The sequence below is a fragment of the Mercurialis annua genome, linkage group LG2, assembly GCF_937616625.2.
Source record: "Mercurialis annua linkage group LG2, ddMerAnnu1.2, whole genome shotgun sequence".
NCBI classification, from domain to species: domain Eukaryota; kingdom Viridiplantae; phylum Streptophyta; class Magnoliopsida; order Malpighiales; family Euphorbiaceae; genus Mercurialis; species Mercurialis annua.
Window position 1 is genome coordinate 53,025,247 of NC_065571.1, and position 111,907 is coordinate 53,137,153.

The 111,907-nt window shown below is 31.9% G+C and overlaps 9 protein-coding genes and 1 long non-coding RNA gene across 11 annotated transcripts; 5 read left to right on the forward strand and 5 right to left on the reverse strand.

Annotated features, from left to right (window-relative positions):
* The first annotated feature begins 3,104 nt into the window (after positions 1-3,104).
* On the forward strand, positions 3,105-4,984 carry LOC126669882 (20 kDa chaperonin, chloroplastic). Of its 2 annotated transcripts, none has more exons than XM_050363517.2 (6): positions 3,105-3,242; positions 3,333-3,511; positions 3,663-3,842; positions 3,944-4,099; positions 4,264-4,341; positions 4,599-4,984. In XM_050363517.2, the coding sequence occupies exons 2-6, from the start codon at positions 3,335-3,337 to the stop codon at positions 4,770-4,772; spliced, it is 765 nt and encodes a 254-aa protein (XP_050219474.1). In that variant the 5' UTR covers positions 3,105-3,242; positions 3,333-3,334; the 3' UTR covers positions 4,773-4,984. The 2 variants fall into 2 exon arrangements, with proteins under 2 accessions (XP_050219474.1, XP_050219475.1); XM_050363518.2 differs by having other exon boundaries at positions 3,151-3,242; positions 3,330-3,511.
* Positions 4,985-5,499: 515 nt separating this feature from the next.
* LOC126667175 (auxin response factor 19-like) lies at positions 5,500-12,442 on the reverse strand. The gene is made up of 13 exons (XM_050360135.2): positions 11,821-12,442; positions 11,090-11,202; positions 10,907-11,002; positions 10,473-10,529; positions 10,236-10,391; positions 10,058-10,142; positions 9,626-9,716; positions 9,379-9,543; positions 9,087-9,282; positions 8,633-8,771; positions 6,576-8,485; positions 6,241-6,431; positions 5,500-6,150 (listed from the first exon to the last, which is right to left on the reverse strand). The coding sequence occupies exons 1-13, from the start codon at positions 11,861-11,863 to the stop codon at positions 5,970-5,972; spliced, it is 3,423 nt and encodes a 1,140-aa protein (XP_050216092.1). The 5' UTR covers positions 11,864-12,442; the 3' UTR covers positions 5,500-5,969.
* An 18,385-nt stretch (positions 12,443-30,827) lies between these two features.
* Positions 30,828-32,016, forward strand: LOC126668723 (uncharacterized). The gene is made up of 3 exons (XM_050361905.1): positions 30,828-31,296; positions 31,661-31,735; positions 31,826-32,016. The coding sequence occupies exons 1-3, from the start codon at positions 30,828-30,830 to the stop codon at positions 32,014-32,016; spliced, it is 735 nt and encodes a 244-aa protein (XP_050217862.1).
* Positions 32,017-38,234: 6,218 nt separating this feature from the next.
* Positions 38,235-40,623, forward strand: LOC126668724 (uncharacterized). Its single transcript, XM_050361906.1, has 2 exons — positions 38,235-40,019; positions 40,198-40,623. The coding sequence occupies exons 1-2, from the start codon at positions 38,235-38,237 to the stop codon at positions 40,621-40,623; spliced, it is 2,211 nt and encodes a 736-aa protein (XP_050217863.1).
* An 813-nt stretch (positions 40,624-41,436) lies between these two features.
* LOC126668725 (uncharacterized) lies at positions 41,437-45,360 on the reverse strand. Its single transcript, XM_050361907.1, has 9 exons — positions 45,133-45,360; positions 44,073-44,930; positions 43,600-43,869; positions 43,102-43,326; positions 42,887-43,003; positions 42,641-42,795; positions 42,341-42,464; positions 41,730-42,250; positions 41,437-41,662 (listed from the first exon to the last, which is right to left on the reverse strand). The coding sequence occupies exons 1-9, from the start codon at positions 45,358-45,360 to the stop codon at positions 41,437-41,439; spliced, it is 2,724 nt and encodes a 907-aa protein (XP_050217864.1).
* A 15,197-nt stretch (positions 45,361-60,557) lies between these two features.
* LOC126667842 (3-oxoacyl-[acyl-carrier-protein] synthase II, chloroplastic) lies at positions 60,558-67,255 on the forward strand. Its single transcript, XM_050360937.2, has 14 exons — positions 60,558-61,310; positions 61,906-62,111; positions 62,200-62,403; positions 62,496-62,606; positions 62,688-62,783; positions 62,889-62,934; positions 63,019-63,098; positions 63,526-63,594; positions 63,882-63,966; positions 65,251-65,405; positions 65,507-65,587; positions 65,852-65,911; positions 65,998-66,157; positions 66,895-67,255. The coding sequence occupies exons 1-13, from the start codon at positions 60,875-60,877 to the stop codon at positions 66,112-66,114; spliced, it is 1,746 nt and encodes a 581-aa protein (XP_050216894.1). The 5' UTR covers positions 60,558-60,874; the 3' UTR covers positions 66,115-66,157; positions 66,895-67,255.
* LOC130015051 (uncharacterized) lies at positions 65,793-66,895 on the reverse strand. The gene is made up of 2 exons (XR_008790065.1): positions 66,779-66,895; positions 65,793-66,283 (listed from the first exon to the last, which is right to left on the reverse strand). It is a non-coding gene; the product is annotated as an uncharacterized LOC130015051 (long non-coding RNA).
* Positions 67,256-68,506: 1,251 nt separating the features above from the next.
* Positions 68,507-77,884, reverse strand: LOC126667567 (uncharacterized). The gene is made up of 19 exons (XM_050360558.2): positions 77,244-77,884; positions 76,638-77,172; positions 76,280-76,540; positions 75,960-76,051; positions 75,459-75,668; positions 74,958-75,368; positions 74,837-74,875; positions 73,691-73,869; positions 73,467-73,560; positions 73,309-73,365; positions 73,067-73,204; positions 72,861-72,932; positions 71,929-72,042; positions 71,528-71,692; positions 71,287-71,415; positions 70,536-70,637; positions 70,374-70,453; positions 69,609-69,755; positions 68,507-69,350 (listed from the first exon to the last, which is right to left on the reverse strand). The coding sequence occupies exons 1-19, from the start codon at positions 77,745-77,747 to the stop codon at positions 68,771-68,773; spliced, it is 3,909 nt and encodes a 1,302-aa protein (XP_050216515.1). The 5' UTR covers positions 77,748-77,884; the 3' UTR covers positions 68,507-68,770.
* Positions 77,885-85,161: 7,277 nt separating this feature from the next.
* Positions 85,162-85,918, reverse strand: LOC126666692 (pectinesterase inhibitor 3). Its single transcript, XM_050359538.2, has one exon. It carries the CDS (start codon positions 85,867-85,869, stop codon positions 85,303-85,305), a length of 567 nt encoding a protein of 188 aa, XP_050215495.1. The 5' UTR covers positions 85,870-85,918; the 3' UTR covers positions 85,162-85,302.
* A 23,519-nt stretch (positions 85,919-109,437) lies between these two features.
* Positions 109,438-110,448, forward strand: LOC126669535 (uncharacterized). Its single transcript, XM_050363024.2, has one exon. The coding sequence runs from the start codon at positions 109,754-109,756 to the stop codon at positions 110,144-110,146; it is 393 nt and encodes a 130-aa protein (XP_050218981.1). The 5' UTR covers positions 109,438-109,753; the 3' UTR covers positions 110,147-110,448.
* Positions 110,449-111,907: the final 1,459 nt, after the last annotated feature.

Below are 111,907 nucleotides of genomic sequence, written 5' to 3' on the forward strand. Positions count from 1 at the left end.
ATATATATCATATTATCATACTATTATCATTTTATTATCAATAAGAATCTTATCATACTATAATCATAAAATTATCTATCTATTATAATAACATTATAATACTGTTATCATTATCATATCATTCTATTATCACATCTTTATCATAATCGTATAATATTATGATACCGATATGATAATATAGTGATACTCGTATGATAACCAAACACTAATTTTTATATAAAAAAAATTCCCTACGGTGTTATGATAATGCAGTGATACTCTTATGTTAATCATATGCTGTTTTTTTTTAAAAAAATTTATCATAAAATCGTTTTTATGCATATTTTTATATATAAAATAGAAAAAAAATAAAGAGTAATTTATTTAGATCTGAATTAAAAAAATCGCAATAATCACCACGAATTAAGGAAAAGGTCGCTAAAATAAAATATGAAAGAACGGTGGAGCGATAGCAAAGCGATGAAAGAACAGTGGCAGAGCGATGAAAGAATGACGAAGAAAAAAATGGAGAAAGAAAAGGGAAAAAAATAACGAGAAAAAAAAACAAAGAAGGAAAGAGAAGAGAGAGAAATAAAAAAAAGACAGTAATCACATGATAAGAGTAAAAAAAACATATTTAGAGTAAAATAATAATAAAATATAGGTATAATTATAGTAGTAATTTCATGAAATACATGTTTTGATAACTTATTTACACCTTTACCTGCCAAGTTTTGATTTTTTGTTATCTTTTTTTATTTACGAAAAACACCTATCTTTTTTTGGTTTCCAATTTCGGTTTTCGGTTTTTTCGGTTCGGTCGATCGAACCGAACCAACCGACAATTTTTTTATATAGTGTAAGATTAGTATATATATAGTGTTAAATTTTATTTTTTATAGATTTTTTTCTGGAATTTTTTTTATATAATGTAACAATAGTGTTTTTATGGTATTTATATAGTGTAAGATTAGTGTATAAGTAGTATATATATAGTGTTTTACTAGTGTATATATAGTGTATAAGTAGTGTATTTATGACATTTTGTAGTATTTTTTGTGGTTGACACCATAAAACACTGCAAATACACCATAAACACTGTAAATGCACCATAAATATACTAAAAACGGCAGAAATATACTATAAATACACCAAAAATACTCTAAAACGTAAACATATTATGAAATTACTAAAAATGAACCATAAATCAATTTTTTCTTTATAAAATCAGTAGCAATAAACAAATCTATGAATAAGAGAAGACAAAATAAATAATTATATGAATAATAGAATAATTTTATAAACAAAAAATTATAGTTAAATATTTTGTAAACAAAAAATTATAGATCTACAATAATTTATTTACAAAATATTTAAATTATTGCAAAAAACGTAAAAAATTACACAAATCTAAAAACGAGTCAATAAATCCATAACACGAACGGAAGAGACGAACGGACTAGCGCGAACGGAAAAGACGAACGGAAAAACGACCGAAAACGACGAGAAATTCATCGAAAGTAGACGAACGGAAGCGCGACCGGAAAAGACGAACGGAAAAGTAATTGGAGGAGATAAACTGAAAATCAAATGAAAAAGAAAAAGGAAAGAAGAAGAAAAGAAGAAGAAAAGAAGAGAAAATAAGAGAACGAAGAGAGAATAAGAGAAAGAAGAGAGAAAAAAATGGCTATATAAAAATTTAACATAAAATGAGATAAAACTTCTTTATATAGTGGATATTTTTGTTAAATAAGTTAGCTTATTAGGTAATGTAGGACAAAAGGAAAAGATGGATCAAAATGGTATAAATACTTTACCCAAAACAGATATTTAGAAAATAATTCTATAATTATAATATAAATATAATTTAGAGTAAAAAATAAAAATATTATAATATATTGTTTTATTTTTTTTATTGTGATAGAAATTAAATTATTTTTAAAAATGGAGTAGTTATCTAATTTTCTCACAAGATATGGACTTGAAAGGCTCACAATTAGGAGACCAAACGAGGTTCATTTCTTCTCAAAATAAAGCCATGGGCTTATCAGAATGGCCCATGTTTAATTTTGTTGACGTTTTGATGGTTCTTCATGTTTCGAAGCATCTAAAAGTAGAAACAGGGTGCTCAATCTCAACTTCCAAACTTGATCAACACCAATTATTACTCTCTCATGTCGTAAAATGATAATACAATTTTAATTAATGTATAAATTAAAAAAATTTAATTAAACACTGATGACTAATCTTTATGTTGGTATATTTTTATACTGAAATACGGAGCAATTGAGTAATTTTGAAATAACTATACAATTTATTAAAAGTAAATAATTTTTTTAATCTTTAAAGTTTAAACTATTTGTCAAAACCAGAATTCAGCTTACAATTTAACACATCAAAAATAATAAGATGATCTATCCCTTTAGGACAAAACGAGTATTTATTTTCTCGTGGTTATATGAATATTTTGATTAAAAATCCTCACTTCTTTCTTTCATTTATTAGGTCTAGATGTTTATTGAACAATAAATTGGAATAAATTCTAATTCTCTTCTCTCATTTATAATATCAACTCGATTATTCTAATATTTAATTTATTGATTGTCTTAACATTAAAAATATTAATTTAATTTTCACCGGTAAATATATATATTTTAGAGAAATTCTAAATATGTTTCAATCCTTGATAATATTTAATTAATATTATGATATAGATTAAAGTTATATAAAATACAGTCAACACTCTAATAATTAATATACATGGTGGATTAAAAATTTATTAATTATTAAAATTATTAATTTATTGAATATTCTATAAAATGTAATATTAAAAAAGGTTCTTTGAAATTTGATTAATTATTAATTTATTGAATATTCATTATTAGAGTGTCGACTGTAAAATGCTTTTAGATGCTTTTAGATTAATAAAAATCTTAAATATTAGTACTACTAAAGTACTAATGCGAATCATAATCAAGCGGGTCAATCCGGCTACCCGCGGATCATCGGACTTACTCTATACTGAAGCTTTGCAGTACATAAACAAAGTTATCGGATACACCCATTAACCCACCCGTTTCAAGTTGAGCAGCGCGTGAAACTCTGCAACTCACTCACTAAAAGAAATTGAAAAAGATTCTAGAAGTCTCCCTTATCATCTCATAAAACCCTATTCTTCACTACAACAAACTAAGCAACAACTGAATTCTTTCTAGGGTTTTATCATCCATCTCCTTCAGTTCTTCAGCTCCATTTTCCGACAGGTAATTTCACAATTCTCGAACATCCACCACCACTGCTTCCCACCTTTTAATTACTGTTCGTTTATTATGTCTGAATTTGTTTTGCAGCAGAAATGGCAACTTCTCAGTTAACAGCCTCATCAGTTTCAGTTTCCGCAAGAAACTTGTCGTCCTTCGAAGGGCTAAGACCTTCGAGTGTTAAGCTTGCTTCGTTGAGGTCCGGGGTTAGTCTGTCTCACCGGTCCTTTCGGAGCTTGGTCGTTAAAGCTGCCACTGTTGTTGCTCCAAAGGTAACTTACTGATTATATTTTGGTCTGTGTGATTACAATTGGGGAAAACTAGTGGTCTTGTTAATTTCTGAGGTATTAAGTAATTGTGCTTTGAATTTTAAGGAGGTTCTTTATGTTTATTAAGTTGTAAATTGTGTTGAATTGGATGTAGTACACTTCAATTAAGCCTTTGGGCGATAGAGTATTGGTGAAGATTAAGGTTGCGGAGGAGAAATCTGGCGGTGGGATCTTACTTCCAACTTCAGCTCAATCAAAACCTCAGGGAGGTGAGGTGGTGGTTGTTGGAGAGGGGAAGACTATTGGAAACAACAAACTGGAAATTTCCGTCATGGTCTGTTTCTCTATGCAATTTTACAGTTTTGTAGATTTTTTGCATTTGTTGGACCCGTCTTACTAACTGGATAAATGTTGATTTATGTGGGTGTCGTATAGCCTGGTAGTCAGGTCATCTATTCAAAGTATGCCGGAACTGAGGTGGAATTCAATGGTACAAATCATCTTATATTGAAGGAGGATGATATTGTCGGTATCCTTGAGACAGATGACATCAAAGATCTCAAGCCTTTGAATGATAGAGTATTGATTAAGGTTTGTACTCTTTTTAACATTTGTTAGCTCATTATTAACTCGATTCTCATTAGTTGGGCGGTTTCTGTTAATTTCATAGAAAGTAGTTTCGCAGTCATGAACGAATAAGACCTGCCTCGTTTTTAATTCGGTAACTAATCATTTGACTGTTTGGTCAATTGTAGGTTGCTGAGGCTGAGGAAAAAACAGCTGGAGGCTTGTTGCTGACAGAGGCAACCAAAGAGAAACCTTCCGTTGGCACGGTAATTTAATGGCGTTTCTCTTCTTCGTTAAATACTAAGACTGTGTTTGGTTAATGAAATATGCAAAGAATAGAATAGGTATTCTGTTTGGATTAATTATTCTTCGTTTTGGTACATATAGTAGTAATTCTATCGAATTGCTATTCTATAATTATTTTAAGTTGTATTCCATGTGTATTTTATTGCACAAACCAAACATGGCCTAAGTTTTGAGATTGATTGGAGTTTCTTATGGTATCCCATTTTGCATTAAACAGGTGATAGCAGTTGGGCCAGGAGCTCCCGATGAGGAAGGTAACAAGAAACCCCTATCTGTTTCCCCAGGGAGCACAGTGTTGTACTCAAAATACGCAGGAAATGACTTCAAGGGGAGCGATGGCGTCAACTACATTGTACTTCGGGCTTCGGATTTGATGGCAGTGCTGTCTTAGTATTGTTGTTGTGGTTTATATGTATCACTGAATTTTGTGGTTGAGTTGCCTCACAAGGCATGTGGGTTAGAAGTGTAGCATTAGAATGTAAACGAAATGCTGCTATTTTTATTCTGGGTAGTATTATAGTCTCTGGGAGAATGTCTATTTTTGGATATACGAGCAGGTGCCTAATCATACCCGATAAGGGTAATCCAGCCCCAGCTTGACTATTTCTGCCCCTTTATTACTTTCACAGTGCCTTTATTAACCTTGTTGTCTATTTAGAATAAATCCATCTTTGGTGTTGCTATCTATTAATTTGTTCAAGTATTAACTCAATCATATAAATATATTCATATAACATTATATATTGTTAAGATGAACCTATCTATTTAACTTTAAATACATATATAAAATTTAAACTAAACTAAGTTGGTCAATAAATTACACTAATTAATATCTACAAAAGCAGACCTACCTCATGGTTGAAACAATTTAATAAAAAAGTTGATTTGAAGAGATTAAAATATTAATTTTAAGAAAAAAATAAATCAAACCAATCAGTATTTAAAAATTCAATTTCAGAACGGAACCAAAGGCCAAAAACTTTTGCACGCCCTATAACTATTCAAGCTTCTTGATCATTACTAAGTTATCTTTGCTGAATGAACCGAGTCATCTAGTACGGACATACATAAACAGAAGAGTGGTCAAAATTTATCATAATTGGCAATTGTGTTATAACTTATAAGCAACTGTTTTGCCTGATACATACCATTGATTACACAAAGGTGTACTAAAAACTATCAACATAATGCACAGAATCCGAAATTGAGAAACTGTTCGTCGACTCAGCATTTTTACAAGCGACTGTTAGATTAAGCTTCAAAATAGGTGAGAACACATTGAACATTTACTGTTTCCTCCCCTTGCAATTTTTTCTAGCATCTTAGCAAATTGTCGCCTTCCGCCCGTTCGAAAGCCAAAAGTATAGAAATAGCACCTGGAAGGAGCTCAATCTCCAGAAGCGCGGTTGATATCTCTGATGGGATCCGTGTTATAAATGTGTTTCATTTCCTCTACTAATGTGTGCCTTGAGAAAGCTCAACCGGTCTCATCGGAAAGTTGATAGGCGCCAAGGCGGTCAAAACTGCCGCTATTAAAAAGGTTAATGAACAGAGGTGGAGTCTGTAAAATAGCTCGATCCCGATCTGCTTATCTATTAAATGAGGCAGCTGAGTTGTCGTCGTACTGCCCTCTCCATGCATTTCCACTGTCAGTACCGCTGCAGGCCTGATTGGGAATTGGGACACTACCAAGATCACCTTCTAAACTCATTTGTTGCACTTCACCAGATGACAGTATCTTTATGCTCTGAACACAGCTTACAAACTCCCTGTAATCATTCATGAATCAGATATTTCAATGAGCTCAATTCGTTTGGGAACACATATGAACTATATATAGATTTAGGTTGTTGACTTACTCCCATGGGTCATCACCAACGAGTAGTATGTCATTTTCGTGATCCACGTAGACCAATTTCCAATCAGAACTTTGCGGATCTTCTAGTTGCCCTTCAATGCCAAACATGCGGGCCAGATCATGCCTAAGCTCATCGTAACCTTTGTAACGGGTTACATCGATAGATCTTCCTACAGAACCACGCTTTTGAACCTTCATAAATATGAACCAACATCAGAAACTTTGCAGAGAAAAAAATTAAGACAGTTCAACAAGAAGAAAACCGAACTGTTGAACAAGCTATGACAAAATATGATGTTTTTACATATGAAGAAAAAAACAGATGGTGTTACAAACCTTTGTATATGTCCGCATCCGTTGTGCCTGATTGGCCCAAAGACCACCATTCAAAACCCCAGAATCATTGATCGCAACATCGTTGGAACATCCAGGTTTGAAGGGCATGTTTGGCACCCCAAATGACTGAGAGCTTATTGCAGCAGTGGACAGTTCAGTCTCAATATCCCTTGGAGTTCCACCATAATTGGATAACAAGTTTTGAAGATCTTTCTGAGAGTCGTATCCTCTCGACAACAAAGTGTCGGGTGCCAAGCTATCAATAGTAGTTGAGAAAGGCAAACTGTTCCTAGGATGTGATTGGACATCACCATCTAAACCAAAGGTGGGGATCTGGAAATTTTGCTGGATGTTATTAGCATCTAAGCAATACGAAGTTCCAGAAGAGGAAGCTTCTAATTGATCAGTCACTGTACTCTTGTATTTTAGTAGGTCTGTGCTTTTTGAACTGGGAAACTCATGTTTAATCCGAGTATCAGACTTCCCACTGAACTCCTGAACCAGATTTACTGTAGGCTCAACCACTGAATCACTCATCAATAACGCTGGAGCTTGGTGGTTTCTGTTCAGGAAATTTGATGGAGAAATCTGGCAGTTATTGGTAGAGGGGGATGTTGAACAAGATGGAGCATCTCCATCTGTCTGAGTCGAATGGGGTCTAATTGTTGTAGGCGACTTCTGTAGGCCATGCTGGCTCGCAGGAAAGGACTGTGAATTCATCATTGCTGTTGTTGTGAAGCCATTACTGCTGAATGGTTGCTGTTGAGATTGTGAAAGTGGTAACTGCTGGAATTGCTGGTTTTGTTGGTGGGTCTGCTGTTGCTGAAGTAAATGAGACTGTAACGGCGAGCTCGTGGGCGATAGCAGCTGCTGCTGCTGTTGCTGCTGCAATTTCTGCAGTAACTGCAAGTGAAGCTGCTGCTCAGAGAGCCCAGACTGTGTTAACTGTTGTACTTGAGACTGAAGTTGTGACTGTGGATGTGCTCTCTGTGACATATTTTGCTGCAATAACTGCAGCGGGGACTGTTGCAACTGAGTCTGCTGCTGGTGTCTCTGCATAAGACTTGCTTGCTGCTCAATTTGTTGCTGGAACTGTGCATCTTGAGGCAAAGATGTGAGCTGATATGAACTCTTAGAAGCAGCAGAAGTATTTTGTGATTGGGTATTGCTTCCTAGGAGCTGCTGCTGTTGCTGAAGCTGACCGTAAACAGGTTGCTGTAAATTTTGATTTGAAACCTGGTTTGAGGCGATTATTCCATTATTAACAGGAGGTGGTTGAAATATCTGCTGCTGCTGGGGAGGTTGCTGTTGTTGCGATTGTTGCGGTTGCTGCTGTGGCTGCTGCAGTTGTGATTGTGGAGTCTGCTGTCGTATTAGCTGTGTCTGCGGTTGCTGTTGTTGTTGGTTCAACTGCTGTTGTTGTTGTTGTTGGCTTAACTGATGTTGTTGTTGTTGGCTCAACTGCTGTTGTTGCGGCGGCTGTGATTGCGTCCTCTGCTGTTGTTGTTGAGGATGATGTGGAGACTGCAGTTGATTCATATTGGTCTGAAATAGTTGCGGCAGCTGCTGCTGTTGAGTCCATGCCATAGATGGCTGTGCTAGCTGGCTCACCTGATTCTGTGCATTTGCTTTGTTGAACTGGAGATTGGGCACAGAGAGGCCAGGAGATTGAAAATTTAGTAACTTCGACGGATCATCAGTACTGAGGTTATTCGGCAAGGTTGTGGACGGAAGCATAGGTGGGAAGTACCCTGCTTGACCAGCTGGATACTGATTATTTTGTTGCATGCTCATCCACTGAACTAAACTCAAACCAGGAAAGATTGAGCTTTGGGTATCTTTCATTCCAAATTCATCTCCAAGCCAGGGCATGGCTCTTTTGAAAGCATTCTCAATGTCAGACTCATCATCTGCAAAACCACCAACATGATTCTTCATTTAACTATCCATTGAACTGTTACATAATACCTAAGTTCTATAGAAATCATATTCAAGATATCTGCTATATTAAACATATATACATTATCTGAATCGGATAATACATATATCGGATATACCTGGCATCCCCGGGTGCTTAGAGAACTTGGGTCTAAAAAATGGAGGTGGACAAATGTAAAAAGGAGTTACAACAGGCTCAACCTCCCATATCGAAACTTTGGTTGGACGCTCACCAGCAGTTGATTCATCCCATCCTACCTATCAAAAGGAGAAGCACCGATTTATCAGTATGTCTTCAAGGAATACAAAGAAATACCTTAAATAGAATACAAAAATATGCTCTAGATCGGATGACATGGAAACTTGAAGAAATTTAAGATCTAGACTTTGAAAAAGAATTTATGTATTTAAGACGATCCATAGAAAGTAAAGTTAATAAATTAATTGGAATGCAGCTTAGGATCTCATCATAATTCATATATGTACATAAATTGATTCATATCTCCATATCAAAGAACAAAAGCAACAACAAAATTGTTTAATCACTCAAGAGTTACAGGCAGATAATGATACCTGAAGATTGCGCCATTGTGAACTTTTCCATCGCACTGAATCTAAATCACTGATGCCGGTGATTGTGCCCATGTATCTACGAACTCCCGACTCTTCAGTCTCAAACATCATTCTGAATCTCATGCCAAGTGAAACTTGTGTATACATAGCTTTGTTATACTTGGAGAAGGGTATGACAAACTCGGACGGGCTTGCCCTATTAATTGCTCAAATTATGTCAGATATTTCTTTATTATTACAGGTTGCTTTTAAAGAGATGAATAATGCAAAAAGTGTGTCAACTGCTCGGTACCTTGGATTGTAAAATACAGTAAAAGGGCTGTTATTTGCAGCAGCATGAGCTGCAGCAGCGAGAATGCCAATATGCATGCTGTCACTGGATATGACAGAGGAAGAGAGAGCTGGTTGCTGCCTATTAGCACGCCTTATTCCCAAGAGAAGCTGTGATTTTTCATCTCTACATCAAATGCGATTTCTTTCAGCTAAATACAAATAACATGCCAGGTGAAAATTGCTTTCATTACATGTTTATCTCTTACCTTATAAATAGAACAGAATCACCAGCAAAAAGTCGTTTTGTACTAACAAAGACGCTCCAACCCGTCGTAAGCAGATGTCTCTTGGGTTGACCTGTGATCAAGGAATCACAGAAGTATTAATATCTCAAAGATGCTGATATTTAGAAGTTTCTAAAAGACGAGAACATATTAAGGAAGGAAATAGAAATTAATTTGAGAATTTAATAGGCGTTTTCAGTTCCAGTTTCCAAGTATTCATGATTCATCTATCAATGATTTTACAAACATGGAATATTTAAATATGAAATGTCCCTCTAGACATAACCTAATCGAAGAGATATTGTAATTCGACCTGAGAGTCCCAGGATCAGTTTCCCCCTCCGCCGTAGTATTAAATAAAAATAAAAATGAACTACCCAAATAAGCAGCCAAAATGTAGAAGGGGATGGATACCGCGATAAATATGTCTAAACGTCCATGCATTATCATGTAGATCTCTAGCTACCAGCTCCTGAGCAGGAGGTTGCATCGAAAAATCCTATCAAACATCATCAATACAAGCATTGCAAAATTAAAACATTGTACAAAACTTCATAGAACTGAATCTACAATTAATAAATATTGTACGCACTAGAGGTGGGAAAATCTTCTCTGCTGCTCGTCGAGGAACAGAAAATCCACCGTGTGTACTCGTGTCACTAGCTGTAAGTGTTTTGCAGAAGAACTCAGTAGGTTGCCTGCTTTGCTTGAGGCCTATATCAGACGCCAATAGCGCTTCTTTATCATACTGCAGAAATAGATATATTAACAATCTCCAGACATGGAAATGCGTCTATCTATTGATTTTAAAATCAAACGGCTGACATACTTTGTTTACAGGTTGAAGGGTCATCTGAGCATAGACCTCATCTGTTTCTGCATCAGCCTGAGTTTAGAACACATAAATCAGTCTATAAACAGCTTCTATAAGTAGTAATTTTATTTTTGTCACTTCGTTCATGCCCAGAACAATGAATGCCAACGAATGTCATAGCACTTAAGCTGTCCCTCATTAGAAATCATATGGCACCATACTAGCCCTCAACAACTCATGTAAGCTGACTCAAATTATAGGTAGATGTGATCAGAAACCATGAACAAGCCGAAGAAAACCATTTTAGCACTCTCTAGTAATAGGACTTGAAGAGTTGCAAAAACAATGACACTCATGCATAATACGTACCAAATTTGTACGAAGGCACCATTTTTTTAAAGAACAATTAGATAATACAAGGCAGCTGGCAAAGCAGTGAAGGCACATACATGTAATGTCACATTATGAAGCATGCAAATCAACTTGGAAGGAAGGTTGGGGTAGCTCGGTATAAAGTCGGCCTCTTTTTGCATTGATGCCGCAACCTGCAACTCAGGATGACATAGAAATTTCTATTAGAAACCCCACAAAAACAGAAAAGTAGCTCTCCTAAATTAATGAAGAATGCATACTTGCTCGCTGTGGCCCTGAGGAAAGTACACCACCAGGCTTCCGACTGGCGGTAGAGAGACCAGTGGTCCAGCACAAGCATGCCATAGCTCAGAATTAATGTTCTTCCTTTCTCCTGTTATCAGACCAAATCAGGATATTATCAATAAAATGCCATCCAGACTTAACAATGACAAAGAACAAAATTTCATTGCTTGGAAGTAAGGTTGATTTCATACTGAACATATTCAAGAAAAGAAAATACAAATTAAAATTCTGAAAGAGGGTGTTAAAGATTAAAAAACAGAAGCCAATACTATGAATTTTTGTGATTTCTTCAGCAAACAATCTAACTCAACACAAACATAGCATCAACGTTTGACTAGCTTAAGCATTCAGTCTCCTGAATAAGATTCATATTGTTTCCAAAAATCTTGAATTGAACTTCTCATGGGTTGGAATTTTCTTTATTTATCAAAGATTTAAGTAAATTAACATATATTTGTATACAAAAATAACATGCATCACAAAACTATGATGTCAAGACTATTAATCAGTAAAAACAAGACAAGATGGGAGCCTAATGAAAAGACAAAACAAAAAAAAATCCATTTATCCAATTTTTCCTGGCATGATTCAGCAACAGAAACTAACCAAAAACAAAGATCACTCCAAATCTTGACAAAATTCAAGAAATATAAGTTCATTTAACAGCCAAAGAAATGGGATTTCAAGAAAGACAAGTGTCATCTACCTTCTGTAGAGTTTGCCATAAAACCATTTGGTGGAACCTTCATTTTTAATCAATAAATAACTTATTTAGCAAATCCAATCACTTTTTTTTTCTTCCTCAAATCACCTTAGAAACTCTACATCAAATTCCCACATTTTTTTCACTAGAAAACCAGTTCAAGCTCCAAAACTATTCCCAGAAATTTGCAGCATCAGTTTACGTCAAGCTAATCAGCTTCAATGCCTCCAATAAACCAAACCCTAACCAACTAACTAACTACCCAACTCAAATTTAATCACCCACTAAACAAAGAGAACAAAAGAACTTCTTTTCTTCAAAAACACAAACTTTCTTCAGCAAGAATCTTCCCCACGAAAAAACAGAACACAAAGAACCCAAAATAAACAAAAAAGAATCGGAATGTTTGGCTAAAGGGTATCAAAGTTCCCACTTTATAATGATTCACCCACAAATTTTAAGTCTCCCATTTGAGTTGGGGATCAAAAAACAGAGAACCCAGAACCAGAAACAGAAGCTAAAGCAAAAACAAAGGTTAAGCAAAGACAGCTTTATTATTTATTATGTGAACAAGCCGACATATAATAGACTCAATATTATCAGACCTCTCTGTCTTTATCTCTCTTCTTTGGTTCAATAATATTTCAACTTTATATCACAAACAAACCTTTGTCAAATGTAAAATGTGTGATAATTATGATTATGTTTGTTGATTAATTATGTAAGTACAATTAAAATGTTGTGTATACTTTAATGAAAAATTATTGCACACAACCGTTGCGTCATGTCATTCGTGCAACAAACCAATTGTGCGTTAGCCATGTGGAAAATTGAATGATAAAAAAAATAAGTATTAATTAAAAGATTCCCTATCGCAAATGCTCATTGGCTTGATGTAAAAATGACGTGGCGCAACGGTTGCATGAGATAAACACTCTACTTTAATTCACCTCTGATTACACCTAAACTTTTACTTGACCTCTATTTTATGGATCACTTTTTACCATTTGATAGTAAAAACGTTGTAAAGTTACTTTTTATAGTAATTTTAAGGGTGTGGTGGGTAATGTGGAAATGTTCTTATGTCCGGTTGCTGACGTGGCCGAACATGTATTTCTTTTAATGTTTGACCCTAGACTTTATTTTATTATTGTTTTTTTAATTATTCTTGCTATAGTAGTCACACTTATATTTATTGTTTGATACGAGTGTTTTTATTTAACCCATTAAAGACTTTATTTTAAAAAAAATTATACAAACATTAAGAGTTCTATCGATCAAGAAAAAAACTAAAAAGATTTGTGTGCTTATTATGAAAAATCCGAAGGATTTTTTTAATATTTCTGCTCTAAATGTTAGTAACAAGTATAAAAAGTAATAATTTGATTTATTTGTTGTTGTTTCTGTTATCACTAATATTAAAAACTTTCTGACAAAAACTAATTAAAAACTCAATGTGCTTGTGGTGTACCGACTTTCCCTTTTTATTGGGCTTATTTCAGGGAATCTGGACCTACTCCATATCATTATAAAATTATTCAATGAAATTTTCTAGTTCTTGTTTTTTATTAAGCAAACAAAATAAAATTACTTTTCTTCATATTATTAACACACACAAAAAAAAGTATCAATGTATTATACTATGAAGACGTGACCGTACTTCATAGGAGCCTTTTTGTGCAATGAACTTCAAAAATAATTAAAGACAAAGTTTAGTTTGCAATGAACTTCTAAAATAATTAAAGATAAACTTTAGTTTGCCAAACCATGAGAAGTAAAATACTTTTTTATTTATATTTAGTTTCCTATACGATCTTATTTGGCTTAATTATTTAAAAATTATGAACTTTAACATCTTTAAAAAATTTATTATGGATTTTGAATTTTTATAATGTCAAACACCAGCTTTTAAATTTTTAGAATTATATTAAAAAATTGTTGAAGTGGACGTCAGAACAACATATATTTCGGTATCCACATCAATTTTTTAATGAAAACTTGTTGTGTGTTTTGAATATAAAATGAAAGATCGACTTTTTAAATTGTCAAAATTAAATATTTTATACACTTAAAGTCTTAATTAACTTATATTTTTGAAACATAATTTATCCGGTTAAACTCTTAATTAAGTTATATTTTTTATTTGAATAAATGTTTTATACACTTAACATATTTATTATTTTTAATCTATTGGAACTGAACTATTAATTAACTCTCTTTTTAAAGCTTTTTTTATTTATCATCATATATATAGCCTTATTTAATCAAACTTTTCTGATAAAGAAACACAATTTTTCTTTATGGACCTTTTCCATACCGATGGAGACATATGTGAATATATTATATAGGATTAATCCTATTATATATGATCTTGAATCTCTTTCAGTGGGAAATTAAATATATATAGATTAACCTTGACTGCATAATGTAAAGAAAGAGGAATTAATTAAATTTGAAATTAAGAATAGCCACTAGCCGCAAAAGAAGGAGATCTTCACATGTCACAGGCTTGGTGGTTCAAGCTTAAGACATCATTATACATCAATTAAAGTTACTAAGCATGGTTAGTTAAATAATTATTTAATTTTATGAATAATTAAAGAGGAGGCCCTTTATTTTACATAATTTTTTATAGCAGCATGAGATGCTTAGAAGATCCTGAATTTGAGTGCCTGTAGGACCTCTGCCAACTTTGCCTTATATTCCCTCAATTTATTCAACCTTTATCAAAAAAGAAAACAAATTAATCCCACACTAAAGACTTTAATTAGAAAGAAAAAATTAAACAAATCCACTCATGTTCTACAATCACAGATTCAAATGAGTGGTATTAACAAAAAAGCCATTAAATAATGCTATGTTAGAAAGAGATCGAAGGACTCGAATTTCATACATTATATACACATATTTAAATATGTTTTTCTTTCATCCTATTTTAAAATTATATTTGTATGTATATACATATATCAAAAAGTTATATATTTATATTAAATATTTTCTTAATTATTCCTATTAATATTTGACTTATAAATTATATTGAAAGTGTTAATAATTTATTTCAAAGTATAATAATATGTAAAAGAATGATTTTAATCTGAAATATAAATTAAACTATTAAAATTAGGGCGGGAAAATATATGCACAACTGAAACTCATACAAAATACATGTGGTACACATATGATACTCATCAAGACACAACCAAGATACAACATGTGATGATGCTAATACAACACGGTCCGAAAATGGTACACCGGACTATCACGGTTACGTCGGAAAACTCATCGGAACAAAACAACAAAACTGTTAAGAAATACTATCAGATCCGAGTTTGATACTCAACTGAAACTCATAAGATACTCCAATACCAAACCTCAAAATACTCCCAAGATATAATTCTATCGCCCAAAATGCAAACTAAATCGGAAACACTACAAAACATGCTGGAAATGTACGAGTTATTACAAGTTAACGCCCTTTTAGTGAATATATCACTTGTGTAAATTAAATTAAAAACAATATACAAAATCCTAATATTTCCAAATAATAGTAAAATATAATATATTATCTTCTATTATTTTTATGATAAACTAATTTATATATAAAGAATTGTTTTATACAAATAAAATAATTTTAATAATAACATATCCATAAATAGTCTCAACATTTATAATTTTTCTTTAATTATAGACTACGTTACGATGAATATAAGTTATGAGGATAAATTATATTTATATTTTATCAATTAAATCATCCATTTTTTTCATTTACTATTTAAATATAATTGTCATGACTCGTAAGATTAACATATCATACCGCTTGAATTGAAAGTTATTAAAATTTATGAATTTATGAATTTACTAGATCTGTATACTTTAAATCTATGAAATATGGAATCTGTAGACTTATAAATTTCAACGTTAGAATTGCATCCAACATCTATGGAATAACGAAATTTTAAAATAGTGATTATTCTTTAAAAATGATGGATTTCATCTTTCCCATTTAGGAAGTGATGGAGTCTGCCTTCTGAACCGGTGAATGAGACTTGCAAAACAGGGTAGAAGCTAACCGGATGGTGGTTGTCCGATTAACTCTCTGATGCTAAAGTCAGTTTAGAGCTTTGAGCAGCGTTTTGAGTATATGAATGTAATTGTGATTCTAGGCATACCTCATGCTCCTTTTATAGTGGCCGAATATACCTTGTAGAGTCATAGTAGGTAAGTGAATCCTACTTTGTAGGGATCAGGCTACTTTGTAGGGGTTCACCTGATTTGTCGTGATCTACCTTATACAGACATGAGTCCTATTTAAGAACATTTTCCTAAATAGTCTCGTCTTCCTAAGATAGAGCTTATCTTTCCATATTTAGAGTTTGTGTCCAAATAGGGAGATACTTCTAGATATGGCGATCTACCCGAATCCCAGATTAACGCGCTTTGGGCGGATCCTATGGGATTCGGTCTTCGTCGGTATATTGCCGAATCTCAAGGGATTCGGCGTCTTCTTCATATATTCAGGTCTTTATGGGGAGTCCAGTATCACCCGAGAATGGATCTCATGTGACTCGGCTCCACTGTATTTATTGTAGGATTTGGTATCCATCATTAGCCCCCCCCCCCCCCCCCCCCCCCCCGCGCAAGTGAGCTGAAGCGATTGGTATTTATGCCTTAGTAGATTTTAGCTCTTTTGGAGCTGAGTCTTTTTATATTCAGGGCGAGTCGAACCATTTCGGATAGGGCTGTTCGTCTGAGGACGAGTAAAGGGTCGGAGGGCGGCCACTGAAATATCAAGATGAATATGACGATTTTTGATTTTTTTAATCTTTTTAATAAAATTTAAAATAAATTATATATCTAATAAATTTTTAAGTTTAATTAAATTAATTAAAATTTTAAATTAGTTTAATCAGTATTAATTAAGATTAATTAGGAAATATTTGGTATTTTTTGGTGATTAGGACAATAATTAAATAGTGCAACAAAAAGTTATTTTAGAATAAAAATATTATTGATAATTAATTTATATAAAATAGAAAATATCGTTATTTATTATTATTATTTGGATTTGTGAAGAAGAAGGTTTTTAGTACGTACCATTTATAATATTAAAGACCTATTTAAAATATAAGCTAGATATGAGGGATTCATTTGAACTTTTTCCGAGTAAAAAAAAATTAATTTAATATTTGAAGTACAATTGAAAGTGAAAGGTGGTAATTTAAGTGAAATTAGCAATTTTATAAGGGGTTGATGTTTTCTAAAAGCATTTTGCCTATGTATCTAAAATTCTTCAATCCAAACAGTGTGTTAACGATATTACATAAAATCATTCTGCATTAATTTAATAATTGTAGAGTCTTAAAGTCTGTATAGAAAATGCCATTGTTACCAGAAATTGCAGATTTAACAACTCTTTGCGTTGGATACGAAAACTCAATGCGTATTTTTATGCATACATAATTACTATAGTATCATCCAAGAGGTGGAGCTTGGAGATGAGTTCATATTTAAGACATGAGCACACAAAATAAAAACCCTAATAAAAAACTACAGTTTCTGTACATTTAGCTTTTGTCTGTGCTTGCTGTCTAACTCAATGACAGAAGAATTGTAAAAGTTATGCAGTTACGTGAGGTTTTAAAATTCTGACCAATAATAATATATATTACGTGTAAGAAGATGAGGTAGCCATGAAAAAGCAATGGCATCGGATATATAGCAAAGGTGATTAAGAAAGAAGGCCAGTGGAAGCCGCAAAGCATGTGCAAGAACACAGCTTTTGTCGGGCCAACAACCTCCAGCTCCGACCAGATTGTGGGGTTTTTGGTTTCTTAAAATTAATATTACTGTATCAAATACTAGCTGTGGGATGGCATTGGATCCAGTGGCTGTGGATTCTCCGGTTGGCCATTGCCCTATAATTGTGTTATGCGTTGTTCTTCTGCCCCATGTACGTACGGATTTCATACTTACGGATCTTGATAGATATAATCGATCCTGCACCTCAAAAAGAACAATTACGATCAAATAAATTTGTTTTTAACAGTTTACCACTTTAATTGAGTCAGCTAATATGATAACTGGTGGTAGGATAAAAAGTTGACTTCTGATTGAGATCTGAAATAATATGTAATTGATCATGATGGTAAAAATTATTGTATTTCTGCAATTTAATAACTAAATTTTATTTTCTTTTCTTTTAATTTTATTTTAACGAATTTTTTTTGATTGAAAATACATATGTAACAACAGGATTTTACTTTTTTTGTTTTATTTGAAAATCTGTCAGGAATGTATAGTTTGATCTAAAAACTCTAATTTCAAATGGAATTATGCATGCACATGCATGTTATAAAATTTCAAAATAAAATTAATAAAATTCGATTATCACGTGTCAAAATCCGGCTTTTATGTATGCATGTTGGCCGGAAAAACACTAGTTTAAATAAAATTAGAGTTTAATAATTAAAATAAAATAATTTAAAATTTAATTACTAATATATATATATATATGTGTATATATATATATATATATATAAAATTGAATATCCTCAAAATCAATTACCCTAGAATAACGTGTTGGCCAATTTTAGAATCCTAGTTTATTGAATTTTGTTTTTCTTCAGATATTTATTCTCATTTTGTGAAGTTACATTTGTTTAAAACTAATATTAATCAATTCTTGTAAATGAAAAAATATTGAAATCTGGCTTGATTGGTAGCCTGAATCAATTAATTGGAATATTGAATCGGATTGAAGACGCATTTTCCATTGAAATAGACATGACTGAATGACTGAGAAGCAATATAGAATTTAAAAGTTATAGAATGAATTCAATAAATAGAATCGCAACATGTTGAAACCAAAGTAAAGCAGACATGACATAACTAAGTATTAGTCAAAGAAATTGGGAAGCATAGGCATGGTTTCATTGGATTTGTTGTAGATTATGAATAATAAAAAGCTTAGATTCTTATCACCAGAAGAGAATGAAAGTTGAAAATGTCTGCCATTATTAGTGACCACATGGTATCACTCATCACAACTACAAAATCCTTGATGATATTCATTTATACATATGCATACATCTTCTAATCGCAACTAATTAAAAGCAAATTCCTTTTTGATCAAAGTGCTTATGTAGCTTTTTCCTTAAAAAAAAAAATAAGGGTCTTTTTATAGTTAAAGTTGTTGGAATAATACATAGAATTCTATTTGTGTTAGAACTCTATTCATAAAAACAAATGAACCATAACTTAAACGGTATAAATGCTGAGCAGCAAACTGTTCGTAGGTTGGATTCCTCCCACTAGCGCTCTCCCTTTTTTAATTACTAGTTTTGCATTACGTGCTATGCACGTGGCTCGTAACGTAGCACGTCAATGAACATATTAATAAATTTATTATAATTATATCAATTTTTTATTTATAATTAATATTAAATTAGTTAAGAATTTTTGAAAAAGTAAATATAATATATTCGGTTATTAAATTTGTTCCATACTGAATTTATTCTTCTTTTGATTTTATAATAACCATAATTAAATAATTAATTTAATTTTATTAATAATATCTTTAAAAATAATAATAAGATAGAAATTTAAATAATAATATATCGACCAAATACAGTATTTTAATTTTGTAGTTCAATCAAATTAAAAGATAGGTATTACTAATTTGTAGACAATTTAGTTATTTTTACATATTAAAACTAAATTGGAGATAAGTTAGCTACCTATTCTAATTAGAACTTTAATTACAATAGTGATTAATTAAATAACTAATTAGGTAATGACTATAAAACCTTTATTTAATACTAAACTGAAAAGGATTATTCGGTAAATTTGCCTGTCCCCCCCCATCCGTGCTTTTATATATAGTATAGATAACTTAAACGGTATAAATGCTGAGCAGCAAACTGTTCGTAGGTTGGATTCCTCCCACTAGCGCTCTCCCTTTTTTAATTATCAAAAAAAATTATAGTGATAAAATATTTAGATAAAGAATAATTTATTGTCATTAAGCAATTAGAAAGAATTATTCTATTAAAATTAGTACTCTTAATACTACAAGAAGAATTTATTTTCTCTATATATCCTACTTTATTATATTTTAGAATTAGAATCAAAAGAACTGAACAAACAATGTAAATCAATTATTGATATAAATAAGGAGAAAAAGAATTGTGTGTGATGTGAAAAATATAAATTAATTTTTATTTTTATTACTTTTTGTTTAAAGTTAAACACTTTGGGAGTTTTTTTTCTAAATGCATTTTTACTAGACATGTTCTATATTTGGTGATTTTCTATTAATTTTGTACTATTATTGATGATTGGTGGGGATGTAAGCGTAATTGTTGAACCATATAAATTTTGTGTTTTTATTTATTTTTCTATATTATTATATGTTGATCGAAACATAAATAAATACCTATTAAATGATTTTGATTCCGTTGCGCATACCAACCTGATCGAATCGGTCATAACAATTGATACCAAAGACTTAAAAAGTGATATCAATATACAACAAAAGTGTGGATGATACTAAAGCTCTTTAAAAAGAAATTTATCATCAAGGCTTAAGGTGTTTTTTAACTTAAGTGAAGTTATAAATCCAAACCGTACTCATATAAAATAAGAAAAAAAAAGGTTGTGTGCGATGTGAGAAATATATATATGTTAAATGTTAATTTTTTAAGATTATTTCTTGTAGAGTGAAATTATTTTGTGAGTTTTTCTTTTAAGGGCATAATTATTAGAATATTTTCTATTTGGTGATTCTCCACTAATTTTATACTCTTTTTGACGATTAGTGGATAACTCGATTCTTCCGCTCGTGGATGTAAGCGTAATTGTTGAACCACATAAATATTTTGTATAATTTATTTATTTTACTATATTATTATTTGTTGAGTAAATACATAATTAAATATTCAACGATTTCGCTGCGAGTACTAATCCAGTCGAATTGGTCATAACAATTAGTACCAAAGCATTGAAAAGTGGTATCAATATTGCAACAAAAGCGTGGATGATATTAAATCTCTTTAAAACAATTTATCATCAAGACGCGTGGGAGTTCTTAAGGCGCATTTTTAATTTAAGTGAAGTTATAGGTTCAATCGTACTCGTATATGCAACCGTTTTAAAATTTAGAGTAAAGTGGTTATGGACCTATCTGGTTCGAGCATAAATTAATCTAACTATTAAAAATTTAAAAGTTATATATCATTGTTAAGATCCGTACAGAACATCTTAGGCTTTTGTTAAATAATAAAACATGGAGCTTTATTATCTTTATATTCCGTTGCCGGTGGCACTAAACATGGCTAATAGGTAGGCTAAAATGATATAAAATCCACGTTAGGTATAAAGATCCACATGGCTTGGCAATATATATAATGGAAAATAGAGATAGAAAATGGAAAGGGATAGACAAATCAAGGAATAAACTGAACTTGAAGGGTTGTCAATTTCAATAATAATTATGCAAGGGCTTAATGTCTTGACCGTGTTTACTAGTACAATTAAGCTAAGCTAATCATAGGATTATTCCTTCTAGTAATTAAACAAACCTCAAAAAGAGTTCACAATTTTGGATGTAATTTTAATGCATGAGATGATAGTATATCTAAAGACAAGGATATGACATGCATATATTTGATTCATCCAACCACCGTTAAAACACAAGTCATTGTCCCTACACTACACACAGCCTTTTTTTATATATAAAAAAATGTTAATTGAATTTTAGATGAACAATGAGAGATCTAGAAAGAGAGAAAATAATATTTAGAAAATGGTGGGGATAGATGGACTTTATGAGTTTTGTATTTCTGCCCACTTAATTAATATGTGATGGTACGTTTCTGCACTAGTGGTGCTGATTTTTATAACTGAGTTTCAGGTTCATTTGTAGGTTTGTTTTTTGATGAACACGCTAGCTTATTCTATCTATGATTAAGGAGAAAGGAGTACATTTTTTTTTGACTTAATCGTGTTTTGTAAAAGTTGGTATATATATCTCAACTATCTCATAACATGTCAAAAGTAGAACAACTGCAAATCACCTAAAGACATCAAAATTCAAAGTTAGACTCATCCGGTACAAACCGAATCCAAAAAATCCAATGCAAGTATGTAAATCGAACAACACAGTATCGGTAATACAATCAAACTAAGACTGAGATACAGGAGAGACGGATAATCAAGTCCAAAACACATAAGCAGCACCATCTGTCGTTAGACACAACTTCCGATTGAGATACTAATTCGGTCTTACAGAATTAGAAAACCGAGGGAGCCACAAAAAATTTATGAGATAATGAAATATTTTCCGCGCTACATACACCTAACACATTTTTCCTAAAAAGAATAACAAAATTATATATAGGTTAACAAATGACATAAAAATCAAAGGGAAAAAGTTTATTCGTCACAAACTCTCTATACATATTTCTTTTGAGGTAAGTTTTTAGCTTTTCTTTTTAATTTCTTTTTTATATTTACAATTTTTTTTTCTCGTTTTGCTCATATTTATATTGACTCTCACGTCATAGAAAAACACCACAATTCTTTTTTGGCATTCTTCTGACCTCTATGTTATTATGTGCAACTCATATCGGTTGTTGGATCGCTACAAGCACTCAGTCATTTATTACTATTGTTTCTTGATAAATTGATAAACTGGTTGTGTGAAAATTAATGATGGGGAAATTAAATTTTTGAAATAATATGTTTTTATATTATTATTTTCACCAAATTTTATATTGACTACAAAATATGAAATTATTGAATTGAATTGTCAAAATATTTTTATCAGAGATAGACCTACTGTAAATTAGTTGTTAGCGGGAATTAGCGGGAGTTAGTATGTATTTTTCAAATTTAACGGCTTAAAGAGAATCGGGGGTTCGAACCCCGACCTCATGCAATGGAAGGACTTATAATTTCATGTTGTGTTGCCTATATTAAAAGGTTAGATTTGAATTTTTCACTTACAATTCTCTAATTTGGTGATAAAACATAAAATAGAACTTATAATTTCATGTTGGATTTGGAATTTATAAATAAGATAAGCTAATAAAAAAATTAAATTGGCTTAATCATGCATGCTAGTCAATAAATTATCATCCTATTCTGTTTAAAAGGGGAAGAAAAGGGGGAGAAAAGTTGATGGCGATAAATGAGGCACTAAGGTCACAATCCAGGTGATTCAACTATATCTCTTTATAACATCAAACTTCTTTGTATTATCCACTTATTCAACAGTGGCCACATTTTCCTTTTATTATTTTATCATATTTTTTATTTCGTGGACCCTGCAATTGGAATGCAATTTTAATGCACTCTATAATAGGTGGGGTTCAATCAATCAACTTGAGTACTTGCTCATAAAACAGGGGGAAATTAGGAAATTTAAAATGGGACGAAAAAAAATTATTGTAGAAAATATAACTAATCATAATATAAAATAAAAATACATAACAAAAGTAACATATACCAAACCATAATGTATACATATATTCAACTAAGTAATTAAAAGGTTGATAAATTTTTTAATAACTATATTTTAAAAAAAATGAGATACTAATTTTAACTTTCTTAAAAGTTTACGGGGTGGTTGCCACTTCACTCTAAAAGGCTGATTCCGCCTCTGCCATTAAAGGTTTGGGTTTGGGTTTAGAGTAATTAGAATTCCTAAAAATAATTTATCCCATGCTTCATGATGCGTTTCGTGGTTAATAATTCTAAAGTTTCTTTTACATAGATCGGTTCATTTTGTTGATCAAATTAAAAGTATTAGATTCATATTAAAAGAAAAGATAATTAATTTAAAATTTAATATTTTTTCAACTTTTTGTAAAACAAATGAATTTTTTCTGTAAATTTATCCGAATTTTAAAAATTGACATGAATTTTATTTTGATTCAAAAAAAATAGTTAATTGACATTTGAAATATGATATGATAAATTGATAAATTAATCTTTTAGAGGTTATACATGTAAGTTGTAAAAATAAGATAAAAATTTAGCATGGATTTTGTTTTGCAAAGGCGGTTTTCCTTTATCTATATAAGGTAAATGTTTCAAGAGATGCAATAGAAAGTAACTCATCATTACGCCTTCCTTACCTGTATCTGTTTACATTGAACTTATTTATGGTGTGCAAATTTGTACTCTTTCTCAAAAAAAAATTAAGTAGACTCGGTCTACCATGTCATCCATAAACTAAACCCATCATATAGTGACATATCATTAAAATGATGGCAATTTTGTAAATTCGTTTATTATTTATTTACACATTTGAATAATAATATTACAAAATTGCCATCATTTTAATGACGTGTCACTATGTGATAGGCTTAGTGCACGGTTAACGTAGTAGACCGAGTCTACCTAAAAATTTATCTTCTCTTTTCTAGTTAGTTTTTCGGTCTCTATAAATATTCATGCTATGCGTTTTTATGATTTTAAAAGTATGAAAGACAATAAGACATAGTATTATACATATTATTATTTACACTATTTTTCTTACTTAGTCGGTGAATTAGAGATTAGGTTTTAAACATTAGAACGCTCTCTAATCAATCTCTTGTAGATTATTCACTCCTTCTAGACGTAGCTAGGCAGTTATCGAACCACATGTATTGTGTTCATTTAATTGTTTGTTTAATTAATTTTTATTCAATTCTTCTGCATCTAATTTCACTCAAGTTGTTAAATATATTGTTAGTTTGTGATTAAAAAATAATGCAACATTAATTCAAATAAAACAAATGGCAAATGAAATCCCCTAATTGGAAACAATGCTAAAAGCTAGCTAGGTAGGTTGCTGTTTGTATACAATTATTCGAACATAATAATCCATATGCATAAAAGAAACTACTACTCTTTAATTAGACTTCAGTACCAATTATTACTCAAATCCTTAAACTACAAGTTTACCTATATTACCAATTATAACATGAAACCCCACCAAATTTATAGCTAGCTATCCAAATTATAATTACGGTTTCATTCATTGACACACAAAAAATGAACAAAAGCATCCAAAAAAAAAAAATACTACAACTATTTGTTCAAGTATATTACTTTTATCCAAATATATTTTAAGGACATATTAAAGGTAATTGATTCATTATATTAAAAACTATAATGAAAATAATAAAAAAATTGGAATTAAAAATGCGCTTTCTAGAAATTGTGCGTCACATCCAAGCAATAAATAAATATCTTAATTAAAAATAAAATATATTTTAATCTCTTAGGTTATTTAAATTTAAACACAACTTGATAAAAATGCATAATACATTTAAGAAATTTTCTATCAAACTTATCATATTAATCTTCAAAAAAATATGAATAATTAAAATATAAAAATTATTGAATTAATATTTTTATAGATGATATTTATTAATTATAGGCTTAATTGCATAAAAAATCACCAACTTTCGCGTGTTTTTGATATTTAACATAATCTTTTTTTCTTGGCATAAAAAACACCAACTTTCATTTTTTGGTATATTAGTCCACGAGTTGTGAAACGGCGCCGTTTTCAATGTAAAATGGCGCCGTTTTGCGCTAAAACAACGTCGTTTTGTGCTTAATTTTTCAAAGAAAACGGTCATGTGGACCAATATGCCAAAAATGAAAGTTGATTTTTTATGCCAAAAAAAAAGATTATGTTAAATACAAAAAAACACGCGAAAGTTGGTGATTTTTGGTGTAATTAAGCCTTAATTATAGGAAAAATATATCAATTTGCCCATAACTATATCTAGTTTGCCAAATGTATAATGATTTTGAAATTTTGTCTGTTTGGTTCATTTATTTTTTTGAGTGTTTGGTTCATTTAGCTACTGACATGACGTGATATTGTATGTGCCGGTGCTAAATAGGATGGATTTTGTACATATGGAAATATAAAGTCGTATCATGTCAGCTCTAAATAAATTGTGGATGATATTTGACATATATCGAAAAAATATTAACCAAAGATGACAAAATTTTAAAATTATGACATATTTGACAACCGAGATGTAATTTATATAATTACATTTTGTCTAAATTATACATAATTTTGGATACTTATAGTACTTGGTGTAATGGCTAAAACATGACAGCAAAATAAAGAAATAAGTGCTAATAACAATAAACAAGATCCTTGACATAATGTGTATAGTGAAGAATTGAGTACAAACTCATTCATGAAACCCTAAAAAGGAAGCAAGAAGCGAGATTCACGGCTATAAATGACTGTGGTATTAGTATGTGCCAAAAAAAAACCCTAATTTTGCAAAATTATTTATATGATTGCTTTTGTCTCCTCCTGTACATCTCCACCACCCCACGCTTCCTTCATTAATTAACACTCTAATTTTATGCAACATTAAAAAAAAAATCAAATACTATAAACTAAAGTCGGCTCTATTTTTATCATTTCACCGACAACCCTTTTTAATTATTTGCCCATTTTTTTTAATTTTCTCTGCCTTTATTTTGCTGCCTCCTTTTGCTATTATTGTTGTTCACGTGCTCTTGAATTATTATTAACATAAACATTACAATTAAATTATTGAAAAATATGCTTTAATGAATTATTCCTGTACCAATAATAACTCGGGTTAAGCCAAATTCGAACTCGAATTCAAATGTATTAAATTGGCTCGAGCGTGAATTCAAGCTCGGATGAATTCAAATTTTCAAACCCGAACTCGCGCTTGAATAATATCTGAGCTATTAGCTAGTCGAGCTCGATTTAAATTTTATAAGAATAGAAATAATTATTAAAAATAGCATATTTGATGCATTTAATATTATTACTATAAAATATACAATTTAAATTAATTATTATTATAATAAGTATCTAAATTAGAGGTATACAAAATAAATTATTATATTATATGTATAAGAGGGATGTTTAAGTTTGTTTAGACTCACGAACCTCGCAAATTTTTATAACTGGTACTCGAGTTCGGTTCGAATTTAAATTTAACTCGAAATTTTCAAATTGGTCTCAATTCTTTCTCAGTCGATCTTGAGTAACATAAGAGTAGTTCAACTCGTTTGCGCCCTTAAATAATTAGGTGAAAATAAATAATATTGTATAGATGAAATATTGATATTTAGTGTAGGTTGAGATTTTTTTATTACATTTCAAATGAAATCTATTATTTGACCTAATCCTCTTAGAATTACAAAACTTTTGATTTTTATGTTGTCAAAACTCTTGTTAGTTATTAAGGCTTCATTTGGTTGGAGATAAGTTCACTAAAGAAGTCTAATTTTTTTGAGAAATAGCATTTTTTTTTATTTTTTTCATTTTTTTCTAATCTACTTTTCGGGAAGTTAAAGGGTTGACTGCCCTTTAGTTAGGGAAATGAATTCCCAAGCAAAATCTAAGTAAATTCTATTTTTCTAATTAAATTAATTAAAATACTATTATATTCTTATATTTAATTAGCTAATTTAGTTATTGAAGATAATATTATCATTAAATTTCAATTAATTAAAAATAAAATACAACTTATCGGGAAAGTATTAAGTGAACCAAGTAATAAAAATATTAATTTCCTCTACACTAATTTTCTCAGTAATTAACTTTCCGGAAAGTATATTTTTCGAAAATTGTATATTTTTGAATCAAGTGAAGTGAGATCTAAAGAGTAGTTAGTTCGATTTTGGATTATTACACTCATTTGCATTTATCATAACTTTCAATAGCAATTTTCTATATGAGTAACTTGATTTATTTCTTGCATTAACGATTTTGGAGTATTACTTCTAAGAAATATTTTTTGATATGGGATCAAGATTTGTTTATCAGATTTCACAAGAATATCAAATGGGGCCGACCCACTAGCTAAAGCAGTAAGATATTGAAAAACCAAGAATGTGGTTTAGAGGTTGAGTTATTTTGTCACATTAAATATTATATGCAACATCACTGTCTCTTTTTTTCGATTGAATTAGGTAATTTCATGTAAAATTAATTATTTACAATGCAAAAAAAAATGTCTTTGTATAAAGACATTATGAGCAACGGATTATCCCGGTCTTTAAATTGGAAGGTCAAAAAATTATTCATTTATATTTAGACATTTTAATCAATTAAAGATATTTTTTATTTTATACTATTTAATTTTTAAAATGTACAAAATGAACGAGTCTCGAAACTGCGATGATCTAATTTGAGAGTTAACTGACTTAAAGTGTTAATTGATTATGATATATAAATTCAAGAACCGCAAAGATCATTTGTTCATTACATAATTACATGCACATAAAACTCAAAAGGGGGAAAAGGAAGGGGCAGCTAAAAACGAGCATAGAATATTTCAATGGCATCTGCCTTGACAGCATCTTTTATTTATTTTATACACAGTGATACTTGGACCATTAAGGCATATTCACTGAACAAATTACAAGAAATGGACATGAAACAACAACATTTAAAGCCAATATATATTTTCTTTTCTATAAAAAATATAGTAGATAATACTATATATCTTCAAATTTTAAAGTCATATAGTAATATATGACAATAGTGAAATGATCTTCACTTTACTTTTTTTTAAGGGAATTTTCACTTTATTTAGAAAAGTGCATTTGATTGAATTGAAACGAATTAAATTTTAATTTAAATCAAACTAAATTTGTAAGAAATTAAAAAGTTTGAAACAAACAAATTGATCAGTTCCGTTATTTTAGTTTAGTTCAATTTTTACACATTTCAACTTTACTAGTAATAATATACTAAAGTAATTTTTTTATATAAATGGGAACTTTTATTAATCAAATATCAAAAGCAGTTATAAATATGTATTTCAATGGCCTGACATATAGTAAGTCATAAGATGTTTGAGTAAGAAAATACGAAACATTTTTCACAGATATATCTTTTAATAAATTATAAAATAAAATTATATTACTGATGATCTAAATGATATAATTAAACTCTTATTAATTCTACGAAGGAATACAAAATAAGCTTTTATAAAAAAGACAAAACAAACTTCTATCAAAAGAAAATATTATACTAATTTCATCATCACTAAAGAACCAAAAATATTATGTGTATATATGTTCCAAAACAAAAAAAGTATTATGAATATAATTATTTCTATCTAAATTACCAGTCAACTACAATTACTGTGGACGACAATTACATTGCTTAATAATCATTATGTAAAAGACTACCTTAATTAAGTTCTATTATAGGTCAACACCTTAATTACTTATAATATCATGCCTAATAATTAGCAAAGGAATGATTCACTCATCTCTATAGCTAAAAGAAGAACGTTCTAATTAATTCTGCCTACAAGTTTTGTTACCATTTTTTTTTTGTTAAGCCCATCCAGTTTTCAAGACTTCGCCCTTATTAATCTGAATCCGACCCACATCGAGCTCCTGGCATTGTGGATGAGTCTACCGGTGAGAATTTTTTGCATTCATAAGACTCAAAACCGAAACCTTACTTAAACGATACCAAACTGCTTACCACTTAAACCAAATTCCATTGGTTGTTACCAAATTTTTTAGCACAAACTTGTTCCTACATAATGCATTTATCTAATTATTTTTCTTTGTTAATTCATCAAATTTTATTAAATATGAAGCAATTATTTTTGTAAGAAATCCAGAAAGATTTTAAAATCAAACTCAATGACGTAATATGAAATAGATCTTTTACAAAATAGCATGTCTCATTCACATATCTATTTGTTACTGGCGTTTTGCGTTCGTAACAACAAGCGTGTGAAATGCGGGCGTGCCAGGAAGCGGATTCCAAAATGTAACTTAACTTCTTAAACGAGCGATTGGGGTTTGGTTAACCTTATAACAAGTACTCCAATCAAGTAATGCTAAAACAAAGAAATTCAACTGTAAATATGTTTACTAATTGAATGAAATGAAAATACAGGTGTTTGAGTAGAAATTGCAGAAGTTCAATCGTAAAGTTCTTTACTGATTGAAGAAAATTGAGAATGCTAAGTGTTGAGTGTTTTTGCCTTTGGGCTGGTTTTTGTTGGATTTGATCGGGGGCTGCAAATTGGCTGCTCTTCTCTTATTTATAGCTTCATCATTTGAAAACTGCTGCTTCATGAACCAACTGCACACGTTCTTCCCCACCTTCAGGAACTGCCAATCGTGTCTTTACTTCTGCTGCACGTGCTTTTTAACTTCTTTTCTTCTGGAATGGACTTTCTTGGGCTTATGGGCCATTTAAATTAATATTTAATGGCCATCTCAAATTTGGGCTTAATCTTCTGCAACTGGGCTTGGATTTTTTGAATTAGCTTCTGGAGTAGTCAACTTCTAGAAATCAACCTTTAGAAACCAACCTCTAGAAATTAACTTCTGTCAACATTAGTCAACCTCTAGAAATCAACCTTTAGGAACCAACCTTTAGAAATCAACCTTTAGGAACCAACCTTTAGAAATCAACCTTTAGGAACCAACCTTTAGAAATCAACCTTTAGGAATCAACTTCTAAAGTCTAGTCAACCTCTAGAAATTAACTTCCTAGTCAAACAGTCAATTTTTAGAAATCACCCTCTGAAGTCAAAATTGGTCAACCTCTAAAAATTAATTTAAGCCAATCATTAATAATACCTCTTTTATCTTTTGAAAAGAATAGGGGCTTTATGGCCTTTAAGACATATTTTTAATTTTGGTGCAAACAATGCCCCCTATATAATTGGCTTTTTAGAAATAAAGCCATTTATATATATTTCTTTTAACCAAAATTTAAAATTTTAGCTTTCATAATGGTTAGGTCTAAGGTTTTATTTTCTGAAATTGATAAAGATTTATGGAAGGGTGAAAAACCTCGAGAAAATATGGTTTCAAATGTTTCAAAAGTATGCAAAAATCCAAAGAGTGAAAAGGTTTTAGAAAATCAAAAAATCTCAAATTCATCTTCTCCAAAAAATTTAAAACAAAACCCTAATTCAAAATTTAAACCCAACTCTTCCCCAAAAATTACCAAGCCTCAAACAATGTCACAAATTGAGGTAGAAGGAGAACAACCGGTCATCCCCACCGCACCTCCGGCGATCAGCTCATTGTCAACGCCCAACAGCTTTGGCGTCACGGCAGCAGCTTCTCTCCCGCCGTCCAGCTTCTCGCCCGCAGCTGCCGTTCTGCCGTCCAGCTCCTCGCTGGCAGCTACTCTCCTGCCGTCCAGCTCCTCGCCAACAGTTATGGAGCCGCAGATCGCCGCACCGTCCAGCTCCCTGCCAGTAGCAGCTGCTCTTTCATCACCGGCAGTTTCTTTTCCGCCAGCGGCAGCGTCCTCCTTGGCAGCAGCGGCGTCTTCTTTCCCTTCACCGGCGACAGCTCCTTCACCGTACGGGTTGACAGCTCCAACGTCCGGTGTTTCTTTTCTAGCAGCTAGCACCGCTTTTTCCCAGCAGCAGCTAGGCGGCGATGGTGGTCCGGTGGCTGATCCTTCCACGGCGGCAGCAGGTATATTCTCCTCGTTCTTTTTTTTTTTAAATTAACTAATTGCCTGTGATTAATTAGTTCCTAGAATTTTGAGAATTGAGGTGATTTTGTGTTCTCACTTATTGAATGAGATTGGAATCTAGGATTTATTTTTCCAAATTCTCTACCAATAAGGTTTTGACGTAATGTCGTCAATTTTATTTTCCATGCCAATTTTAGATGAAAATGAATTTTAACAAGAAAATTAATTTGTTTGAATTTGGTTCAATGTCAACATTTGAACTTTTAAATGCTAATGATTTAATTCAATGTCAACATTTGAACTTTAAATGCTAAGGATTTTAGCATGTTGTAATTTTAACTCTCTTTTTTTTTACTTTTGTAGATGGCGGTTTGCCAACCAATTTGGTGGCGGATCCTGCATCTTTGTCTCGTGTTTCTCCATCATTGGCCGTGTCAGGTAAAATTTCACCTAACATAGAACAAATTCTTGAATTTTAGCATGTTGTTAGCTTTGATTTTATTCATCAATTGAAATCACCCTTTACAGCTAGCGGTTTGCCAACCAATTTGGTGGCGGAAATTGTAGCTACTACGCCTGCTTTTAGCTCTGAGACACCAACTTCTGGCTTGGCAATTTCAAAGGCAACAACTTCTGGTTTTCCGCCAACCAATACCTCAGGTAAATTTCTTTTGACACTCTTCTTGGAGGTTGGCGGTATGGCTGAAACTCGGGCTTAATAGGAAGCCGATGTTCTACCAATGTCCTGCTTAACCCCGGCATATCAGAATATTGCCATGCAAAGCAATCTTTGTATTCCTGCAAGAGTACAGTTAATTTTGTTTTTAAACCAACCTCTAGGTTTTTACTAACAAAAGTTACCTGAGGTTCCTCAGAGGTTCCAAGATTCACTTCTTCTAACTCCTCTCTAACATGGATGGCTTCATCATCTATCCAAGGAGGTGCTTGTTCTAGCTCCTCCAAGCCAATCTCATGATCTTCAGAAACTTCTTCTTCTTCATAAACCACTTCAGCATCTAGAACCTCTGCCAAGTTGTTTTCCTCCATAATTCCTTCCATAATGTACTGCATACGTTCTTTTAAGATAGCAGATGCAGTTGCTGCAAACTCACTAGAGGTGAGCTTAATCATTAATTTCTTCAATGGTGATGGAGGAACACGGCTTGTTGTATGGAATAATAGCCGTTGATCCAAGTATCTCAGTTGCTTTTCTTTTGACCTCTTCATGCACATTCAGAGGTTTGTCGGATTTCTCTTTCTTCTGCCCTTTTTTACTTTTCCCAGTAAATTGGATGGGACCAACACATGAGTCATAATAACGGGCTTCTACCATGTTGGTGGCAGTGGTAAATGGCTTTGTGTCTGCCCATACCACCTCCACCTCATTTCCCTTCCAAAAGAGCAGAAACTGGTGTAAGGATGAAGGAACGCACCAATTGGCATGAATCCAATCTCGTCCCAAAAGAGCTTGGTAGCTGGCTGATGAATTTACAACAAAGAACGCCGATAGGGAAGTTTTGCTCCCTACAGTTACCTCTACTGGGAGAACACCAATAGTTTTTGTGAGCTCTCCAGTAAAGGCAGACACACTAACCTCTGTAGAGATGAGATCTTCTGTAGTTTTTCCTAGAGGTTGTAGCATGTTGAATGGCATAATATTCACGGCAGAACCATTATCAATCAAGACTCTGGAGGTTGGTCTGCCATTGAAGTGAGCCTTTATGTACAAAGGCTTAATATGTTTGGTCATTGCCTCTGCAGGTTTGTCAAAAATCACCCTCTTTGGTCCACCATTTGCAGCTTCTTGTATGGTGACCTGGCTGCGACACTCATCTTTTGGAGGTTTGGATACCTCCTCTCTCTGAATTTCTTCTACTTCCTCAGAGTTGTCAGGACCTTTGAAATCACTTGGAAGAATCAAGGAGAAAGCATTACAAGTGAGGGGAATCTCAATTTCACCCACTCTGATGGATCTCTTCTTATCACCTTCTGTGTCTGATTCTGAGTCGCCATTCTCCAGAGACCTCCTCTGAAATTTGCCGCTTTCCTTAACGGGTGGAGTATCATCAGTATCCTCTTTCAAGAGGTCGTTTAGTCTCATGCCCTCCTTTAGGATTTCCTCATCCACGAGATCATCCAACTCCATGTCGTCTTCTAGGAGATCATCTAAGTTCATGCCATCTCCTGCAAATTCTCCTTCAAGAAAAGCTTCCAACTCCATATCCGAAATTTCCTTCTTCGAAGGCACGTGGGAAGTTTTATTTTTCACTTCCACTGCCTCTGAAGATTTTTGGCTTCCAGATTGCTCTTTCTCAATTAAGATCTTCTTTGACCCCTTTTCCTCAACAACTTTTCTAGGATCTTCCAAGTGCCTGGACTGCCATTCGTTTCTTGCAGCAGCCCTCAACCTCTGGCGCCTCCTCTTCTGAGTTCTTGTTAGTGGAGGCGGAAACTTCTTGTGATAATTGGTATGCCACCTTGGACTAGGTGAGACCAATGGTGGTACCACGAATCTTTGTTCTTTTCTTCGGTTTTCAAAGGTAGAAGGAACCTCTGACTGTTTTTCTTTAAGTGCCAAAGGAGCTTTTGGCTTTTCCTCCCTAGGTGCCAAAGGAGCTTTTGGCTGTTCCTCCCTCTTCCACACGAAGGATCGCCTCTCCGGGAAGACATGCCTTTCTGGCCTCCTTTGATAGTAAGAGGCCCTGTTTTGTTTTTTCAAAAGAGGACGGTTAGTAGAAACAAAATTATTAGAGTTTCTAGATACCTGCCTTCTTTCTCCTCTGTAATCCCGCTTTACCTCTGCTCTCCTTTCCCGTTCGAATTGCTCTCCCCTGACTCTTTGGTCATTTTGCTCCCTGATTCTGAGCTTTCTTTTTATATCTAATAACAACCTCAAGTCAAGTTCCGAGAGATCACTGGCATTCACAGACGCCACAGCCGGAAAAGGATCTTCATCTATTACCAGTGCCTCCTTTTTTTCTGGGAATTTTAAAACTCCCTTGGCAATCCTATCCTGTATAATATTTTTGAACCCCCAACATGAATTGGTTGAGTGGTTCCAGGAGTTGTGGAACTTGCAATACTCTCTGCCTTTCAACTCATCTTTTGAAGGCATTTTATGATCCGGAGGCAAAGTAATGAACTTCTCCTTCAACAGAAAATCAAAAATTTCTTCTGTTTTTGAAACCTCAAAAGTATACAGAGGTTGGGCATTGGAATTCTGTTTCTTCCACCCATCAGGTGCTTTTTTAATTAACATAGGGCAGGTACATGAACCGGTGGCCGTGAGGTCGGCTACCGCGGTTTCATATGCTCCCACCTCCTGATAGTAAGTGCCCATTGCCACCTTCTTCTTGTGGCTTTCTTCTCTCAGGAGTTCTTCATATTCAGAGACTTTAGCAGCTAACTCATAGAAGTCCCTGAATTCCATCCCCTGGAACTTTTTTCGGAGCTCAATGTCCAAGCCCCTCTGAGCCATTTTTACATACTCAGTTTCTGGTAGAACAATTTTACACCTGCTCCTCATTCTTTTGAAGCGGTGTATATACATGTCGGCATCCTCTCCCGACCTTTGAGAAACTCTTGACAATTCCGCTATGCAAACCTCTGGCTCTGCACGGTAAAATTGAGTATGGAAAAGCCTCTCCATCTCCTGCCATGTGAGCACTGAGTTCCTGGGCAAAGTAGCATACCAAGTAAAGGCAGTACCTGTTAAAGAATTTGGAAATAATCTCAGCTTGAAATTTGCAATGTTATCTAGGTTGGCCAAGACCCCACATTGAATTGTGAATTTCGCCACATGCTCAATGGTGGAGTGGCCATCCTCTCCAGAGAATAAAGAGAAGTTAGGAATTTTATAGCCTCTAGGGTAAGGATTCTCCCTGTCAATGACATCTGGATAAGGCTTGTGAAATTGCGGTCGGTCAATCTGCCTTAGACCTGGACCATACAACTCCTGAATTGCTTCTCTTACAGCCTCCATGTCTAGTTGCCTTCCCAAAGGTTGGGGTGGCACGTGAGGCTGATTTCTCTCTTGGGGCATGTAATTGCCCCCCGTGCCCAGAGGTTGAGGAAAATTTTGATTAACCTCTAGGTCGTCCGAAGTCGGACAATTAGCACCTGCATTAAACGGCCTGGAATTCCGGCCAGTTTGATTATTAGTTTTAAAAGAATTAAAATACACAGGTTCATCTCTTTTGTGAGGAGGAACGTACCTTTCTTCAGAGGGCGGGTTTAAGATTGGCACATGACTAGTGCTCCCAATCTCCTGGATTCCTCCAGATGGCTGCCCCCCGTGTCCCTTAGGATCTTGTTTGGCCGTATTAACAGCCTCTGGTACATCACCACCATGAGATGACACTTTGACAGCAACTATCAATTCTGCCAAATAGCGTTCCATTTCGAACTGCTTCTTATCCATCACCTCATGTTTCTTGGTCAACTCGGCTTGTGCTTGGTTAAAGCTAGCCTGAGTCTGTTTCATGTCTAACATGGCTTTTGACAGCATGTCTAAAGCCTCTACCAATCTTGGCTCAGAATTTCGCCGAGTTGGTGTCTGTTGCTCTCCAAAGCCAGGAGGCACATCATCACTCGCCTCTCCCAGAGGCAAATTTTCTTTTTCAATGCTTCTGACCATGTGAGCCACATAGTCTCCATGTCCTACATTTGTAGTAGTAGGATCATCCACTGTATCCTGGGATACAATAACATCTTTTCCTTTTTCACTTCGAGTTTTAGCCATAACTCTTAGTGTCCCACTGGGCGTGCCAAAAATTGTTACTGGCGTTTTGCGTTCGTAACAACAAGCGTGTGAAATGCGGGCGTGCCAGGAAGCGGATTCCAAAATGTAACTTAACTTCTTAAACGAGCGATTGGGGTTTGGTTAACCTTATAACAAGTACTCCAATCAAGTAATGCTAAAACAAAGAAATTCAACTGTAAATATGTTTACTAATTGAATGAAATGAAAATACAGGTGTTTGAGTAGAAATTGCAGAAGTTCAATCGTAAAGTTCTTTACTGATTGAAGAAAATTGAGAATGCTAAGTGTTGAGTGTTTTTGCCTTTGGGCTGGTTTTTGTTGGATTTGATCGGGGGCTGCAAATTGGCTGCTCTTCTCTTATTTATAGCTTCATCATTTGAAAACTGCTGCTTCATGAACCAACTGCACACGTTCTTCCCCACCTTCAGGAACTGCCAATCGTGTCTTTACTTCTGCTGCACGTGCTTTTTAACTTCTTTTCTTCTGGAATGGACTTTCTTGGGCTTATGGGCCATTTAAATTAATATTTAATGGCCATCTCAAATTTGGGCTTAATCTTCTGCAACTGGGCTTGGATTTTTTGAATTAGCTTCTGGAGTAGTCAACTTCTAGAAATCAACCTTTAGAAACCAACCTCTAGAAATTAACTTCTGTCAACATTAGTCAACCTCTAGAAATCAACCTTTAGGAACCAACCTTTAGAAATCAACCTTTAGGAACCAACCTTTAGAAATCAACCTTTAGGAACCAACCTTTAGAAATCAACCTTTAGGAATCAACTTCTAAAGTCTAGTCAACCTCTAGAAATTAACTTCCTAGTCAAACAGTCAATTTTTAGAAATCACCCTCTGAAGTCAAAATTGGTCAACCTCTAAAAATTAATTTAAGCCAATCATTAATAATACCTCTTTTATCTTTTGAAAAGAATAGGGGCTTTATGGCCTTTAAGCCATATTTTTAATTTTGGTGCAAACACTATTTATATAAACAAAAATAAATAATACCAAAGTGTTTGGCTAATAGAATGCAATCTTTTATCAATCCTTTTGACACCGACAAACTGATTTTTGATATCAAACTATAATCATGACATTCGATTCAACTATCACCTGAAACCCTAATCAGTTATGTAATCTAGCTGTTAATTTTACTTTTACTAATTTCATTTTCATATATTTTTTTTGGCTTATCGAATAATTTGATCGACATAAAATATGTCGGTATATATTATACTCTTTGTATTTTTCTAATTCTAGTAATATTTTAATCTATGATAAAGAAGAGTAACTTTATAAAGGATTTTTGTGTATTATAATTTATATCATATTCAAGAAAAATCAAAATAAAAGTCACCATCAAAGAAGGGGGAAATTTAAGAGAAAATGAAAGAAGAGGGTCTACCCGACAATAGAGACGTAAAGTGGGCCCAAATGGAATGGAAAAAAGTTGGGCCAACAGAGATATGATAAAGAGAAAAATTGATAATTACACTACTTAAGACAAAATAATTTTAGAATTACGCCCAACATGTTTCATTTTGATAATTAGAATTTTCATCTTTTTTCTTGCAAAACTAACTTTCAAAAAATAGATAAATACGACGTGAAAGAAGAAAAGGTAACAGTCAGCTCAATCTAAGATTCTCCTAAAATTGCTCCGAAAATTTAAATGCACGAAAATCTTACCTAATATACAAGATCTTTGAATCCATGAAATCAAAGATATCCGGTTTTAAAAAAAAGGGATTACAGAGAACTGAATCAAAAAAGAGAGAGAGCAGATTTGATCAATTATTTCAGCTAGTCGGAGATTCATAATCAGATCATGAAGAAGGAAGCTAATCGGATGTAATAAACCGAAATCAAGTAAGTCTATAATTGATATTGAAATTTATAGTATAACAAAAGTTGTGATCGGCGATGAAAAAGAATTGAAATATGTTTTCAGAATTATAATTTTTTTTATTGATGAACACTATGAAATATTGAGAATATCCAATGGTCTATTGTAGGTACTGATTAGAATTAGTTTAAGATTAATACTAATTTTGCTTATATGGGTTTTTCATTAAAACTGTTTTTATTAAAGAACAATGTCAAATTGTTAGGTTAACCATTGGTTGTAAATATTGAAGTAATGAGGATAATAAACGTTTGCACATGTTTTTATGTAGGAATGACGACATTGAAAATAATTCTTTACTGCAACGGCGTATGGGATGACAGTTTTAACTACTCGAATTACAAAATCAAAGGAGTTTTGCTTAAGGAGGACACGGATTTTGAAATGCTGAAATTGCTGATATGTGGTGTACTGAAAGAGAATAGTTGGCAAACCAATTTAGATATCAAATATCAATTGGAACCTAATCAGCAGCCAGTGGATATCGATGATGATGAAAGTGTGCAGTTCTACATAGAACTGAAAAGAAACGAAGCGAGAATGACTCACTTTCCTTTGTGTGTCACGGCGAACCAAGTTGAAAATCATCAACTTATGATTGATATCAACAATGTACCTTTGAATAATTTTGAAGAAGAGCCAATGGAAGAATCATTCTCAGGTAACACGAGCTTTGATATTGTGAAATATGTTGAATTGATATGCAAAAACTCAGATTGTACAGAAGAGGAGACCTTCAGTATACCAGCTGATTCAGAAATTGTGTCCACCACCAGTGTGAAAGAAGTTTATATTGGACAAGTATTCAAAGACAAAAGGTATCTTCAATCTTGTCTTAGTTTTTATGCAATTGAGAATCATTTTCAATTTAAAGTGAGTAAGTCGTGTACGAAGGAATATTTGGTAAATTGTATAGATGACAGTTGTAATTGGGTTGTGAGGGCTTCTAGCGACGGGAAAACAAAGATGTTTGTTATTAGACGATTAAACAACATCCATACTTGTCCCACTGAAATCAGAATGGAAGAGAAACGGCAAGCAACCGCTGCAATAATTGGTGAAGTTATCAAATCGAGGTTCTTCAATGTCAAAACAGTGTACACGCCGGCAGACATCATAACTGACATGCAAAAAAAATATGGGGTGGTTTTGTCTTACAATAAGGCATGGAGGTCGAGAGGGAAGGCGCTTGATACCGTTCGTGGTATACCGCGGGAATCGTATTCTGTTTTGCCTAGTTTCTTACATATGGTAAGGCAAACGAACCCCGGATCAGTTGTTGATTTGATTAGATCTGAAGGAAACAGATTTAAATATGTTTTCATGGCTCTGGATGCATCTAGAAAAGGTTGGATCTATTGTAGACCGGTTATTGTAGTGGACGGGACGTTTTTAAAATCGAACTACGGCGGAACCCTACTTACTGCATCGACACAAGATGGGAATGGTAAAATTTTTCCACTAGCATTTTGTGTAGTTGATTCCGAAAATAATGAATCCTGGAAATATTTTTTTATAAAACTGAAAGAAACTTTTGAGAAGAAGGACAACTTGTGCATCGTTTCCGATAGGCATGAAAGCATATCTAATGCTGCAGGAACAGTTTTTCCAGAAGCTAGACATGTAATTTGCATGTATCATCTCTTGGGTAACATAAAAAAACACTTTAGAGTAAATGCGAAAAGGTTGAGGGACAATTTTTTTGGGGCTGCGAGAGCATACACATTAACTGGTTTTAACTACTTCATGGAAGAGCTCGATAGCATGAACGCAGGAATACGACCGTACCTTGAAGGAATTGGATTTGATAAATGGGCAAGATCACGTGCAAAGGCTAACAGATACTCTACAATGACATCGAACATTGCTGAGTCGATTAATGCATCGCTAAAGGCAGCCAGGGAATTGCCTATATCAACACTCTTAGAGTATGTGAGGCGTCTAGTCCAAGAATGGACATATAAGAATAGGAATATTGCACTATCAACGGGAACAAAATTGACGAATAGAGCAGAAAATGAACTGAGGGAAAATTATGCGACATCTATGACAATGAAGGTAACAATCTGAGATAATAAGTTTTTTGGTTTAAAATTTATTTTGATACATTACTATTACATTTTAGTATGTGTTCAATTGCGAAAATTGACCAACAGTATACTAACTATTGTCTAACTATGTACTTTTCAAGTTAAACATCACTAAACTAACTATTGTCTAACTATGAACTTGACAGGTTATACCATCAGTAACCTTAATATATAGTGTCGAAGATGGTGGTGGCACTATGACAGTGAAGCTAAAAGAGAAGGAGTGCTCTTGTGGAAGGTTTCAAATCGATGAAATCCCGTGCCCACACGCCATTGCAGTTTTGACCAAGTTTCATTTAGATCCATATCAATATTGTTCTCAATTTTTCACCAAGGAAAATTTTCTGAAAGTTTATGAGGCAGTTGTTTATCCTGTGCCTAGTAAAAGTGAATGGGATGTGCCTTATGAAGTTGAAAGTATTGAAGTTCGACCTCCTATCGTGAAGCTACCAGCGGGGCGACCAAAAAAACAAAGAATAAAGGGATATGCGGAAGGAAGCGGAACAATCAACTGCAGCCGATGTGGAAAAAAGGGACATAATAAGAAGACTTGTCGGGGCATACCAAAGTAGGAATATATATGATAGAAGAAATTACTACAATTGTTTTAGTTTACATCGGATCATTAATTGGTATTTCCTTAGTTGCATTTTTATGATTTTTACAATTGTTCTTATGCTGTTTTGACATTAAAAGATAAATAAGAAGAAAAATTTAGTAATAAATGTATGAAGTGTGTACTGTCTAGATGATAATTAATGTGAGATGCATATTTGACAAGTTTGTTTTAATTAGAACGTATGATTTGTTATCCAAATAGTAACCAAATATGTACCTAATAGCATTACAACATATCTAGAAAATAAAATGATTAAAACACAAATATCCAGACAACAATATAATTTAGTATTCCAAATAGTATCCAACTATAATCCAATTGGCAACTACAAAATGTATTAAGTTTGGTAATAGTCGGCCAACTATTATCCAACTGTAAAATTACTAATGAAGTACTAACAGATAATTCTCGTACAAACAACCACAACAAAAGTGACACTCATCCCAAACCGAATTACAATAGTGATTAAATTCATGCCTGAACCTAAAAGCGGCTGAATATTTTCAAATACAAACAAATATCCAATAAAAAACACAGCAGTGACTCTTCAAGAAAAATAAAGAAAAAACAAGAAAAGCCATAAAAAACCGAGAAGCAATAAAGAAAAATTAGGGAACCAAATTAGTATGCCAAATAGTACCCTGATATAAGCCAATTGGCAAACAAAAATGTATCGATATCGTTAGTCGGCCAACTGTTAGCCAACTGTAACATTAGTAATAACGTACTAACATAACAAAAACTGATAACAACAAAAAAGTACACACTACTCTATGATTTGTTTAGCAATTTTCTTCGGTCTCCCGGACTTCAGTTTAGGTTTCGGTTCAACTTCCTCGTCGCTGACCACGTTATCTTGAAGCTTCATTTGTCCATATCGATACAAAAGCCAACCAAGACGTTCACGATGATTAATGATCTCAAAATCAGGTGGCATAGGTCGGTTCTGTATCAAATGCTCAGCAAAGGCCAAAATAAAGGCACCACAATCACTGTAAGAAAAATAGTAAATCAGATGTTGAATTACTTAAGACAAATTCAGATGGAAAATAAACTAACCTATCGTCCTGGGTTGGCAGACCATCGACATGAACAATAACAAATGGAGCACCAACAGATATATGTCGATAAGCAGTAGATGTCAAATCAATATCCGGCCGAAGATCATAAAAATCCAAAAGAGCCAACATTTTGGGAATCACCATTGAATATTTGACAGCGGCTTCCTGGGCATCAAAACGGGCTGTTGGAGACTTCAAAGAATTGTAGATGTATATACGCCTATCTTTGAACACTAAGCGCCCCAATATCCAATGTTTTTTTTTCCCTAAATGCATTGGGAAGAGGACCTCGTCGACATCCTTCCAATGTGTGTTGCATAGCATACCGTGTCCTTGCACATAATCAGTCACAATGTTAATATCCTGGATTGTTGTTACATCTCCCTTGTTCTTCAAATAGAGTTTAAACAAACCCATCAATCTGTTGTCAAATAAACAGTCTGTTGTCGTTATTCGCATTCCGTTGTGTGGATTGTACTTTGCTTTCTTGCGAATGTAATACATAACGATATCGATATGCTGAAAAATGGCAGACATTAAAAAAGCAATCAGTACTTATATTAAACAATGGCTGATTATACAAAAAAAATATAATTGTCAAATGCTTACAGAATCGTCTAAAAATTTTCCGCCATAAACCAAAGAATAAAACCATTTCTTATCGGAAATGCTTGCAACTTCAAAGTTTAACGCTTGGGGCAAAATATTGTCTTTTGGCGTATATACGTCTCTCCTACAAACATTGACAACAGTAAACGGATAATGTGAAATTAATAAGCATATTATAGTAAATAAACAGTTGGTATACCATTAGTATATATGTAGCAAACCATTGATAGCATAAAAAATATATTACACACCTACTGAAATGTAATTTAATTATATATAAAATGCTGAAATGAAACTCACACTCTATTTTGCCTAATTCCTACTTCAATCCAACAAAGGAAGTCGATTTGATCTGGAAAAGTTGTAGGAATGCCAAGATTATCATCTAGGGGGTGAAATCCTTTACGCTTTGTAAAAGGCATATCCATAACAACATTACAAACTGCAGCTGCCTCCTAAAAAAAATTGAGAAAAAAAATCGTTAAGATGTTATCAAATATATAAACAACTAAATTAGAATGTTTCCGGACGTATATAAATGATTACCTCACCAACACGTGCTTTTTCATACTCTCTTTCAACTTTGTCAACAGCTTTATGTAAAGCACTTGGATCGATATCCTCAAAATAATGAACAGGTGTTTGAACATTCTCGTCAGAGACCTTAAAACATTAAAAAATGTATTATGAAAATGAAAATCATAAAAAAGAAACGTACAAAATATTGCGGAATAATATAACCTCGTAAATGAATAAAACACCTTGTTAATTTCTTCTTCATGACCAACCGTCTCAGTAGCACAATTAAAGTCATCTTCGGGTTCCTTATCAACATCATTCCCATCATTTTGAATCTGATCCAAAATTGGCGGAGCCGATTCATTATCAGCTGTATGTCTTTCCACAGCGTCATCGGCCCCGTCATTAGAGTTCTTGGGCATACTTTGGGTAGCTTTTGCGGCCGAAACATTTTCAGGCATATCCTCCTACACAAACATTGAACATACATTAAAAAAACATTAAACTGTAATGATATTACGTGTGGTTGACCATCTAGTAACCTATCGTTATCGACCAGTTGATAGTATGTGGTTAACCATATAGTAACTAGTGGTTAACCATATAGTACATAATGGTTAACCAAATAGTATCTAATGGTTAACCATACAGTGAGTAAAGGCCTAACATATATTAACTAAAATATGCTTAACACATATAAAAAAGTATAAAAAAAGTTTACTTATGATTGAACCGTTTACCGTCACATGTGCGCGATGATCATTCACACTCAAAACACTCTTCAACTCAGACAAGACACTTAAAACTTCAGCAAATTGAAGCTCAACATAGGACTTGAATAATGAGAACTCGCTATACATCTTTCTAATCTTTCCATTCAACTTGGAATCCCTATGTCCAACATGTGTTGTTTCCTCGAAGACCACTTTACGTTTTCCTTTCAAGAACATAGCATCTAACACAAGAACTGACCTCTCTTCCTCAGTTGGCTTTAGGTTGCACAATTTCAGCTGCATATGCATACAGATAGTGTTTTGTTAGCAGCCAATAAAAAACAGTTAACTAATGGTTAGTCATACAGTATCCAATAGTTAACCAACAATATAAGTGAAGAATTAACCACCTAGTAACTAATATTAACAACTAACAGTTAATAAACTATTTTGAAAAATAACTACACCTATAACTACAATTAATTAAAATATATACGTACATCTTCTGCAGATTGGTTGAAAATATTGCGTGTCAAGTACTCACGATCCCGTGCAAGTGGAACTGTCCACCTCAATATACGAGGGATAGCTTCGCCAGAAGAACTTCCCAAAATTCCATTGGCAGCCGGGCAACACTCCAAGAACCATGTTTGAAATGCCAAAGGAAACCCATCATATCGGACTTGAGTAGGAGGTATACCAATATTAGGAGATTTTTTTAAAAAATCACATCCTTTGACAGAAGCTAATTTGCTTTTCAAAAATTCAATAGTTCTTTGAAACACGTCTTTACCCCACGGAAAATTTTCAAATTCACCATTACCAATCATATTTATATGTTCATCACGAACATAGGAACATGGCTTGTTATTATATAAAAATATCTCAACAAAGTACAAAAGAGCAAGTTTTAAAGCCTCATCTTCGTTTGACCAACGTTTTTGAAGAAAACAGTCCTCCACCCATTTTTTAGTAACTTTTTCAACATTTCCAAAACAATTTGCCTTAAAATCAGAGTCTGTTTTCAGAAAAGGTTTCTTGTCAGCGTTACCACAACACTTAAGACCCGTTATTAATGAAAATTCATCAATTGAAAATTTCAGTAATTTCCCGGAAACCTTTAACCAAAGCTCGTAAAAAACAGGTTGCTTAACCTCTCTCAACAATAAAGCGTGAATCAATTGATATTGAAATTTAACATCCTGCATTTCTATAAATTTTCCAAAACATGTAGATGAAAATTTTGCTAATGTTTCTGGAGTCAAAGTTCTTTTAATGTTTGAAATAACTTTTTCACCGGAATGATGGGTAACCTTAACAGGAAAACGGTCCGAGGGTTGTATGTAATAATCCCAATCCTACATAAAAATCATTCGAATAAACTTAAATAGTAAATTCACACAATCAAAGTAATTGACTAACAGAAACAAAAAAACATTAGCATATGATTCTTTTAAATTTTTACTAAAGAAATCCAAACACTTACTGAAACAAATCAAACACATACAACGAAACACTATTATAAACTATATAACCGAACCTATCAAAAAATTTAAATACCTTTTTAGGAAAACCCGCATATGAAACAGGCCTATCCATCTTCTTCGGAGGGATATCAAAATCCTCGAAGTCACTGTCGTCATCTTCACGCACAGCCTTTCGACGATTCTTCATTGTCGCCGGAATTGCATTAAACTCAATTTTTCTTTTGCTAGAACTCGGACTAGATGTGGATTTCTTCATTTTTTGAGGGGGTGAATTTTTGGAAGCTGACCTAGTTGACACCATTCCGAATTCAAAATATGAAAAACAACTGAATATGGGAAGTTTAAAGAAAATGGAAACGGATGAGTGAATGGAGAAACGGAATGCGCGAATCTCGCAAGAATCTGGACATGCAATATCTCTGATTTCCGAAACCGTATTCTTCAGTTTTTGAAAGTATAAAAATTATAAGGAAAAAGGTTAAAATTCGAATTTAGGGAGATGAAATAACAAATCTCAATTTTGAAACCTAGGGCCGTATATCTCTAATTAGTTTGGGCTAAGCCCGTAATCTGTCTAAAAAAGTCTATGATAAAAGGCCTAATAAGAGTGGGCCCAAAAGGGAACCCAACCAGAGGAATAATCACCTGACGTGGGAACTATATAAGCCTTATGATAACGTTGATGGTAGTCCACATTTCAACGGCTAGTAATCGATAGGATTGAGAAATCAAAGAAAAGGGACCCACCCCATGCACACCATGTGCTTCTGATTTTGACTCTACAGCTAAATATTAGGTTTGACTTAATTCTCAATTCTATAGTTTGTTTCCACGCTATCACTCCCTTCTCCCATCTGTTTTTGTGGGGCTTTTGATGTTTTATCTTAGGTCAATTTAATTGCTACTTTAGTTGATTTAATAGTAGTATAAATTAAAAGAGACTGTTAATTTTGTCAAATGTTTAGTTGATTTATTTGTCCAATTAGATTTATTAGTCAAATGTGAACCATAAAAATTTAAAAAACTTTTAGCTTTTCGTGAAAAGTCATTATAATTTATTAAAAATATCATACACATGTAGAATAAAAAGTAATAGCAGTTGGAGGAGGATTATATTTTTTTTTTAAGTGATAAGGAGTTTGACTTCGGTGAATAATGTTGAATTCTATAGGTAAAAGGAATATTTATTGAGAAAATTATACTTCTTTTTATCATAGATGGAAATTGAATAATAAAATCTCATGTATTAATATGCTTTTAGTAACATAAAAGTCGAACGGGGCTTCAATCGTGTCCTGTAAAAAATAGATTTCTACAAATGTGTATGCAGATGTTTGAATCAGAAATCTCGCCTTATGAGAGAGAACTCCCAACTAAACCATACAATTTAATTTTCTTTTTGTTCATTAATCTGTCAGTCATAATTATTGAAATTCACAAAATTCTTACATAAAAAAAAATAGAAAGACCAAAATGCAACGAATTGCTCACAAAAGATAAAACAATCACTAGATGTATGAGGAATTACGGTTACTAAAATTGTAAGACTTTTTTCAGAAAATTATTGAAATATTATTTGATATATTTTTGGGTACAGGGTACATGAGGTTTCCTGAACGGGTCTCAACTATGAGACGACACCTTTAAACCTTCCACATTCAGACTAATCCCCACTCGAGCCGTGTAGGTCCCTTGCGGGAGGCAAACTTTGGCTCCAAATTTTAAACGGCTGCATACATGAGTACGGTTCGAACCCGCGACCTCACTTAAGCTAGAAGAGCGCCTTACCAACTCATCTACGCCTTGGGGTTTTATTTGATATATTTTAATAGCTGAGTTGTCATTTTTAATTTACAAGAGGTTAATTATAGCGAGTTTGAACAAAAATTGCTCATGTAGCAACAAGCATATCAAGTGATAGGACAAATTTATATTGGCACATATAAGAAATTTTTGACATAAATTACTAGTAATTTACTGTTAATTTTGTATGCAAATTGAAAATAAAATATGAATTATGGAAAAAAGTGTATATATATATTGAAATAAATATTGGGAGGGTGTGAATAAGATGGAATTGATGTAGATAATGCAGAATAAGAAGTCACCTAACCTAACATAAAGGGATGAGCTGCCAAATCTATCAAAAAGACCAAACTTTTTACATTCATATATTTGTATGTATGTGGACATTTCAAAAGCTTTTTCCAACTAATAATGGGGACATTCTTCATTCTATCATACCGCGTTTAATAACTCCATTAACAGAGCCTGTGATGGAAGACTATCAAGCTTATAAATTGAACTTTTGGATAAAATTTTATTTTAATAAAATTAATAATTTGATAAAAAAAATATAAATTAATTTTTCTTAAAATTTTATTTTAACTTTTTAAAAAAATAATAATACATAGTATCATTTGGTGTTTATATTAAAGGGTAATGTCATAAAAATTCACGAACTTTACATGTTTTTTCATTTTAATTATGTACTTTAAATTTTCTCATTTTCATGCACGAACTATCACTTTTTTTCAAATTTATGCACGGTGCTGAGATGTCACGGCTCCATTGGTGTAATTCGCTGAGGTGGAGGTCATTTTACACCAATAAATGAGTGCCACCTCAACACCGTGTATGAATTTAGAAAAAAGTGGTACTTCGTGTATAAAAATGAGAAAATTTAAACTTCATGATTAAAATGAGAAAACGTGTAAAGTTCAAGAGTTTTTTTGACATTAACCTTTATATTAAAGTCCAATAGTGTCAAAAAAATGACTTTTTAAAAATTTATCTAAATCTTGTAAAAGTTGTAAATTTTATCACAATTTAACCAATCTGCTGGAAATTTATCTAATTTTTCGAAATTAAATTAATTATACACATATGATAATTGAATGCACGTTTTTTTTTAAATAAAATAATTATCAATTAAAATATCTCGTGATTCTAAAAAATATTGAATCAATTTTGGATAATCGAATAAATTTTCAGCGAGTTAGCAAATTTGGGATAAATTTATAATTTTTTTAAACTTTATAGATTTTTAAAAGTTAAAAGTATATGTCTCTTTAACTCCATTAGAACTTATTATATTAACCTCATAAAAAAATTATAAATCTCGACTTCTTCTTCCAACGTCAAACCCAACTCCTCCTCTCCTCTATTCCCATCTGAACCTTATAAAATACCACATTTACCTATTTACATACTCTTTATTAGGGGAGAATAAATTGTTCATTGCCATTTAAAATGGACTGATTTAATTAAAATCAAATTATTTCATCTCTTTGATCAAGTCTATAGAATTGTTAACTTTTAACAAAAAAATAAATTAAATCTAAACTAAAAACAAAATTAACATGTTGAATTAGTCGATTAATTTGATTAAACCAATAAATTTATAAAAAAGTATTTATAAAATAAAAAAACTATATTTTTTTTTTTAAAATTAACCGTTAGAGAATCAAAATAATAATATGGATCAAACCTAATTAACCATACTAATTGAATTAATTTAAACCTTTAATAGGACTTATCCGAAATAGATGATATAATTTAGATGTACAAGTTTTAAGATATTGCTGTCCGCTCCTCAGATTATTAGTTTTTTACATTTTGATCCTTGCACTTTTCTTCCAAAATAGACCATCATCTTGTAGTGTTTAGGGTGGATGGCGTGACTAGCTGCAAGCTCCAATGGAGCTCAGAAGCCTCCACTTATAGGAGCAGTTATATGAAATAAGTGAGGTGTAGGCCAGAAATAAAGGCCCAGATAAAATCTATTGGGTTATGGCCCATCTACTTTCTATCCTTCAATACATAGTACAGGACATGGTCCTAACTCCTAACTACCATCCAGAATTTGGCCTGGGCCAGACCTATCTTTAGGACCTCTACTTTTAGATATTTATTTATCTGATCTTGTTTCTAAATTTTGGTATGTATCTAGTTTTTTACTTAATCTATTCTGGATCTGTAGGTTCTTTATTAGACGGAAAGGGACCGTGAAAGATGCGTGATATCTGATTCGATAAATTGGTAAAATAAACTACATCATCAAATTTGAAAAGAGATCAAATATATAAAAAATTATAAATAAAAAGCTTATTGAATAAAAAAACTTAAATAAAGGATTGGATAGACAAAAATTTAGAAATATAAAAGCTTTTTATTAGTTTGATATAAAAAAAAATATTAACTATTTAACAGTGACTAAGTTACACCATCACAATTTTCATATATAAAAAAACCTATTAAATAAAAAAATAATAGTATAAGAATCTAATAAATAATAAATTTTAAAAAATATTATATAAACAAAAAATTGAAATACAGAAGGCTTTTGATGCATTAAGCTTTTGGTTTTTTGGTAAGGGTAATTGCGTAACTAAACATGTACATCATACTCAATTAATTAATATTTATTATTTTTATCAATTTAAAATCACGTTTTATACTTATTGTATTAATTATTTCTGAAAGAGTACAAAATATGAATAAATTTAGATTAATTATTACTACAGTACCTTCTTGGAGTTCAGGTCGTATTCTATTTTAACTTGGGCCTGGCCCATTCATCAAATGAACATCCTTCATTATAAATAGGCTATTAATGTAGGCCTAACACTATGACCAGTAAAAAAAATAGAAATGAAATTTATCTATCCGTTATAGATTTTTTTTGTTTAATAAACTTTTTATGGTTGTATGTTTATTTTATAGCTTGTTTTTTTAAGTTATTAAAAAATTTCTAGTATTTGTCGGAGTTTAGAGTCAATTTTTTATAAATTTAAGATTTGCATGGTTATCGATCTAACTTTTAAAAATTTCATTGACAATAATGATCCGAAATACTAAATTTCGGTGAATCAAACGGGTCATGTGTGTGGTTGGTCTATCAGAAAAAAAGGATAAATTCAATTATCCGCTCTAACGGAACTCTTGCTTCTCGTTCGGTCAAAATATGCGGTATCTATATCTACATTTGCCGTTTCGTCAATTTACTTATTACTTGTATTTTATATTGTTTGTTAATATTATTTTAGATTAAAAATTAAAAATTTGTTTTCAGTATATGATTTTTTTATATAATTTTGATCTTCATCAATGAATAAGACTATAGCGCTGCATAAGAGTATAAAACAAACAATTCGATCAGAAAACTTTAAATTGTTGATGGGTTATGTGATTAAAACATTACTATTAATCTATTATATATACATATCTATCAAAGTATATGTTTTTTCCTTAAAATGATGTTGACATGATTAAAATATTATTTGCTAAGATGGATGTTCTTCAAAATACTTGTATTGTTCTTTCATTCATTATCATATTTTGTATCTAATGTTTGATTTTTTTCCTTCACAATTGTTACCCCTATTTTGTTTTTAATAATGATAATTATTACATAGCAACTAATCTTTCTATTTAAAAATGAATTTAACAGAACTCAAAAATGCCATATGCCCTTATGCAAAACATATATAATAAATAAATAACCAATGAGTTATAGTTCAAATGGTATAAACGCTAGATAGCAAATTGTTAGGTCGTGGGTTCGATTTCTTCCACAAGCGCTCCTCCTCCCAAATTATCAAAAACAATATAATATATAAATAGATCATAGACATATATATAAAAAATAGTAGAGTTATAAATTTCTTTCCGCTACGAGCGCTTCATCCATAATTTTTGCTTATTTCTTTTATTCTTCTGTGACTGGCTACTAAAAGCACATTGTTTTTGTTCATGAGGATAAAATTTTAAATTGTAGCTCAAACAACATATTGTTTACCCCAATTAAAACAATATCATTCTGCTTTTTCGAAATTTAAGAAGCAATTATGAATTATATTAAATATAGTTATATAATTCACCAACCCATCAAATATTTATTCATCAAGTATTAATCCTCTCATTTCATCAAATATTAACTAATCAATTCACTTATATAAAATACACACAGAAATTCATGGATTCTTACTTCAAAACTACCCAAATAATAAGAGATTAAATTATCAGTCATAAATAAATAAATCACAATTGCTAATTAAATCAAAAAAAATACCAATACAAATAAGGCTTAATAGTTCAAAAGGTCCAAACCTTTTTAATTATTTAATTTAAATTTTCACAACATTTTTCACAACCAATTAAATATTACTAATCTTTTAGCTCTTACACTCTAATGTTTGGTTGAATTCCTATACTAACTCTTAAGCTAGCAAAATTATTTTTTCATAATTGCCAAATCTAACTTATAATGAAAAAATAAGAATTTTAAAGCTCACAATAAATAGAAAAGGCAATTGTACTGAGGTGATTAATTAGAACAATTAAATTAATAAAATTAAATTAAATTAATTTCCAGCGAATTTATCATATTGGAATGAATGAGGGTTTTGAATAAATTTATAAAATGTCGAAACAATTTGGCTTTTTTGAACCGATATAAATAATGCAACACGTATAATTAAATATAATTATTTTATAATTTTAGTTAAATTAATTTATATAAAAGTACAAAGAAAATAAAGAAAATTTACTCAAGAATAATGAAAAAAACTATTTTTCAAACTATTAGAGAATAAAATATAATGAATTTTAAGGTTTTAGTGAAACAAATATATAATAATAATAATAATTATTATTATTATTATTATTCTTATTATTATTATTATTATATACACGAGTTTTGAGAGATGGAAATTGAGACCGTGGGGGTGCGAGCATTGGATGTTTAGCTAGAAGCGATCCAACCACCAGGCTACTCCTTAGTGTACTCTGGTCGGCAAAAGCAATTTAAATAATTTAAAAGACTAACTAATTAAATACTCTCTCATTATATTTTAAAAGTCTCAGTTTATTTTATAAAAATCAATAAAATTCTTATCAAAATATATTTTTCTAATTTCTTTTATTAACTGTAGTGAAGCTTTTCATAAAAGTTAATTCAATATGACTAGAAAAGAAAGGTAAAAATGAATATAATGTAAAATTATTTGAAAATAAAAATAAAATATCTAAATTAAGACACTTCAAAATGAGATGCATATAGGTGTTATAATTAACACTTATAAAGCTGGCCAGCGCCCCTCCCCCATCTCTGGCTCCGCCACTCTATATGAAAGATATTGAACCTTATTTATATTGTGAGATTTTATGCGAATCTGTTTGTATATATACCTTAATGTTCATCGGTAATATCACATTTTTCACTAATGTTGAAATTAAATAAAGTCTTAAAAGTTAAAAGTAGTTGTTTATTCAGTAATCTACTCTCAAGAATTAATATTGTAAAATATTTCTTTACCCCTCATATATTCTCTTGGTGTTCATGACCGACCCTCCTAAACCTGCAAAAACAAAAACAAAAACCAAATAAAAAGTAAAATAATCATACATTTTATTTTTATCATAGAATCTTCAAATTCATAGTGATGTTTCACTTTATTAGTTGATTTAATAAATATAAAAACCTAAATATTTCAACCTTGTTAAAAATCTAAATAAATTTTAAAATTTTGGTAATTTTAGCGAAATTTTAAAAGTTGAGATAATTATAGTTCAATTTTAAAAATTGTTTAATTATCATGCAACATGATGGATTAAAATTGATTTTAGAAGTCATGTATAAAACTACAAAAATAAAATGAAACTAATAAATGCATTTATATTTTTTCTTAATAGATGATGCTAAGAGTTTATCCAATACAAATCATGCTTATGCTTTATAATTAACAGTGTTTATTTATCTTATAAAATATTAGTGTATGACAATTTATTTCACACATAAGAAATTAGAAGCTTAGGGTGAAGGTTGTAGTGAGGTTGTTTGATGAAGGTTAGATTAAATGGATGCAATGGTTAGTGTTTTGGCAATGGAGGTTGTACCTTACAAATAAGCTAATAGTTAGTTTTGTAATTAATTTGAGTTTGGCTATCTAGTTTTTGACTTCTTCATGTTGCATGATTACACTATAACTCATTAGTTATAGTAGCTCAGTTTCTATTTTTTGCTACTTGATTGCTCAAATAACCTTAATGTCCAATCAGCCTTATGGATGCAAAAAAATCTAAAAAATCAATGCTTTTTGTAAACTAATTTTAAACTTAAATTTTTGTAATGTTTTGTTTTATGATTTGGATAGATAATTTAGAGAGAAATGGGCGTTTGTGGGAGAATTTTATGCCACAATCTTAGTAGATATTGTTACAAAATGCACATACCACTAGAGATATAGTTCATTGGTTATATAAACTCAATTTGAAAGTTATATGCAATTCTAATTTAATTACAAACAGTGGTAGAGGCATTCATATGCAGATCCGTGCGCCGGCCCTAATCATAGTTGATCGAAAATATAATTTGTTTTTATAAATTGATTATAAGTTTCGTCCATATTCATATGTAAAAACTGTCCATTAAAATTTCATTTTTCATGATTCGTCTTTTCTGACATTATTTTCTAAATATGTCACTGATTATAATAACTATTTAGTTGACCTGTAATATAATACGTTTAAAATTTGATTAAATCTCTTTGGATAAGTAGACTCTAGAAAAATATGAACAAGCACCTTCAGATTTAAAGGTAGCTTCTGATGAGACAAGCGAAGAGTGGTTCGAGAAAGCTTTTTTGAGATATGGCCTTATTTAGACAACGACATTATCGGGGAGTCAATGTATTCAAATTATAGCATTGCACCATCCATCAAATGGTCGATCAACAGAAGCGGAATCTGAGTGCCTCACCATAGAGCCTCCTCAGATAAAGATGTTAAGATCTGCAGTCTCATTCTCAAAATCTAAAAAGTATGATGTGAATTTTTTAAGACTCACACCGTTAATTTTATAAATTCTCAATTTCAAAGCTTTTCTTCATTGATAACATATTTAAATTTATTGAATATCTGGATAAAACTGATCAATGCTAAAGTATATTATTTTACAAGCATATTTAAATAATTTAATTATACAAATAAATTTATTTGCATGGAATCAAATAAATGAGCACTAAGACAAAACAATTAGAAGAAAACCTTAATTACAAGACTCTCTCTCTCCAGTGGCGGATTCAGAAAATTCGTATGGTGGGGTCCATATGCATATTAAAAATTTAAAATTAAAATAATAATAAATAAAAGTTATAATCATTAACAATAAAATTTTATATCGTAAAAATATTATATAACTATATCGTCACTTACACTATTAAATTTATTATTTAAATATATGTTTCTATGTATTATTAAATACGTATTTTAATATTGATAACTCATTATAATTTATAATTCATTCGTTAATTTGATTGTAGAAAAGCTCTATTTATTATTACTATAGCTATATGTACAATCAATGCAAATATTAATAATAATATGAGATTAAATTGCATGCATAAATAAGTAATTAAATAAATATGTATGTTATTATTTTTTAGTTGCTAATAATTTAATTTATATTAAATAATTTTTAGATTTTATGTTTGCTCTATACTACGAAATAATTTTTTTAATGTGAAAATTGTAATTTTAATTAGCATGAACCAAATTAGAGTTTCAAAAGATGGCTTCATTAGGTGATTAAAACATAACCATTTACTATTTATTTATTTATTACATATAAGTAAAAATTCTTTTCTCCAAAAAAGGTGGGGTCCAATGACCCCACCCTTATAGAGGTGGATCCGCCTCTGTCTCTCTCTCCCTCCTTTTCTTTTAATATCAAAATCTTTTTTGTCGATGAAATAGTCTTATCGTTGACGGTGGTCATCTCTTTACATCGCTTTATTTTTATTAAATATAATAAACAGTAAAAAAATATTTTTTTATTTGATTAATTAGAATTTATCGATGTTGCATAATGTTAAATCTAATTTATTGTAAATCAAGAACGAAAAAATATCAAAATATTTCAGCAATAAAAAGATGAATTCTTTTATTGGCTATACTAATTTTTTTGAATATTTTATTTTATAATTTATCTTTATTTATGGCAGTCTTTTTTGTCATTTTTTGGTAAAATATTTGTTTGTATTTTCTCTGTAAAAGATTTGTTTGTCTCTTTTTTTATAAAGGTTATTTTATGAAAGGATTTCAGGTGATAGTTGTATCAGATGTCATAGCTGACTGATATCAAAAATTGATTTATGGATGATGAAGAGGTTTTTGATTGAAAACAACACTTATTTAGCGAATCAATTTAATAATTTTTTTTATTTCCGTAAGTAAATCTATGAATCAGACATAACACATATTAATGTAAAATGTTTATTTCATGCTAGAGCATCAGATTTGATTCTTGATTTTTTTACAAATGTAACAGTTTCATATTCGATTTAATGAATTTTGATGCATTCAAAAACAACAAAACAATTAAAACAGATATGATATTGCACTGTGGTTATTATTTTTTGTCACATAAATGATGTTATTTCGAGAGAATAACCTTTAAATTAGGATGATGTTATTTCAAGAGAATAAAATGATAAATGATAACTTTCAAAATGGACATATCTTCAGTCGAGCACCACTGTAGGGGGAAGCAACCTCCAAAAATATGAATATGACCAATTCTAGCAATATGGTAGTAATAGGCTCATCGCCCCACGAGAATGTCAATCTCAGCTAATGCTTCCAGTCCGAAATTGCCTTAAGTTTTATCTCGGATAAGAGTCATTGCACTGCGAAGATTGAGGTATAAATCACATTACTTGCAAAGAAAGTTATAAAGATCACGTTAATCAAGGAGATCATAGAAGATACACATCTCTTCTACCCAAATAACAAAAAGACCACCTCAACAAACAATCTATAGAGACACCTCACCATGCAACTGCGAGTGAAGAAGAAGAATAAAAACGCTATATAAATCACTTTAATTATCCTAAAACTCTAAGGGATTTTTTTGTCGCTATTGTTTTTCTTCTTATTTTGTTCTTCTTCTTCTTCACATCATATTTATTTGAGCGTCATAATGAATACACAAAATTCTCTTTTGGCATTGTTTTAATTTCTATATTCTCCGATCCTGGAGTTTGGTTAGATCATCTCTTGTTTTCAGCGATTTATCATTTAGGGCCGTATGTGAAAAATTGTACTTGTTCCTTTATTAAACTTTTTTCTCTATTGACAAGAGGAAAAGCTTTTAGATATTGCAAGAATAGATAATTATGAGAGATGGAACAGATTTATTAATCAGTTATGCGAAAATAATTTTCAATTAATGACAAGGAAAAAAAGGTTAAAAACTTATAGTCATAAAATGTATGGAGCAAATTAATCCTTTTTGCAGACTTTTCACGACACATCTGAGCGAGTGTTACTTTTGAAACATTTTAAAATATTAGGATTTATCTTCTTACCAAAAATCAATGGGTGCAATTCGTTATAATTCTTGTAGTTGGAGTCATTTTTATATTTTTCTCTGTTTGTTTACAGGGAAATTCTTACGTAAACCTAATACATGAATTTTCCATGCACCTATTCCATGAAGTATTAGATTATTTAATAAAATTTTCTCTCTCTTTTCATTATTTTCTCTTTCTTCTCATTTTTCTAATATTTTATTGAAAATTTTCATGTACCGGATTTAGATAATAACTTCTCTTGTTTACATATATCAATGTGTGTGAGTTCATGTCGCCATTTGTATCAGTAAAGTATCTTATTAAAATTAAAATCAATGATAAATTTTTGAAATGCACTGTTATTAATATTTTATTTTATAACTAACCATATATTGAATGTGGTATGTTAGAGTTAAAGAGTTCCATTTAATTCCTTCCTTGCAAAATAAATAAAGTCAAAAATGATGGTGGGAGGATATATGTAATTGTCCACCAAGAGTTTCTTAATAGGTTCATCAAAGTTTGATATGTACTTTAAGTAATAAATTTTTATTCAATGTTAATGATGTATGATATTTTTGTTGAGCATCAATATTTATTATTTCAAAAAAAAAATTGTCATTATCAACCAACTTAAACTTGGGCTACCTATAATTTTGCAAAATGGTAGTACATCTTTTTTTTGGCCTATATATAATCTATAATTGTCGTTGTTTCCTTTTATATATAGAAAATGTATTCGGAAAATGCATTCAATGATAGTGCTCAAAATACATAAACAATTTCGTTTTGTTCACACATATTTTTCTTTACGTTGATTTCACTGATGAAAATAGGATTATAAAAATTTCAAATCTAGCCATAGTAATCAAATTAGATATACAATAAATAAAGACTTTTCAACGACATAAAACCATTCGCTTCGCAAACTTAGTTCTTAAAAAAAAAACCAGATGAATAATTTTTACAATTATAAATAATTATAAAAACAGATTTTAAATTTATAACAAGTTTAAAAAATTTGATCCAAGTTATAAAAATTAAATTTATAAACAAACCAAACGCTAACATATTTTTTTTTTGACGATACTTCTGTTTTGATCGATTTCTAGAGAAAGAATCATTAAGTATCAAGTGATATCTATTGTAACACATACCAACCGTTAAAGTTATGACATCAATTATTGTGACTGGTTGTAATTAGATTGGTATGCGTAATTGAATCGAAACCATTCGGTAGGTATTTAATTATGAATTTTATCAATAAATAAAAATATAGAAAAATTAACATAACACGAGAGATTTACGTGATTCAACGTTAAATCGTACATCCACAAACAAATGAATCGAACCATCCACTAATCATCAAAATTATTACAAGTGAAAAATCACCAAATAGAGAATATTTCTGGTAAATATATCCTTAAAAGAAAATATCACATAGTGTTTAATTCTCTATAAAAAGTAACCCAAAAAGATTATGAATAACTTATATTCCTAACATTACACACACATTCTCATCAATATTTGATCTACTTGTGTGTCTGGTTTTCTTAGTATTATTTTAAAAAATGAATAAGGTAGGATATTTACACTGAATAAACAATCCATACGACATTAAGAGTATTAATCCTAATTAACTAATAAAAGTAAAGTTATCATTCATCCAAAAATTTCATAAATAGAATCCTAATACAAACAATATTCTAGATATTATTCCAACAATATCACAAAAACGTGAAATAATATATTTTAAAGTTTAAAATTTTATGTAGAAATTTAGAAGAAATATCTTACAAAACTCCTTATTTGCAAAAGATATAAATTCGTATAGGGTAGATAATATACAAGGGTAGATGAAATAAAAGAAGAAGAAAAAAACAACAATAAAGTCTATTTATTTTAGATGTTGCATGTAGTTGACAACTGTTAGTTGTTACTGATAGCTGCTACTAGTAGCTGATAGGTGTTAGCTGATAAACAATACTTATTTGGTGAAATTTTATTAGATGTTGTTGTTGGTATGTTAAATGGTTTTAAAACATATTTCGTTTAATTTTGATATCATAAATAAATTTAATTTAATAAAAAAAATTAAAAAAAATATGTGAATTTATTTTTATTTTTAAATTATGTCATATAATTTTTTTGAATAATTGATTTTAAAAATTATTTGATTACAACTATTTTAGTATAAATAAGATAATTTATACAATTTATAAGTAATTGAAACATTTAAAAATAATATAAGTGATTTTATATATATAAAAATTATAATATTTTAGTAAGGATAATTTTATTTTAATAGTTAATAATATTAAAACAGCTAAACTTATAAAATACATCTAATAATTGATGTTGGAGGTTCGAAAAACTACCAATAACTTTTAAAAAAGTTCACCAAACATTTAGATGAAAAATTTTGAAAAATAAATTTAAAAATTTCACCAAATAATTGAACCAAATGCCACATCAGTGTAAGATAAGAAAATTTAGAGTTAGAGGCAAGAAAAAAAATTAATATAATTTTATACTATGTTTGAAGTAATACTTTTTGAAATATAAAGGAAATGCAAAAGAAAAAAATTGAATTTGAAAGTTTAAAAAGTATTTGTATCCACAAATGTACCTATACAAATATCTTTAAAATAAATCTTATGATCTGCAAAATGATAAACAAACTTATATGTTCCAAGCACGTGACTCGTGACTGTATTAGGCATATGAAGAGCCATGTGTAATTTTTTAAAGCTTAATTACTTAAAAACCATCCAGCTTGAACTTTTTTTTCGTTTATACCCTGATTTAGGAAAAAAATCATTTATACCCTGACGTATGTGTTTATGTTTCACCTCTACCCCGAGACACTAAATTAATCTCTTTTCATTTTAAAAAAAATTTAAAATAGTCCTTTATTTAGAAAAAAATTCATTTATAATTAAACTCTAATTAGCTTAGATTAAAAATGAAGAACTATTTTAAACTTTTTTCTTAATGAAAAGAGGTTAATTTAGTGCCTCGGGGTAGAGGTGAAACATAAATACATACGTCAGGGTATAAATGAATTTTTTCCTAGGTCAGGGTATAAATGAAAAAAAAGTTCAAGGTGAGTGATTTTTAAGTAATTAAGCCATTTTTTAACTATAATTAAAAGAAAAAGTTTTGAACATCAGATTCTTAATTTAAATATTACTAGAATGTATCTAATCATTAAATTTTTTTAAAAATACCGAATAATTTTGGAATAAAAAATATTGACCTAAACACCATAATATACATTATACCGACATTCATATCAATATTTTTAATCTATAAATTGTCTGATGATCTGGATTGTAAAAAATTAATATATATTTAATATTGTTAATATTTAAAATTCATATTATTATTATTGTAAAACACGTTAAATTTTATAGTTTATGTTGCAATTAATACAATTATAATTATGCAAAAATCGGATATTTTTTTATCAGAGATAAATCTATTGTATATTAATTAGGGCATCCCAAATAAAATATAGAACGTTTGCAGGTTTTGTCAGTTATAATAAAAACTTTTAAAATCGGCTAGTTTAGCCCATTTTGGGATATTTGAGACATTTTCTAGGCATTCGTGAATGAAATCAAAAAAGTTGTCATTCATGAATGAGTTAAACTAATCGATTTTGAATGATGTGAGATATTTAACTCTCTTCATCCTTTACAATTTTTTTTTTTTAATTTTAGAAAACGTTCATGTTCTCTCATTATAAAATATAAAGTGATCAAATCTTTCCTTTTCATTTAGAATAAAAATGCATCTAAATCAATTTTTATGTATTTTTATTAGAAATAGTTTCGCTTTAGATGTTTCATTTTAAAAATGACAGTATGTAAATAAAAGTAAACAAACAATTATAAATTTAAAAGTTATCTTATTCTTAATACCACCATGAGAAAAAGAGGAAAAAGGTAATTTAAAGAAAGATGAAATAGCAGGGAAGAACAGTACAAAGAGAAACAGCATCCATCCAATAAGGATGAACCAAGTCATAGAAATCCAAATCTTAAAAGATAAATAAACAATTTAATTTTTTTAAAAACATTATTTCTGGTCATTAGATCTCTTTCCCATATTTTCAGTTACAGTTTTTTTCCATTTCCTTTTTTTCTCCCCAACTCCAACAAAACAACACAAATTTTAAATAATCATTTAACCTAAATAAACAAACAAAAAACAATAATAAATAAAAAAAAGAAATGAAATAGTGTGAGAGCAGTTGGCATTGAGCAATGCTCAGAGAAGAACTGAACTAGCCGAAACCAAAAAATTTGCGTATCGAAACACAAACAAAAACACGCAGATCGTGATCGAATGCTACCTGTTAGTTATTTCAGCATCATCATTCAATCTTGCTCATCGAATCGGCATTTATTTTGAATCTGTGTTTGTTTTTATTTGAATTTGAGTTGTTGTTTGGAGATGATGATGATGGGGTCAGCTGCTTCGTCTCCGTTATGCACGTGGCTGGTAGCGGCCTGCATGTCGGTCACGTGCTCCAAGGAGAACACACACGCGTTCCTCTCCTCATCGCCACCGGGCAGCAACAGTCTGCTCACTCGTAGACGACGACGAAGAAAAGCTGATGTTGTGAATGTTATTTCTAATAAATATTATAATAACATCAACGCCGCCTCTCAGTTTATATCTAGTTTTTTATCCTCCGGGGGTGGCGGCGGCGCTGGTGGTGGATCGAGCGGCAGTATTACTACGAGTTTTAAAGAATTGATGTCGTCTTGTTTGGCTTTTGAGCCGTGCGCTCATTATTACTCATCTAATGGACTTTTTTCTCCTCATAGTAAAAATCTCAATCGCAGGACTCGTCACCATTCCAGACTCCACCGGCTTCCTCGTTCCGGTAACTTAATTTAATTTAATTTGCATTTTGTATTTCTGAATCTTGATTTTAGTCTCTGTTTAATTTAATTCAGCAATGATTTGTTTTGTGATTATATTAATCGTAATTTTGTCTAGATTTTGGCCGCCGGACCACTTAATTTACACAAATTCAGTAGATACGGATTTTGCTATTTTTGCATGGTTTATAAGTATATTAAGATGCTTAAGCTGAGTTTATTTGGCCAGAATTTGGGGCAATTTTAGTCGCATCAAGTTCTTAAGCTAATACCATTGTTTCATGCAATTAGTACACTTAAACAATGATTAGAAGAAAAATGTTTTTTCTCTTTCTCATGAGATAATTGTTGCTGTAATTTTCAATCCGGTATGTCGGAGTTAGTGAGCGACTTGCTAAGTTTGCAAATAACAAGTTTAATTAGGTGTAATTTTAGAGTTTTGTAAAAAAAATAAATCATAATTTTGTATCTGTTTCTCTCTGTCATAACATATTTGCCTTCTTTTATACTGTCTTCTGCCTGCATCTGGTCACCGAATTATTTATACATGAGATGTAGTCACACTTTTTGTGTGTTTATCTGTTTCAAAATTATTAGGGGAAGTAATGGCAGTGGCGTTGCAGCCTGAAAAAGAGGTTGCAACAAAGAAGAAACCTGCTATGAAGCAAAGAAGAGTGGTTGTTACAGGGATGGGTGTTGTCTCGCCTCTTGGTCATGATGTCAACGTCTTTTACGACAATCTTCTTGACGGTGCTAGTGGCATTAGTCAGATTGATTCTTTTGACTGTGCTCAATTCCCTACGGTAGAGTATAGAAATTTAGTGGCATACAAGTTTGAATTTATCAACTTTGCTCTTTTATTTGGTTCACATTGTTATCCCATTCTATTAGAGAATTGCTGGAGAGATCAAGTCTTTCTCAACTGAAGGATGGATTGCACCCAAACTTTCTAAGCGAATGGACAAATTCATGCTTTACATGCTTACTGCTGGCAAAAAAGCCTTGGCTGATGGTGGTATTACTGAGGATATGATGAATGAGTTGGATAAAGCCAGATGCGGAGTAGTAATTGGGTCTGCAATGGGTGGCATGAAGGTAACTCTGAAATTGTACAGCTTAAACAAGGACTTCTCTGTACAAATGAGAGATTTGATGTTTCTTTTTTATTTTTCGATGATCATGAGTAGGTCTTTAACGATGCAATTGAAGCACTAAGGATCTCGTACAAGAAAATGAATCCTTTCTGTGTACCTTTTGCAACTACAAATATGGGTTCTGCCATGCTTGCAATGGATCTTGTAAGTTTCAAGGCAAATGCAATATTGAGGGCTGTGAAAATTTTGAGACTTGTTTTTCTTATCCAATTGCTTGTCAAACAGGGCTGGATGGGGCCAAACTATTCAATATCTACTGCTTGTGCTACTAGCAATTTTTGTATTCTGAATTCTGCAAACCACATAATTAGAGGAGAAGCTGTGAGTGTCTTGCTGTTAATGCACGTTCTACAAGATTATTGTTCTTGATAACTTATGTGCGTGTATTCTCTTGCATTATCATCTGAAATTGTGTTAAACTTGCAGGATATTATGCTTTGTGGTGGCTCAGATGCAGTGATTATACCTATTGGTAACTCATTCCTTCCGTATCTTTTGTGCATCCCGTGCTTCAGTCAAGAAATAGCATGTGCTTAAACTCCTATCTACAATGCAGGTCTGGGAGGTTTTGTGGCATGCAGAGCTCTTTCACAGAGAAACGATGATCCTACAAAAGCTTCACGGCCTTGGGACATGGTAATTTATCAACTGTCCTATTGATTCATGCTACCCCACTCCCACCGAACCACAAACCACTTGTTATTTAATTAAATATTAAGCTTTGATGAAAACAATATAATATTGGTGAAATCTGCCTAAGTATTTAACTTTGTAACTGATTACTACCATCACAATCGAACAACAGTGTGTTCTTTTTTTACCTATGGATAGCGTAGATGCTTCTCTCTCTTATTGTGGGTTTATTGTACAACATTTTAATGTCATTTACAATAAGCTCCGGTTTTTATTTATTTGAAAGTTATTTTCCCTTGAATGTTTCTGAATCTTTTGAAGAAATTACAAATCTTATTTGTCTAAATATTGTTATTGGAGGTCTGCACTTCGGTCTTATTACTTCCGTTTAAGGTACCTAACTTCAAATATCATCGTATGTGATGAGCAGAATCGGGATGGATTTGTGATGGGAGAAGGAGCTGGTGTTCTTCTATTAGAAGAACTAGAACATGCTAAGGTATGCACATTTTAACTCATGAAAGCTGTGCCATTTGATGTTAGTATTTCAGTTCTTTTTCTTGCTGCAGAGGGCTGCATTTTCTGTCAATTCACCGCTCACTCCTTTAAATTAGCGCGTTTACTAACACGCTTTTGTCATATGCCGCCTCATTTTTTCATTTGCTTCTGCCTGTTTATTATTGTGTCTGTGCTTATTTTATTTTTTAATTTCTTAGTCCAACTGTTAAGCGGCAAAGACTAAAGAGTGTTAAGTTGATCAAAATGTAACTTAATTGCTGTTTGCAGAAAAGAGGGGCAACTATCTATGCAGAATTTCTGGGAGGAAGCTTTACTTGTGATGCTTATCACATGACTGAACCACGTCCAGATGGTAATTTACAACTTCTGATTACTTGCAACCTTTTACGATATCTGTGTGCTATTGGCTTTGAAATTATTGGGTATCTTATATAACTCTCATTTTGTTAAATTCTCTTCCTTTTGTCGTTGTATCATACTTTTTGGAGTTCTTATGTCATGTAAATATGAGTTAGTTGTCTGAATCGGCCATTACTGGTGTGGGTTAAGCCGGTACTTGCATTCTCCTAGTTGCTATCCCTGTTTTGTATGGTAGAGCTTGAGAGACTCTGGTATTAATTTCCTATATAGGGTGGCCAAAAAGTAGGAAGCAGTGAGAGCAATTATTTTGCTATTTTTGGGGAAAATTTGCGATATAGGCTGCCAAAATGTAGGAATCAGTTAGGGAAATTATTTTTGCTATATTTGGGCAAGGATGTCTACGAAAATTCATGGCGTTCTCTCAATCATTGCAGTGAAGGAAAATTGAGGAAAAGGATCACAACCAACTGTGATTAGAAATGTTGAGCTGCCTTCGGTGTCATATATTGGAACAAAAGGGTTACCTATTGATTAGAACACTAGTTTGATTCAACAATTAAAATAGCTTATATATTGTTAAGTCAAATTACAAAGGCTTTTGGTTCTTGTGCTGCTTGTTTTTTGGTTATGTAGAGTTTATGGTACTGTTTATGTTTAATCATATTATATTTCAAGAAGCAGCTGCCCTATTATTCAGTTAAACTGCAGCTTTAGGATAGCATCTACTTGTTCTCTGTTACTTCTTCGACAGCATACTTGTCTCTTATACTGTAATATTTACTATAATAGGTTAGAGATCTTTGAGAGTAGATATCGTATAATTTTATCCTTTCTTGGTTCTCTGACAGATAGGGTACGGCCTTAAGATGTCAAGCACTTCATTTTCACCTAATTGAGACATTGCTTCCTTCTCATTGAACCATTTTGTAGTTTCTTTGTCGAGCATTGACTTGAATTACAGTAGAAAGCACAGTGTAGATGAAGCTAAACTGCATTTAAGGGAACCTAATTGACCTCAAATAGCAAATAGTCTCGCCTATGAAAATTTATATGTGAAGCAAAATTTGGAGCTTACTATTTTGATATCTGTTGTTTCAAAATGCTGCAATTGCAAACACCTCTTGTTGAATGTTGCATGTTTGGTAGTTGCTACATGTCTTCTAAATGGAAAAACAATTTCCTTTCAGCTCTTGAAATCATCCTCTGGATCAATTTTGCTATTCATGCTGAGCACCTTAATACAAGCTACCTAACATCTGTTTCTTCCTTTAAACAGGAGCCGGCGTCATTCTCTGTATAGAAAAGGCATTAGCACAAGCAGGGGTATCTAAGGAGGACATAAACTACATAAATGCACATGCTACATCCACTCCAGCAGGAGACCTTAAAGAGTATGAAGCTCTCATGCATTGTTTCGGCCAAAACCCTGATGTAAGTTAACTGCATTCATTGCTTATTATAAATTTATACATCATCAACATCATCAACATTACTTGTTTATAATGTTTCATGAAAATTCGACAATTTCACAGTTGAGGGTGAACTCTACAAAGTCTATGATTGGCCATTTACTGGGAGCAGCTGGTGCTGTAGAAGCTATAGCAACTGTACAGGTAACTTGTTTGTGATTATCATTTTAAGTGCCCGTTATATTTATTTCAGAAGCCGTCTTCTGTTAGGCTTTACATCCACTGCAATTTTTGGACATATTATTTTTATTTTAGTTTTTAACATTAATAAAAAGTTCTGATGTAAGAGGTATAAGAGAAATGCCGGAAACTATCCCCAACCCAACCCCTCCAAAGTCCAAACCGTACATCAGCATAAAAACACATTGTGTTATATAAGTTTGATATCATATTTGGTTAAATGTATAGGCAATACGGACAGGATGGGTACATCCAAACATCAACCTGGAAAATCCAGATAAAGGCGTGGTATGCTTACCTTAGCTCAACTATTATCAGTTATGCTAATATGAAGCCTTTTGTAATTCATTAATGCTTCCGACATAATAATTCAGGATACGGATGTACTCGTTGGCCCAAAGAAAGAAAGACTGGACATCAAGGTTGCGTTGTCCAACTCATTTGGATTTGGTGGCCACAACTCATCGATCATTTTTGCACCATACAAGTAAAATAGGGATACTTCAATTCTACTGTATCACATCAACATGAAAGGTGTGTAAATTTGTCATTTGTTTCTTGTCTATTCTGATGTGATAGCTGAAACAAAGTCAAGGGTTATGTCTTACTCTAGTTCCTCAGCTGTCTTACCATTGTGATTAAAGTGGCCTAATTCGCAACCTACATCATCCGAAAACAAAACACTGAAACTGAGTAATGCTGAAACGGAACATGGCGTAATAATATTTTCTTTTATAAGAATAGGATCAATTAATATTAAGTTTTGGAGTTTTAAAACATTTTTGGAAATGAAAACTAACAAAACACTGAAACTGAGGAATGCTAAAACGGAACATGGCGAATTATATAATTTTTTTTTAAGAATGTGTGATAAATATAAAGTTTCGGAGTCTTATAATATTTTTGGAAATGAAAATTAACAAAACACTGGAACTGAGGAATGTTGAAACGGAAAATGGCGAAATAATATTTTTTTTTCTAAGAATAGGTGATAAATATAAAGTTTCGGAGTTTCATAAGTAATTCTGAAAATAAAAACTAAATACTTAACATAGCACTCAATAAGTCCTATCAGTTCAACATAGATTGTAACTATACAAGAAATTAAAGCACGAGAAACATTTAATAACATTTAGCGTCTACGGTTAAACTCACATGACTATTCTGGTCGGCCTAAAAGCAGGCATGAATGCTCGTCGTCGACATCCTGTATTGAGTTATGTTTCCACCAAATTGTGTGAATTTGACCTTTGATGTAACTGACTTTACAGATGAATCTCAAATGGAACAAGATTAGATCACTCTGCTGTCGGCAATGGAGAGCTTCATTCGGACCTCACAAAGTGGAAACTTGTTTTGCTTATATTATTTTCAGAATTCTCCAACATCATTGTGGCTGGATCTATTTTGAGCCAATGAATACAAGTAATAGTGGCCTTTTTTGATTTTTGCTTCATGTACAAGTAGATGGCTCATCCTTATTTAACAATCAATTGTATTGTAATGAATTTTGAGCTGCATAGTTGTCCACAGTTGTCTAGGTATGGTGCTACCTGAGCATACTTCTGCCTTTTCTTAACGTCTGTGTAATTATCAAGATAATGTTAGGACCAAATAGTTTGGTTTGCCCTATTCCCTATTTTTCGCCAAACTGGAAGCTTAAACCAGCAGAGTCAGCATTCCAAGGACATTTAATATCCAAACCGCTAATTTCATGACACAACAGATAATTTCTTGAAAATCTCAAACCCCACTAACTTGGCATAGTACAAAAAATGTCTAAATTTTACTTCCTCTTATTTATTAACCTCTCCATTTAGCCAAAATTGTACATATTAAAATAATTGGTGTTTTGTTTTAAATTATTAGAATAAATATAATCCTATTAGTTAATAAATGCATCATAAATTGACTCATAAAGTTATTTATTAAGAAGAGATTACAATTGAAAAATAATAGTTAAGGTCACATTGAAATTCTAAAGGCTTTATCACCAAAAAACCATTCACCTTTCAGTCTTTTTTCAATTGCATTCCGACGTTATAATTTTGTCCAATTCACCCAAATTCACACCTTTATTTTCCAATTCCACCCTCAAAATTTAATTGGACTTTTTTCCACTCAGAAAAAAATACATAAAAGCCCTTATAAAATACTAACTTGTACTCTTTTGCAAAAAGTTAAAAATGAATAACTTATTTGAACTTTTTCCAAATGGAGAAGAAATCAATTTAGTACTTGAGGGTGGAATTGAAATCTAAAAGTGTGAATTTGAGTGAATTGGACAAAATTACAACATTAGGGTGAGACTGAAAAGGGCTAAAAGGTGGGGGAGTATTTGATAATTAAGCCAATTTTAAATAGACCACTAATTAGAGACAAATATATTTTGCTAAATGAACAACTAAAAAAAATAGTAACATTTTATGAAAAAAAAAAATCAGACGGTAGGTTTCAGATGGACTTTACACCTTAATTTTGGAAGCCTAATTACACCAAAAATCACTAACTTTCATGTGTTTTTGGTATTTAATATAATTTTATTTTTTTTGGACATATTTAACATTATCTATCACTTTTTGACATAAAAAGCCACGAGAAAGTTTTGAATGTAAAACGGCGCCACGACATTATTTTCGAAGGAAACATAACCGATGTAAAATAAAAATAAAAAATAAATAGTATTGTTCCTGATTAAAATGGCTTAAAATAAATTATTTAATGACTAAATTCAATAACCAGAATATAAACTTTTATTCATTTTTAACATATAGGACCAAGTTGCAAGGGTTAGATAACCCTTTGCTGCAAAATAAACTTACCATTGACGAGAACCACCAAAAGAAAATGCAAATGAAATTGTGCATTATGAAAGAAAGACCAAGCCAAAATTGGAAGTTTATAAAATAATTAGGTAAAAATTGCCAGCAAAAAGTTGCACGATTAATACCACCCGAATACTACTGGTAACTTTACATAGACAAACATATTACACCTCCCAAAAAAGATCATCAATCCCAAAAAAGATCATCAACTAAAGCAGGCAACTTTGTATGAAACCTAACAAACAAACAAAAAAATAAAATGAAAAAACTCAAAACCCGCAGTGTCAATAACCACTGGGGTCATGTTTCAACTACACAGCCTTCACCGGCCTTTTCTCTTGCTGCCCTTCTTTTGAGTCTTAAATCTCATTTTCTTCATTGAAAGTGCACTTGATGCGCTCTTGCCTTCAAGCTTCTTAGTCATTTTCACAACACTTGCCATACCTTTCCTAGCAGTTGCACGATGCTCCGCCCTACGACTCATCATCTTGCGGTCAAGGGGCCAATAAGCATACGGTTCCAGCTTGTCCTTCTTTTTCAGATCACCGCCGGCCTTCTTGCTGGCATATTCCTTCCCGGTATAAGCCCACCCAGAGTCGGATGTTTTTTGACGCTTTTGGGTTTTCCTCGAGGAGCTCGCAGAAACATAACTGCCAATTTCACTCCTCCCATCTAAATCAGAGTGAGGTTTTTCTTTCTTGGGCCTTCCCCCCTCACGAATTATCAATTTTCCATCAGAGTCTATCTCCATCTCATCATCTGATTCTTGCTTCCGTTTCAGGGGCTGCAATGATCGAAGAGCTGCCCTGGTTTTGTGCTTATCAAGCAAATCTAGTGGCTCATCACCTAACTGGTCCAAGTCTTCCGGCAAACTCTTTCCCGACTTCCGCAATTTTCTTGACCTGGACAGATTGAGCATATTGGCATCAAACTATCAATTCAGATTATTTAAAATAATTTAAAAAATGGAACTCTGAATAACAATTTCTCCAGGTCCCATCCAAAACAGGCTCAAAAAGAATCCAGAAACCAAAAATTCACTCTTAATCAGCTCATTGGATACAAACATAATGGTCTACTAATGAACATATGTACAGCAGCAGTGATTAAGTCCATGCTTTTATTAATAAAACACAATCATAACAGATACAGTCACTAACCGCAATGAAGCTTTGGATTTGAGCAGTGCGGAACCCTTGCTTTGTCGGCCTGAAAAAGTCTCCGTATCCATATATTCAGCATCACTGTCCTGTGTGTCTTCATTTTCAAAATCGGAGAATATTTTGGTATGGTTCCATCTACTTGACCTGAGAAAGGATGGAAATGGAATGAAGTCAAAAATTAGGAAAGGAAGAGAAGGAAGGGAGGGAGAGAAAACTGATGACATGCATCTTCACTTGAGTATATTAAACCCCTTAAATGTAAGACTTGCAAAGAGATTGCCAAATAACTTTTTCCAAAGAGTGGCTTTCTAATGTAATTAACCACAAGTTTGTTCTTGAGTTAAAATTCAGAAGCGACCAATTGAATACATTAGTAAAATTCCTTCATCACTTTTAAATGGAAAAATACCCCGTCTATGCAATTTACCTACATATGAAGATTAAAAACAACTGTCACCACCGATCAACATTAGAATAAGCTCAAACCTAGGCTATGAAATTAGTTACTGAAAAATTAGGATTTTAAACATTAGCTATTTTATAGACCGTTTTGCATTGTATTCTTCAAACTGGCATCTGTGAAACAAAAGCAAAACCAAACATAGTGACATACATTTCCACTCATAATTGCTCATCACTTGTGCATAAGGTTGAGAGAATTGATGATGAAGGCCCATTCATAAGGAATTATACAGAAGTAGATTACTAATAGAATGTGAAGATGTCCATATTTTACACAATTATGCCATAAAAGAGTAAGACCTGGATGTAGTTGCCTTTGACAGATGAGATCTAGAATCCTCAGAGTGATCTGATGACTTTTTCTCTTTCCGCTCCTTTATCTAATTCATTAATCGAACGTAAGACCACAAAAAAGATTCTTTGAAACAAGGAAAGATAAAAGATTACATGATGTCGACCAACCTTTCTAATGTTAGTAAGAAGTTTCATATGTTCTTCAGGCATCACCGCCTTCACAGCATCAAAACCACATTTCCTCACAAGCATATCTAGCAGATGCTTAACCTGAGAGGAGTTCAGATGTTACATATATGACCTAAAAGAATCGGACCAGTTTGATGTACCCTCCGAGACCTTATCATTAAAAAATGCAACACAAAGCCACAACATATATATAGTTGCATATGTGATGATCTAATTGTCTATGTTATACTTAGATGTTTAGAGACTACATCTTATCCCAAACTTGCATATCCAAAAGTGATCCCCATTGACAGTATAAATATGGAAAAAAAATAACACAACAACAAACTCCAACAATTAAGAAGGTCACAGCATTATGCTAAGCCTAAAAACAAATAGGAACAATATTAATTTAGAAAGACCAAAGAATCAAGGACAAGGCACTACAAGTCTGGTTGGCATGCAAAGGAATAGGAGATTCTCTGCTTCCAGTCAATCTGGAAGTGGCTAGCCATGCTTTCATTTATTAATCAGACATACATAAGAAGTCAGCCAGAACTTAGAAGGCCTTCTACTAATTCATACAGAGAACAAAAATCAAACAAAATCAAAATATGTGCTGCGCAAATAAAAGAAAGAACACCAAAAAACAAGCAACTATAGACTATAGTTATTGAATAACATAAATGAAGAAATTTTTATATTCTTCCAACAAACTTTTACACGAGATATCTTGAAGGTATATCCAAACCTTAGCTTTACAATGGTTTTTGGTATCATCTTGCCACTTTAGTATGCCTTCCACCATACTTCCCAAGTGCATTTGCAGCCCTTCAGACTGTGATTTGGCAACCAAAACCTTTAACAAACCTAAACAAGCCTGTATCAGAGAGAAAAAATTAGCATGGTAAAGTGTTGACCTAAGTAATATCACAGAACAATACTCTTCAAAAGGAAGGCAACATAAACATTTGAAAAGATAAGACACCGACTTTGATGATTTCTCGGTTCCTTCTCTGGAGGAGGAGAAATGTGGATGGAAGCAACTTGTTGTATGCAGTAGAAACAAGATCTGAAAACTCATATGTTAGACGAGCTAAACCTTTCACTGCAGCACTGACCATATGAGGAGTTTCTCCAGCCAAGCCTCCAGCTACCTGTGACCAAAAGAAAGGGTTGCAGTCAAGAAATTCTCTAATTTGCGACTACGTGAATCAGCAGCAAGTTTAAATGCACCAGAGGGGACACTATATACTAATATTCATAGATTAGAAATCCATCTATTCACTCTAAAAGTCATGTTTGGACCTCCAATTTTTAAGGCAAATACAACAGCAAGCACTTGGTTATTTAATAAACGTCATCGTGTAAAATAACTAAATAGAAAAAGTACCATGTTAAAAAATTGAAGCAGGTTCTCCCTGTTTCCTCCATTTTCTTCATCTCCACAGGCATGGCCAATTCGAACAAGCACATCGTAAGCTCTGTTCCTTGTCTTTTTATTAGCCTGTAAAATAAAGAGAAGAACAATCTGATAAGGAAAGGAATAGGTGTGTAGTTTTGTGATCATGTACCAAAATTCTATCTTGCACAAATATTTTTCAATGCACATGGAAAGAAAGCAACAACAACAATTTCAGCCACCATGAGATTCAGCAAAGAATCATGAGACTGGTGTATTGGAATATGACAACAGAATAATCACAAGCTCACATTCAAAGACTCTTAGTCAACTAGCAGTTTTAAGAATACTACGAATAAAAGTGGTAAATTTGTAGAAACGTAAGTGGTAAGCAGAGGAGGAACTCATTGTTTTCAGCAGAAAAATGAAGCTACTAGAATTAAGATTAACTCCGATTAACAAGAACCTGTCGTGGACATTGCCAAATCCAAAAACAACAAGCAAATTTATTGTAGGCAAAGGAAAGTCAAAGCTGACATCACAGTACACTGTAACAAAAGAGAAAATAACCAAGCGCATATACATACGAACTTTTCAAGATGCACCTAAGAACCTTATGATCAATAAACTATAAACTTTCTACTTTCCTTAAAATATACAAACATACTCTCCTATATATAACTAATTAAACAATAGCAACAGTAGCTCAAAAGAGAAACTTATATCCTTCACATTAAATTTTCAGTGACCCCATGGTCCAGTAAATTGAGATGATTTTATAGAATTACAGTTGAAACGAGTTAGAGAACTCATGGTGCACAATTGTTATAAGGTAGGATGATTCAAATTCTTCACCTACTGACCCCTGCCTCCATGGAGCCATAACTGGATATAAAGCTATTATTCTAGCAGATAGCACACACCTCTTTCAGGGCAAGAATTATTTCAGTAAGAAAAGCACTAAGAATTGCATGCTGCCTTTGCTCCGAATTTCCCTGAAACCAAAGGCACAATTAAAAAAGAATATCCTAACATGTATTAGAGAAGGTTGTAGCATCAACTGAAGAATAGCAATTAATTTCTTTCCAACTCTAAAGATAAGAAGAGAAGTGCCATCATAGAGTCTCACAGTCTTGGAAACATGGACAACTAGAAAGTACAAACAGTCAAGTCTGTGTCGTTTGGCAGAAAAATGGCAAGAAGGCAATGCATCTATCATTAGTTGAAGCAGTTGCTCAATGCTTGATGAAACAAATTCATCACACCTCTGGCCCAAACAAAAAAGGCAATGTAAATTTAGTGAAGAACAAGAATACTTTAAATTCAACATTCTTCCTATAAAACTTTATTTTACTAACAAAAAAAATATACCTGGATAATGACTGAAAGCACTTTGTATGCTTTCTTTTGGATCAGGCCCTGACCATCCTACAGATCGATTATAATAGCAATCAACATATCATGGAAACATAATATGCATTGCAACTAACACCGTATATATGTAACTCAAATAAGTGGACTTTTCAAACCTTTAATGCAGGTGTTACTGCACTAAATAGAACTCCAATATGTTCAACATCCAAGCCAGGCAGAAGGGAAACAGCCAAATCAAAGAGTCGTGCCCTGTTGTTTAAATCAAGAACGCACGCTTAATAAATTCACTAATAGTAGTTGCTGCATAAAAGAAATTTGGGATTCTATTACCACCCCCTAAAGTTAGCACACGCGGCAAGAGAAAAAGTGGAAGGAGAACCTCTCTAGTAACAATGACTCTGCATCTGATGAGTCATCAATCTGCATAGAACTAGAATTTCCAGAAACTCCAGCTTTAGCAGCCTTTTGAGTCACACTCAATAGCTTCTTCATTGATCTTATGAATATCCTCTTAACTACTTCCTTATCAGCTATCGAAGCAAACTCGCTAATAATAGACTGCAACAGCATAAAAGGGATGTACACTTCAGTATTATATCAATTAATTGTTACAAGATCATCAGTTCATTACTTCATTTTACTAGAAATGAAACAAATTATGTTATAGTTATAGATATAGATAAATATCAGCAGTTGGATGATGTGAACCGCCCAAACAGAAATAATTCAAACTCAAATTTTCCATCCAAGTTAGTTACATACAATTTCTCCATCCCAGTTACATTGGGGTATGCAGAACCAAACTGAACCCGATTAACCAAACCTAACCGATAAATTTGGTTCCGTTCTGTTTGGAATTGCAATTTTTTTCAAAAACTCAGTTTGGTTTGGTTTTGGTAGCAAATACTATAATTCAATTTTGGTACAAATCAAACCAAAAAACAGAAGGAACCCGAATGATTTGGTCTGGGTTTGAAACATTTAAGATATTTGAAAATCGGTTCAATTTGCTGATTCAGTTTGGTTTAAACAAATGTATGCCCCTTAAAGTTAAGAGCAAAGTAAGCACTTAGCAAACAATCTTCCTGCAGGATGAAAGGGCAGGGCACAAGCCCACTTTGGGTTGCTCTTAATTTTGATGAGAAACAACAAAGCAGGCCCATAAAGCTCCTGATTTTGATGAGCATCAAGAAAGTGTGAATGTAAATAGAAAGGAGAAATTTCAAGTTTCACAAATTGAGATGATCACAGCCCAACGACTACAGTATTAATAATGCAGAAGGTGTCTAAAGGTTTGCATGTTCTTATGAATGGGATCACAACAAAAAACATATGAAAATAAAACAGAGCAAAGCTTACATTTCAGATACAAGACCACATAAAGCATGAAAATGAAATCTGAGTTAAAGCTTTACTAGAATCACGATATTGCAGTATGATACGCTGTGACAAATCAATAAGTAAATGGCACTGCAAAAGAAAAAGGAAAAGGCATGTAGGGTTGATGGGTGAATAATATAAATACCTGCAAACAACCACCATCATCTTGGCAAGCATAGATACGCTGCGACAAATCAATAAATAAACAGGGTTGCAAAAGACAAAGGAAAATGCGTGTAGAGTTGATGGGTGCAAAATATAAATACCTGCAAACCACCACCATCCTTTTTTCTTTTTGGGAAGTCCAAGAGGATCCCTGACAAAACAGTCAAAAAGTCAAAAGCAGATGTCCTTAATGCACTCAAATTATTTGCTACAAACTGTTGGCTATAGCGTGATACAGCCCGTTGTCTAGCAATACAAGTGTCAGTAACAGTCAGATCATCAATTTCTTCAACAGTTTTCTTGTTTTGTTGAATAATAATCTGTAAAGCAGAGCATATAATTCCGCGAATTTCACATTCTTCACAAAGAGCACGACATAAAACTTGCTTTAGATCCTTGAAGCTTTCTGCAGTATCCACCGGATAGTTGCAGAAAGAAGGCAGCAAGGACCACAAAGAGTATACAAGAGCATCAGCGTTTCTAGAAGATACAGCTCGTCCTTCTTGTTCAAACTGCAACAAGTATTATTTAATAATTAAATGCTGCAATTTCACAAACACGGCCATAGAGAAAAAGTACATAATTGCTCAAGATTTTCTTGCCTTTTGGGATTTCTGTCTCATATGACTTATCATGCCCAAAATAGTCTCCGAAAAGAAGCTTAACTGGGCACCAACTGTATACTGCTTCAGGATAGGAAATAGCCAAACATTAACATCAGATAAGTCATCAGCCTCTATTTTGAGAGGTAGGAGGTTCAAGAATGTTTCAGGCCCCATTGCACCAAGAGCAGATCCGAGGCATTCATGCAACTGCAGGTTGAAAAGTAGACCAATGTCACCAAAAAGTGACAGTTCTAAAACAAATTATGAAATAATAACAACTTGACATGTATGGTCAGTTTGCTAGTGTCAACTAATTAACTTAAGTAGAGAAGGAAATGAAAACTTAAGTTCAAAAGAAATTCATGTAAGCTACAAAAGTTGGGGAATAAGAAAAGTGTCAAGTTTTCCAACCAAGGGACATTATGAACTAAGCAACAAAGGCGATATCCTCCAAATATTGAAATGATAGCTTATCGATTATATTAACTTAATAACTACCTGTTTTCTATGCGGGAAATCTTCATCCGACAACCCCTCCATCTCTTCCAAGTTCTTAAGAGTTCCTTTCATAAAATATGAAGACTGATTACCTGAAGAAGAGGAATTGGTAGCCTTGAGGATATAATAAACAGAATCTACCTCACCAAATAATATTAATAATCCTAAATTACATAACCACAGTAAAATGAAAAGTCATTTTGTTGATAAAGAAAAGCAGCTCTCCAACAGAACTAATTGAGATCGCGCAAGTAAGCAAAGAAAGGCAATTTTAAACATAGAGCAAAATGGAATACAAGACAGAAGCATTGCAAGAATACCTAATTTATCAAACATTGTTGAAACAATTTGAAATACAAGGTCCCAGACTGCACTGAAATGATAGTCAAGTAAGCTCTCCAAAGTTGCACACACTTTTTCAATGACTGTTGGTCCAGACTTTCGGGGTTCTATGTTTTTGTTAGTCATAATCTGATCTATTCCCTGCTTAATCAAACTTTCATCAATGCAATTATTTATCAAACTCTTTAAGGCTTCCATTGCTGCAAAGGCAGCCTCCTCATGTTCAGAGGCCAAAATATCTGCCAAACCAAAAGTGATCAAGAAACTTAAATTAACACTGATGTTGGATTGATGCCTACAGAACTGAAATAAAAATCAAAGAAATTACCATCTTACCTTTAAGTGTGCTAAAAACAAGAGGTAGCTTAACCACACAAATTTGTCTATTCAAGTTATAAACTTTTCTCATCCCAACATCTAATAACCGGGCAGTAAAGCTCATATTATCAACAGATGTCTCATTCGACGAGATTAACATAGCTAGGGAGCACAAAATCTCAAGCAACACTTCAGCATTAACATCAGAATTAGAGTGCAAACATATTACATTTAATCCATCAGTTATACGCCTTGTAACAACGGGCTGACGCAACTCGAGCAAAGTCTTAAAATATTTAAGAATAGTAGTCTTGCACTTGGTAGACATAAGCGGAAGACATTCTTTAAAAGTATCAAGTATATGAAGAACCTCTTGAGCTCCACCTCGCCCATGATCAGTTTCATTATTAGCATTTTCTGATGATGATCCACCGGCAAGAAGCAAAAACCTTTCAAATGTATTAGTAATTACTTCACTTGCCGGTGCTAGTAACGAAGTTCCGTGAAAGCTTTGCAACACATCTCGTGTGCATATGTTTGCTTGCTTCCTAACCTGTTGAATTCACATTAAATTCGGTAAAAGTTCAATTATGGAGTAATTAAACTGAGCAACAGATAAATTACCTTCGGACGCGAGTCATAAATAAACCCTAACAAAAGATTAAACAATTGGGAAACGTCACTCCAGTTCACAGTATCTTTAATTATTAACATGTGAGAGATACATTTCAAAGCGGAAACGATTGCACTAATAGTCAATGACTTCAATTGTATAACCCGAATCAGGATATCAGATAAATATTCGCGTTTCTTATTTAATAACGGGACGGAAACTTTGGGGAGGGAGAGGGAGATAATTGTGATGAAAGAATCAATGACATGAGGGTCAAGAGAGGAGGATGCGGAGGAGAGTAGGCGGTCGATGGAGGAGCAAGCGGCGCCGAAGTAAGCGAGAGGAGTGGTGGAAGGGAGATTTTGGTCTTTTAGCTCCTGTGACATGGCGCCGATGACGGCACAGAGGCGCTGATGCTCTTCTTGTGGAGAATTTGAGAAGCGGGATAAAATTGATTCGCAAAAATCGTCCGTTGTGGACATTGCCGGTAAATTATCGACTTCGATACCTTCCATTTTTGGTGATCAAATTCGAGATTTGAAAATCTCGAATTTGAAAGTGCGCTAAAATTTGAAGAAGCAGAAGCTAAGGGTTTGCTAGGGTTTAGGGAGGAGCGGAGCTAGGAGATGACAGTTTGATGGGTTTGGGCTTGCGTTTTGCTACAGAAAAGCAGGCCTGTCCATTGCGTTTAAACGATATAAAACGTCATGTCGTCTTTACGTGGCAATGAAAGTAAACGGCAGTTGAGTTTAGCTTATGGAGTAATTTTAAAGATGAGCATAATTTTATGTGAAGGATCAAAGATAAATAGTTAGTTAGTATACATTGTAGCTGAAAATTATTTAGAAAAGTTTTGTTAGAATATTAATAATGGTATATAGTACGGGAATGCAATACTGAAACGTAAATCAATAGAAAAATATTTTTGTAAAAATAAGTTTTTTTTAGCCAAATATCATTTCATTGAATGAAAAGGAATCGACTGCAAAAGTCTCGTTTCTAGTCACAATAATCGGGCTAAAGGATTACAACAAAAAATAAAATCTTTTAGGGCTTCTTTGGCAACATCGTGTGCCACTCTATACAACAATGCTTCACAAAAATGAATGAGAACGAGCGTAAATTTCGGCAAAGCGCTCTGCAATTCTGTAATATTACTTCGCAACTCAGTTCAACAGCCCACCTCCCTGCATAGTATCTATCAAGCTTTTAGCGTCCCTGTTGACGTGAGTTATTGAAGAGCAATTATAGGAATCATAAAATATTTAGTTACCAAGTTAGATTTATTTGATTGTAAAGAATTTAGCCTAAATTAGTGTGATTAGTTTCCTTTTTAGCTTCATGTACAGACTATATATAGTCCTCTGTATTTCTTCTTTAATATGTAAGAGAAAACCTTCTTTTCCTTTCTCCTCAACATGGTATCAGAGCAGAGATTCTAGGACCATAGAATTTCTTTCTTCAAAAATAAAAAGAAAAATGGAAACACCTTCCATTGGAATGAAAACACATAAAGAGGAGAATACAATTCTCACTGATCTTACCACAAAAATGACACACATACTAAACCAGAACCAAACACAAAACCAAATCTCAACTCATGAACCTGCTACACATATTGGAATCAAGTTAGATGGCACCAATTATGCATTATGGTCCCAAATTGTTGAGATGTATATCTCAGGCAAAGACAAGTTGGGATATATAAATGGAGAACTTTCGGAGCCTCTACAAACAGATATGGCATTCAGAAAATGGAGAACCGAAAACGCTGTGGTGAAGGGATGGCTCATCAACTCTATGGATCCAAAGTTAGTCAGTAACTTTATCAGATTCTCAACTGCTAAAGCTGTTTGGGATAACATTGCTACAACATACTTTGATGGAACTGATACATCACAAGTATATGAACTCAAAAGAAGAGTAATCAGAATCAAACAAGGAGGAGGATCTATCGAAACATACTACAACAACTTGCAAGGATTGTGGAGAGAAATTGATTTTCGTCGACCAAATCCTATGATTTGTGATACTGATATAGAAAAATATAACTCTATTTTGCAGGAGGATAGAGTTTATACCTTCCTAGATGGACTTGATGATAGACTTGACAAGATCCGAGCTGATGTGCTCCAAACAAAACCTTTCCCAACGGTGGAGCAAGCCTATGCACAAGTTCGGAGAGAGGATTTGAGGCAATCCGTAATGATGACAAATGAAGATACTTTATCTGGTGGTGCTATGATCACAAGGGGAGGACAAAAACTCCAACACCAATTTTCTTTTCGAACGCCATCAAATGGAAAGCCAATCACAAAACCACAAGGAGAAGGAGGAGGAGGAGGGTGCACACATTGTGGGAATATGAGACACACTAAAGAAATATGCTTTAAACTACATGGTTATCCAGAGTGGTGGCAAGAACTCAAGGCAAAGAAAAAACGAGAAGCGAGTGGAGGAGATAATCATGGTCGCGCAGCTCTTATGAGTGTAGAGCCTCAATTATCTCTTGTGCCAGAACAAGAATCCTCTACCTCCATAAGTGACCAAACTGCTCAAAATGACTCAGGTAATCAAGGTCAAGTTTATTCTTGCTCTAAAACTGGGAAGCATGATGGCTGGATCATTGACTCCGGGGCAACAGACCATATGACATTTGATCCTTGTGATTTCTCTAAAGCCACCAAACCAAAGCGAAGATGCATTGTCAATGCTAATGGTGTAACATATCCAGTGACAGGGGCTGGAATAGTTTCGCTTTCTCCTTCCTTTTTATTACACAATACTTTACTAGTTCCATCGCTCTCTAGTAAATTGTTATCTATAGGACAAGTGACTGAGGAATTGAATTGTTGTGCTCTAATGTATCCTACATTTTGTCTATTTCAGGATATTCTCACCAAGAGGATTATTGGTCGTGGTACTAAAAAGGAAGGGTTGTATTATATGGACGATTTCAGCTATGGTAGAGCAAATAATATTCATTCCGCTGGAGTTAAGGAAAGACAGATTTGGTTGTGGCATAATCGATTGGGGCACCCATCATTTTGATATTTGAAGTGTTTATTTCCAGATTTATTTACCAACTTTCATGAGTCAGATTTTAAATGTGAAGCCTGTATTCAAGCTAAGAGTCATCGAGTACCTTATCCAATCAGTTTGAATAAATGTGATACTCCTTTTTTAATAATTCATACTGATGTGTGGGGCCCTGCTCCTGTTACAATTTCTTCTGGTGTTCGCTGGTTCGTAACCTTTATTGACGATTGTACACGAATGACTTGGCTTTATTTGTTAAAAAATAAACATGAAGTTTTTGAAATATTTAAATCTTTTCATTGTATGATTCGAACATAATTTTTTGCTAAGCTTCAGATTCTTCGATCTGATAATGGTGGGGAATATGATAATGCACAATTTCATAGATATTTTTAGGAACATGGTTTACATCATGAGGCATCCTGTTCACAAACACCGCAGCAGAACGGTGTTGCAGAGCGCAAAAACAGACACATCTTGGAGATCACTAGAGCTCTCCTAACAGCTGCTCATGTACCTAAACGTTTTTGGACAGATGCAGTGACGACTACTGTATACTTGATGAATCGGCTGCCATCACGAGTTCTGAATTATAAAACTCCTCTTCAAGTTCTCGCACAACATGTTAAACTGCCATCAGTTCTCATGCTTCCTCCAAAAACATTTGGTTGTGTTGCATTTGTTTATTTACATAAAAATCAAAGATCAAAGCTGGATCCATGCGCCGTCCGTTGTATTTTCCTTGGGTATGCAGCTCACAAGAAAGGATATCGCTGCTACGATCCAGCTACAAGGCGTCTTTATACTACCATGGATGTCACCTTTATTGAATCAGAGAACTTCTTCACTTATCAATCGTTCCACTCCTCTCTTCAAGGGGAGATGATTAATGAAGAGCAGAATTGGGAAAATTGGTCAGGCTTTGAAACTTCAAATGATAAACTGGTGGAGGAGCAGCCAAAAGAGCTGACAGTTTTGATAGATCAAAGAGGAACAAATGTCGAACAGGTCGAAGTCGAAGAAGAGCATACCGAAGCAGAAACTGAACAACAACCAGCAAGAACATGGCAAAATGAAGAAAACATAGAAACTGAAAGTGAACAGCCCCTCCATGACCTGATAGTACCACGATTAGACCAATCTTCTGAGAATATTCCCGAGGTACAAGTTCTAAACTCTTCTCAAATTATATCTGTTGACTACAAACTACCTTTCAGGCACAATCGCGGGCAACCACCAAATCGCTATTCACCTGATCATGGAACAAGCAAGTCAAAATATCCGATTGCCAACCATATTTCTACTGAAAAGCTGTCTGAACCGCTTAAGGCATTTGTTCATAAATTATCTACAGATGATGTTCCTAATACGGTAAATGAAGCCATGAAAAATCCCAAATGGACCCAAGCAATAGATGAAGAGATGAAAGCGTTACAAAAAAATGATACCTGGACACTTGTGCCATTGCCGGAAGGAAAAAGAACAGTGGGATGTAGATGGGTGTTTTCTGTCAAACACAATGCAGATGGGTCGGTGGAAAGGTATAAAGCAAGGCTCGTTGCGAAGGGATATACTCAAACACATGGGATTGATTATCAAGAAACTTTCTCACCAGTAGCAAAATTAAATACCGTGAGAGTAATAATTTCTATCGCTGCAAATCTGGATTGGCCGTTGCACCAATTTGACGTGAAAAATGCCTTTCTCCATGGGAATCTTGAGGAAGAGGTGTACATGGACATTCCACCTGGTCTGGTTCCTGTAATACAAGGGAAGGTAGTTTGCAAATTACAAAAAGCGTTATATGGATTAAAGCAGTCTCCTAGAGCATGGTTTGGGCGCTTTAGCCTCGCCATGAGAAGGCACGGTTTCAAGCAAAGTAATTCAGATCACACCCTCTTCTTGAAACACCAACAAGGGAAGGTAACAGCTTTAATAATCTATGTTGACGATATGATCATTACAGGGAATGACGAGGAAGAAATCTCTAAATTACAAGAACGTTTAGCAGCTGAATTTGAGATGAAAAATCTTGGTGGGTTGAAGTATTTCTTGGGGATTGAAGTAGCTAGATCAAAACGAGGTATATTTCTATCTCAAAGGAAGTATGTGCTTGACTTGTTGTCTGAAACAGGAATGCTTGATTGTAAACCTGCTGATACACCGGTTGTTCAAAACCATGGCTTGGGAGACTTCCCTAATCAGACTCCTACCAATAAAGAAAGGTATCAACGTCTTGTGGGAAAACTAATCTATTTATCTCACACACGACCTGATATTGCGTATGCTGTGAGTTTGGTGAGTCAATTTATGCATTGTCCTAGTGAAGACCATATGAATGCCGTGGTTCGTATTTTGCGGTACTTGAAATCCTCTCCAGGAAGAGGACTGATGTTCACAAAAAATCAACATTTGCTCATCAATGCTTATACAGATGCAGATTGGGCAGGCAATGTTACTGACAGAAAATCTACATCGGGCTACTTCACATTTGTAGGAGGCAATTTGGTCACTTGGAGAAGTAAAAAACAAAAGGTAGTCGCTTTATCTAGTGCAGAGGCTGAGTTTAGAGGCATGGCTAAAGGATTATGTGAACTACTTTGGTTAAAAAGGCTATTGGAGGAAATTGGGTGCTCATCTCAGGATACAATGAACTTGTTTTGTGATAATAAGGCAGCCATAGCAATCGCACACAACCCAATTCAGCATGACCGCACCAAACATGTTGAAGTGGATCGACATTTCATCAAGCAGAAGCTCGAAGATAAGATAATTCAGTTTCCCTTTGTGAAGTCAGAAGATCAGCTAGCTGATATACTTACAAAAGCTGTCTGTGGAAAAATATTTTACAACTCACTTCACAAGTTGGGTATTGATGACATCTACGCACCAACTTGAGGGGGAGTGTTGACGTGAGTTATTGAAGAGCAATTATAGGAATCATAAAATATTTAGTTACCAAGTTAGATTTATTTGATTGTAAAGAATTTAGCCTAAATTAGTGTGATTAGTTTCCTTTTTAGCTTCATGTACAGACTATATATAGTCCTCTGTATTTCTTCTTTAATATATAAGAGAAAACCTTCTTTTCCTTTCTCCTCAACAGTCCCCTCAATAATAACTGAACTCAGTTTAAGTCTCACAGCTAAAGCAATAGCTTCTCTAAGCCGAAATCCTCAACCAACATAGAAAAAGAGACATGATAAAACTGCCGAGCCATAGACGAGACCACCCTACCCATCCAATCTCTAACAACACAGGCCTTTGCTCTCCTTTTCACGTTCTGAATGAAGGCTCCATCAAAGTTAACTTTGTAGCCATTTACCCCGGCGATTCCCAAGCTTAGACCACAACTGTGACTAGCTGAGTAGGGCGAGCTCTGTTAGTAGCAATATTCGGGTTACTCCAAATGGTATAAACATTAAGCAGCATTCTATTAGGTCATGGATTTAATTCCTCTCACAAACATTTGTTCTCTTCCCACTTATAAAAAAAATGTAGAATTATAATATTCTAATTTAAAATGTATGACTAAAAAACACTATGTACAACATAAGTTGATCGAAACGGAACATGTTTATTGTGGTCATAAGACATCATAGCTCGTAAATCATCTGGCCAGAAATCACTCGCGTGGTTATATGAGACGTAACAACACGATCAATTACGATGTTCCATTGCTAACCGTGCCAGCATGGGTAGTTAGTTAGCACATTGTTTGTATTGTTAAAGATAATCACACATTGCTTAGAAGAACAAATATAAATGAGTTTATAAGCGTAAAGGTTCAACTATCTATTAACTAGTTCTAGTTATTAGATCATGATTGAACCTAAACATTCTCATAAGCATATGGATGGATTGTCACATTCTCACCAATTTATAATTAATTACTCCCACCAATATTTCTAATATGTATCACGACATCTTTATGTTTTGGTTGGATGAGTAATGAAAAAGTTGTAGTTGAATAACAGAATTAATGTGCAAAATCAACGGTGACACTAGATTTGCATGTCTGCAAAGATGAAAAATAACACCAGAAAAAGAAAAGAGTGAAAGGGCTCTGCTGCTAAATTAAAGATGGAAACATGGCCTGCTGGTATGTACGTAAGCAAGATGTTGTGAATTTATTATAATGTCTCGCTGGACCACTCCAAGTAGGTGCTCTAATTAACCTCACTCTCGCATGTCACAATTGTACGTTTTTTAAATTATTTTATATTCAATTCTATTAATTTGTACATCAAACTTAATTAACTTACACTTAATTTTTTATCAATTAAACACAATACTTTATATTTTTATGTCAATTAATATTTTAATTAATTAAAATGATAAAGTATAAGTTATTTAATCTTAATTCACACAATTTAAAGGCAAGAATGACCTATGCTCTTAAAACAATGTCAAATTTATATAAAAACTTATACAAAATTGTTTTAATCATATCTTTTAATCGAATTATTTTATCTTTTCAATCTAAAGATTGACTTATTAAATTGTGCCTGAGATCGATTTAAATTAATTAACTAAAAATTTTCAAAAAGAAAATGACCCTACAAAATTAGCAAGTTAATTTGGTTAAATCGACATAAATATAAACATAATAATTAAAAAAAATCAAAAAGTATAAATATATAAAATATTCCGTTAATTCGGTTAATAACCAAACTACATATTTGATTAGCCAAATAAAAACAATCAAATTGACCAACCTAAATGGTAAAAAATGATTAAACAGACTAATTTGGTTTAACCAACCATATTCGCTCGCCCCTATATCAATCAAGCAATGGTATTTAAATTTAGAGCTCCACAGTAGACCAATTAATTAAAAAAAATGGTAACAGACAGTAACAGATACTGATGAGTAACTAATAGATCTACTAAGCAGTAAAATGTGCAATTATACATACAACTTCCATTAAAATACAGCTACAAAGCTTAGCTATAACTAGAAAACCAAAAAGGAAAAAACAAAGCCAGTACACATATAATTATATAAGATAAATTAAAGGCTTAATTTAATTAAGCACGAGACTCACCAAGACGATTAATCATATACAAAGCATTACTAGTAACCCTAGCAACATTAGTAATTTTTCTTTTAACATCAATTTTAACTTTACTTTCAACATCTTTAAACCCATCAAGACAAGTATCTTCATTAGTCAAAGCAGCACTCACCCATGTCTCTGCATTACTCATCTGCCACCTAAACGTTTCCCCTCTCAAATGCTTCAACTCGCCCAGTGTGTTCTTCAACTCGTCCACCGAGTCCGATATCTGCTCCACGCAGTCACTCAGTGCAACTCGTTCTTTCTTCGACTTTAGCCCGGAAACTGTGGCTAAGTACTCCGAGACTTTACTCGCACGACCCAGGCTTACTTTGACCGCGGCTTGGGCTAGGTCGCGAGGGGAGTTGGCTGGGCCTGAGTAAGAGGAGAGCGTGCGGACACAGAGGTTAGGGTAACTTGCGTGCTGACATGATGAACGGACCAGATCTCGCGGTGCTGCTGCTGCATTGTGGTGGTCGTTTGCGGCGGCGGAGGAGAGTGAGAGAGAGAGGAGGAGGACGGCGAGGAGAGGATGCATACTGGTTAGGTGTAGCTGGGTGTAGTTTGTGATTTATGAGTGATACTAATAATTGTGACATTTTGGTTTTATAACAGTGGGGGATTTCAGTATGGGCTTTAAGTTTCTTTTAATTACATTATTACCCTCAAAGTTCTTTTAAAACATTTTAGAATTTTCTTATAATTTAAGACAATGATTTTAAGTTTTTAATTTTTTGCTTGTGAGATATTATTTTTTTATCAAATGAATTCATATTCGAGTATCGATTAATATATATCACGATATTTCATAAATTTAAGATTTGTTCTTGTTTAAAAAAAATAAAAAAATTTGTTGAATTATTAGAAAATTCTTGAAAATAAACTACTTGGCGTAAATACTTTATAACATTTTTACTTTAAGTATAAACAATTAAGTTTTTTTTTTACAATATCATATGAAATATTCTGTCCGTCCTATTTTATTTATTATATTTTATATTTTTTGATGTCTTAAAAAGAACGTCACTTTTATATTATTAACATCGATTTTTTTTTAATCTTTGACATTTATGAGTTTGTTAGATAAAAATTAAGAATGTGTTTTACTATATTATATTTTTTCAAATAAAATGAGGGGTTTATCACATTCAATGTATTTTTAATATGAGCAAAAGTGCCTCTAAAAAATATGAGTAAAAATGAAAAAGTTACAAACGAGTAGAAAGTAAAAAATATGTCATATTATCCAAGGAAATGGAAAAAAAGAAAGGAAATTGAAAAAAAAAAAGACTTTTAGGGTAAATTGTGGAGGGAAAGGTAAAAAGTAAATGAGGGAGTAAATGCAAAGGCATGTAATAGCAGTCGGCACCAACATTTGTGCACTGCCTATTAATGGAGCATGGACTCTTTTTGAGTTGTAGTCTTCTCCAATAAGGTTACTCCATTTCTTTCGAATTTAAATTCCCAATAATCTAATATACTCTCTCCGTTCTTTTTTAATTGTCCATTTAGCCAAATGAATTTGTCTATATTTAGTTGTCCATTTAGACTTTTAAGATAACATTAATTATTATCTTCCAAATTTAACCCTCCCTAATAAATGACTCTATAACTCAATTTACAAAGTATTTATTATATAATAAGGTTATATTAGTATTTACTCCTATTATTTAAGACAAAAATCTCACTATCTCAATATGTGTAATTTTGGCTAAATGAACAACTAAAAAGGAACGGAGGGAGTAGCTTCTGAAGCCATGAAGGTCCAACAACATGCTTTGTCCTTTTCAAGCCCTATCTTAATTCTTAACAATAAAAACAGATAGAAACAACTAGTAATAATACTAATAATTAAAACAAATGTTGGTATAAAATTTAGTCAATTTTTTTTTAATGTTTTAGTCAATTAAATTGAGACTCGTACAAAGGTTTTTCAGTTGAAGGTGTGCATAATTAGTTGAAACTGAATTTTTCTAATAACTTTATTTCTTCGGACGATTATAAATTGTAACTAAAATATTAAACCAGCTTGTAAAAAAACCAAAATATTTTTATTTGTTCGGACGATTATTTTTGTTATTTAAGTAACCAAATTTTATTAAAATTAATTATTTAAATAATTAACTAATCTCATCACACATCTAATTTTAGGGTTAGTTACATAAGTGTCCAAAAAAGAGGTTGACTTTTCATGCGGTACAAACAGTACAAAATAAAATAACATGCGGTACAAATTTTAAGCAAAACATTACAATTAATACCAACTATGACGCCAGCAGGCCTGACGTGACGCATGAGCATGTGCACCAGCTGTGCTGGTGCACATGCTCCACTGACCCGCGGGTGACGCACGGATCAGCTAACCAATTCTTTTTTTTTTAAATTAAATTCTTTCTTTACTTATTTATTTATTTAATGTTTTAATTTGACCTCACATTTAAAATAAATGGTTTATCTAATTTTTTCATCTTAATAATAGAAAAAAAAAACATAAAAAGTAAGGAAAAGATTTCATACAACGAATATGTATCAAATATGTATCAGATATGTATTTAATATTTATTGGAGATGTATCAAATATGTATCGGATATTCATCAAATATATTTTTCAAATACCATTTGTATGTATCATATATGCATCGGTTGATTTAATTAAATTTTTGACAAGTCGATGATATGTATAAAAATATTAGTAATAGAACTTAAAAAAAGACATAAAAAATAAGAAAAATGTTTCAAAAAACAAATATGTATCAAATATGTATTGAAAATATTTTAAATGTCTTTTATATGTATAAAATTGATTAAACTTCAATTTACTACATATAATTCACCTCTTGATCCAAGATTTAAAAAAAATTACTATTTTTTAATTAATTCAATTATTTACATTTATAATATTAAATTAATATTAATATTTTTTTAATGTATATAGAACAAATTATTTTAGATAAGTTTCTCAGATGTATAAAAATATTAATAATATAATTTTTTAAAAAATATAAAAAAATAAGGAAATATATAAATAATGTTTTTAATTTAAAAAAATATATTGAACAAGTTATTTTTTAGTATAATTTAAATAAATAAATATATAAATAATTATATTTAAAAGAAAATATATAAATAATTATTTTAATATATTTAATAAAATAAATAATATATTTAATAAATTTTAGATTTGTTCAAATTGAACAATTCAAAGAAGCAGATCTTTGAATTGTTCAATTTGAACAATCCAAAGAAACTGACCCGCACATCAAGCGGGTCAGTGTGCTAGCTAGTGCACCAGCCAGCTGGTGCACTAGACAGCCTGTCAGTAAGCCTGACGCGTGCGTCAGGCCTACTGAGGCGCGCTGATGTCAGCGCGCAGTGATGCGCGCTGACATCAGCAAAGTTGGTATTGAGTGTAATATTTTGGCATTATTTGGTACACATGTAATATTTTGGAGAAAAAAGATACCCATGTAATTAAGGCCCAAAAAGAGCATAATTATGTAATTAATCCCTAATTTTAGCTATCTAGTATCTAAAACTCAAGGGAAAATAGTAGGTTTTAAAAATTTAGTAGATAAATAATTACTTTAACCTAATTTTAGGGATGTAATAGTATTATTTTCCCCCTAAATGCTATACTATCTTCCAACAATCATCCTTAAACCCTATAATATCCTCTTAAATTTAATTCAAAGCTCCGCCTGATGTCCATTTTGAATAATAGTGGAAACAAAATATCAATTCATGTTCTAATTCTACAATTGCATGCCCATTGCGTGATTATTTAATGGATTACATAATGGAAATGTTTTTATTACTATAAAAAAAAACCATGTACACGTGATTGGATGACAATATTAGGAGTGTGTAAAAAACTAAAAATTAAACTGAACGAAAAATCAAATTAAATAGACAAATTTAGATCGATTTGTTTTGACATTATAACAAAAAATCAATTTTTTTATTTGATTTGGTTTGATTTTGGACATTAAAAACTTTTTAGTTAAGTTTTAATATATCTATTGAACTAAAATGTAACCAATTCAAACAAAAAATCTGACTGAACTAACCAATTTGATTTAAAATAAACATTTTTTTGAACTTTAGTTCAGTTTGATTTTAAAAAAATAAAAATTTAGTTCGGTTTGATTTGGAGTTAATGCACAACGTTATCAAAGTGATTTCCACATACTCATTTTGTGAATTATTGTGAAGGAACATGTTTGTATGGGCCAATTGAAGCAAATTCAGTGGTGATCATCCGATACTCATAGCACTTGCGTCTTCATATGATCCACAAAATAGTGGGCTGAAGCTACAATTGGCTGATTTTTCAACAATATGTACTAAATTGGGGAACTAAAACCCTACCTACCTGTCTCGATTTTCATAAACATAGCAGATGATACAAACCCAATTATTATTTAAGGATTTTAATGCTTTTCAGATTGACGGGTATTGTTATTTTGATCTTTAAAATCAGTCCTTGAAAGTGAAATCCAAGTATATATAGGGACCCTCCTGTAAGTAAATTATTGATAAAGGAATCATTTCAGTTCGTATATTTATATAACATGACTACATATAATCCGGTTTTCGAACTTATGTTTTGAGGTCAAATAAATCACTTTTAACTTTTTCAATCAATTGATTTTAAAATTTATATCTCAGAGTCAAACAAGTCACTTTTAACTTTTTTAGTCGATTACTTTCCAACCTCTCTTAATTTGGGTCAAATATACTCTAATCTATATATCTCAAATGCCCGTCTTATTTGTCTCGAGACATAAATTTTAATTCTGATGGCTACAAAGGTTAAAAATAATGTATTTGATCCCGAAACACAAGTTCGAAAACCGGATTGACTCTTTTTCAAAAATAGTTAAATCTAAGTGAGCAAATTAAATTTATTTGCCGACAAGTTATAGTTCAAATGATATAAGCGATAGACATCAATCTGTTAGGTCGTGGGTTCAATTTCTCCCATAAACGCTTCACTGGAAGACTCACCCACCATGCCAGGTGCGCGACACGGGTCGGATCCGGATTAGTCAAGGCAAATCCTTGGAAACCGGATGGGCTTACCAAAAAAAAAAAAAATTGACTAGGTGATATAAATTTATAGACGGAAATGACCATTCTGCCCTAAATTATTGCATCTGATGCCAAGGCATCTTTTATCAATACTTAGATATGTATGTGATCCAAAAGCTTGCATGAGGTCTTTTTTTCTTTAAGCTCTGAAACAAGGCATGTGCTATGGGCAGAGCTGCAAAGCGATTATGCCCCACTTTTAAGGCCAAAATGGAATTACTTTTGTATTATTTAGAGCTTTAGGAGGAGCAACAAAGTTTCAAATCTCGAGCCTCTCTGTTCATCAATTTCTACTGGAGTTAATCACATCTAATTATCATACACTTTATTTTGAAGAACATGATGGTATGTGTTTAGATGTGCAAATTATCCATTATGTCGAAGTTCGACCAAATTGATTAAATCGAATTATTTTACTTTTTTAATTGAATTATCAATTTTGACCAAAATCGACTTAAACAAGTTGATAAAAATCTAAAAGTTGCATAACGGAACTACGGAATTAGTCGATTAACCGAATTTTTAGAAGTAGTAACTGAACCAATTCTTTTATCACTAAACTGAATCAACCAAAATAAAAAAAATAAACTGGAGAATTCGATTTAACCGACCGGATGATCACCCCTATCTACGCTATACTATGTCACTTATATATTTAAATATGGATGTGTGATAAAATTTAAAACCCTAAACCTCTCTTTTCTCTCAAAGCAAACCCTAGCCGTCTAGAGTTTTTTTGTTGTTTCTTCTCCGGCAGCCGTCAATGGTTTGATTTTGCTGTTGACGGTAGCCATCCCTTTACATATGTTAATTTAATTTCATAGATATAATAAATAGCCAATTCTTTTCCATTTTTTCTTGATAGATTAAGATTTATCAACAAGCACAATTCAATTATCAAGAAGCGGAGATAAATTGAAAATCATCAACAACAAAATGAAATCGTTTATGAGCTATATTAGGTTTATTTATTTTTCATTGTTTTGTTTTTTTTCTGAATATTTTATTTTGTCCTTTCTTTGTGAAAGGTTTGTTGTCCTTCCTCTGTGGAAGGTTTGCTGTCTCTTTTTTTATGAAGGAGTTATCAAGTGGTGGTTGAACCGGATGATGTGAGTTTGCGGGTGATGGGTGATGGATGAAGTTTGATCGAAGATTGATTGAAGATTGCACTTAATTAGCGAAACAGTTAATAATTAATTTTTGTTTTCGTAAGTAAGATCTGCGAATCAGACAGCATGTTGTCTGTTCCATGTCAGGTCATCGGGTTTCGTTTCCGAATTATCCCGAATTTCTTACAAATGTAACTGTTTCATATTCGATTTAATGAAATTTGATGAATTCAAAAAAAAAATGTCACTTATATAAAAAGTGGAGTTAATTGAGAGTATTTTTCAGCTCACCTAATTTAAAGACTTATGTACCGATGAAGTAACTTTTTTGATAGGAGGAAGATAAGCCGGTCCCATTAAAGGAAATAGTTGCATTAATTACAATTTCTAATTCCAAGCTTCTTGAAGCTTTCACTACAGAATTAGGTCATATCCTAAGATATGGTTTGAAATATGCTATGGTATTATTAGAAACATCATTAATTAATCAATTGGAAGAAATGAAAATTCAATTAATTAATGATACTAAAAGACAATCCAAAGTGAGAGAATACAAGTGTGTATGTATATGCAGAGGCAGAACCACAAGTCCAGTTTAGGAGGATCGAAATTTTTATATTCGGCTATTTAGAGAACTCAAACGGCTATAAATACGGTGCAAATATGTTAATTTGCAACTGTAGTGGTTTTAACCGCCCCTAACACATGTAGGGCTAGTGTCTATAACAACCTTACTAGAAAAATATCCCAAATTTTTTTTTTCGGCGAGAAGGGTTGAGATCCGCCTTTGTGTATATGCAATTTCAAAGGTTTTGTATGTTCAATTTAGGCCTCTCCAACTACATTTCAAAAGTAGCGGATTCGATCTCGGCCTCTACAACATGTTATTTCAATTGATAATCTCTTTCTTCTTTTTCAACTAGTACTAGAATTTGAGTGCCAGCTAGTTTGAATTATATTCTGCGATCACATATTTAAGTTGTATAGAATAATTTGTACGAAGTTCATTTCTCTTGACTCTTATGATCTTATATGCAGTCATCCACACTTAACTCTAGGAGCATCATCTAGTACACAACATAAACTATGTTGGCTTGAAAATTACTGGACACTAGATCTGTTCATTGGACAGGTACCCACCCAGGCCCATCTCGCCTTTCTCATATATATAGACTTAATTTTTCAACAATTTCAGTCTGAATAGATTATGGGTGAATTAATTTCTTTATTTACAATTAAACAAAAATCATATACTATATAAAAATAACAGTCTAAACCTACACAAAATCAATTCATGAGACAGATTTAAAAATGAATAGATTCTAACTTGAACTGAGGTTAGAAATTTTTAAGCGAAAAAAGCAGAGTATATAGAATAGTTGGGGCTATATTCATAAAAAAAAATAGTTGGGGCTTAAAGAAGGTTAAACTCGGATTATCAAAAGATCGACATTGATCTAAATGATTTATTTTTTTTGAGAAGAAAAATGAACTTTATTAATCAAACGAGAATATTAATAAGTTCATTGACCGGGAAAGAAACGTTCCCGTCAGAAATACAATCTTTTCCAATGAAAATACCCCTTTTAGCCGGGGTGTGTGCAACATTGATCTAAATTTTTGACATATCATTTAATCCGAACTAAAAAAAAGATTCCGCCACAGAACAGATCTATGAGCAGATATTGTTGACAACAAATGTGACAACCCCGTTTTTCGTAAACCTTTGATTAGTGAGTTGAGAAACAAGAGATATGGCGACAAGCATGCATGCTGTTTTTGCTGGAACATTTGAAAAAGGGGCTATTTGCCCATGTGAACCTCAGACAAATTTTAGGGTTTTAATAGAAAAGGGGTCCTCCAAATTTAATGGATGCTTCTGTTTCATCTACAAAACTACTCTTTTCATTGGCAAATGCAAAGGTCAATATTAAATGTGCCTGGAGCAAGCCGTCACCTATAATCTTTTAACTCAATCATTATTATTATTATTATCATTATTATTATATCAATTTCTAACGAAGTAACAAAGTATAAGTAATTCATTTGCGTGGCATGATTGAAAATTTAAGGATAATTTTCAAATAGATTATCAAGTTAGAAGAAATATTATAAAAAATAACAGAGTTAAAAAAGTTAAATTAAAGCAACTAGTCATTAAATAAAAGTTTAGAAACAATAGGAATACAAATTAGAATTTAGAAGTGATTATGAAAGAAAAAATAATTTAGAGACGATTGGTATAAAGTATCAAAATTCAGGTTTGTAATTGTTATTTGTGGTCTAAGAATTGAAATATACAACATAAATGTTCCTTTTTGACAAAATATAAACTAGTTAGATTAGGTGTTAACCGTTTTGTCAATTCAGCGGAACTTAGGTATAAAAATCGAAATTAAATCTACAATCTCTAATATACTTAGAGAATTTAGCCATTAGAACTAGGGCTCACTTGCTTGGGAAATAGTAATACTGCTTAGCCCATGTTTGGTTCATGAAATGGAATAGTATGGAATAAAATAGTCATTTCATAAGGAATGAAATAGCCATTCTTTAGTTTTTGAGAGGAGTACTTATTCCACAAAATCATGGAATAGCAATTCCGTGGAATACCTATTCCGTGAACCAAAGCAAAGAATTTTCATTCTATACGGAATAGCTATTCCATGAACCAAACATGACCTTAGTTCCTTAATTAGCAGAAGTAATGAGGTTTACTTCTGTAATTAGTGATGCTAGATTTTTTTGCACTTTGTAGATTTTAATCTTTTATCATTCGTAGATTTGATAAATGTGTGTACTTGATTGGCTCTACATTCCATCCCATAAATAAGTGTTAAATTTTAGTGGCTAGAGACAATAGAAAAAAAATTAAAAACCGTATAAGTTTCAAATAACTGTTTTTCAGTATCCATAAATATTAGGAATAATTACTAATTTTTCTTGATTTTAGGTTATAATTATTAATTAGTTTTTTCATACTAGTAATTTTTAAAAAGTCAATTATTTATCTTTTGAGAATAATTGAAATTAACTACTATACCCTCCGTTTTGAAATAGTTGTCGCTTTAGAATATCAATAAAATATTTATTGCTATTTTTCTATATATAACCTTTATCAATGTATTGAAAATATATAAAAATATAAACAAAGGTCATAAAAATAAATGTCAACAAATTTCAAGGGCTAATTTAGACATATTTGTTGCTTTATTAATTTGTTTTTTTTTCTATTCAAAAAACTTAGTCAGAGGGTTCAATTGTAAAAAAAATTCATTTTGACACTTAAACTTATATTTCTTTGAAACAAAATCCATAATGTTGCTAAAAGTTCAAATATTTTTTTAAAATAATTTCAAATTACTTATCTAACCATAACATTTCTATAAATATTTTAATTTATTAAAATAAGACTAAAAATATTTTTTTATCAAAAGAAATTTATAAACATAAGAAAATTAATTAAATTTAATATATTTTGATTGTCCCTATAATGATTAGATAAACAATAAAATATTTATATAATTATTTTAAAGTATATTTAATAAATATTTAAAATTAAATTCAATTATTTAAAAAAATGAATTAGGCATTATGTTTTGTTTCGTTTCTATTTACAAATTATATAGTACAATTGTTTTTGATATGACTTGATTTTTTATACAAATATTAATTATTAAACTAAACAAAAATATTATTAAAATGTACTAAGTTTTTTTGATGTTTATATATTTCTTTTGATAATTTTTTTTAATTTTTTTTAATAAATTAGAATATTAATAGAAATGCTATGGTTTGATATGTAATTTGAAAGTATTTTAAAAATTATTTGAATTTTTTTTACCAGTTTTAATGGACTTTTTTAAGAGAAAATTAACGGCAAATGATAGTAGTTAATTTAATTAAATGTCAGATGATAGGCCATTGACATTTTAAAAATCATATCCAAACTAGTAATCATAATTATTCCCAAAAATTATCTTGAGTTAACTGACAGAGTCATATGTGTTTTCAATTTCTCTATTTATTTGTGAAGTATATGCTGAATTAAGTCATTCCCTCTCCATTCAGCTTTCAGAGTAATCAAACATGCCAGTATGAAAGAAAAACAAAATAATCCATTTGGGCCGAATTCTTTTGTTTTGACCCTTTTACTACAATAACAAAATAATATAGACTCAATAAACTTTAAATATCGGTGCAAATAATAAAGAATTTAACTAAATTTGTTTTCAAATTAAAAATTTAGATAGATAGCAAAAAAATATAAGATGATAAAAGTCATATAATAAAATTTAAATATATGATCTTCTAAATTTCAACCTAAAATACTAAGAAACAACTTAGGACATAAGCAGGGGCGAAAATAAAAATTCTACTATGGAATGGTTAGTCTGTGCAAAATAAAATTTGAGGGGGCTAATTATATAAAATTTAATTAAGTAATTATATTTTTTAAAAAATAAATAAATTTGAAGGAATAATTTTACAAAAAATAATAATTACGGAAGCGGTCGCTACTTCAGCCATAAGACTGGTTCCACCCCTGGATATAAGCAATCCAAATTAATCGAAAAGAAAATAATTCAAAGACATGGATCTCGCCAACTTAACATAACGATAAACAAAGTTTTGTTGGAGTGAGGTTTCAGAATTTATTATCCATCTGAATTTACCGACGATCCGCTTGATTCATTGAGTCCTAATATTCTGAATATCACCTTCAATAGATCTTACAAGGATAGATCAGAACACATCAAATCTTCTTGGATCATTAAAAGGTTGAATAAAGCTCAAACCAACACCATAGATCCTTAAATAATTCAAGAAATTCGTCATGCAAGATGGAAATAACATCCCTAAAAAAACATTCACAAAAAGTTTCAAATGGAGAGATTTATTGAAAAAAAAATAGTTAATAATTTTGACAAAGAAAAGGTGATTTTCTGATTAAAATTGAAAATCACCATCTCCCATCCTCTAAAAGATTAAGATGATGAGAATGTTTCTTCGAAAAATAGGAGAGCAAGATTTAGAGAGAGAGAGAGAGAGAGATTTTTTGTAATACCCGTAATTTTTTTTTAAATTTTCCGATGAGTTTCCGGTAATAAATTCAGGTCGTTTGCGGATTCGTGAGTCAATTCATGATTTGAGTAACTACTGATTTGATTTGATTTGATTTGAGTTTAGATCTTTTGGGTTCTTGGTTGGGTTGTTTTAAAAAAGAAAAAAATATATTTCAAGCAGGTCCCAAACGAGACTTGCGTTTTCACGCAAGGTCTCGTTCGAGACCTAAGGGTCTCGTACGAGACAGATTAGTCTCGTACGAGAGCATTTCTAACTGTCGTTTTCCTTCCTTTCAGCTGCCGTTTTTAGCACGATTCTTTCCTATAAATATCACGTTCTAAACTCTAACATCTCCCCTACATTATTATCTAACCATAGCCATCAATTCTCTTAAAATCTCATGGACAAAAGTTGCTCAAATCTTCCTCACTGAATTTAGTAAGATTTGTTCTTAGTTTTATGTTTTTGCTTAAATCGACTCTACCGTTCCTAAGCTTGTTCTCATTCGTTTTAGCTTTGTTTGGGGAATTGTTTCGTCCCAGCGATAGAAGACTCAGTCCTCTTCATCATCTAACTTTCGGATTTGATTTTGGTACGTTATTTCTTTCGTTATGATCGCCGACGTCTCACCGTTTTGTTAACTTTCAGTTTTGAGTTCTTAATCGATGTCTCCGTTGTTTGATCCGTTTTAATTCGTTTCAACATTAAATTGAGATGCGTCTTGTTCCTGTGATTCTAGACTCTTGCCTCTAAGATTCCTGTCACGACCCATATTCATGAATCGTGACCGGCGCTAGGGTATGGGTATGGTGGTACCAAAACCCGTAGCTAGCCTTGCGGATAACCAATTTATAACTTTTAAAACAATGTACCTGCAGAAAACCACATGCTCGGGGGCAACCGAGACTCCAACCTAGTCTAGCAGTATATTTAAGCAACATATATTAAAAGCATACTTATTTTCAATTTAAACTCCAACAGCGTGGCGATTAATATATAATACCATAAACAATATAATCATGCCAAAGCTGATAAAATAATAGTTGGACCAATCCAATAAACAATAGTCTAAATGTAAACGTAGACTATTACATAAATAAACTGATATTACTAATGCGGTCTAAGAGTTTAAAATAGTTCGACTCTTTTAATCTGAAAATAAAATAAAAACCTCCGAAAATGAAGAAACGGAGATCGACCAATGCTCAAATCATAAACCTGGAAAATTTGTAAAAACAACGGGGTCAGATTTACTGAGTAGAGTTTATATAACCATTTACATTTATTAAGTTAAAAACCTTTAAAAACGTTTAATAAAACATTTTTATTATGGATTATCAATGAAACCCTAATCCACAAATCTAAATTCATTGTCGTGTCGGTGAGACGTATCTCACACTACTAGAAAACAGCGTTTTAGCGACGGATTTTAGTGACGGATCTAAAATCCGTCGCTATTTTGTCGATTAGCGACGGATTTAGCGACGGATCTAAAATCCGTCGCTAAACACCACATTAAATTGGCGGGAATGATCCCGCCAACTTTAGCGACGGATTTTCCGTCGCTAATGTTGGCGGGAGTAGTCCCGCCAATTGTTTTGATAAAATTTAGCGACGGATTTTAAATTCCGTCGCTAATTACTTGGCGGGAATACTCCCGCCTTTTATTTTTCGCAATTAGCGACGGATTTTAAAATCCGTCGCTAAATTATGCCTTTTGCGACGGAATTTAGTGACGGATTTCAAATCCGTCGCTAATTTTCAATGTCAAAAAAAATTAAAAGGCATCTAATATTATTTAGGATAGTATTTAATAAAAAATAATTATTAATTTTTTAATTAAATTTATATTATTATAATATAACATTTTTATTAATAAAATAATAATTAAATATTATTTATGAAATAAAAATTATATATTATTTATTTATTTAAAGTATATAAATATTTTAATAAAATTATTAATTATAAAAAAATTATCTTAGAATGCGGGTTTAAATTATGAAAACAAATATTTGTTGTTTTTAGTTAACATTTAAGTATAATATACATAAATATATAACATGAATATGAGCTGGTTAAGATGGAGTTGTGCGCGGGAGAACTACAAGGTTAAAGAGTCTTGAGTGGGAGCAATGGAAGGATGGGTGACCTACTGGGAAGTTAGCGAAAATTGACAGGTGGATGCGGGTGGTTGATTTAACTCGGGTGGGTGAGTGACGGAGGGCGCGGATGAGGGATTGATTAAATAAAAATTGATTTTACGATGTAATTTTTAAATTTTTAAATTTTTTTAAAATTAGTGACGGATTTAAATCCGTCGCTAAATCCGTCGCTAATTAGCGACGGATTTAAAATTCCGTCGCTAAAACGGAGACCAAAATCCGTCGTAAATTTTTTTTCCCGTCGTTATCAAACGTTGCGACCAAAAAAGTTGCGACGGACTATTTCCGTCGCAAATCCGTCGCTAAACGTGTTTAGCGACGGATTTTGGTCATTTAGCGACGGAAAAATCCGTCGCTAAATGACTGTTTTCTAGTAGTGTCAATAACCGATCTCCGACTATCACTTAATAAATAGTGAGCCCAGGAGAGGTATCTTCCACCGGTACCCTCACTAAGGTGAGACGTATCTCAAACCTACCTCAATACCATAATCTTTACCGGTGCGCACGCAATCCCGATGATGCCCATCGAGTAGCACGTTCCAAATCAAATACACAATGCCGAAAACAGTTTAAAAGCTGTTTATTTATATATATATATATATATATATATATATACAAAATATAATAATTGCTTAATAAAGAGGTAAATAGAGATATAAACTCACTGCTTGCTATTCCACGTGAAACTTGACAAGCAATCTAACTCTGGTTCGCCTCTGAAGTACGAACAGTCGACGGGTCTAAATAAAATATTAAAATCATAATTAAAATCAGACCCTAACTTTAAAAAGTACTAGACACCACATAGGACTAGCACAACGCAATACCAAGCCACATTTAATAAACACTTATATTAAATGCATTCCAAATATAACCCAAGTTATAAAGTACAAATCATATAAACATATTTAAAATGGTACATAAAATAAAATAATTTAAATAAATCCAAGTTAAAATCCATATTAGTGAGTCAGCCGAGTTATTAAAAACTATCAAGCTTCTTCCCACTTGTTGGGCGACCACAGTCTAACCCAAACCAAAACTTATTAAATTTATAAACCCGAGTTTATAAATTAAAATAATTTAATAAAATAATTATCCATTTTAAAGTGGAATTCAATATCATGCAAACTAAGTAACCTAAGTTACAAACAAAACTTGATCAAATAAGTCTTATAAGTTTTAGGGACTAAACTATACTTTAGTCAATTAGGGACTAAACTGTACTTTAGCCAATTAGGGACTAAACTGTACTTTATCCAATTTGATACCCGAAATCAAATTAATTACTTTTGTTATAATTAAAACAAAGTATAAAGTTACTAACCCAAAAACTTACTTAATTAAGTTATAAAATATTCAAGGGCTAAATTGTAATTTAGTCAATTTGACATAATCAATCAAAATTAAATATAATTATCCGAGTAATTATATTAATTTAGGTTATAAAATAATTATTGTTTTCAAATTTCCAATTTATAAAATGAAACGAAATCCGGAAGTTAAAAATTTAAAATCAAATAACATTAGTTAAATGTGAAATAGTTAATAATTAACTTAAGGAACCAATTGTGTTAAGTTAAGTGAATTCAGTGACTACAATAGCCCTCTTTACCAAGTTGGCCAAATCAAACTCACATTTGTAATTTAAGCCCAGCCCGCCAATACAATGATGAATCATCATCATCACCAAACTCAATTTACTTAATACAAAGTCATTACTGTACTAGGAATCGAATACCTCAAGCTACAAAATCCTCCATCCTTTAAGTAATCAACAAAAACATCAATCTAGACTAAACAATCTTTCACTTAAAGCATAACCCAAGAGTAATCAAGACCAAGAACAAAACATGTCAAAGCAACCATGACAGTTTCACGTCGGCAATAAGGATCCAGATTACGATCGAGTCCGACGATGGCCGACAACACAACGATTAGGCAAACACAACTCAATCAAGATCTTTACTCTAATCACAATAAGGTCACAACAACAAAATAGAAACGAAAGCAACATCTTAAGAATATGGCATCAACACGGTGAAATCGTAACGGCGACAACGGAGGAATTTTTACGTACCGTATATGATTCCGAAACGTGAGAATCGGAGAGAACGTCGAGTCAATGTGAATCGTCGAAGAAATTTCGGATTAGAGCTAATACAACGAGATAGGAATCAAAAACCGTAATTTGACGATATCGAATAATGGGACGGAGAACAAGCTATCGTGAACTTACTAAAGCTAATGAAAGGAACGAATGAAGGTAGATGATTGATGAGATTTCTTGGATCTCAGAATGCTTGGTATGGTGGCGGCTATGTTTGTTTAGTGAAGAAGTCTTAGGTTTAGAAGAGAAACGTGAGCAGAAAACGTATAATAGGGAAAGAAGGGGTTACATGCTGCACGCAGCAATATGAATTTTGTTACAAAAATAATAGGTTATGCTCCTTATACTCTTATGGACTTCTCTAATATATATATGGCCAATAACAAAATTCATGATGGGCTTGCACGTGAATTATGCATGAGTTTATGCAATTTATTCATTAACTTCATTTCTTTATTTTTTTTCTTTTTGCATGGAGTAAAATATTCATTTATATTTCTTTCTCTTTTTCCTTTATTTTTGATTTAATGATACAAACCAAGCACGAATCGAATCAACGAACGATTAAAATAAAATTTAATAAAAATATATAATAATAATAATAAAATTTTACCTAAAGCTTGATGAATAAAAAAAATATTATTATTATTTGTTTTTAAATTAATTTAAAAAAATACGGGATATTACAATTCCAACTTCGTTTTCATCAAACGGTATGTAAATCATTCCACTATAGTCGCCGCCGTTTCTCCGTATTTGCGTGTTATGGTTCTTTGTTTGACATCAAAGCTTCTGCCATTTCTGAAATTTATTCCTTTGGAGTTGATTTTCGTGTTTGGTTATCTGCTACCTCTTGTTTAGTTAGACTATAATTGAATCTACTAGGTTTAGTATTCAAATTTGCTTTTAATTAATATTATTATTTATTTTTTAAATTAGCAAACCATTAAGAAGAGTTGGAATTCAGACCCCCTATCTCACGCACAGAGAAAGACTTAAGCCATTAAGTCAAGTCTTTCAAGTTTAAAAGAAAACTAGACTTCTCCTAAATCTAAAGTTTATACCGTTTGTGATTTATTTGTTTTTTCTAATCTTTGGTGTGTAATACAGTAATGGGCTAAAAAGAAACGTACCTAATTTGAATGAGATTAATAAAGCAATTTTAAGTACTAATTATTATTGCCAAGTCCAACTGCTATAAATTTAAATGATTGATTCTTCAATCATTGTCAAACCTCTTCGGCAATAATTAGGGATAAAAATAATTATACACTGATTTGAAACTGAATCGGTATACAGTTTACCTGAGAAATTCTTATGTAGCGGTCTACCACGTCATCCGTAAACCAACCTATCACATTATGACACGTCATTAAAATGATGACAATCTTGTAATATTACTATTTAAAGGTGTATATAAGTAAAAAACAAGGCCGAAGGTACAAAAACCCATCGTGTTTTTTCAATTGGTACAAATAACCCATCGTATTAAAAAAAGTACAGATAAACACCCGAATTCAATTTTTTGGACGAATTACCACTTCGCTAACAGAGGCCTCTAACACCGTCAACTTTTTGCCACATGAGCAGTCAGTTGTGGTCTTCTTAACATCCATGTCACCCATTTAAAATCCCAATTTCCTTTAACGTAAATAAGCTGGACAAGAAATGCGGTGATGAAAATCCCAACCATCCACCTCCACCGGCGCCAGTCTCAACCTCTGCATCGCAAAGGAGCAGAAGAAGATAAAGACCCATTCGAGCCCCGCCGCCAGCCTCAACCTCCGCATCGTCAAGGAGCAGAAGAAGATAAAGACCCATTCGAGCCCACCGGCTTCATCACCGCATTTTTAGAAACTTGAAGAGTAAGAGTCTAAATCAGTAACCTGCAAAACTCCTCCATTTTCTTAAGAAAATACATTGGTTTCAATGATTGTCTCAACAAAAACGCCAAAGTAAACGGGAACCCAAAAGCCGCAAAGCTTTGAATTGAAGCGTCTATTGGATTTTCTTTTGTAATATAAAAATCCAACCTCCTACTCCAAATTGAACTAATCTAAGCACAACTATAACCTTACTAATACCATAAATATTCATCATTTTTCCAGTATTTCTCTAGTTTCATTGGTTAAAGGTGACAAATCTCTTAGGTCCTTCTATTTCTTGGTGCTTGAAATTGGGGATTTTGCTTGGATACTCACTTGGGTCCCAATTTGAGCTTGAAAAATATCTGGGTTTTTGATTCATGATGTGGCTTTGCTTCAAATTGGTGATAATGATCAAAGATCGGGGCCTTTTGAGATTATGATTTGTGGGTTGCAAAATAAAGATGTGATGACAAATGGGGTTTAAGAGTTTTGATTGTTGAGAGGAACCATAATCTCAATAATAATAATAAGCAGAAGATTCAAAATTTGGGTTTTGGGTTTATGGGTGATGAACTGAGGGTTTTATGAGTTTAGAAGAAAATCTGTGAGAAATTAACATGTACATCATTCTTAGTGAAATTGAGAATTAAGGTTTATAGGAGTTGATTAGGAAGATTCATGTGAGCACATCACTCAAATGAACAAACCAATCTAATAATGGAATAAGAGTTACAATTCAGAACAGAGCTTTCCTATGGCATAGCTCATGTCCACCTTTGAAGGTTAAAGGAGATTGAGATTTTAGATGGGTGACATGGACGTTTTTTGGTGACATGGATATTAAAGAGACCACAACTAACAGCTCACATGGAAAAAAATTGACAGAGTTAGAAGCCTCCGTTAGCCAGGTAGTAATTTGTCCAAAAAAATTGAGTCCGGGTATTTATATGTACATTTTTTAATACGATGGGTTATTTGTACCAATTGAGAAAACACGATGGGTTTTTTGTACCTTCTGCCAAAAAACAAATTTACAAGATTGTCATCATTTTAATGACGTGTCATAATGTGATAGGTTTGGTCTACGGATGACGTGGTAGACCGAGTCTACCTAAGAATTTCTCCAGTTTACCTTTGTAGATGATTTACACAGTTCGAATGGGATTACTCTGAATGTAAAAAGTTTTAAAGTGTTGTTTTATAGTTGAGAATCATTCAAGACACCTCATATATCATATAACTGAAAAAACTGAATCAATAATTTTGTCTTTATTAGTGTTTGGGTTGTCTTATCTGTTTTTAATTAAAAAAAATTGAATTGGTGTTCGTCCATTTACAATATGATCTAAATCAATCAAACAAACAAATTCTACCAGTTCGTCAATATTTTTGTACATACTAGTTTCGCATTACGTGCTATGCACGTGGCTCGTAACGTAACTACTCAATAAATATATTAGTAAATTTATTTTAATTATATCAATTTTTTATTTATAATTAAGATTAAATTAGTTAAATTTTTTTTATAAAAATAAATATAATATATTCGGTTATTAATTTTTTTCATATTGAATTTATTCTTTTTTTGATTTTATAATAATCATAATTAAATAATTAACTTAATTTTATTAATAATATCTTTAAAAATAATAAGATAAAAATTTAAATAATAATATATTGACCAAATATAATATTTTAATTTTGTAGTTCAATCAAACTAAAAAATAGATATTCCTACTAATTTGGAGACAATTTAGTTATTTTTACATACTAAAAATTAAATTGGAGATAATTTAGCTACCTATTCTAATTAGAACTTTGATTATAATAGTGATAATTAAATAACTAATTAGTTAATGACTATAAAACCTTTATTTAGTAGTAAACTGAAAAGGATTATTCAGTAAATTTACCTGTCCCCCCCCCATCCGTACTTTTATATATAGTACTAGCGTTTCGCCACGTGCTACGCACGTGAGCGGCATTTACATGACCCGTTATATTTATTAAATATTAACTAAACTATAAAATTTAATTTTTAGTTTTTAATAAACTATTATAAATCAATATTTACAATATTCAATCATTAAATAAAAATATTAAAAATATGCATTTATATTTTTAGTTTTTAATAACCTATTAAATAATTATTTAATAGGTTTTAATTCATAATTATTATTATTATTATTATTATTTTAATTTTGATAATTATATTTATTTAAATTTTAGATCATGAGCTGTACCTATTAAAAATATGCATTATGTAGTGTCTTTAACATCCTTTTTCATCTTTTTGTTAATTAGCAATCTTACTGTTCTTTTTGTTAATTAACAATCTTACTGTTAATTATCATATATTATTAGATATTAGATATCACATTACCAATTTGCCATATATTATAGAGTCTGTATTTTATTAAACAACTCACCATTATATGAAAAGGTATTGATGACAACACTTTGTCCATCATGTCTCAGTTACATATTAACCTGCACTATAAGTTGAATTAGAATGAGTGTTATACTCGTGTTCTTTTTTATTTTAATTAGAGCTTATATTTCTTATTGAATTTAAATTTTTGAATTAGAGTCCTATTTTCCTTTTTTTACGAAAAGTAGAGTCCTCTTTAAGTTGAATTAAAACTAATGTTTCTTATTAGAATTAAACTCTTAAATTTTTATTTAATTAAATTTATCTTTTCCTTAGAATTGGATTTGTATTTGACTTCGTAAATATTTTTATTATTGAAGGCTAATGTTGTAAATTTGCCTGTCCCCCCCCCCTTCCCACATATAAGATAGTTATAGATAGATAGATAGATATAGATATAGGTAAGTTTGCTAAATAACGTTCTTTTTTAATTGACCTATTTAAATTTTGGTACGATCTTAATCTATAATTGAACGTATTTTTAGTATCGAATCAGTGGCCAATTTCCGATTGAACAGCTTGAACCAGCAGGTGCGATTTCATTACAAAGCACTGAATTTATACATCAATCCAGAGAGAATGATGACAAAGAAGAACTCTAATTTTGTAGTTAGATTAATTTCAAGTCAAATAAAATGGATAAGCCCTGCACTTAAACGGGCAATTCTCCAATTTTCTAACAATAATTGATGTACATAAACGAATATACCATATGATGTGCTTTCTACTACTGGTAGCAAATTATCAACTAGCCAAGAACAAAAATCAATTCAAAATTGTTCACTTGTTTAAGGTTATCATGCTTTTGCACTTTAATTGTTACTTTTTATCCACATCTACACCATGACGGAACTAGAATTAGAGTTTAGGAAGGGTTAATTGTATACAAATTTAAATTTAGCAATCAATATTTTGTTTCAAAAGAAAAATCAAAATTTAAAAAGAAAATAGAAAGGACAAGTATATAAAAATATAAAATTTATAACTAAAAGTCACAAGAGTTTTCTTAATAACTATACACAATTTTAAGTCGTTGTCTTAATAACTATACACAATTTTAAGTCGTTGTCTCAGTGTTAATTTCATAAAAAATCTAATTTTATACGAAATTTCATTTTAATCACGAGTTTCATAAATTGCCATATAAAATCACTTTTATTTTTTTAAAGCTGTATCATCAATTTTTTTTTTGAAATCTACCGGATTCCGTAGCCACATCAGTGAAAATATATCAAAAATTAATTTGATAATAGATTTGAAAAAAAAAAAGTTAACGGTTATATATGGCAACTTTTAAAAATTGTGATTAAAATGAAATTTCGTGTAACAGTTATGATTTTTTTATGGAATTAACCCTTAATTAAATTGATATAAATAACTAAATATGCAGGCTTAATCATTCGGAAATTATCCATCTTTTCGACTTTTTTCATTATGGTCTCACCTTTTAAAATCTTCAATTTTAGATCCTTTTTAAAATTTTACTTTCCATTGCAGCCATTTTTATAAATTGAAGTAGAAAAAAGTTAAAACATGTTATTTAAATTGCTTTATATTATTCAAATTTGCATTTTTTTTTCATAAATAAATTCAAAGATTCAGTAATATGAAGAATTTATTTGAACCTTCTTTCGCTCCAATTTTAATAAATGATTATAATTAAAATTAAAAATCGAAAGATAAGCTAAAATTTATTATTTACATATAGAAATGAGCTAAAATTGATCGGCTATAAAATACAATTTATATATAATGATGCATACTCCAGGGGTGAGCATGATAAATTTAGTTTTTTATTTTATATATTTTATTATATATAAACAAAACCAAACCAAGGTGGAAGTTTGGTTTTTTGGTTTGGTTTGGTTCACCAAGCCTTAAAATCAAACCGAAACCAAAAGCCGCAATCTTAAATTACACCAAACCATTTTAACCACTTCATTTTCAATTTCATTTCAGTTCGACTCGATTTTTCCGGTTCGACTCGGTTTTTGCTCGCCCTAATCTTAGGCTCGATCATAGAATTATAAAAATTAATAAGAATATGCGTCTCTCTCTGTCTCGCTGTCTCTCTTTTATTGCACTAAAAATTCCTCTCGACATTAGTTCATTGAAGCTTAATTTTGAAAGCCGGAAAGCGATAGTTTTTAACCTTAACTAAAAATTCAATGTTCCCATATCCTATTGTTAATATTGCGTTTTCTATTTATCCCAGTTTGTTTTGACCATTTTGAAAATCTATTTTTTTTTACTGTATTTCGCGGCATGTCTTGGTGATTTTAATTTATTGTCTTCACATCAATCTTTAGTTTAATTAAGATTGTCTAGCGTTTGTTCATTCTTCGACTTCAAATATTATGATAAATTAAAGTTGTGATCCAATCATTATAGTTTATTTGGAACAAAACAAATTAAAGATACTCGACGCTTAAATTATCTAAAATATATATTACATCCCTAAATTTTATTTTATTTTAATTCAAGCTAATTAATTATTCGATTTATTTAGTGTTTTAAACATTTTGTAACTGTTAATTTACTTGGTACATATTAAAATAAAAAAAGCCCAAGAATATGCGAATTGGAGTACAATTCTGATAGTGATTATATGATTCATATCTTTATTTAATGAGAAAATAACAAAACTATATAAAAGGAGGAGGAAAATAACAACAATGCTAAATTTGCTGAAATATTACATGAGCACCTAAAAAAAATGAAAGTTTACAGTTAATACCTATCCAATGAGTATGCAACACATGGCACACACAAAACAAATGAAAAGGGTCAAAAACGCGTCAGAATAGTCAAAAACGCGTCAGAAACGCGTCTGACATACGCCTGACACGTGTGTCAGAACTGTGTGTCAGTCACGCGTCATTTTTTAAGAACTATTCAAACATGTATCATTTATGTATCTGTTATGTATAAGGTATGTATCAAAGGACATATTTGATTATTATTTTTTCATATTTCTAAAATAAATATAAATAAATAAATAAATATGTATATTATTACTATGTATTATTTATGTGTTTCTAAGGTGTATGTATAATATATTTTAAATTAAAAGATATATGTATTACATGCTTTAATTAAAATTCACGCATCAAATAATATCAATAACATTATGTTACTATTCACTATAAATTGAAGCATAAAAGTAATAAGTTATGAGGTGTATATATAATATTAAAATGTTATTAATATTATTTGATATATTATTGTCTGTGAGGTGTATATATAATATATTTTAAATTAAATATACATGTATCACATACTTTAATTGAAATTCACGCATAAATAATATCTTTATATGTTACTCGATATAAATATCTTTAGTATACGTGATATATACACACAAAAAAAAGAACTAATAATAATATTATCCACTTCATTAGCATGAATATATTTTTTTCTTTATTTGCAACAATTTCTCATTATGAGTCTAAACTATTTCTGATATGTATAAGAGATGTATCGTATATGTATAGTATTTGTATTTGAGTTGTATATTTACGCATTAAATATATAATTTACGGGTAATTGAAATGTATCTATAACGTATATTAAAATAAAAATATGCCACATGCTCCGTAAATTGTATAAAATATTTATCGATAATACATATTAAGGATATATTTATCATGTTTTAATTGTATATGAAAGATCTTTAAGCTGTTTCTGATATGTATTGATGATGTATCTGAGATATAGCAGATAATGTATTGAAAATGTATCTCGAAGGTATTTAGGTACCACCATTTACGAAATGACGCGATGTATCTATCATGTATAGATTATATATTAAAAATTAATATAGTAAATACAACTAAAAAACATGTCAAACACGTTTAATGAATTAATATATATATATTTAAAAATGAATGTATTTGAGATGTTTCTGACATGTATTTAATATGTATAACATATGTATCTGATATGTATTTAAGATGTATAACGGTCTATTAAACTTCTCGCTAAAGACATTGTTGAAATCTTAAATTACAAGTAAAAAACAAATGAGATACGTTAGCAAACAATAATATAATAGTTATCACATAATGCACGAAAAATCGTCATAAAAATTCTTTGACAAAAAAAAAATCGTCATAAAAATTTAAATTCAAATTATGCAAAAGCAAAATAGAGCATCAAAATTAGAATGTTTACGCTTAAATGATGCGAATATACTTATAGAAATAGACAATTAAAAACATAAAACAAAACAAACCATCTAATTATAATTGTAAATTCCAATGTGGATAAAATCAACAAGAAATAGCTGACAGTTCTGACACTTTTTCTCTATGTGCTATCTCCACAGTTAAACTCCTCCATTACATAACACTCAGTTCAATATCTAACATAAAAAACAAAACACAAAATTTCTTCAAACAAAATGACTTCATCCCCGCCACCTTCATCCAAGAAAAAAAAACTTAACATCATCAGCCTCAGAGGCGGTCTTCATCTAGCCCTCATCCCCACGATTCCCGGTCACCACTCCGACGTCCGGCGCCCAGAGAAGAATCGGCATAGCCGTTGATCTCAGCGACGAGAGTGCCTACGCCGTCAAATGGGCCGTCCAAAACTACCTCCGCCACGCGCGACGCCGTCATCTTCCTCCACGTCAGACCCACCAGTGTGCTCTACGGAGCTGACTGGGATCTATGACGTGTCAATAACTGACCAAGATTCTAATATGATCATAAAAACTGAGGAGGATTTTGATTTGTTTACTGTTAGGAAAATTAATGAGGTGGCTCAACCGCTTGTGGAGGAGTTGATACCGTTCAAGATTCATATTGTGAAGGATCATGATATGAAGGAGCGGCTGTGCGAAATGGGGAGGAAGTCGGGTGGTTCCGGGCCTGGATTTGAGGCCAGAACTGTGAGTTTGGAGGTGGAGCAGATGAAGGACCTAGCGGCTCCGGTGGCAGACATGACTGTTAATGTTAATTGTTACTAGATTGGGAATTTGGGGTTTTTTGTAGGGAGGGGATTTGAGGGTTTAGATCAGGGCGGCGGCGGCGGTGGACGAAATATGGAAGGGATGGAGGTTAGTCAAAAAAGGAAATACAAAAGTTAGTATGAGATGTAATATTTCACCGCTTAATGACATTAAATGTAATAAAAAAATTAGCACAGTTGAAAGATTTTGACAACTTTAGCAAAAATGTAAAAAAGGCCTGCTATCAGCCCATTTGTGTAATTTTCTCTTATTTAATGTTTAATCATCAAATTATTAGACAGAATAAAATCTGTTATGTGGTCACACTCACTCGTTATTTGCGAGGCCTATTATTTTCGGCGGGTCAATCGTCTTTTTTATTGCGGCATATGCCGGCGGCTAGTGATATCAATGCAATTTAATCTACACTATTCTTTGCCTCGTGTTGTGAACTAAATGACAGTTGTATATATTTGTGGATCACATAGCACTAATTGATTTTTATATAATAAATCAATTTATTTTACAGTATATAATAAATAAATAAATTATATCTAAATAAACTGTATTATTAATAGAAAAATTATTGCATATCAACATCAGTTTATCAATGTGAGACGAAAACATATAAAATTAAATAATTTTTAAACTAGATAAGAAATTTAAATCCATTATAATTATATGTATAATTTATTGATAATACAATACTCCTTTCATTTTAAATTATATGTTATCTTGATGTAAGCACATAAATCAAAAAGATAATTAATAAATAATTTATTTATTTATTATTATTCATTCAATTATTTATTCATATTATATTTTTAAAAAAGTTTAACTTATTAGAAAAAAACATAGAAAGTCTAAAATATAAAATCTGAAGTCATGATTTGTTTTTTTGATAATTAAGTCAGGATTAATTAAATACATGAAATGCTAGATTCTAAAATATTTCATACTTGTCTCTTAGCTAGCACAGCCACAACATTGCTATTAAAAAAAAGCTTGGCAGCCTTTCCCAACATTATACTAAGAGTGTGTTTGGATACATGGATTTGAATTTGGAATTTGAATTTCAAATTTTACATTTTAAATCCTACATTTCAAATCCATGAATTTCAAATTTATTGTTTGGATAAACAAAAGAATTTGAACTCTCAATATATGTAATATTTAACTAATAATTAACTTTACATTTTTTATTTTAAAAAAAAAACTACATTTTTTTTAAATAATAATTCAAAAATGTATCTTTTTTTTGCTTCTAACCAAACCAATTTTTTTTTTCAAAACAAAAGAGAGTCAACTTTAAAAGTAATATTTTTTCAAAAAATATTGAACCAGTTCGGAAAAATAATGGCCGAATAAAAATTTCAATTTTTTCTCTATTCGAATCGGGTTATAGTCGATTTTAGACTTAATTAATTCAATCGGTTAATTTTTAATATAATAAAGATAATGCGATTATTTGAAATCCATAGGTTGTTGGAGTTATTTCAAATCCTCAATTTTGTATGTGTTGAAATTAACTTAGATTTGACTCAAATCCAAATCCAACAAATTTTACAATCCAAACAGAGGATTTGGCTCAAATCCAAATCCAAATCCAAATCCACCCTTATCCAAACACACCCTAAGGGATTTGTCTTTTGTATCCTTTTAACGAAGGTCCGTTTTTAATACTCTATTCTATAATACTCTCCTACTTGTAATTTAGGATACATTTTAGTCCGGTCTGCCATCCTTCTAAAAAAAAGCAAATTTATAATAAAGCTATAG

Excerpts from the sequence above, each read along its gene's own strand:
- LOC126666692 (XM_050359538.2), bottom strand. The coding sequence starts at position 85,869 with ATGCATCCTCTCCTCGCCGTCCTCCTCCTCTCTCTCTCACTCTCCTCC.
- LOC126668724 (XM_050361906.1), top strand. The coding sequence starts at position 38,235 with ATGACGACATTGAAAATAATTCTTTACTGCAACGGCGTATGGGATGAC. Across the intron at positions 40,020-40,197 it reads CGACATCTATGACAATGAAG|GTTATACCATCAGTAACCTT; the intron begins GTAACAATCTGA and ends TGAACTTGACAG.
- LOC126667567 (XM_050360558.2), bottom strand. The coding sequence starts at position 77,747 with ATGGAAGGTATCGAAGTCGATAATTTACCGGCAATGTCCACAACGGAC. Across the intron at positions 72,043-72,860 it reads TAATTCTTGCCCTGAAAGAG|GCTAATAAAAAGACAAGGAA; the intron begins GTGTGTGCTATC and ends TTTATTTTACAG. Across the intron at positions 70,454-70,535 it reads TTCTTACTAACATTAGAAAG|ATAAAGGAGCGGAAAGAGAA; the intron begins GTTGGTCGACAT and ends TTAATGAATTAG.
- LOC126669535 (XM_050363024.2), top strand. The coding sequence starts at position 109,754 with ATGGGCCGTCCAAAACTACCTCCGCCACGCGCGACGCCGTCATCTTCC.
- LOC126667842 (XM_050360937.2), top strand. The coding sequence starts at position 60,875 with ATGATGATGATGGGGTCAGCTGCTTCGTCTCCGTTATGCACGTGGCTG. Across the intron at positions 62,404-62,495 it reads CTGCAATGGGTGGCATGAAG|GTCTTTAACGATGCAATTGA; the intron begins GTAACTCTGAAA and ends GATCATGAGTAG. Across the intron at positions 65,588-65,851 it reads AAGCTATAGCAACTGTACAG|GCAATACGGACAGGATGGGT; the intron begins GTAACTTGTTTG and ends TTAAATGTATAG.
- LOC126669882 (XM_050363517.2), top strand. The coding sequence starts at position 3,335 with ATGGCAACTTCTCAGTTAACAGCCTCATCAGTTTCAGTTTCCGCAAGA. Across the intron at positions 4,100-4,263 it reads ATGATAGAGTATTGATTAAG|GTTGCTGAGGCTGAGGAAAA; the intron begins GTTTGTACTCTT and ends GGTCAATTGTAG. Across the intron at positions 4,342-4,598 it reads AGAAACCTTCCGTTGGCACG|GTGATAGCAGTTGGGCCAGG; the intron begins GTAATTTAATGG and ends TGCATTAAACAG.
- LOC126667175 (XM_050360135.2), bottom strand. The coding sequence starts at position 11,863 with ATGAAGGTTCCACCAAATGGTTTTATGGCAAACTCTACAGAAG. Across the intron at positions 10,392-10,472 it reads CCCTTCAACCTGTAAACAAA|TATGATAAAGAAGCGCTATT; the intron begins GTATGTCAGCCG and ends CTATTTCTGCAG. Across the intron at positions 9,283-9,378 it reads ACTGTATTTTACAATCCAAG|GGCAAGCCCGTCCGAGTTTG; the intron begins GTACCGAGCAGT and ends AGCAATTAATAG.
- LOC126668725 (XM_050361907.1), bottom strand. The coding sequence starts at position 45,360 with ATGGTGTCAACTAGGTCAGCTTCCAAAAATTCACCCCCTCAAAAAATG. Across the intron at positions 42,251-42,340 it reads GAAAATTTTTAGACGATTCT|CATATCGATATCGTTATGTA; the intron begins GTAAGCATTTGA and ends GCCATTTTTCAG. Across the intron at positions 41,663-41,729 it reads CTGCCAACCCAGGACGATAG|TGATTGTGGTGCCTTTATTT; the intron begins GTTAGTTTATTT and ends TTTTTCTTACAG.
- LOC126668723 (XM_050361905.1), top strand. The coding sequence starts at position 30,828 with ATGTCACAAATTGAGGTAGAAGGAGAACAACCGGTCATCCCCACCGCA. Across the intron at positions 31,297-31,660 it reads TCCTTCCACGGCGGCAGCAG|ATGGCGGTTTGCCAACCAAT; the intron begins GTATATTCTCCT and ends TTACTTTTGTAG. Across the intron at positions 31,736-31,825 it reads TCCATCATTGGCCGTGTCAG|CTAGCGGTTTGCCAACCAAT; the intron begins GTAAAATTTCAC and ends CACCCTTTACAG.